This window comes from Symphodus melops, assembly GCF_947650265.1.
Source record: "Symphodus melops genome assembly, chromosome: 20".
In the NCBI taxonomy this organism is placed as follows: domain Eukaryota; kingdom Metazoa; phylum Chordata; class Actinopteri; order Labriformes; family Labridae; genus Symphodus; species Symphodus melops.
This window is the reverse complement of record NC_136710.1, coordinates 3,360,933-3,466,552: the sequence shown is the minus strand read 5'-3', so window position 1 is coordinate 3,466,552 and position 105,620 is coordinate 3,360,933. Positions and strand designations below refer to the sequence as shown.

Here is a 105,620-nt window from a genome sequence, read left to right as displayed (position 1 = left end):
TACACAATGAATGTGGGTGAGTTCTGAAATTGTGGGTGCAGTGGGCGAAGTGGGCAGTAGTGGTTATAACAGCACATGATTTAATACTGGAATATTGGTGAGGCTTTATATACACCTTAACCCAGTTTTTTCTTTTTCAGGTCTGTTATTGGGCTTTTTATGTCTTTAATGTAGAGGTAGGACAGGGGACAGTGTCAGAAATCAGAGAGAGAGAGAGAGAGAGAGAGAGAGAATGAATGGGGAATGACATAATGGTAAAGGAGCCACAGGTCGGATTCTAACCCGGACCAGCCACTTGAAGGACCACTCACTAACCACAATGCTACTAGGTGCCCCATTTCTCCAAGTTTTTCAGACATTATTCTACTATAGGTATGCGTTTACCCTGTTGTACTGACTGATGGTTTATTTTTAATTATTTGCACCAATGCTAATCCTTTTAGCATTGAGCACTGCTGTCATCACTTTTTGTCTCGTGCATTAAATTGCAACTGTCAAATATGCTTAAAAAAAAATCTAACCTATGAATACTAACAAAGTAACCTAACCTCCATTGTTGATATGGTAGTAGTTTCATATTTCAACTAAATATTTTTTTCTTTTTTTGGATCTGTATTGGAAAAAAATAACTTTCCTTTAGCTGGTGTCAAAAAGTAAAAAAAAAAAAAAAGATCCAGTGACAGGCTGATGTGAAAATCTCTGGGTATATTTTCAACTCTGAATCAAATATTTTTAGAAGTGGCAGACCGCAGCAGCAGCTCCTGCAGTGTGTCATAATCTAATATCCTTTTTTTCCCCCATTAGAATTAGACTCTCTAAACAGATGTGCTACCCAAAGAAACAACTCATAATACCTGCTTCCTTTATTATTTATTATTAAATAGTGTGTGTGTGTGTGTGTGTGTGTGTGTGTGTGTGTGTGTGTGTGTGTGTGTGTGTGTGTGTGTGCGAGTTGCAGGTTGATGGGCGAAATGAACCCCTAAATGTTGAACCTCTTAGCTAAACAGCACCCTCGTCTGGTGGTTGCACTTCAAAACCTTCAAAGTCCATCCTCTCCCTCTCACCTTCCCGTGTTGTCCGACTTTTAAATCAAATCGAAAGAAGGATGAGCACTAAGAAGTGTGTGTGTATGTGTGTGTATGTGTGTGTGTATGTGTGTGTGTGCCTGTTGTTGCTACGGTAACAGGACCACTGATTCAAACAGCTTGAGAAAGGACAGTGCTAAAAACGAATCTCCTTTACAGAATTATGAGGTGAAATGAAAGCATAATCTAGATGACCAACAGGGTATGGCGTTCACAGACTGTTTGTGCTCAGATGTGAAAGGTTGCAGGAACATACAATAAAAAAAATAAAAAAATCAATAATTCATGGCACACTGATGACTACTTTATTGTGAGCAAACATCGTGTTTGAACTGTAGCATGCTGGGCAGATAAAAGCACATTAGTCCACCCACAAGAAAAAAAAAAGATGCATAATAATTTGGCTTTTTGTTTTAAAGTACAGTTTCATATGATCTCTCAAAATAGAAAATGAAAGTGTTGCTTATTGTTAATGACTTCTGAATGATCGACTAAGAGGTTAACAGAAATATCACGGTCTTTATTGCTACTTCTCTTTGCAGTAATTACTGAATTGATTCTTGGTTCGAGATCGGGCGACCTGGGGCGCATCTTAGAGAAGTGATGAAAGGCCTCGATGTCCCACGTCACCTCCTCCGCCGTGAAAGAGGGTGAAAATGTGACACATCTGAGCTCAGGCGCTAATGAGATCTTAAGGCTCTATAACACGGAGACAGAGTCAGGGAGAATAAAAAGGGGAGGGAGAGGTGCAAGGTGTAATGGGAAAGGAGAAAATTAGGTGAGAGAGCGAGAGATAGAGAGGAAATGAGGGACACGTGGTGAAGACGGAGGGGTTAGATATTAAATGAGGGAGTAGAGAACGGGAAAACGTGCCCATGTCAGTAACAACCAGGCAGTAATTAATCTGAGTAATAGGTGCAGGGAAATGATGGTGATGATGAAGAGCTTCAAGGCTGACTGGAAATGTGTAAAATACACACAACAAGAAAAATACAAGGCACATATTTCAATATCGAATCTTGAAATGATATAACAACCTGGTCCTATTGAAACTTTTAATTTCCTCATTTTATGGCTGATGTTGGTTCATGCTATGAAAGGATTCTTTTTCTTAAGTCTCTATACAATATGTTTGCCTCAGGAATTCCTACAAGTAAAAGAACCCTGAGCTAAAAAAGCTCTTTATTGTCTCAATTCAGCATCATCTTAAATCAGAAACAATGTGAACTTGAGGTCTGATTTTGGATTCCACACACTTTCACAATAAGATACAAACCCATATGACAAAATCATACGAAACGACGTGATGCAGTACAGTACGACTATATAACATGACCCGATAAGATATAATATGAAATGAAACTTCTGTCCATGTTTCCCTCATTCATCATAAGCACCAGAAATTAAATCGTGACCCGGTGAGTTCAATGGCCAGGGATATGTCTTAATACTGTATTTTTATTAAAATATCAAATTGGGACCGGTGATTGGATAATTCCATCATGCCAGTCAGGACGACAATATATAATGCAGTATTAATATTTTGTCAAAAACCCTCATGATGAAATACTAGGTGGCTGGAATTGCCAATTAATTTAGCCTCCAAAGCTAAGATTAGCTTAGATTAGCTTACATATTAGCCTGCAGGTTAGCTTACATCTTGGCTAAGATTATAAACCGATTCGGTCAAAAGAATTTGAGAGTAAGGTGACAAAACAGTGGTTGACAAACCAATGGGTGGCATTATGATACAGTCTTAAGCATCTCTGTTTTAGCTTTATTATGTGTGATGGATGCCGCGTTGTGTCTATGCTATCCCACGTATCCCACAGGAAATCAGAGCAGAACAGTGTGTTTTTGTAATCAGCTTTTATTCTCTTTTGATTCAAATCAATGTGCTCTAGCTGTGTATAGACCTGAGGGTTGGCGTGTTTAATAACAGATTTGTTTGACTGCGAGTTCATCAACTCTGACTAATACGCCCGATCAGAACCAAGTCACAACCCTGCACACATTGCCACCACCCACCAGGACCGGTCTGGCCCCAGTGCATGTCCCTCTCTGTTCCACACCCACGGTCCGTATGCTGGCATAAATGTTGCTAAGCGTCCCCCCCGTGAAGCCAACACTGTGGCTGTCTTACACATGAACATGCACACATGGCGATTTCAAATAACCAGCGTTAGGAAGGGAACTGAAAAAGGAGACTCAACAAAACAAAAAAGGATGCATAAAACTAATATTCATATACACCCAAACAATAAAACTTAAAATCTTTTAGTAGAAAAGTGGTTTGGCACAGTGTGAAACTCAACACAGCCTCTCCACATTGGTGTCCAAGCAACCAGTGAGGGCAGAAAAGAGTGTATTCTCCCTCACACGCAGCAAGGACAGTGATACACAGTGAATCTTTGATGGGTAATTATTAGCATTTAAGGCCTTGACATTTCCAGAAGAATGGGGAAACGTCTGTGTGCAGTGGCTGTAGGTGAACCGATTTCTTTTTACGGTTCAGAAGTCTCAGTCTTTCAAGTAAGAAACTTTGAACGGCTGTCAGACTTCACCTGTCTTCCAAGAAAGCACTCAGCTGTGAATAAAGAGGCAGTGCACTTCACCTTTATGAAAGATTCAATACTGCACTGTTGTGTCAGAGATGACTTGAGACTTCAATTTGACTCTGAGGAGCTCAAACGTTGAGGACACATCGAAAAATAACGTACTGAAGGGTGAAAGCAACTCGTATTTTAAAATCACTTGCTAAAGACTTAAGGTGTTTAAAGTTTCATGGAGCACAAGCGTTGCAGCTCTGAGCAGCTGCTGTGGACACGTTTAACACTATGGATACCATGATGCCATACAGCTTTTTCATTTTCAGGAATATATTCCCAACCAAGACATTTCTTCACCAACGTGTTTGTAAAGATGTCTAATCACACATACAGTATAAGAACATTTCAATTCAACTCCCATTGGGAACATCTGTGTGACAGCTGCTGACAGTTGGAGTACCTGCAATCTTACCTGAAAAACAAAATGTTACTTGTGCTGGGTAATACTGATGGGTTTATTAAGATTGTGAAGCACTTGCAAGTTTTTTACAGTTTTGGGGAAAAATTAACATGTTAACTTTGTTTCCGTCCCAAGAGCATTGCAGACATTGTACGTGGAGATTCTCTCAGATGCATTATGGGTCAGAAAAAGAAAAGTGGTAGGAAACCGAGTGCACAGTTTTTAACTGTTGGAAACGTTGGCAGCAGAAATGCAATAAAACGACTGTGTCAACACAAACCCTACAAGGTGACAGTTAACGTACCTTGAAGCTCCATATCTGCACAATGATGTCAGTCAATCTTCTTTGATTTATCTATATGTCTATATCTATATGGATGAAGGAATGAATGGATGGATGGTTGGTTGGTTGGTTGGTCAGTCAATTGGATGGATGGATGGTTGGTCGATCGGTTGGATGGATTGATGAAGGGTTGGATGGATTGATGAAGGGTTGGATGGATTGATGAAGGGGTGGATGGATAGATAAATAGATTTTCATGCCACTTTATTTTTGTCCCCAGTAATGTCCTGGAGACAACCCCTTGTCACACTTCACCAGGATGTATGACAAATCTGACCAGTCCATAAATACACTACAAACACAATAAAATGCATAAAACCAGTTGCACCTCATCAGATAGACTTTGAGGTCTTGCCTGCTCTTTTCATGAGCATTTAAGAGCATCTGTGCCAGAAGCAGAGGGTAATTTCCAGCTCTAGTGCTTTGCTACTGCCAGTACTTCCTGTCAAGAAATGTCAATACGAACAGACTCTTTGTCAGTTGGCTGATGACGAGAAGATGGGATGTTGCCTAGAAACTGAAATCTGACAGACTGACTGATGAAGCTTGAGACTGAACAGTTGGTGTGTGTAGGATGAGTAAGTGTGCTTGGTTTAGTGTGTGTGTGTGTGTGTGTGTGTGTGTGTGTGCGTAAATCGTGATACAAGCATGTGGCAAGAGTCAGAGTCAGAGAGTGAAAATACAAACGTCTAAAGCAGGGTCAACCGGTCCGTCTTTATAATCATGATGCCTGCAATCAAATGACAGGAGCAGATGGTCATTCAATCAGTGAGCCGGAGTGTGTCTTTGACCTCCATTAAGACGTGTTTGAGTCTCCGGGGACACTATCCTGAAACACGACCACACAAATAGAGGGTAAGACAGGGCCTTGAACAATCCCATCAATATTTGAGACGTTTCTTTCATAACTCTGAATTTTCTACTCCCCAAGGGTGTTATCAAACCAAAAAAATTAAACGTCTTCAGATGATACTGTATAACCAGTAAGATTGGGGAGGGGATACACGGTAACTCACAGCACACTTGATGATAAGGTATGATAGGATCTGTGATACATGGCCATGGTAGCGTATATAAAAATAATTTTAAACCTTTTTATACTTCGTATTTAAGTCTCTGTCTTATTTCACTCGATTTGCTTGGATCCATTTTCATTTTTTGTTTCTTTTGCAAAGCCCTTTTTTGCGCCTAGAATAACAATAAGCTTATTCATTACCTGTCATATCATTATTGACCCTCTTCCCGTCTATAAATCCCCTAAATCCTTGTGCAGCCTGCGATCCAACCACAATTTTTAAAAAACAATTTCTCCATTTCTCATGCATTGATGAAAGACCAGTAATCAATACATCTGCAGCTTTCTGAGCGCCTAATGTGACAACTCTTGTTGACCATAATGGCAAATTGTAATTATGCCCCGGCTAACAGGCCTTGTGGGATCGGGCTAATTAAGAAACTGCTGGTAATGGAGGCCAGTTTTCACCATAATGGATGTTCACCCCGGACCTGAATGTGTCTGACAGCAGAGGAGAGGAGTAAATATGAACAACTCATCAGACCTGACTTTCCTTCTCTCATTCTCTTTGCTTTGGTGCATATCTAACACAACACGAAGACATGAATAAAGACTTCATTGGGATGATTGGGCACTTATTTGTCTGACGACGTTGACATAGAAACTCCTCTTTTATTATTCAAAACCTGCCGCGTGTAGCACTGTCATATGCCGTGAGCCTTTTTGTATCGTGGGCCAAAAATAAAAGTCTTTATGTTTGATTGGTAATTAGTCATCGCAGCACCAGGCGACGTCACGGTGATGCAATTAACAAGCCGCGCTGAGGAGTCACAACAGTCTGACACATTTCGACGAGGCCGGAGTATTTAAAGACGGGGGGCAAAGAAAGCTCCGAGTGACTCAGGTCACCCTGAGGAGAATCTGATCTCGACTCGTGACGATCCTTTTTTAAAGGGCGAGTTTCTATCTGGAAACTCACTTTTGTTGTCAAAATTAATCAGCCGTGTGTGACGTTAACAAAACAGGACAGCCAAAATGAGGGTTTGAACAGATAAGAGTACGTTTTAATTTCCTGCGTTTTCTCAGACGGATGGCCCTCCGGAAGATTCATAAAAACAAACCTTTGTCATTCTAATGTTGTTTTTTTACACTTTTAGAAAAGTAAAGTAGTATCCGTGTTCACAGTGCGTCGAGTGAACGCACGCAAACGCTCCAATCACCGCGCACGCACTGAGATGATTGCATTTTCTTTACTGCTCGCCAGAATGTTCTTCTCCGATCTTTTGTTGAGATTGTTGTCCCATCGAGGCGTCCACATGTGAATTCAAATATTGACATTATGGCGCCTTAGGTACAACTCTAATCATTACCACGGTAACAAATAAATAAGTGTTCAACTCTACCCCCCTGTCTTCAGGAAGACGAGGCCCATAAGTACAGAACATCTATTCTCCATGATCATTAACATCCGTTTAATGAGTTACAAACACCTGAATCTTCAGCGATGCTGCTGTGTTCCCTGACTTGTTAAGTATACGGTCATTATACTTGACATGACTGATGGCTTTCTTTAAAACAAAATAAAAAACCACGGTAAGAACAAAGCTGCAGTGAACTCCTTTTAATTGAAGGGCACAGCACCGTTTCCATGAAGAGCATCCTCTCCTGCTCAGTGTAATTACAACCATTTTAAAGGTCATTATAATAACAGTTTTTACTTGTTGCAATAATGCTGCTGTTGTAATACGTAATCACAGAAGCGAACACAGAAGAGGGCATTCAGTGGGGGAAGAAAGGTTTTAAAAACAACAAGCGATCGGTCCTCGTGTGTTCACGGCGTCTGAACCCGCGAGCTGAGTGAACGCGGTGATTAGAGCTTGTCCTTCAGTTCCTGCTGAAGAGTCGGCGTCATCGAGACGGAGGGCGAGGAGAGAGCGGGTGAGAGCGGGAAAAGATGCAGGTGAGGGCCGTCCAAGGATGACTGCGAGCACAGAGAGAGAACTGTCCCTGATGGGAGTAGTGAGGAATGACTGCCGGCAGGTGAGATGGCAGAATGACGAACGACCATGGGCATCCACTGGAAAAAAAAAAAAAAAAAAAAAAAAGCAAAAAAAAAAGCAAAGAGGAAAGATGCAGCTTTATACATGAGGACAAAATGAGTGCCAAACGGCTGCAGTTGCTGTTAACGAAAAACGTGACGTGTGTCTATCTTCCAGAGGGAGAAGTCAGCTGATCTGATTTTTGCAGGAAGTAGCAGATAATTGTTCTAAAAGAAGCTGCGTGTTTAAAACAACCTGTGCTATGTAGTTGCTGCCTGCAGAATGAGCTTAGCTCTCAGTGGGTGATGCATGAGTAATGAGCAATAATAAGTTTTTTGTGCCTTTTGTGGAGAGTTAGGTCAGAGGACAGAGATGGAAATCAGAGCAGAGATTGACATGCTGGAAAGAAGCCACAGGCCAGATGTGACACATAGCACATGACCGATTTGTATTGACTTGAATGAAACAGGTCTTTTATATCTGAAGGTTTTTTTTTTATGTTGCACAACAGCAGAATAAGACTACCAGTAACTTGTTTGAAACTCCAGCGTGGGGTCAAAAGGTGAAGCTGAAATTAGAAAGCATTCATCTGAAGTGTGAGCGGAGCTTTTTTCTCAACAGAGAAAACAGGTGACTATCAGAGGGAGAGAAAGGTAAGAGCAGCCCGAGAGATTCAAATGAAGAGTGCAGTGACTCGACGTTTTCTTTGTTTCTTTCCACTGACTCATCTCTTTCAATGAGCACATTCACACAGACTGACACAACACTCTCTCTCTCTCTCTCTCTCTCCATTCATCTTCTTTCTGTCCTTCCTGAACCCTTTTGTCTTACGTGTTTTTTTTTTAATCTTCCTTCCTTCCTTCCTTTCTTTCTTTCTTTCTTTCTTCCTTTCTTTCTTTCTTTCTTTCTGGCTGAATCCTCAGAGCCGTTTTGTTTGGGAGAACTTCCTCTCTGTCTCTGTGTGTTTCTTTTTTTTTTCCCCTTCGCTTCGGAAAAACGAGCTGGTCTTGTGATGGGAAACAAGAACTTCCCTCTTTTCAGCCTGCTCTGAACACACACACACACACACACACACACACACACACTGCTTTGCATTCAACTTATGTGTCTTTTGTAGAAAAATCTGTTCTGTATCAGTCGCACATATTAGCAAAATGACTTTAACTGGTTGTGTTTCAATTTTTTGATGCATATTTTTACTTGTTTATCTAATTTTGCACTTTGTGATTTTTCTTCTGCTCTCCTGCTTTGCTGCTGTAACACTGTCAGTTTCTCCACCTGTGAGAGGAGTAAAAGATGATCTTATCTTCAGACTGAAGACTTGGCTTTTTAGTTCATAGTGAGTAACACAGTTTGCAGTCTTTGCTCTGAAGTCTTTAAGGGACTGTGTAGACATTTTGGGTTGTAACATGTGACCGACTGAGCCCTGTCTGTGTTTGAGTTTCACTCCAGGAGAGAAGATGAAGTTGGTTGAGCTGCCCGTCTATCCATCCATAAATCCCAACATGCCCATCAACATATGGCCTCCCAGGCAGCCACGAATCATCAGCTGACTCATGCATCACCCGCTGGGAGCTATTTGAAGTCTGAGTTAGAAAAACAGCTTGTTGATTTCTCTCTTCTTTTCACTTTTCAGTCAGAACTGGTGTTCTGTTTGCAATGCCAAATGACAGATTTTCTTTCTTTTTTTTTTAATATTCATATTTAATATTTTGCATACACGAACAACCGTGTCTATAGTTTCAGTGAAAATAGACTTTCCCTATAATAGATACTTCCATTTGTTTTGTTCAATAATCCAGCATTTAAAGAGGCCATATTATCCTCCATTTCCACCTTTTCATATAGTTCCCTGTGGTCTAAATGAAGCTTCTGTGCTGTGTTCAAAATATTTAACTATTATATTTAATATATTATTTTGTTATTATTGAAATTGCTATGTCTTTTTCTTCTTTCATCATGCCTTTTAAATGTTTAATCTCAACATCACAAACACTCGTCCACCAAACATGGCACCTTCCTCTCTTCCAGTCACCTGTTGCTCCACAGACTTGAGTGCACTATTCTCTTTCTCAACCTTCCTTTTCTTTTTCTTTTTTAAATGTTGGTATTTCTGAGAGATCTTTTGACTGCATGGAATCTGGAATGTGAGATCTGATATTGTATTTATAAATAAATAAAGTCTTATTTCGTGTCTCGAATCGATGAACACGTCCACGCTCTCAAAAGAAGAGAAACTGATGGAGGAGGAAACTTCTCTTGAGAGATCAACACATTAGCTCTCTGACACTTTCCAAAGAATGGCTCCAGGCTTGGAGAGTGATGATGGGGTGTATGCGGGTGTATGCGGGTGTACGGGGGCGTGAGGGTGAGGGTGGGGTGGGGGAGTCTGTGTTTTGGATCGTGGTGTGATGGAGAGAAAGAAACAGGAGGAGGGATTTGTGGACCGGATAGCGCAGTGACATCAGCTTTGAAAAATGTGTGTGTGCAGGGGTATGTGTGTGTGTCTGGGAAAATGTGAAATCTGGAGGCAACAGGAAAGACAGAGGTCTCACTCTGTTATTTTTTTATCAGTCCACATTATCCTCCATTTAGTTAGCACAAATTAGTTGTATTAAAAGGACTTGCGAGTCCTCAGCTAGAAACTGTAAATTTGACATGAACCAACCAAACGAAGGGTTTGTTCCATTTGATCTCAGGAGACAAAAGAAAATCTGAGTTCCTATCGGAATTTCTTCTTGGAAACTCGGATAAACTTCAGCTTAAGTGAAACTCCAACATGGCTGTCACATGCATGGACAGTCGTGTTTAAGCTGTAAGGCTATATTCTGTTTATCAGCAGCTACAGTTTTGCTGTAATTAAATCAATCATACTGAAAGCATCTCACTGTCAGCCAGTTTTTATGGCTGACAGTGAGATGCAGGTTTTACCACGTGCATATTTTCATTGCAAATTTACCTAAAAGTTCAAAGTAAATGACTGAAACGATTTTTTGGGGGGATTTTTTTTTTTGGAGGGGGGTAAAAACCCTCAGGCCGTCAGTACATGTGTGGTGTAGGTATGGTAGCTACTGAGAGAGTGAGACATTGCTTCAAATAGACGATCTCTGGATGAATCAGACAGCGTGCTTAACCGGGGAGATAGAGAGAGAGAGAGAGAGAGAGAGAGAGAGAGAGAGAGAGAGAGAGAGAGGAAAAGGCGTTTCCGCGTTTCAGCAGCAGCCGGTGACAGAGCAGCGGAGACGCGCACGCGGACAGAGAGCAGGACCGAGAGTCACGACGCTTCCTTTTCACCCGGCATTTCTCTTTTATTCTCTCCAAACACTGACTGACAGCTCCTCTGCACCGCGTCCCCTTCACGGCCTCGTCTCACGAAACACTAAAAAACCCAAAACTACAAAAACTACAAGTGAACGACTTGAGACCGACAAAGTGAACGGAACCGGACAGAGTGGACTTTTTTCTTCACATTTCTCTGCAGAGCTTCTGTCCTCTCCAAAAGCGACATTCATTTCCCCACAGAGAGGTTTTTTTTTCCTGTGACATCCGGAGATTATCTGATCCGCATCTCTCTCCCTGTCTGTAGCTGACTCACATTTGCTGCGCTCAGGGTGAGTACATCTCTTTCTAACTCCCCTTTTCTTCCCTTCCTTCCTTCCTTTTTTTATTTAAAGACGAGAGAGGGGACTATTTCTTGAAGGCAAAAAATCCCCAGGGTGTGTAGTTCATTAATGGGACTGTGCAGTGTGAGTGAGTCCGCCTCCTCCATTCATAGATCATGGATCATTTTCTGTCCTCAACATACCGTTACATGATGGCCTGTGGTGTTGCCTTCAAATGCACACAGATGGGCAGAGTTGAAGAAATGGTTGCGTTCAAGTCCCTCATGGGTGTATTCAGCTTTCTAAACTCTGGAGAACAAGCTTTTTTTGGGGGGAGGCAACTGGAAGCACTTTCTTCCTGTTAAAATCTAATAATTTCAACCAGAAAAACTGCAAAATAATTTTAAAAAAATCACAAAAATAAAAAAGTAGCAAAACTTTAAACTATATAAAACAAATCTTTAGGACATTTTTTTGTAGATGCTGTGAAGAAACAAACTGTGTCAAAGGTGCAACTGTTGTTGATTTGACTCCACTCAGTCGTAAGTGTGACCTTTTGAATGGATGAGTGGGGAATTTCCCATCCTCAAGAGGGCATTTAACGCACCATTGATTAAACTAATTGGATTTCTTTGGTCTCCCTGAAGACGTTCAAGTATCTACTGTGCTTTTCATGTCTTCCCACATGCTCCTTCAGAGGAGTAAGGGATGTAACAGTAGGCTGTTACACATGCTCTCTTTTTGAATGTTTCATTTGTGTCATGTGTTTCCTTTATGGGGTTAGTACCTGATGTGTCTGCGATGCGTTCACTGGCTTGGTCTGCATTCGAAAACACAACCGCAGCTCTTTTTTGGACCCGACTATCAGCAGTGCACTGCCTCTGAACTCCTACAGTATCCAGGAAGAGGAAAGAGGAGATTAGAAACCAGCGGTGACCACCTGTGACCGCCCCGGATGGATGTGTGTGTGTGTGTGTGTGTGTGTGTGTGTGTGTGTGTGTGTGTGTGTGTGTGTGTGTGTGTGTGTGTGTGTGTGTGTGTGTGTGTGTGTGTGTGTGTGTGTGTGTGTGTGTGTGTGTGTGTGTGTGTGTGTGTGTGCAAACGGATGGGGAAGGGGAGGGTCTTTTATGAATGGATGTAACAGGCCTTGCCAACATGTTTGAATGCAGCTGCGAGGAGGGGTGGGTGTGACTCGGGCTCCTCCTGGTATCCCTGTTTTGTCTGCTGTTGTTTTTAACCCCTGATCGATTTTCAAGGAGTGTTCTTGTTTTTGTTGTTTCCTCTGAGTCTGCTGGGCTGTGTAGTCGTTTTGTGTTTCTGCACCAAAAACAAGGAATAACAGAAGGACAGAGGACAGGACAGGCAACGTTTTGTCGGGTCAGGAAATTGTGCTCCAAATATGGCTGAAAACATTTCGACGTATATTTCCACAATGAGTCGAAAGGCTGAAGTATTTATAAAGTGAAACATCGAAGCTGAGGCTGATTTTAAAGTCACATTTAGATGAAGGTCAAATGTGAAGTTGTTTGACGTGTAGTTGTGTTGGTACAAACGTGTGTGTGTGTGTGTGTGTGTGTGTGTGTGTGTGTGTGTGCGTGCCTTGACTCAGCTTTTTGCGAGCTGGTCTCCTCTCTGATTCATATTGATCTGTCTTCTCGGATGGGGGGAGAGAGAGGGAGAGGGGGGGGGGGAGAGGGGGAATAGGGCAGCGCAGCAAAAAATGAGCTTCCTCTCTCGGGTTCACTTCCTGTGTGCGTTCGCGCGTTTGTGGTGTCGGTTGTCCCCAAGCCGCCGCCAAGGGAATGTTTGTGGTCGAGTGTTTGTAGGCGCTGAGTCAAACACGGTTTCAGCTCGAACTGGTAAAACAATCAAAACAAAGGGAGGAACGTTACACTTTTTATTACTGCTTTTTCTCTCCAGCGGGCAGATAACCACGAGGCGATTTACCTCACCGTAACCATGGGAACGAGGTTAAAATAAAATAGCGGTGACGCTGAATTGTGCTGACTTGTTCCGGGTTTTTTTTGAGTCTGCTTCAGTCCAAACCTGGATGTCTGCATGTCGATCAGGGAACCACAGGAAAAGAGGAATCAGAGCGTCTCTCAGACAGCACTGCGCTCGCCGTCATGTGATCTCGTTTCCTCTTCACCCACTTTTTGGTTTCGTTCGGCGTCAACGTCACAGACCGGTCCGGGGGCGATTAAAAACAGATCATCCAAAAAGTAGCGCAAGGACTCATAACTGGAAAAGACCCAAGTGTGCTGTTTACTTTTGGATGTTAGCGAAGGGATGAAACCTCAGAGTGTGAAAAAAACCAACATGGACGTCGTGTCAGTGATGTCACCCGTTGGTTTCTGAAGAGATCTTTTGAAGCCCGTGGGTGGCGTTCGCCATATCGGAAACGCCAACTTACAGTCGATCAATGTAGTAACAGACAAAAACTCTTAGCCTTAATAAAATGGATTAAAGCAGGCGGTGATTTCTGTTTGTGATATTGGATCCAGTTGTGATTCTTTGACTTGTTGCAGCCTGGCGGAGGAGATGCTGACAGGCCGGATGTTTCATATTGAATAAAACCCAGCGTTAGCAATATCGGAGGCGTGTCGACGCCGCAAAATGAAGTCAAATCACATCATGCTGCGAGCAGGACATTCACTGAGGCTCTCCAGTGCAAGGCTCCGAGTGATGTTGAGCAGAGCAGCCTCTGAAAAGATGGCTTCCTGCAGCAACACATTTCCTCATTAGAGAGAACGCACACGTCGCCGTAGCATAGCATCACTTCCTTTTCTTCCCGTTTACTCCATTTAGTTAATGCTTTCCATGTGGCTCTCAGGATGCGATGAGCTACAGCGAGGTCAGTGTCGGCGTTACATCACCTCCTTTTAATCTGCGCTGAGGGCTGCTCGCTTGCGTCGCGGCTCCGATCGGCGGACCGACCGCTCGTTCTCCACTCTGTTGTGGGGAAGTATCCATTTACAGATTACACTGGTGGAGCAGATGCTACCTTCTAACTCGGGCAGGGGATTGTAAACAAACACAAATGTTGTGCAAAGCAACAGATCTCGGGTTTGCAACAAGTGGAGCAGATGCTATATAAATCGGTAATAATACAATAGCTGCACAATGCACTGAATCCTCGTCAGATATAATCACAAGTTCATGTGCAACACCTTTAAAAACAACAAGCTGAAAGTTTCTAGTATTTGAACTTATTTTGTATTAATAGCTGTTTCTGGAAGCTCGGCAGCTGGACAGGTGCCACTTCACTTCCCGAGCACTGCCGAGGTGCCTTTGAGCAAAACCGTTAATTGCTCGCGCGCTCTTTCATGTGCATTCCCCGACCGCTGACATCTCTCCTTCAGTAAATGGTCCGTAGGATCTTGTTTGTGCATTAAGTGTCATTCCATCTACGTTTAAAGGATGTGCATGTTCTTCCTCTGTTCCTGTGTTTTGCACGGTTAAAGGTCACATATAATTCTCCTTTTTCAGGAAGTTTGAATCTCAGAGCGCCACAAAACACGTGTGTGAAGTGCGTTGTTGTAAATCCACTCTGATCCTGTATTTGATCATGTCTATAAACTCCTCTATTTCAGCCCTGCTCAGAACAGGCTGTTTTCTGCGTCTGTAGCTTTAAATATGTAAATGAGCTGTGTCTGACCACGCCCCCTCTCATGTCTGACACATTTTATGAATCTGGTAACTCTAAACCCCGACAACTCCCCCTGATTAAATGTTTCCATGAGGCCTGTCGGCATTGAATGTGGACCAATCAGATGCCAGAAGGTGATGTTTGTCTGCTGTGTCTAACCGAGTCAATGCTGGCGTTTACGACAACAAACTGGAGCAGAGGAAGTCACCTGTCGGACCGCTGATTTGTTTTCATGGTCAAACATGAGAGAAAATGTTCTGGGAGTCTCACACCAGAAGAAGTGATCAGCAGCCCTGTTTTTTTTTTCACAATGAGTGCGTCTCTACTTTGTCTCAAGCATGTGCTGTGATTTATTTTTAAAATTCCACAATACCACAGAGGTTAAGCCTTTTTTTTTTTTTTCCTCCTCTGGCTCCGGCCACATGGATACAATAAAAAAAAAGAAGATCTTATCCCTCCAGCTTGGTTGCGTGGTAGCTCGGTTGCTGTGCTACATGTGACGCCTACACCATCTCAAATCTTCTTTTAAATGCTGCTTCTCTGCCCCGTGTGGTTTTAGCATCAGTGCTAACACAACATGCTGTACAGTTTTTAAAGCCTATTCAGGGATTGAGCATGAATGCATCATTAGGGTGGAGATGATGTTGAATGGGAGAACTTCTGTTTGTTTATTTGCAATGGTTGAGTGATTTTGTGGGTTTTATTTCTAAAGGGAGAAATTCAGGGGTTGTTGAAGTGTTTCGTAAGCACAACTGACGGGCAGCTTTTTTTTTTTTTTCTTTTTTCTACAGTGGCCACAATAATGGATGAAATGATCCACACACACAAAAACAGGAACACACATACAGTACTGTACACCTAAGCCTGCACAGACGGGCAGAGCCACACAAACCAGAACTGTACAGATGGGCTGACGTGCACATTCACACACACACACACACACACACACAAATACACACACACACACACGCACACTCTCCCTCTGTTTAGCGCAGTCCGTTCCCTGTCATTCGTGTGCATAATCTACTCTGCCTCTCGACTCAAATGAAATGCCTCGGTCGGTCTGATTGGATTTGATAAGAGCTGATTCGATGAAGCAGGAGGGTGCAGGTGGGTGCAGCGCTGCAGTGTGTGTGTTTGTGTGTGAATGTTCAGGTGTTCCCGGATACACGATCGCCGAATTTATCCAGCTGTTCCCCACACTTGTTTGTTGTGTAAACCCAGTGTACATAAAACCCTGCTGTTTGGATCGAAGTTGGAGTCTTATAGGAAACCTCATGAGACTGGATGTTCTGTGCTCAGCTGCTCCACAAAGGCTCTCCAGCTACACACACAAACCAAGAGGCCTGATAACTTTACTGTTTAGGTCAATTTACTAAAGGAGCTTTTCAGGCAAGCCACTTATTCCCAGTAAATTCACTAACCTGAGAAAATAAACCTGTGGTGCATTCAGGTGTCAGTAGGAAAGTTCGGTAACTGAGTTAACTGTTCATTAGAATTTGCTTTTTTTCTTTTAAAAATGGAAACGAAACTAATGTTTGAAAATGCTACCGTACTGTTGTCATAGGAACTATTTCTTTGGTGTTTGTCGTGTGATAGGCGAGGACTGTGGCACTGATGAGAAGCAGGCAGTGCCCGTCATGGGGTCGACGTGAGTTAGCATGTATGAAAGTAAAGGTCTATAATTGATGAGCCCAGCATGCACTGCAGCTTTTTCTTTCAAAAGTCTGTTTTCTGGCATTTCCTGTTTGTTTGTTTGTTTGTTTGTTTGGCCCTCACGCAGCAGTCACAGCCGTCCATCTGTGCCAAAAGTTGTCTTATCAGCTGAAGAACAGATAGCGTCTCTGCCTGCCTTAACATCATTACCTCCATCTCTAACCCCTTGTGAATTTGTTTTCAGGATTTTGTGCTCATGCAGCTGTATTTGTGGTTAAAGAAGCCTCAGGAAAAAAAAAAAAAAAGGTTAACCTCCCCAGCACAGAGATGGAAAAAGCCGACAAAGTGCACGCACAAACCAACGTGTACCCTCTCTCCACTTCTCACACTGATAAAATGCGATGCAGGCGTCAAACTCACTCTATGTACATGGTTTATGTAATCCTCTGGGGGACCTATGTACCTACCCAGAGCCGGAGGTGCCGCAGTCGCACTAATGCATTGTTCTATTTCACAAACGCACGACTGTGAGAAGGTCTGATGTTGACGCTTTCAGAGTCTTGTAAACCTGAGGGGAGCAACGAGCCACATTTGCCCACAAAGTCATTTCATTTCAATCTGGTCACATTTTAGTTCCCATTGCTTGTGTTTACAACACTTCGAATTCGAGGTGTGAAACGTCTTCTCATTCATCTGTTTGATATGATTGGACCAAGTTGAGAGTACTTGCATGCCCCCTTCTTTTCAAGTGTAATCTCTCCATTAATGAAGTGGGGTGTAAAGGGGAGACCTTTGGAGCAACACTTGTACTTCCTTCACATTGAAAGCAGAAATAATGAATACGTATTAACATAGACCTTCAACCTTTCCCAATGGGTTACATTCACCACGTAATACAAACATGCCTCTCAAATCTCATCGAGTTGTTAAGTGAGAATCCTGCCTGTCTACTACATTCAGTTTCATTTACACAAATGTGTCAAACTACTTAAATTCATCATAGATTTGGATATTGCCACTGTGAGATGCTAAGTGATTGCAGGTGACGGAGGTATCTGGGCGGGAAAAACTCATTTGAAATCGAAGGTTTGTAATTCGTGCATGAAAATCAAAAATCTCTTTGCATAAGCATCTTCATTTTCAATGACAGTTAATGTTAAACGACAATCTCCTCTAGGAGACCCAAATCATTTGCTTGCAATGTTGGCATTTTAAAAGCGATTTTGTGACGTATATTGATGATTTAAAAATCAAAGAATAATAGTTGATTCGACCTGTAGGCGGCACTAAGTTTTTTTCATTTCATCAGCTTTAATTTCCATCAACCTAAATGTGTAGCAATGATAAATAAAAACTCAAACCTAAACACAATGTCTTTACAATTGTGAAGACTTTCTTTTCATGATGTTATTTGTTTATTTAAAAATGTTCCCTCGATAGCCCAAGAATTAGCTAATATTAGCAAGCTATGCTATACTAACGTTCGTGAAAAATACTCCAATTTTTCATCCATCCTCTGCTTTTGTGTTTGATTATGTGGAAACCTTTTACACTTCAAGCTGTTCGGTGTAATAATTGAGCAGACTGACTCACACTCTAGTGTGTTTGCCCTTCACATCACACCAAACAAAAAACCTCTTAGTCATCATGGCGCTGCTTTGTTGCTCACGTCAATACTAGCTCTTTAGTCGGCTTCCCTGACAGTTTGGATAGACATAGAGTAAATTGTGCCTCAGCATTTTTTTTCACATAACAAGTCGCACAATTAAAATATGAGGATGTGTTTAATTAAAGAAATAGGTATTTAATGGCTGCCTTAAATGAGCAGCAAATGAATCAAAACACCTCTTTAGGTTAAATTAACGCTAGAGCTGCACTGTAACCAAGAAGCTAATGAGCTATCTTTTGTGATGACATCCTACTACAACTCAGTGTTACTGTAGTTCATTGTTGTTTCACATGCATTTGTAATGTTCCCGGGGAACAAAACACCAATAATGTAATTTATGCAATATAACTACAACTATTGAAATACCCACCATCCTCATTTATACTTTGTGTTATGTGCTAATTAGCATGCTACAATGCAACACATTTGACTGTGATAGGGAAGGTGTTTACCGTCGTACATATTTGTTAGTATGGTTGTTTTGACCATATTTATTTGTGTAAGGCACAGTTTATGCTTATTACCAACTAGATACGCACCAGCATTGTTAGGGAGCAGAAGCTACAGCTGCTAGGCTAATATTTCCATTGGGCTTTTAATTTTATTTTGCAGAATGCATTCACGCTCATGCTGTTAAATATTCCTCAGTCAACAGGTTCCCAGCGCAACATGGCTATACAAATCTTAATAGTCCTGCTTTGCAACAGGAACGGTCATTAGACTGAGTTATCACATCAATACTGTGGAGCAGGACTGCACATGTAGCCCTGCTGCGAATTCATCTTATGTTGTGTTATTACAGAAATCCATATCAGAGCTGTGATGTGAGGAGGCGATGAATGCAGGCAGGTAAAGTACAGCAGTTAGATGTCTAATGTTGATTGACTGAGTTTCATTTCCTCTGAATTGTACCCATCTTCCTGCCTGGTACCAGAGTGCTCAATCCACTAAAAGAGCAACAGAGAGGGCTGAGAGAGAGAGAGGGGGGGGGGGGCAGACAAGCAGGCAGGGTAATCTAAAATTTTGAGTCACGCCTGCAGTCTGAAACATAGACTGAACAACTTGTTAAATCACTAATGGACTGTTTTGGAGAATCTGGCCCTTTTATTTATGTCTGTATGTGCGTTAGTGTGTCTCTGTGTGTGTGTGTGTGTGTGTGTGTGTGTGTGTGTGTGTGTGTGTGTGTGTGTGTGTGTGTGTGTGTGTGTGTGTGTGTGTGTGTGTGTGTGTGTGTGTGTGTGTGTGTGTGTGTGTGTGTGTGTGTGTGTGTGTGTGTGTGTGTGTGTGTGTGTGTGTGTGTGTGTGTGCATTTATTAAACAGGGGTCAATGCCTCGAATGCAGTCCCTGACCATTTGACTCCATGTCCCTGGTAGTGAACTAGATGGGGAAGCTGCTAGTAGAGTAGCCTCTTTTCTGTGTGTGTGTGTGTGTGTGTGTGTGTGTGTGTCTGTGTACTTGTACATATATCGATATGAGGACCATTGCCAGTTTTAGACACAGGGAGCGAGGACCTTTTCGTGAAGGGATGACATTTTGGCCGGTCCTCACATTTGAAGGTCTGTTTGACGTCTTTAAGCTTCTAATTCATATTAGGTGTAGTTATTGTGCAGTAGTAGACGAAGCATTGTGCTAATGTGTTGGTTCTTTGCATCATCAAGACGTATCGTATCACAGTTAAAAGCTTTGTTTCATATCGTACAAAGAAAGTTTTCTCCATTTGCGAGATGAATCAAGGATTATCTTTACAACAGCTTCTTCAGGATGAGACTTTGATCAACAAATCACAACACCACAGACTTCTTCTATTTAATTAAAATGATTGAATTTATTATATGCATAAAATATTAGCACTACTGTGTTAGGTATGATAGTCTGTGTATGAAATATACATACAGTGCTGTAACTACAGATGACTCAGCATACGACCCACCCTTCCCTCCTTTCATGTCCTCTCCTTCTTCCTCCCCTCCTTCTTTCTTTGCTTTATCCTCCTGAATTTCTCTTCACCTCATTTTTCTCTCTGTCTCCCTCAGCCCCCCTTTTTTTTTCCTGAGATTCATCACAGCAGCCGCTCTGATCTTTTTTTTTTTTTTTTTTTTTTTTTAAAGCCGTTACGGTAGATTAAGGCTCAGGGTATAGATTTACTCTCCACCCACAATGATTTATCTTTCAAATATGCAGACAACTCGAGATGAGGACTGCAACATGCGAGGCCCATATCACTGACAAGTCATCCCTTTATAGTTGCGACCTGAAGCCATGAAAAAAAAAAAACTTCACAGTTTGTTTTTTTTCCAAATTTCACAGCCTCTCATGTAATCTTATTTTTGTGCATACATCTTTCAAATTATTTGTTTGACTCGTAGTTTGGGTTTGAATGTTTTTCCGTGTTTGTAAAAGCAAACACGTTATATTGGAGCGATGGCAGCTATTTGTATTTGTATAACTTAAAAATGTGCAATGTTTGATGAGTGCTTTTACATGATCAGAAACAGTGATTTTAGATAAATAAAAGAGTTCCCATCACTCCTACCAGTCAGTTTGTCTCTTTTCAGAAACATGTACTCGAGTAGTGAAAGACTCAAGGATCTTTTAAAAAATGTCATCGCACGAGAATTGTAATCTTACAACACAAACAGCATAGTGAAGTGTGTTTTTTATCTTGAATATAAAAGGCAAAATGCGAGTTAACTTTGTTTCAAAATATAAGCTGCTTCACTTGCAGGTACTTTTGAGTCCTGCGAAAAACAGAACAAAGCAAAGCTGCGCAGCGTTGTTGTTATGTAACTAAAGGTCTCAGATGTGCTCTTGCTTTTTGTGCGCTTGAAGGCTGCAGGCATGAGGAGACACTAGAAACCCATCCATGGAGTGATCAAACAATAACTATTATTGCCCCAGTATTGTGTCACACTATTTAAAGAGTGATTATATATTATTTAGAACAGGGCATGTTCGAGCCTGAGATGTAACAAAACCCAAAATGTCATTTCTGGTCGATCATGTAAATGCTGAGCCCAAAACCTTCCATCATTAAGAGACAAATATTTAACTAGTTTTGGGCTCAAAATTTAGTTAGATTATCGACCAGTTATTACATTTTAGGTTTAGATTTTTTTTTTTTATATAACATTTCAGGTGGTTGTTACATTTCGGGCTCTTAACGGGAATGTTTGGCGAATAACAGAATAACAGCAGCACAAATATGATGATGTCGACCATGCAAAGTGTCACTATCCAGCCCTAAACAGGAACAGTTGAATCAGCTGGGAATGTTCTTAGTTTGGTAGTTAATTAGTTCACACACACACAAAAAAAAAAACAATGTATCAGGGAATCACCAACGTTTAAAGATGTGTTGTCATCATTGCGAATATGCCTGAACAGATTTGAACCTGCTGCAGGGAGAAGCTAAGTAACGGCACTGCATTTTAAACGAGCCCCTGTGTACGTCTAACAGCGTTGAAAAGTGAACTCTGTGATCGTTGTGCTGTCCTTGTTAGGAGCTCAACGCTCCCCTCTCTGATCTTCTGAGGGAGTGAACCATCGCTGCTAGAAAACTGGAGGCTTTTTGACTTCCTCGCCTAAACGGGTCAGAATGAGGCGGAATAACATTATTACTGTTCAGCGACAAATCCTCCCAACACATCCAGGCTGCTTTTGCCTTTCTCTTGTCACACGGAGCCTTAAAAAACACAACATTCTGCTCCTCTCGCTCCTCCAACACTTTCTACACCGCAGCCACCTTTACTTCGCGCTGTTGTCATCAAACGCTATCAAGTGTCGGTTACGTAAGGTTGTGTGCAAAAAATGTTGATGATATTGTGGAACGTGGTGCATGGACGTGAACCTTCCAGCGCTCGGTTTTCTGCGTTACATGAAAACGTATACAGTCGGGCTACAGCAGATGTCTGTTCTTCTGGAGATGCAAGCATTCATGTGGGTTGATGCAGGCGTGGGTGCTCTGGCCTGTTCATCCTCGTGTGTGTGTGTGTGTGTGTGTGTGTGTGTGTGTGTGTGTGTCTGCAGCTGTGTCTCTTGTCCACTGTGCGAGGGGAGGTTATGGCATCCTGTTCCTTTTCCGCGCTGCCTCTCCATCTGGAGCGGCGCCAGCTTCAGTGAACTGTGCGTTACAGTGGGACGCAGCCCCATTATGACTGTGGAGAATGCCGGCATCCGGACCGAGGCCGTGCACGCGGTCATGTGTCAGCACTGTGAAATAACTTCTGAGCTCCATGTGTTTGTTAATGGGCCTTTCTTGGCCTTAATTTGAGATTCTCTTTGGAAGCCATTATTAGATACCACTATCAGTGGGGAAATTCATTCCTGCATCGATGCAGGAAAGTCCATAAAGGATTATTAACGCAATGGACTGGTCCACTTCCGGTTCTGGGGTTACTGCAGGTGAACTAACTGGGAGAGAAGCTGCAGCCGAGAAGCTATTTCAGAGTGTGTTCTTGTTCAGTCTTATCCGGAGGGACTTTGATAAAGGATGTTGTATGTTTGCAAAGGGGCAGCACTTTGTTGGATGTACTTGTTACAAAGATCGTGCAGACGGAGGTTTAAATTCACCTGATTTATATTTATGGGTTTAAATGAACCGTGTGCGTAAATCCAACATCGTTTGAATGGTTTGATCATCGAATCGTGACCCTCTGAATCCGTCCAGCCCACAGCTACCGGTCTTCGTCACCTTTCAAACATTCACATCCTCCTCATCCTCCTCATGGACCTCCAAGTACCACTTCCTGTCTCTTTAGGGGCCAATTTGAAAGTCTTTTTTTGTTTTTTGTTAAACGCTTGAGTTTCACTTTGAATGTAACCCGTGACGTCATTAGAAAGACACTCTCCACTCTTTAATATCTTTCAAGGTATCCTTTAGTCCTGCAGAGTACTCTTTAAAGTGTCTCTTGAAAGTGTTTTTTTTTTTTATCATTCGGTGGATTTGTAGTATTTCCATTATGAGCTTCAGGTTTCCTTACAGCTATGTTTTTAAGGTGCCCTGAAATTCTGATTCCATTGAACTCTTCAGTCATTGTCAAAGCAGCGTAACGTCATGATGGAGTCTCTGTTTTGGTTCATAAATGTAACTGTGCTAGTTTTGCACGAGGCGTTGGGTGTTTGTATTCAAATCAAACCCCAGTGTTTGAACATTCTTGGTTGTTTGGCGAATCCATCGTTTCGAATCGCCACCCGTGCTGGACTATCGACTGATCTCCGACATGCTGGGATCGCTGCTTCGAGAGGTTTAATGTTGCAGCAGATGGCGTTAGGTAGGCTCAGTGGATCTCACACAGTCCCTTAAAGGGCACCTTGTGTGTCTGCATACGACGCCAAAAAGTCACGATACCACATCGACGCGACGACCCGGGAACGAGAACCGGCTTTTTTTTTTTAAGTAAACCATTTTGATCTGAAATGATTGACAGGAAATCTATTTTAGTTTTGACTATCACTTCCAAATGAAGAGGTGGTGATGCTTGGAAACAACTTCCACTGTTTTAAACACACTGTAAGATCCTGTGTAATCTCTTTTGACAAGTCAATCAGCAGCTGCTTTAATGACACCGACAGTCAGGCCGAACAAAACAGCAAGTTTTCTGCTTCACACTTCCGAATCCCACGCAGGCCGACGTTAAGGGAGCGAAAGACAATGTTGAAGGTAAAACGTTCACACGTTGGTAACATCTCGAAATAAGGTGAGAGTGTGGGTTTGTGCAGTTGTTCATCGAATAGAGACACAGATGGAAACCTATAAATATGAATACACCTACAAGGTGTTACGATGTGCGGCTGATGGAGCGGTGACGGTAGCCGTTTGTCTGATTGAAAAAGATGGAGCCGCTTTTGTTTTTTACTCGACTCTTCGCATCGCTCTCATTCATCGGAAACACGAGAGCAGGGATATTTCCCTTCTCTTATCTCTTATCTTTCCCGTCTTCTTCAAACTCGCTATCTGCATTTTTTTTTTTTCTTCCATCTAGCCGTTTCTCCATCTGTAGCCAATTTTTTTTTTTCTTTTTTTCTTCCCTTTTTATTCAGTTAGCGCAGCTTGAAGTTGTTTCATGCAAAGGTGTTGTGTGGGATACAAACCTCCGGCACCATCAAAGTCAAAGCCGGCCTTTTATTAGCGAAGCTTTGCATGTCTGCGTAGTGAGACAATTTGAGCCAGTCGTGTGTGTCAGTTGGCCTCTGTGCTCGTCTTTGTTTTCTCATCACAGACAAACAGCAGAGATTCAGTTCACTGTTTGAGCGATGGATTTATTTGAAGCGTAGAAAAACAACATTGTAAAACTCATTTGCCTTTTTTTTTTTTAAATATACATTTTGTGCTGCTTCCACAGACTAAAGCCGAGAAAGAGCCACAAAATACAGATCCGTACCGTCCTACTGTTTGGTACCCTTCTGTTGGGAGGCCAAGAATCTCGATCCGACTATAAAAGGTGGAGCTAAACACTGCAGTCCGCTGATTGGTCGAAAAAATCGTCACTTCCGACTGTGTTTAAACACACTGTGTTTCTCCTTTTGGATGTCTTCCATCGTTAAGTTTAGTGTACTATGCCGCGTTTTTCTTCTTCGTTGAATTTACTAGCGGGGCAGCTGTTAGCGATTAGCTGCTAAGATGTGACGCTATAGCTAGCTAACGTCATTTTATTTGATTTTTACAGTCCAAATTATCTCTAAACTTCTCGACAACCGAATTTCCCCCCTCAGATGAATGAAGTATTTCTGATTCTGAACTCATTTTGAACCCGGAGAGAGTCGGAAAGCCTTTAAAACAAAAGCCGACTCGATCTGGAGTGAAGACTACCAGGATCAGACAGAATGGCACGCTGCACATGCTCCTTTTATTTGACATTTTCTCCTGAGTGACTCACAGAGAGGGAGCGCTTTGACTGTGAATCTTCACCTTGTCTCTGTGATCACATTTGGACTTCCATAAATGAACGTTCCCGTCCTGCTTCTCGTCCACGGAGCGTTTGCTCTTTTCGCCTCGTCCTTCTTCAGATGATGAATTTGCTCCGTGAACTTTAACCCCTTGAGGAAATGAGAAAGCATTAAAAAGTGACTGCTCGGCACATCTGGCTCTCATCTTCTCGTCGTAGTCGGAGCCCGCTGAGAGCGTAACTTAGGACAGGCTGAGTTTAACATCTCCATACTCCCTCTCTTCTTCTTCTTCTTCTTCTTCTTCCCCCCTCTCTCTCTTCCTCTGCCTCAGGCCTTTCCTCGCTTGTCTTTTTAAATTTCATCCTCGTCCTTCCCGTGTAACACACACACACACACACACACAGCCCGACACGTCAGCAGCTGATCACAAGAGACCAGCCAGACTCCTGATCTGATTTCCTCGATTATTGGACAACAGATCAAAACATCTGACAGAGTTTCCCCCGCAGGCTCGGCTGTGTCGCTGTGTTTTTGGCTCTTAATTAGTTTTCCTGCTTCGCTACCTGGCCACCTGTCTGCCCGCCTTTGTCACACGTTATTTGAAGTCGGGGGGGGGGGGGTTTTGGGTTGAGGAAACACTGATTTGAGGAGGAAATAAAAAACTGGCTTCACATGTTTTGAGCCTTTCAGATTGCAGCTCCACATGTCACGATCACTTGGACCAAAATATCCTCTAAAAAATTCCAGGCTTGTTTAACTAAATAAGTGAAGCGGTTATGCGTCACATTAACGCTCACTGGACTCTACATGTATTTTCTTTCACGCTCCCTTTGCACATTTTCTTTTTTTTTTTAATTATTATTCTTTATACTTTCCTTTTTTAAATTCTATTTTATATGATTTTATTTTATTTCATGTTATTGAACACACATGAAAGGAAACCTGATTCTGATTAACCCTTTGACACCGGGCGGGTCGTCGACGTCACGTGTGAGCAGGCGCACTTTGGATCGCCGTGTGATCATGTGAGCGTTTGTGCGCTGAGACTCTCCTCCTTTACAGACGACCAGCTACCATCTCACTGAAATGTTTTCGGATTGCACAAAGCGTTGACTGATCGACTGAAAACGAGGCTTCAGTGACACGCTGTCTTTACGCAGCACAACTGGACAAATTTTACTTTACTTTACTTTGCAGATCTGCTGTTTCGTACGACGGCTCCTTTTTTTTTAATTTCAACATTTAGGAAAATCCCTTACCGTCAATACACGACACGAATGTAAATAGATGTAAAAGGTGTCACCTCTAAATAAAGACTCCTGTGTAGTTTCATATTGATGGTGTTGTTGATTCAGTCGTGATAATGGAGAGGCAGCTGCTGATGTCAGAGATAAGAAACATTTACATACTCACATACTTTATTTCCTTCTTTGCAAATACTTGCTTGTGTTTTACTCTCAGGGGGCATTTTGGTATCGGAAGTGTTCTGGTTTCATTTTGTTAAAACAAGTATTCTGTTAGTGATTTAATGGAAACTGTTTGTTTGCAGAGCCAAAGATGTGAAACACAGTCCATCGTAATACGATGCATCCAACTCCGCCGTCACATCTGAAGTTGTTCAACGACAACGAAAAAAAAAAAAAAAAAAAAAGGCTTGACAAGTTAATCCTTTCGTCGCAAACCGCCTGTGACACCTCAATCTATGGTGGCCCGTGTGGGTCAACTGCAAAACATTTCACTCAATGCCAAAAATGAGATTTCACCAAATGCAACCCCCCAGAGGAAAAAAAATAAAAATCACAAATCAAAATCATTTCCCAAAACGCCAAATAGATCACCACCGAAATGTTTTTTTATCAATGAAACACCTTTGCAGTCCAGACCTTCAGGGCCACCGTAGGGATCCTGCGCCTGTCGCTCCCTGATGTATTCATGCGTCCGATGTTTGGTGACAGCTTACCTTTCAGCCCGAGGTTTTATAAGGTATAACTCAAGAACATATATGTGTACATGTGTAGTTGTTGATGCTCTGCTGCAGAAACAGCACGTGCTCATCCGACATGTTTATTCCGGGTGTGAAACAGTCGAGCACAGAGTGTGCAGCTCCTCTGCAGCTTGTAGACGTGGCAGCTAGCTGTTAAAGACTTGTTAAAAACACTGTCATTTCCCAACACGCCGCTGCAGAACGAATGGACCTGAAATGACTACAATTGTCTGTAATGACGCTCACCTCAGCTCTTTCATTGTCTGTGAGAACAGTTAGTCATTCAGGAGGTCACATTAAAGGGACGTGTTCGAGGAGGAGCCTGGACAGCAGACGTGTTTTCATTTCAATGTTTTTTTTTTTTTTGGGTCTGGAGCATGAAAACATGTTTTCATGCTCGGCTGCATTAACGCGCACAAAAAGCCTGCAGTGTGGCTTTGATGATGATGATGATGATGATGATGATGAAGAAGAAGAAGTGAGGAAGAGCTGGAGATTGAAGAACGGAGGGAGATATTTTTGACTTCACAGCAGGAGGTCTGAAGAGGCTGACGTCGGCTCATAATTTGCACCTTTTTCTCCTGCAGCTTTTGTTCAAAGCGACGTTGCAGCCTCGCTCGTGCACAAATCGAGCAGAAACACACACACACACACACACACACACATACACACACATTCACAGCTTAAAAAAAAAAAAAAAGGGGGAAAAAAATTCTTGCTTCCTCATGTCTCCGCACATATTCACACACACACACACACACACACACACACACATGCTGCCCCTCCCCTCCTCTCCTCCCGGAGGCACGGAGATATTTTTATCTTCCATAGAGCCCAAACGCTAATGAAGCATCGACGACGCAAATACACTTCCATGATTCCTCAAATCGAGCTCCGACCACCGCTGCTGCGTCTCCGTTAGCTTCTTGTGAACACCGACTGTCACAGTGCGTCCGAGTGCAGATCGTTATAGGACCGTTTGAAGCGTTTCCATGATTCCAAAGAAAACATTCGATCAAGAACTCGGTCTTAAAGTTTCATTATGCGAGCGAAGGCAGCGAGCTGAGACGACTCCATTTATTTCCAGTCCATTTATTTGTTTCCAGTGTTTAAGTGTGAGACAGCTGACAGTGTCATGAAACAAGACTGGCAGCTCTGCCAACACACAGTGTATCACACTCACTGGAATCCAACGTTTGAAAGGACTGTGTTTGCATGGGGAATGAGGGAAAGTGGCAAAAAAATAATAATAATAATTGACGTGATTGGACAAAAGGGTACGGGAGAGTTTAGTTGTCTTTACATAGAGTGTGTGTGTGTGTGTGTGTGTGTGTGTGTGTGTGTGTTGTAGTAGTGTAATCGGGAGCAGATGCCAAGAAATACAGTTAGAAATTCACTCTGAATGCTGTCTCTTCAAATCCTCATCAATCACCCGATAGATGAATATGGATGCGTAAAAACTCCATATGACCGTATGAAATACTTCTCTTCCAACACGTCACTCCCAACTCTTTTCAGTGAGCGTGGTCAGTAGCCCTAAAGCAGGCCTCGCACTACGATATAATCTGCAGAATTTTGGGCACAAGTCGCCCTTTTTCAGCGATTCTAAACAAAGTCCAGACTTTTTTTTTCCAAAGAGGATCCCGAGAGATGCTCCTGTGGTGTGATGTGTTTTCCAGAGTGATGTAATCAGATTGGATGGACCGTCGGGCTGCCCGTCAGCGAGCTGACTCAAGACGGAAGCACAACAACAACAACAACAGCAGCAAATCAATCTTTCCTCACGAGTCGGGGTTTAAAGAATTTACCAGATCGCCTTTCAGTCAGAGTCGACAGTCACTCTGATCCGATGGTTCAAAAGGACCGCGACCAGGTTTGATGTTTGGAGACATTTCTACTCGTCAGCCAGGGACAGAACATGTCGGAGACTTTATTCTACATCCTGCCGGCAGCTCATGATATCATTCCTGTCAGCACGATCAGATCAATGTTAAGACAATGTGATTTACCTGTTCTCTGATTATCTATAGCTTGGATTAATGTCAGATAATCCTCCGCCAGCATTCCCTCGCCGCTCATCTGCCTGTACAGCGACTCTCTGGAGTGATCAGTTTCTTCTACCCTGTTCATGGCGACTGTGCCGATGAGCCGATGACACTCTGGTGTACATGCCTCGATCTAAACACTGCATCAGATCCATTCAACAGAATTTACTCTGAGCAACGTGTTAGCGTTTTTTTTATTTTGATGGTTCACAATAGTCAGAGGGGAAATGTAGTTTATCCACGTAGAAACAGTGTTGAGAAGAACCTCCTGTAGTTTCCTGCTGAAGCTCTTTGTTGGCTACCAATGATGGAAGAATTATAAGGTGAATATGTAGTTTGATGACAACATATATATAGTAAACCAAACAAAACTCTGAACTCAAACCAAGGACGCATTCCCCCGTTACAACTGGGGAGATGGACTACTACTAATAACCAGACAAGTTTGAAGTTACAAATTTAAATGGACAATCGAATTCACTTCACGCCACCGGTTTCTGACGCCCAGTGGAGTTGTTGTCTCGTTCCTTCGAGAATCGAATTCGCTAATACCCCACCCATCATGTCATTCTTTGGAAAGGTGAGCCTGCTCTCTTCACATTTATCTGAATATTCACCTACATCCAAATCCAGCTTATAGATATCCAAACAGGACATTTCCTGTTTTCTACTCTACGCATAAATTGATTGTCACTCTTTGGTTTGACCTCATTGATAAAAGCAACTTCTACCTAAAACATTTGCTAACTTTTCAGTTTATATGTCAGAAAATACACTTCAGTGGTTGTTTTCTAAAAGTCCTGATTTGAAGCTCAGCAGCTCTGTTGAGGACGTGATGTCGTTTGAAGTTCCCTTTATATTCACACCTGCATCATTAGAACAAAACGTCAGGACATTTGGAGTCGCAGCATTGGAAGCGTAAAACCACCTTGAAGCATAAACAGCTTCGTCTGCTGACTGTATCTACTGATCAGTCAGATTCTATTGGATTAGAGATTTAAACCTGGATGCGGATGCAGCTCTGTGGGGGTTTGCATTGCGTGACTGCATCGCCACCGCCGCCGTCTCGTTTAGCTTGACCGTCGTCACTTCTGGGTCACTGAGCCAGATGAGGTTTATACAGGAACAAACAGGGCTCGGCTTTGATTGGAGGAAGCACAGAGGAGCCGTGTTACCTGTAACTCACCGCAGGTATTTCTACCAACGCTTTCACCCGTAAACCTTCGTCTCCTCGGCCTCCTTCTTCGTCTCTTCCTGTGTCTCTGCTCATCACATCTGTCTCTCTCCCGCTCTCTCTGGTTTCAGTCACGGCCATCTGCTCTTTTCCAGACGCCACATGAAGCATTTGCCATTTAGATGAAGCAGCTGAAGGGACTCAGTTCTCCCGTGTGTCTCTCTGATTCTTCCTCACATACTCAATTAAAAACTGCTGGACAAGTGGTTTCTACGACAACAGCGGCCTTTTTCCAAAATCTATTCGCAACGTGTTTTAAAAGGACACCAATAATACAACAATAATTAAATTCAATGAGCATTTTACAGCCAATATAACTCCATTGACCCTGCAGGGGGTGGTGACCAAAACAGAGCTAAAAGGAGACAATATGAGGGACTGAAGGTTGTTAGAATACGACTGCTGTTTGTGTAATTATTCAAGCCTGAAAGACTTTAATGACCCCGGTGGTCAAACTTGGGCACTGACATATGTGTGATGTGTGCACAAACAACTTCTAACTTCACCAATGAAACAAAGAGCAGAAATTATTTCAAATAAATAAAGTGCATGCAAACTCCTTCACAGTCTAACTTGCAATGTTTTGGTCCCGTAAATGCCAGTTAGTCCAAAGTTTAAGGGTGGCCAATCAGATTTATAGGCGACTCCTCTGAACACGCCTCTGCATGCAGTTACAAGGGTGACATTTTTGCATTTTTATTTTTCTTTTTCTTTCTCAGAATAAAATAAACCTTTCTAAGCAATCACAGGGCGATGTAACGACCTTTTCCAGTCATACCTGTAGTTTAAAAAAAGGTCTGTCATCATCGTTGACTTCTGTACGGACCAGCCGGGACATTTGAAGCCTCTTTCAAATTGTTTTTCCTTCCACAAGTGAGAGGGTAGGTATTTGCAATATGTCTCTCCATAAATCCCAGAGAGGAAGTGTGAGCGAGAGAGAAGAGGAAGAGGGTTGTGTTCAACAATGCAGGAGGGATTAGCTCCAGATTTAATTCGGATGCCGGGTCCAGCTGCTGCGTTTTTTTTTTTCTTCTCCTCCCTCAATCCTGCCAGTTCTCCTTTCTGCTCACTCTCTTCTTCTCTTTCCGTCTCTCTCTCTGTCTCTCTCTCTCTCTCTCTCTCTTGTTGGCTCCTGTTTTTTCCGCTGCCTTAAACTCGAGGCCAGGAAGTGTGTCCATGGTGACGGCAGGAAGTAAAGCCTCGGCTGGCCAGTTGCAGCCAGGTCTCCGCTGCATGCGTCCTTCATATATCTGTGTATTCTCCATCGAATGAGCCATTTAAAGATCTTAAACGCTGCTTTTCTCACAGTATCAATTTGCATTCAGGTTTTCGTGTCTGTGCTTGTTTGCTCACTCAGTAATGTGGGTTTTTAAATGTTTGTGTTTTAATGAATCACTCCTCCTCTGTAAAGAACAGCACATTTTGCTCCATCTGTTCCACTTCTGAACAACAACTCCCGCACTCTTTTCATCCATTAACACATGCACATTTTAAAAGGTTGTAGGCCTACTTATTGGGAGTGTTCAGTGAGCTGCTGAAAGTCTCACTCTCTGTTTTTCTGTTTCTCTCTCCGTAACCTTTACCCCCCAGCGTAACGCCAGCTTGTGCCAAAAAATGAGGGGTATCTGTATGCAAGACACACACACATGGTGCCTACAGTGTTTGAGTGTGTGTGTGTGTGTGTGTGTGTTTTTCTGCTACTTAGGAGGATTGATTGTTGGCTCTGCCTACACAAAAACTCCCCAACACTGATCCTCTACAGCTGAGAGAAAAATGAGAGGATGGAAAACACACAACATACATGTAACCGTAAAAGCCCACAAGCAGCCGTGATTACTTAAATAAAAGGAATAAAACCAAAGCAAATCGAAGTATAGGACTAATTGTGCAAACGTACATCGTCACTAAGCCTTATTTAGAAAAAGACATGAAAAAATGTATGACAAAATGCAAAATGGAGGGCGGCAAATAGTGGTCTAATTTTATTCAAACTTACAGATGCGTTTACTGGGATCGTGAAAAGTAGATTCACTCCTTCCTGATTCCTCTCCTGATTTAAAGGTAAATCTAAAACGCTTTTGATTAATGAGAGAAACATGAAACTTGTTCTTTTATTTCGACGAACAAGTTTAACAACAATCCTCCAGTTCTGACTATTGGCTCTCTACAGGGAACACAAAGCTTCAATCAGCTCTGCATTCAGCTCTAATCATGTCCCCCATTCAGACTGAACATGAGATGGATGAAGTTTGATGAATGAGTAGAAGAAATGACCACACTGGGACTCTGGAAGAATGCCTCTGATTATATATTTTTGTCCTTATTATGTACTAAATATGTGTCCGCTTTCAAGTTGTACTAAAAAAAATACTAATAAATGAAATTAACAACTGGTTGCATAATAATCGGAGCAGTTGAGGATTTAAAGGATTATGCTTATGTCATACTGGTGGTGTATGTTAGAAAGCTTTACTAGTTTTCATGAGAAAAATATCCCAAAAGGTTCACGCAGTCGCTGATTTAAAGATCTTCCAAAACAGATGAAGTTACCTGGTTGCTAGCTAGCTTAAGATTCTGTAGCTTACTTAAAGCACAGCCCGAGAGTGCTGCTAGCATAGCTGTCATTTTGTTTCTTTGGTGTATAAAGTTTCAGTTTCTTATCTTTATCTCAGTGACTTTACTATTTTTCCTGACAGTTGTTTTAGGGCTACTGCTGACTCCTTAGTTTTCCTATTTATTATACCCGCAAGCTAGCATCAATTTCTGTGAAAAGATCCAAGTCTGCGAAACTCTCAATCATCAAAGTTTGTCTCGTAAACATCAGTAAACATGAATGTGTTTGCATAAAATAGTTAGCTTACTTCTGTGACAGCATTAGCGGATGTGTGTCATAGTGAAGCAGCTAGCTTCTTTCAGTGCTGCTAGCATAGCTGCAGCCTTGTTTTATTTAAATCAGAAAATCAATTTGCATCCTTTTTGTTGGACCTTTTAAAGTAGAAAACCCCTAAACGTATCGTATGGCGAGAGGAGCTGCCAAAACTAATTACTTATCACTGATTTATGTCTGAAAGGAAGACGCCATAGTTTGGGTAATGAAAAGGCTTCATGGAGGAGAAGAGAAGAAGACAAAGCAAAGACAAGAGAAAACAGCAACAAATTTAAAATGAAGCTGTTTGAATCAAACCGAGCACTATTTTTACACGCAGCAAATCTTCTTTTCTCCTCAATGAAAAATGGGCCAGTGGCCTATATTCTCCGGCGCTTCGCTGCTTCTCCCCAGATTAGCGCTTCCTCCGTCCCTCCGTATCTCTCCCTCCCTCTCTTACTCTCTCTCTCTCTCCTTCTCTTTGCTCTGGGCCTCTGAACTGATAAGTGCTGGCAGTCCTCGCTGCCTCATTGGACACAAGGCCGTCTATAAGGAAAAAGACCGAGCTTCTCATTTTCTCTTTCTCCCTTTTTTTTCCTCCTCTCATCCCATAATCCCGTCCACAATATTGCTCTCTCTGCTCTTCCACTGTAATTCTTTATCTCTTAATTTTTTTCTTGTCCCAGCCTGCGGTGTGACGGGAAAAATGACCGACTGGATGAGGGTTAATCTGGTGGTTGTGTGCAGGGAATCTCGTAGAAAGCGTGCAAAAAAACAATCCAGACAGAAACAGCAGGATTTACAGAAAGAGTCGGAGGAGGAGGAGAGAGAGAACGAAACAGGAAAGATAATGTTACAGGAGGTGGGTTTTTTTTGCCAGTGTTCACAGCAAGAGAGACATCAAAGTAAGATTAATGGTCAGAAATCAATTCTAACGTTTCCCCGCAGCCACATACTCGTGTGATGATTCCAACTTCATTTCCTGCCCTGTTTTTAAGGCCGTAAAGACTCCCAGTAGGCATAACAGAGGCAGAGTAAAAGGGGGGAAGCCATGGCAGGGTGTTGCTGATGAGGGGAGCGCGTGAGCTAGAGAGAATTGGCGTTTCAGTCGGGAATGATGTGGATGAGGAGAGGCGGCGAATCACGCAACCTTGGAGCATTGAGCTTGACCTTTCCACGGCAGGAATGTGTTTAATTCGTGTGTGTGTGTGTGTGTGTGTGTGTTCATGTGAGTGTGTTTGCCAAATGGCTTAACAGAGAAAAAACAACCAATCCGCACGAGCGACATAAATGTCATCTTCGTTTAAAATCCACCTCACTTAAACATCCATGTTACAAAATGGAACATCTGCTATTAATAGCCGGAAGTCGAAGCGCTTACTAACTGAACAGTTACTATAGCTCATCACTGATATGAATAAATCATAAATGTTTCTATCTCTGAGTCCATTTTATGGCATCCGGAATGTGATTAATGTAAATCGTGTCAGCGAAATGGTAATGTTTACTGGCCTTTAAAGTGCATTTACGTGGCTGGAGACTGTGATGTTACAGAAGCAGACGCACTCGAATGTCCAGTTAAAACAAGACTGAGACAGTTCTTCTCATAGTCTAACATCAAAAACAACTTGTTGTTTGAATTTCTTCAACATTTGATTAATTAGGTACTCTACATATTATTTCTGAAGCATGCTATGAGCTCATGAAACCAGATGCATTTTTATTTGTTCCTTCCGAATAAAGTCACAAAATCTATGTACTAAGATTTCATCCGATGTGATGTCTTCAGAAGAACAAAAAGCTGCAGTCTGTGGGATTGATTCAAATTAGTTTCATAGCTGCGATTGTCAAGAAATTGTTTCGACTTCGGATCGAATTTTTTTCAGAGTCGAGGCAGAAAAGTGTCCGCAGTGTGTCGTTGTTAACAACCTGTGTGCTCATACTGCAGCATGTATATCTGTATATCGATTCAGCGTTCGTGTGGTAGTTCAGTGACAACTGCAGAGGTTCTAGAAACCACACAGAAACCAAGATAAGCACAGACAGGAAATCAAAACTCAAACTGCGTCCAACCACCTCAGTGTAAATGAAAAAGCAGACACAGCTGCGCGCCAACAATAGGGTGCCATTCTGTAGCGCAGCAGGGAACTACGGTGCAGAGGCAGTGGGTAAATCTTTTTCGTGTCGATGTGCGGCGAGGCCTTGTTGAGCCCTGCTGGGACCGGACTGTGTTTCCCCCCCTCCCTGGTTTGCCGTCTGCAGGGGGCGTCTGTTTGTTGTTATGGGAACAGAAACCTGCTGAGAGGAAGGTTGGATTGCCCGAGGCATCGGACACCAATCGATGTCTGGCTGTTCCTGAGAGTCAGTCCGATTCTGCAGAAGTTTACAGAACAAAGAGGAATATATATATACCTCTAGATGAGCAGTGTTGGATGTTACATTCTTTGTATTTAAATTCTCATTGTATGCAGAGACATTTGTATACAAAGGATATGGAGACAATTTGGAGACATTGGTTGGACATCTTAGTAGAAGAATTTAGTTTTAAATATAATATTAAATGTGTAATGGGGCTCTTAAAAAACAAGTCTGAAATAATCGTGTGACAAAGTCTAAAAGAGTTATCATGAAAAAACAACACTTTCAACCAGTAACTTTAATGATGTAGGGCCAGTAACCACATCCAGTGCAACACTGCTGATGAAACCAAATCACTTCCATGTTTGTGAACAGATAGCCTCTTATTATCTGACCTATAATGACTCACTTCCACAAACCAAAGAATTCAGCTGGATAGAAGGGATAACCACCCAGCACAGTTCTCAGCATTGAAGTGCTTCTCTCTCCACCATTGGAAGTATACAGGACTTGGACGTCAAATACTTAAATATTTATACTTAAAATCAAATACTTAAAGGTTGCATATCATTCTCCTTTGCAACCCAAAACATGTGTGTGAAGTGTCTTGTTATAATCATATCTATAAACCTCTATTTCAGTCCTGCTCAGAACAGGCTGTTTCTGTGTCTGTAGCTTTAAATATGTAAATGAGCTGTGTCTGACCACGCCCCCTCTCTGGAAGGGCTTGAGTGTCTCTGGCTTACTTGCGCCGTGTCCTATTGTTGACAGTGAGAAGACAGACTCAGAGGGCAGAACAAACACCTAGCTGTGGGAGGGGTCACTGCCCTTTGTGATGTCATGAAGGGAAAATCTCCAGACTTTAGAATTGCTTTGGATTCTGGTTTCTTGATGAAGTGAGTCACGTAAATGCATTCCTTTAATTTCAGTTTTTGGCTTCAGCTTGTTTGCTAACTGGGTCGGCATTTTGCTAGCCAAAAACTACGTCATGAAAACTGTCAGGGTGAATATATTATAATAATGATGATGATGATTTCTTTGTAAAGCAGTTTCTTTAATTGTCTATATTTTTACCCTGGATTAGATTCCTGACCCACAGAAAACAGCTCTGCGACCCTCTTTTGGGTCCCTACCCACCAGTTGAGCACCACTGAACTCTTCCAGTCCAAAAGCAGAAAAAGACAAACTCCTTTCGTGACTTTTGAAGAGTTTAGGGAACATGTGGAAAACAGCAGAATGGCGCAGTTTGATGATGTGAAACGCTTACAATAAGATGTTTTTAGTATGAAGCTTGGAGGTGGTAAATTATCTTCCTTCATCGGTCGGAGAGACATCTGACCTGAGAGGTAGATATCGGAGGCGGACATTTGCCTCGACCTGTGACTGCGAGCTCTTCTGCCTCCCACTCACCCCCTCCCCCCGCTGCTCCGGCAACACAAAGACATATTCTGAGGAAGAAGATGGTTTGAACACTGACTTACAGATACAGAAAATAGAAGATGTTTTAAGAGCAAATGCCGTCTAATTTTTTTTCCAGAATTGAGAGAGAGATAAAACTAGGCAATTGTTCATTCTTCGGTCGGATTTTTTATTTTTTGGAAACAAGAGCCGTGCGGTTTTAGAATGAAGTCGAGTCGAGCTTCAGAGGAGATTTAAAGATGGAGAGTGGGTGAGACTCCTACACTCTGCCTTTCGCTCCATACGAGCGAAAAAGGGAAGAAGAAAAAAAGAACGAGAGGATAGGAGGGTGTAAAATGTCAGGGAATGTTTAATGAGAGATTTTTAATGAAGGAGATATGAACGCGCTGCTTCTCTCCGTCAGTAGAAGAAACAGACAGAGGGAGAGAGAGAAGTTGTGCAGTGTGTAATTTGAACACTTTAGTGTCAAACTTTCCTCGAGCTCCATCGTCTGCTTCGGCGGGAGTAGGCTACACACGATATTTTGACTGTTCTTAAGATTGTCTTGACAGATTTTTCCTTTGGTGTGAAGTGTGTGAAGTATGATTCGATCTTCTCGGAAAGACGTCACCGACTTCACGCAGTAAATGTTTTCTATCCAGTCTCTTATTGTGTGAAGAGAACAGAGAGGGCGGCCAAACGTGTTTTCCACGTAACTAGCTAATCGCTAAGTAAGCTAACTGAGGAAGGAAGCTAACAGTCGCAGTAAATCCATTTTTGACCTATCGCTAGCTCGCGCTCTAACTTGCGCAGCCCTTAATCGTTCTTTCACTACCTCTGCATCCACTATTTTCTTCATGAATTTTATGTTAAAAGCAGTCCAGCAACTTTCGACGATTCTATTCTACGCCATTTTTGTTAACTCAAAGGTAGCGTTTCACCGCAAGAGGTTTTGTAATATTTTCAGTTTTTAGAGATGCAGGGAGAAAAAGGGCAATGGATAAGAACAATGAGGGCTTAGGGTAGCATAGCAAGAATTAAAAAAAAAAAAAAAAAAAAGTAAGCACAGACGAACCAGTCACACAAAAAAGGTCTGGATGTATTGTAAAGAAAAACAGTAGAACAGAGTCTATTCTGTCCTCCACATCTCTGTTGGAGAGATTTCTGAGCTGCTATCCTGGTGCTTCGGTTGCCATGGTTGAGTCTGAAGGCTTGTCTTCATGTGGCAGACCAGCAGAGTTGGCGAGCACGCTCTGTGTGTGTGTGTGTGTGTGTGTGTGTGTGTGTGTGTGTGTGTGTGTGAGTGTGTGAAGGAGAGGCTGCTGTTTCTGCCAGGCTTTGATAAAAAAAGAGAGAGAAGAGACAGAGTTGTGTGTGTATTGATCATATGACAGTCACGATGTGAAAGTCAAGGGATCAACAACCCAGTATTGTGGTTTTGCTCTCACTCTAATGTCTCTCTTTGTTTTGTTTTTTTAAAGTCTTTTTCCTTCATATTTTTGGTCATTTTAAACCAAAACTGTCATCATGTTTACATATTTTGCTTTTCCAGAACAACAGATAAAAAAAAGTGTTTTCTACAATTTAATTATTTATGTGTCATCATCATATTATGAAGCCAAACTGAGGCTGTAAATAACAAAATGTAATAAACTTAAAAATCAGATCCAGAAGTCCTAATAAAGGAAACTTAATTATATGACTTTAATCCGTTTCATAACCATAAAGTTTGTGTTTAAGTGTTCTTATATATATATATATATATATTATTTTTATTTTTTTGGGTAGGGGGAGAGATTTTATTGGTTATTGTGTCATTGTGGTGGTTACCATGACAACGTGTGACTACAATCAAATATAGCACGCCTCAAAGTTGTTCCCTCGTCTTATTGGAGGCTTTTATTTAGAAAGGGTGCAAGGTGAAGTGAGGAAGGGAGGGAGGATGGTGTCTGCCCTGTCGCTAGGTAACAGTCTCCGTGGCTCCATGGCAACGTCATTGATGTGGAGGGTGAATGGAGTTTTAGTGGTACTGGTATACATATCTGTGTGTGTGTGTGTGTTTGACTTTAGGGAGAAATATAAAAAAAGTAGAAAGGAAGCGTGGAGATGTTGTGAGATGTGGAGCTCGTGGCGGTGGGAGAATAATAGGTTGGATACCTTTTACGTGCAGAAACACTCAGGCGAGATCATCACACCTTTTCACACCAAGGTCGTCTCCACTCGTGTCACCTTTATTTGTACACACTGCCTCCGCCGTGTGAGCTCATGGACTTGATGGAATAAACCGATCCACGGCTTTTGTGCTGCATGCGAGGCAGACCGGGCTCTTCACTCTGCATGCTGCTGCACATTTATGAAAGCCTTTGTGAGCCGACACGGAGAAAAAGAGACGCGAGAGGAAGGAGGTGACGGGAAGAGGAATTTAGAGGAGGGAAAACAATGCGTCTCTTCTGGATGAAGTGGGTTTTTATTGCCATGTATATTTACACATGCAAAGAATTTGACTTGATTTATTGATACAAAACAATTAACAAAAGCAATAAAACACAACTAGCAAAAGGTGAAATTATAAACAATATAAGACGCAGGCACTAATAGTTCGGTCACTGACTGAAAGAAAAAGTGTCCTTAAATCATGTCATTAAAATATTTATTGGAAAAAATGAAATGTCCAGGCTCATAGGGAAGTATCAGCAGCAGCCCCCACCATGCATGTTGGGGCTGTATGCATGAACACATGCAGGACACTCCTGAAACTTCAGGGATTTTCCCTGAGTTTGCACATTCACTCATGTTAAACAATAAGGAAGATGGTTTGGTGTCGGGAAGCCAAGCCTTGCTGTGTAACCACATCCTCTGTATTTACCAGTTGCAGTTTGAGCTGTATTTAAAGCACACTTCCTGGAAGCTCTAACTTGTTTACATTGCGCCGCCTCTAAGCTGGTTAGAGTCGGAGGCGTCGCGTGATCTGCAGGTCTTCCCCTGTCTGTGACCGTCAGAGACGATTGGACCAGACACTGAGGTGTCCTCCTGTTTAATCCCTGCACACTGAGTCCCGTCTGACTGTGTCCAGCGTGTTTTAGAGATGCGTCTTTGTCAACCAGAGTGTTGACACGAAAGAGCAAAAACAGCTAACTCAACTATTATTTAATCGTGCATGTTTTGTCCCTGATAGGCCACCATACTTCATGAGACGTATGTTGATGCAGATGAGAGACAACAGGTGGTCAGCTCCGTCTCCCTTTTTCTCCCTCGTCTTCCTGGCTGTCCTTATTGTCTGCACGACTCGATGCAGCTTCTTAATTATGATTTCAGCGACAACGCTTTCTGTCTTCCTGTCTCTCATCCATTTAAAGACACACACACACACACACACACACACACACACACACACACACACACACACACACACACACACTGACTGGCAGCAGGGACAGAGGAGCAAGCAGACAAAAGCATGTTTGTGTTCATGAGAATGTGAAGCACAGTGGGGCTCTATGTATGGAGGCAGTGTCAGGCTCGTCCCAGAGAGACCGGGTTGGGGGGGAGTGGGGGGGGGGGGGGTCCGTTTGAGGGGATTTCACAAACTCTTGCTCTTAAAGCATGACCACAATGTGCTCAGGAATGTAAAAAGCTTCACTATGGCCTTCTGTCATTCATATTCTTATTCCTCTGAGTCTGATGACGGCCTTACAGGTTTCTGTCTTGTGTCCGGCATTCAAGCACAGCCATGAATAAATGAGTCTAATGCAGATATCTGAGCAAAGAGTGAACTCTCAAATATTTATTCCTCAGGAGTTTTTCAAGAGCGTAGAACGACCTTTATTCACATGGAGGCAAATCAGTGCCAAAGAAAGAGATTTAATTTTGTCTTCTCTGCTCCAACATTTAGTTTCTTGTGTTCATCCGAAAAACAGGACAGACAGCACGTCTTTAAAAAGAAGGTCATTTTCTTTTTTTCTTTTTTCAAGTTGTTTGTTATTTATTTTTTTAAGTTCAAAAAGTTTCCTCAGCCCCTAATAACAAGCGAACCAAATGCAGTCATATTTAGTGGTTAATGATATGCGAGGGATCGGGGGGAGCAGCGGGCAAACCTTTTTTTTTTTTTTTTTTGCGATACAACATTTTTATTTGCAATAATTTGTATTGTTTTTACTATTTCAAAGATTAAATAGAATTCTTTTAAAAATGTCCGACATGAGCTTCTACAGTTACCTGGTGGGTCTAAGGATGGTGTCGATTACAGGTCGTCAGAGTTGACCGTCTTTAGTAACAATAAGAAAAATATTAATGAGAGGAATCTTTAATATTGACTCAAAAGTTCAGAAAAGAAGCAAATTTCAAAATTGAAAGTTTTAAATTTGAGGTCGTGCACGTACTGAGAACTTGATATTGAGAGACAGAAAAGGCTCCAGTGTGATGGAGGGGGAGGGGAGGGGACGGGGGGGGACAGGGGGGGGGGGGGGGGGGGGGGGGGGACGAAAACTAAATGTAGCCACTCGATCCATTGTTGTGTTTTTTTTCCCTCTCTCCTCCGAAAGTACACAAAAGCAGCGCTGGTCCATTATGGTGCAAAACAGAGAGCACGCAGGGCGACACACACATTAATTCTTTCACTCTGCCTCCCCACTACACACACACACACGCACACACACACACACACACACACACACACACAGTGAGAGCGTTTAGTTAAGGTGCATATGCCTGCTCGCTCCCACGCAGCGCTTTGTGTTGATTGAGCAACTTGTTCTGGTTAGAGAGGAGATGAACGTGACATTTGAGTGTGTTAAACACACACACACACACACACACACACACACACACACACACACACACCTTCTGCACTGTGAGAAGCGCTCCGTCTTCATTGTGCTCTTCATTCTGGAAGCAGGAACGGTGGATCAGACAAACTTCGCTCAGTGCCTTCATCGGTTTTTAAAGAGCAGACACACAAACCTGAGCTGGAATCAGTCATCATTTTTTGAAGATATTAATCATGAAAAACTGACATTGAGAGTCCATATGAACGTGTTGCAATCCTAGAATATAGACAGAGTGTTTAAATAAGACAAGCTGTGAGTGGGCGCCCTCTGGTGGCAGCTGTAGGTCACGGCAGCGTCTGTTATTTAGGTCACAGCGCTCGTCGCTCTGCTCTTCTGGGCTTTCTGTTCGCCGTGTTTATCTGCCATGAGACTGAGGGGATCAGAGGCAGGCTGAGCTTCGTGCCAGTGCCCATAATGCACTGCAGCTTCTCGACAGATGCATGGATGCCAGGAGGGGAGGGGGAGGGGGAGGGGGGGGGGCGGGGTGAGGGAGGGCGGGTGACATAGTTAGAGATGTATGTGCATGTAATGTCGAGAGGAAGATTTATTTTTTTTCCTGCGAGCTGGGATTGAATGTGTGTTTACAACTTCTGTCAAAAAAAAAAAAAAAAAGTTTCCAAAGTGCCCCTGAGCAAGGCGTTGCTTTAAATTCAGCTCAGAGCAGCTGTTTTTAGGTGACCTTAATCATTATCACGCAGAGAACCGGCGTGCAGGGGGAAATCTCTGCGACAGGCAGGATAGAAGGTCGTTTGGGGAAATCCTCCTGAGGCAGCAATTTGATTGGATACGAGAGTTGAAGGTGTGACGACAGGTCACAATGTGTTTGTATATTTTTCTTTTTGCCTTTATTCGACAGGACAGTGGATAGAGTAGGACACGGGAGAGAGAGAGAGAGAGAGAGAGAGAGAGAGAGAGGGGGGAATGACATGTGAGGCCACAGGCCGGATTCGAACCCGGGCCGCCCGCTTGGAGAACTACAGCCTCTTAAATGGAGCGCAACGCAACCGCTAGGCCATCTACGCCCCATTTTTCTAAATAATATTTGGAGTCACACCACTCCAACCACTAAGCCAGTGGTTCCCAAAGTGGGGGTTTGAACCCTCTTGAGGGGGAAAACATGAAAATGAGTTATTTTACTCATTATTGAAGAAATGTGCAACAAATAAATGAAACTTTGATGTGGATGATTATGGATGACTCGGAGCGTGCCTCTCTTGGATGCAACGATATTCAAGCATGAACTTCTTTATCAAGAATAACTTGTAGTCTCTTTCCTCCGAAGCTCCTATTGGCTGATTCAGAGTTAGTGGGCGGGCCTTTTGGATACTAAACTTTATCTGCTGAAGCGTTTAGTGACTCATGATTGTTTGGATGAGGAACATGTTGGAGAACATTTATTAGGAGTTTGACTTTGACAGAGCTCGTGAGACTCTTCGTCTTGTTTCCTGATTCCGACCTGATGCGGGCTCAGTGTCCTGCAGTGGTTACAGATCAGACTGGAGTTAAGTAATGAGTGTTACCGAGCTCGCAGGGTTCATGTTCTCCTCACAGAGACAGAGTATGTGTGTGTGTGTGTGTGTGTGTGTGTGTGTGTGTGTGTGTGTGTGTGGGTAAGTGTGTGGGAGTGTGTGTGTGTGTTTGCATGCAAGCTGTTCATGAAAAAAAACAGGCACAGAGTGTGAAAAATACAAAACAGTGTAGGAGACAGAAAAACAGACATGCAGTGAGGCCGTCTGCTCTGTTCAGCACTGTGTGTGTGTGTGTGTGTGTGTGTGTGTGTGTGTGTGTGTGTGTGTGTGTGTGTGTGTGTGTGTGTGTGTGTGTGTGTGTGTGTGTGTGTGTGTGTGTGTGTGTGTGTGTGTGTGTGTGTGTGTGTGTGTGTGTGTGTGTGTGTGTGTGTGTGTGTGTGTGTGTGTGTGAGAGTTTAGAAGAGACGAGATGAGGAGTTCATGAAGGCACACTTCATGAACACAATGTTCCTCACTGCAGCTCATTTCTATTGTTATTAACAGATTTGGGTCAAGTGTTTCATTTGCATCTTTCGAGCCGCGCGGCTGCAAACATCCAAACGTATCACTGAGTTGTTGTGCGGAGCTGCACGGCGTGCGGCGACGACAAAGAAAATCCGATTATTGCGGAGGCAGTGTGTCAAAACACTCGGGAAATTTTGGTTCGATCGGAATCAAATATTTTATGAATAATCTGGATAATGACTCCAATCATTTCACTTTCTCCTCCAAAATTAAAGCACGTTTGTTCCACTTTAACATGTGCAGAATGTAAACAAATACATATGTTAGACTTTGTATTTAGTTATCTCAAGATTTCATTTTATTTCTTCAGTTTTTGAATCTTAAAAACACTCAACCCTCAGAATAAAACATCTGTGATCCAGACATGCATCTTCCTCAATCCGACCACTAGAGGGAGACAGAGAACAATCTCACCATATCGTGTGAATTGTTGATAAATGTCCACAAACTTCCTGCTGATGTGGAGTAAACACATTTGTTGTTCTGTCATGTCAGAATGCATATATTTAATTTAAAAAGACAAACTTATTTCCCCCAAACAGTTCTCCGTTGTGCCTTAAACAAAACATAACATCAAGCAGGGACATAGTGCTTTTGCTGGGGGACTACTTTTAGCGGCGGATTAATACCTCATTCATCGTTTCTGCAAGAATTTAAAGTGATAGGAAGGTTTATTTATGTCGGATTAATTCATAATAAACGACACCTCGAGTCACCACTCTCTTAATTGTTTCAGGACAACAGTAGAAGTCTATGGCAAGCTTTGGATTGATGGGCAAGACCTTAAGCATGAAAAGAAAAAACTCTTCAGTGTTGATTCTTTATGTCTTTTTTGGGGGAAATTTCTGTTAATAAGAAAACTAAATAATCATGTAGTCCTGTATTCAGTATGAATGTGTGTGACTTGGTATCCTTGTGCAAAACAAAACCTGAACACTAACATGTCCATGTCTGCTTTTTAATAGGCCACTGCTTGGGGCCCCAGACCAAAAGGGGGCCCCAGAGGGCTGACAAACTTTGAACTAAAACAGCGACCCAAAATGTGCCAAATTTTGCAATGACAGTCGGAAACCTCCCTAAAAGGGCCCTATCTGACAGCATTCACTTTCATTGCTCCGCTGAACGTTGGTTGAAGGGCCCCTCAGTGGGTTTTTGCCTCGGGCCCCAACAGACTCTTGAATCGCCCCTGCATGTCTGCAAAGATCCTCTATTGGGGATGTGTAAAACAGAAGATACAAGACGTCTGCGCTGATTCTCCTCTTTCAGCCGTCTGATGAAAACAAAAGAGGATCTTTATTGTGTCGGATATATTTGGTTATTTTTCCTCTCCGTTCCCCTCTGATCGTATGCTTTTGTCATTAGCAAAGATTCCCAAACTGTTTTCCACTCTGGAGTCTGGGAAGTAGGTGGGCTGTTTGCACACCGAGACGTTAAAAAGCATTAGGATATGTTCACTCTCATTTCTTCAACCCCTCTTCTTTCAGTTTTTCGCTCTGAATAACTGTTTTTTTTTAGGGTTTTTACGTTTGGCATCATTTGAAAGAAGACGTCTAAACCGTTTCCTCCTCTCTCTCTCTGTGTTTGTTCAGACCATGGCGGAGTACAGCTCTCTGCTCAGCGACCTCTCTGACAACATCACCAACGAAGACTTGGAGCAGCTCAAGTCGGCCTGCAAGGAGGACATCCCCGAGGACCAGAGCAACAACATCACCTCGTCCAAGGAGTGGTTCAGCTACCTGGAGAAGAACGACAAGCTGGCCCAAGGTGAGTGATCACACCTTCAGTCCAAAGCTTCATCTTCTTCAATTGAATGAGTCAATGATCAGCCTGGGCTTCAATTTAGTAAAAAAAATAAATCTTGTTTTCAAAGAACATTCCTACTAATAAAACTCCTCACTGCAGATAATCTGTCGTACATCGAGCACATCTTTGAGATTTCACGGCGACCGGACCTGCTGACGAGGGTGATCGAATACCGCACCACCGTGCTGAAGATCTCTGAGGACGACGAGATCGACACCAAGCTCACACGCATCCCCTCAGCCAAGAAATACAAAGGTAACACACTGAGAAAGGAGATTCATGTTAGAATCAGACTATTTATTTTTATTTAAATTACTGCCTCATAAGAATGTGAGTCTGCCGTTATTGGATAGAAGTTTAAATAAAGACTGAAACAGATTTCGAAGAAGGGTCATGTTACAATAAAGAGTTATATTTCCTCCTCACCCAGCCTGTCGTTTGCTGCCGTTATTGGGTTATTACTCTTGTTTTGTTGCTTTGTGAATTCTCTGTGGAAATTTAGCCCGCAGCCAGACACAAACACAATTGCAACCGCCAAATAATAAAAAACACTTAATTTCCTCTATGACAAAATAAATATAAAAAAGGCTGCTTGGTTCAGTTCAGTTAGGAGACGTTAGGAGCTCGGATCTTTGTTTTTTTTTTGTCTCATCAATGATATTTGACTTTTTTTACAACTTGTTTTATGATAATTTTCTTTAGAGCTCTTTATTAATGAGTCAATCGCAATTAATTACATTACATGTAAACTGACAGAGCATATACTCAAACATAGTCTCGATTTCTGCTGAATTTTTGTGCAACATGTTTAAAAATAATGCTTACTTTGTTCACAGTAATGGAATAAACAAGATGAAAAAAGGCCTTTTCTTATATCTCTCTTTTGTTCCTCTTTTCTGAACCTCTTCCCTCTAAGACATCATTCGCCAGCCGTCTGAAGATGAGATCATCAAGTTGGCCCCTCCCCCTAAAAAAGTGTGAGGTCACAACACCCAGCCCTAATCTTTGCACCTTGATTGCTTCACTCCTGGCACTTCAATCAACCGACCGACCGTTTCTGACCAACCCTTCACTCCCTGGCCTCACACTTACTTCACACACGCACAGACACAAACACATCCAGCCACAAAACCATGGAAAATACCACCTACAAATCAACCAATCAGATAGTAGCGAAGCTGTCTCTTTCCGAGACAAGAGGAGACGGGAACCTGCGGGGGGAGAGACAGTAGAAGAAGAAGAAATCCGGAGAAGGAGCGATAGTGTTTGTGTGTGAGGAGAGAGCCAAAGTGGACCCTCCCTCGATTCAAAAGCTGAGCGGGTCAGTTATGAATGAGTGTAATCTGTAGACACTGTTCAATCTGTGATGCTGTTTTCATCTGAGTGTGTGTGTGTGTGTGTGTGTGTGTGTGTGTGTGTGTGTGTTGTATTTTTCAAACAAACACCATGAAGTAAAAAAAAACAATTGCCCATGTAGAAGACGAACCCTGCCTTCAAAACTTATCTTCAAACTGAAGTGGCAATGTTCGATTTTTCAAGAAAATGTGAGAAAGCTGCTAGTTAACAATGAAAACTATTTAACCATGTATGTACAAATCTACATATGACTAGAACAATTTAGCAATGCTTAATATGAATAAGTCATTCAATTTTATTGAGAAAATTAGTCTAAAAGCTCAAAAACTTACAGACAGTAAACTCAATTGAGACATCTTCATCTAAAGTTAATCATGAGTGAAACTATTTTAAATCTCACACCTATGACTGATGTGTTTTAACAAGCTAAGGTCTTAAGCTAAGGTGACAGAAGGTAGTTGTTGTTGGAAAAGATAGCCTATATAATTAAATTTAGCTTAAAATAAACCCAGAAAAAAGAGCTTAAATAAATTTGTATAACTTATGAAAGATGAGAAGATAGATACAAAGGTCATGTCTGTCGAAGAGAAAACTAAAGTCATGAGCTGGCTGATTAGCATAGCTTGTAGTCGTAGTTGAACGGGAAACAGGTGGAACAGCTAGCTAGCTAGCCTTGTTTTTTTATACTTTGATTTTTAATGTGTATAAATTACATATAGTAATTTGTGTTGTGTTTAAAAAGTTACAGAAGGCGATTTATACTTTTAGACGGAATAAGGCTATATCATTTACAGCCTTTGTGCAAAGCTAAGATAGAAGGCTAAGCTAACGCTTTGATTTTTAGCATACAAACAGTGTCTATCTTCTCATCAAATTCTCAGCAAATAATGCAAGTAAAACAATTTGCTTAATTATCTACCTGGCTAAAATGAGTGCATTGTTAATTACAGTACTACAGTTATCAAATTATCACAATATCGCCTCGTTTGGCTACATTAGCATGGAGCCTTATTTGAAACAAAACCTGAAGCCCAACTTAAATGTGAGGACATTTAGTGTTCCTCAGCTCAAGCTTCTTTCAGCATTCCCTTTACTCATATGCAGATGATTATATCATGTTCAAGAGCCAAATGAAAAAGCCTGATATTTTAGGGGAAGATATTTAAAGTTTAGTTTGATTAAAGCCAATATTTGCCTTCAGCTTATGAGTCGTAGCAAGAGTTATTGAGAGAAGCTATTTTGATGGAAAAGTTATAGACAATATTTCTAAAGTCTGATATAAGTTGACTGGAGATGTAAATAAACAAATAATATATTAAAGGAAAATTTAGCATAAGTAAAATTTCGACCTGCGGCTCTAACTGCAAATTTCCACGATACGTTCAGTTTCACCATGTCTGATTTTTCCCTCAATTTTATCTAATCTGAAACTACTTTGTGTCTGTGACGGATAGATATGCCAAAACGCATATTGAGCATCTACTATGGATTATATTAAAGAATTTTAAAGTGTATTTTGGAAAAAAAGCATATTGGATATATATTTAGTGTGTAAAATGTCTTGTTACGTAACACATAAAGAGACACTAAGCTTTTTTTTAACCCCTTTGTTTCCATTTTATTTGGTTACAGAAAAAAACTGACCAGCTTGGAAAGAGGACAAACTTAGTAAGTTGGAGTTGACGCAAATAAAAGTATCAGAAATAGGAAAATATGAGACAGAGTACTTGGCATGAGGTGATAAAACATGTCCTTCAATAAATTGTAAATACAACAGATTATAACAAATATCTGTAATAAACTCAGCGGCTAATAACCCGCCAACTTTTCCATTCCCACCATGCACCAACATAAAAAGCTAGCAAGACTGTTGAAACTAAACTATAATAACCGCTATTTGAACACTGTGTCTCTTTATGCTCTGCGCTGAAGCCTTAGCAGACTTTTTGTTTACCCCGAAATTTTTCCAAACTGTGACAAACTATGTGTGAAGCAGAGACAGATGCACACACACAACCGCCAAGTTAATCAAAACTCCCACTTTTAAAGGGAGGGATGCTTCTTTTATTACGGAATTTGCTAAGGACTTCGATGTTGGCGTGTACAGAATGTCTGTGGGTCTATTGCCCCCCATTTTTGGTGTGATTAACGCTGTAGGATCAAAAATTGACAACATCGTAAAAATCTATCAGTGTATGACTGATTCATTTCCCCTCGTCCTGCTGCCTCCCTTCCCCCTCCTTGCACAATCCAACCCCAGTGCCAATGACCAAGACTTTTTTTTATTTCGTTAACAGATTCTGTGATCTGTTTTTGTTCTTTTCTTTTGTATTGCTTGACGTAAATTGTAGTGTTGGACTGATTTGTATCCTATGCATTTATGTTTGTAGGAAAAAAAAAATGCACTGTAACATATCCTCCCAACAAATCACTTAATCTAAAAAAAAAAAACTCTTTCATCATAACCGCAGGGTGTTTTTACAAGATTCTTGTGTTGAATCTGCATGACTGATATTCAGGGTTAGTGGGCACTTGGTAGGAGGAATTTGCAAGTGTCAGGAAATAAAATTAAAAAAAATAGAGGGGGAAAATTGTTAGACCAACTATACTGTACAATTCCCATTCTACTGTTTTGCAAGCAAAGTCTTCAGGAAAACATTCAATAGACCTTTAATGCCTGCAATTACACAGGGACATTTCAAAGTTTACAAACAGTGGACGTGTTTCTTTGCATAAAACATCAAGGTAATCTCGGCTACATCAAGCTTTTTATACTACTGTTAAAGGAATAGTCCACCCATAAGTACTTAAACACTGCTATGGAACAGAGAACACTTTTAAGTCCATTGGTTTATCTAATAGCAATGGACTGCTGGTCACTTGGACCACTACTTTTGCCAGGCTTGATCTTAACAACTGTTTGATTTAATGCCATGAAGTTTGGTGTATATATTCTTGGTCACCAGAGCAGAAATTCTGATGATGAAGAGACTCCTTTTCTAGTGCAATTAACTAAGGGAAAATCACAAACGCACCTTCATTGGGACATTTTTATTAGTCCAATTATTAGCTACACAATGCTAATCTTAAGATTATTTACATTAGCATTTAGCCCAAATCACCTGTTTGCCTAAGTGCGGCCCATGAACTTAGTGAGTCCAAGTCTGACTTTAGTTAATTTTTTTTGTAACACATAAACCGTTGAATTGTGTTCCTCACGTTAAAAAAAGAAAGGGCTAGTTTTAAACACAGTGTGTTTAAAACGAAAAAACAAATGGGTAGAAAAATCCTCAAAATCAGCCTTAAGAGCCTTAGTTAAATTGGGAAACATTAAAACCGTAAAATTGTACTAAACTAATGAGAAAGCCAATGTTTCTTTCACACCAGGTATCGATTCGTTCCAGATTTTTAATTGATAACAGCGTTTAAGTTTTTCTGGGTGGACTCTCCTTCAGCGTCCAGAGAAGCCCTTGCTAGGCCGGACCCCAAGAGAAGCGGTTGCTGCCCTCCTGTAGCTCGAGTCTGTTGAAAACAAAATGAGACCACTGTATTTATTCCAGAGCTGAAGTTAAGAGTATTAAGTTGTGCGGAGGGAGGCGGCTATATGTACTGCTATGACCTTTGGGTAATGGTCTTTCCCAGCATTAAAATGTATGTGAACATCGGCCATGACTGTAGATTTCTATTGAAGACGTTTGGTAATTAACAAACTAAAATGGTTTTTCTTTTCCAGATGTTAGCATGAGTTTTCATCATTTTACGAAATATCAGAAAGGGAGGATTTGGGTGATTGTATCTTTTTTTTTTGTATTGTTTTATTTTCTTTTTATTTAAAGTGCTATTTGAATCGTATCCTGTGAATTTAGATGTATGTGACCAAGTGACTTTTTTTCCCCCTCGCTCTCAGAATTTTAGTAGGCAATCGAGTCCTGTTAGCAACTTTGTGGTAGTTTGTCAGTCGCTACTTTATCCAAAAAATCAATATGCATCGAGAAAAAAGAAAAAAAAAACATCTGTATGATGGCCTAGATGCTCTTGGTTAGCAGCTTATTCACTGGAGTGTAAGGATTTCTGTCGACATCGAAATGCAGCTGTGCCCTTTCGCATTTTGTTTTTTCACATCTACTTCCGGTTTCCTTCTCATTTATTATCAACCCCAATCAGTAATTCATCACCAAACAGATGTTGTATTTGGCATTGCTTAGCGTTTACTCTGTAGCCAATTGGCACATAATATATCAACATATCAGCCACAAATGATGTCAAATTTGGATTTCCATGTACCAAGTACATATCAACCATATGAAATGCTGCAAAAGAATAAACCTTCTAAAATATGTTTATTCAAAGTGAATACCTGAGTATAAGTAACACATAAAAATAAAAAACAGCTATTGTGTTAAGGTAAACATCATGTAAGTCATGCTAACAGTCGATTCAAATTCATCCAGAGTATCAGTTTCCCTTTAGAAAAGTCTGTTTTATTTTCCTTTTATTTGATTGTAAATATGTATTTTGAATATATATCACCGTGTTTGTTTTGAAATTGATTAATTTATTCAATGCTTATAGAATTGTTGATTTTACATGTCCTGATTTTGTTTTAGCTAACTGGAAACAAACCTTGGGGGATATAAATGTGTTGCTTATCCAATATCAAGCATCCATGCATCAACACTTTTATAACTCATGTTATTCTTTTATTTTATTTTTGGCTGTTTCGGCTTCAAGTGATGGTTTATTAAAAAAAAAAAAATTATATTCATTTCATTGTATTTACGGATATGTAACATATGTTTTACCGTGTTGTATTTGATCAGATGTGTCGTGGTCACTGCCTGTAAAATGATTTTATTCAGAGTTTCCAAATCATGACAAAAGATGAAAGCAGTCGCAAAATCAGAATCTGACATTTTGTTTGTTAGAGATGTTTTTTTACTGGCATAATGCACAAAGGGTAGAAACTTTAATGCATCAGTATGGTCTTAAAGCATTAAGCGAAGTGCTTGTAGAAAATGCAAGAAGATGTTCATCCATGACTTACAGACAGCAGTTACTTTTGACACATCTTTAGAATTATCATTCTACTTACAGAAAAATAACAACTTGTTATTGAATTTAGCCAGTTAGCTCACATTAGCTAAAGCAAAAGAATGCCAATAGAACCAATTATTTGTAACTGTAAACAAAGCCAATCAACAGAGTATAATTCTAATTAGCTTAGCATTGCCTCGATAGCCAAAAGTCTAAAAATAAAGTTTGTAATCACTAATCTGTTTCTAGCTAATACTGCCGTACAACCTAGCTAAACTAGTTAGCTAGCTTGCTTTGGTAGATTGCATGTTTCTTGGTTAAGATAAAGAAAAACAGTTGTTATTTGACTCTTTGAACTGTTTCTCTTACAGTAGCAGATTCTAGTTAGTTTTTAAAAACATTAACTTTGGCGATGTTCTTGCGCCTGCTTGAGCCAACTGGCTAAATTAGGTTGCGGTTGTTGAGCATGCTAGCTAACAGAGACCTATTCTTGGTTAATTTGGCACCAATAGAGAAAAAAAATCCAAACCAATGGAGTTGAAATCCCTTAAATCATTACTGTACCATTAGTTAAATAAAGTCAGTTTTATACATAGTGTATTTTCATTAACATGCCCCTTGTTACAGAATTCTTTTTTGTAAGGTATTAGTAATTTGGAAAAGGTTGGGTGGATGATGTGATAGGAGGTGGGAGTATCAGTGCTGGGTCAAGTAATGTGAGTAGTTAAGTTGAAGCTCTTACAGATGAAATGTAGAGGCGTGAAAAGACAGGAATATGTGCTGTAGGTTCAGAATTTGGGATACCTGTCTATTGTATCTGCATTTAGGTAGTTTCATTTTGAATGTGGCGAGTCTTGCACAGGAATGTTGTACAACTGTGAGATGTGCTTAATGGTAGCAGAGCGTGTTGATGTTGGGAATGCTGAATGTCTGCTCGGTTTTATGGCGTGAAGTTGTGCAGCTATCTCGTTATGTTTTCTTTGCAACCTCAGCCTCAAAGGAATTGTCTGTCACCTTAAGTTAGGCTTTCCTGAATATTATGCACAAGCTTCTCAACCACACCTACTTAACTCTCCCGAGAGCTGCACATAACAAAAAAAAATATTAATTTTGAATAATAAAGTTTACATTTAATGCACATAAAAAAGCACCAAACTTGCCAACTTGATTCAGTTGCAAACTGCTGGGGTGGATGGACTTGAAATCATGCCATGCTTGATGTTTAGTAATTTCTCATCGTGTTTGTGTTGAACAATCTTAATTTGATGAAGTCACGTTAATGTTTGTGGCTAGATCAGTGATTCTTGACCTGTGCGTTTTGCAGTACAAGCTTTTTTGAAGTGTTGTGTTTGCTGCGCTTATCTTTAAATGAGGAGTTTTAATGTGAGGCTGAATAAAAACATTCTTGGGAGTCAGGTTTTATGTTTTAGAGGCATCCTCCAATTTGACTCAGCCGGGCGAAGTTTAAGAGGATACACGAAAGTCTCAGATAGCACTTGAAAAAGGCTAATTAAGTTTTTATTTTTTACTAATTATGCTGGTATCTTCATGAATCGACTGATCAACTCTTAGGAACAATGACCTCTGAGTTGCAGATTTTCATTACATGTATTTCCAATTAAAATGTGTACTTTTCAGAAGCTAGCTTAACGCTTATATACACGTTTAATCATTCAAATTCATCCCCGTCAAAAGGGAGCGAACAGTTGAATTAGGTTTGAGACAATGAATCGATCCTTTTCATCGACAGTGACAGCATAACTGAACAGGTTTTGGAGAGTGTTTTTATTTTTTACGATTTTCAGTTCACAACACAACCATGTTGGACGCCATGGGCTCAAACGCTGTTAGAAATGTTAGCTTAAGTTTTCCTCTCATGGGGCGAGAAGTACTTGAGGATTGATTTAACAATGACTGCAACTAAATACGAAATAAGGTATTATTCAAACCAATATAAAAGGTGTGGCTTTTGTCATGATTTAAATGGGACTGAACTGAAAAGATGCCATTTTGTCATTGTGCTAAAATGAATATAAATATTATATATTAAAATATATTTGCTAACCTATGCTGTGTGCCTGGAGTTACTTTTTTCCAGAAAGACTGAATGCTGAGCTACATTTATAAAGACCATGTGAATTTCTTTGCATTGTTTACCACACTAGAAACACATTTATAGACATTTTTAAAGCCTTGTTTGCATTTATTGGTAGCTCTTGGAATAGAGAGTAGACTCAGTTTGGGATATAAATTCTTTATTACAGACTTGTTTCCAGCTTCAAAGGCCAACGAGACAATGTTTAAGCTTAAAGGCGTCACAATGCAGAGTTTGAACGTGAAGTATGCAGCGATCGGAAATGTGTGGTACAACCTTTAAACGCATTCAAAGGAAGAATGCTGGAGAATAAATACACAAAATAACTTTGAATGTCTGAAGAGCCTATTGGTTTATCTGAGCCATGAGTCCCTCGAGCTCTGGACGACCCTTGAAACGTGCGTGGAAGTCAGCCTCCGTGTGCTGCGAGGAAAGACAGAGAGACCATTAAATAGGTGTTACATTAAAATAAAGACTTTTTGTTTTAAATTCAGAAGTATATTCGCTGAAGCCTGTAGGAAGGAGCTTCCCAGACTTAACGCGATAATGACGTTAAATGCTGACTCACCTCCTTCACAGAGAGTTTAACTCCTTCCGGTTGGTTTTTGAGAATAACGCCCATGAAAATCGGGCACAGCGTGGCGTTTAGACTGCTCAACTACACAAACAGAAGAAAAAAAAACCCATCACAGTCAACTCAGATCCTGCAGAAAGGGGAAAAACACAGCGCATGCAGCAGTGGAGTTAGAGGGATACCTGAACGACTCTCAGGTGAGTTTTTAGAACGGCCTCGACGAACATCTTGGTGCCTTGCTCCTGCATCAGCATGACCTCTGTGGTCCTGGTCGGCAAAGCGTAACTGCAGGAATAAAAACCCCACCGTGAAGACCGTAAAGAGGACGTCTCCTCAGTGACGTTTTCACCTCGAGTGCAAAGATGGAAAACTGGCACATAAGGTGAGCTCATTTGAAGCGTCCTCACCTTTCTGCCACTTTGACGCCGAGTCGGTTGCAGAGGTTGTGGATGTACTGCGCGTAATGTTCCACCAGCGTCATGTCATGACCCGACACTCGGACACTCAGAGAACCGAACGCGGTGTTTGTCGCCGCCAGGATCGGCTTCATCTGGTGTTTGTCTTTCTTTTTCCTTGGCTGAAAACAAAGAGAGAAAAAACACACTTGTAAAACATTTCATATCCAGCAGAGGGCGCTTTGAGAAAACGCTCCTACAGCGACGTAACACTGACAAACAAGCGTCTAACCTTTCATTTAAATAGTCTTTAACAGATCACATCTTTGAACCAGACGTGTGACATATAACCAGATATACTCATCTCACATTTTTGATCGACGGTTTACTGACTTAATGGTAGCTTCTCCATCTTTTTCTCAGCCATGTTTTATAAAGATGTGTTAACACTGTAATTTTCATGCTTGAGACGGATGCAAAATCCATCATTTAAAGCGTCAATGTTAAAAAAAAAAAAAAAAAATTAAAAATCCAACTAACTTAAAGTGAAAAAGGCGATCGGTTATTAAATGTAAGACTGCTTTTTAAAACTGACTTCTTAACAAGTCTTCTTCCTGACACCTACAGCTCTTTAAAAGAACCAACATGTCAGATATCTGCTGAATGAAATCATATATATATATATGCATGCAGTTGGCATGTCCTCCTCTTAACTTTAGATTCTGGTCCTGAATGGTCTGGATTTGTCTGGACCAGAGAGGGTGGGAGGTTTTAAGACATACCCAGATAGAAGCAATTGGTTCAGATATCAATGATTGTCCCCAACCTAAAAAGTCTCTAAATGTTTCTCATAAGCACCACGAGCAGAAACTAGGATCAATATTGGAGATGCTTTCATGGCTCCGGGGGGAGACAGCTCTCCCTGTTGTGTTTTGAATATAGACTGCAGTACTCCGTTGTTAACACTAAGTGTCAGAGTTACATATTGCTCCTTTAAGGGGCTGTGCAGCTGAAAAGAGTCTTACCGGTTCTTTGGGTATAAAATGTCTCCACCGACCGATCCCATGCGTTGGCATGGATTTGTATTCTCTTTTGTTGACAGAATCTGCAGACGAAGGAAAAAGATTTCACATAAATATTGTGTTTATGAACGCCGAAAGAAACAAGTGAACATGTAGAAGGAAATAGTCTTAATCACTTACCCCAAACAGGACGCTGGATACACGCTGGGGCCCTTTTAAATACAACCGAGCAGGCGTCAGTCAGAAACAGAGTTAAAGAGAGAAAAAGAGAAATCACATTTAAAAAAAAAAAAAAGGCTCAGTGAACATGAGGCATCACACTTTGACTTTACTGAAACTCCTCCAGGGAAGGATCGTCTCGCCTCTGTCATCATAGTAGAGACTGTGTTGTTGTAATGTTATCATGAGCAACATAAAAAAATCTAATACAAGCAGAAATAAAAAAAAGACTTCAAATTCACAGCAAAAAATAACCATTTAACAGGTTAATATATGATATATGTATGACTGTTAGGCCTTACCTGCATAATGTGAGCACCTGATGTACTGCCTGCTGTGAGACAGACACCTGCAACTGAGGAGAAATAAACAGGATGAACTCAGCTTCTGTCTTTAAAGCATGATTAAGGTTTATTAATATTGTGGTTACATGTTCCCTCTGTATTTATATTTTTATTATTTGATTTGCATTGTAATAATGGGACCAAGTGTGCAATAACATGTCCATCTTCATATGCACTGTGTGCATGATACATACAGTTTATGCAGACTTACATCTTGAAGTTACTGGTTCTTTTTAATTGTTTTTTTGATGCATTTTTAAAGAAGTCAAACATTTGAGTAACCCTGTGTGCAGATAAAAACTGTGTGTGCTGTGTGACCTCTGTAAAAGAAAACAACAGAACTGACTCGTTTACCTTTCGAAAGACAGGATTCATCACGTGACAGCCTCTCCGTCTTTATACACCAACTATATCCACGACCGTGAGGCTGTAAGTTTGCTCCACAAAAAAAAAATGATTTGAAAATATCAAAACACATGCATGTCTGCTGCCGGACTGCTGCGACTGACCCGGATGTGTTCACGGAAAATCCCTCCGTCGTATATGAAGTCTCTTGTTGAAAAGGAAGAAGGTTCCGGGGGCTTTTCCCTTCATTCTGTTTTTAACAATATTTAATTTCTGTGGTTTCAATATTCGCATTTATTTAAGCCTGGTGTGACAGGAAACCATGTAGGCAACACAAAGGCAGGAATACACCCGGAAAATAATAATACACCCGTATTAATTTTTTTTGGTGCTTTTATTTTTTACGTTTTATGCTAATTGAATGTCTTGTTTTGCTGGAAATCACTTTGAGCTGCATACCTGTATGAAAGGTGCTATACAAATAAAGCATATTATTATTATTATTATTATTACATTTGTACTCATATAAGAAATGTTTAATAAAGATTTAATTAAAAAAATATATATATATTAGACCGTAAATATTACAGCTGTATGTTGTGGTTGTTGCGTTCCAGCTCTGGTGAAATAATGAGGAGCCCCCTGGCTTCAGTGTGAGTTCAAGGGGAGAGAAGTTGGGACTGATGTTCCTCTCAGTCAGGGATTTTGTTGGGTTCAGGTTGTCGCTTCAAAATAAAAGCCTTTGTTTTAACTTTAGCAAGGTATGTATGATGTGTTTAATTGGGTCAATTTGTGGGTTGTTTGCAAAGGGAAAAAAAAAACAACTGAATACAAATTCACTTTTCAACAGACTTGATAATCATTTATTGGCTTTTCCATTTGGCCCGTCACGACGTCCCCTCACCATGTATCAAAATAATATTCAACTTTCAACATTCAAAGAGCTCAGGCCTTACATAGTAAGTTTCATTTTATAGGAAAGTGCAAAACGTCCCATCACCTAAACTGGATATTTTGAGAATAATGTATGAAGAGTGCATAGGAATAATAATCCACTTCTTTTAAACAATGCATCAACTACTTTTTAAAGCACATCTATGGAAAGCAAAGGTAACCTGTCGCCTACGGAGACGGGTTATTATTGACACGTTGCATTTTTTCTGTTTCTAGCATCATGCCAAGCAAACAAACGTTAAATGCTCCATGCACGCACACATCCTTACTCTTTGGCTTGCAATGTCTAACTAGCATTAACTAATAATAATAATGCATACCATTCAAGTCGACTGTTCGTAGAATTGCGTGTTTGCTCTTATCCAGGGCGAGCGTGTCAGCATGTTTAGAAGAATACTGTTCCCATCAAAAGGCTTTCTATGGTGAGACAAACTGGGGAGCTCAAGGACCTTCATTCTTTCTTTTTTTTTTAAGTAATGCTTGAAATATTTGAGGAGAAGAAAATGAAAATAAAAATCACATCAGAAGCGTATCGAAGCTCTCTCTGTTTAGCACCTCTGGTATGAAAACATCTGGCAAAAGCTCCGGGAAAAATCATCAGATCAAATTAGTAAATACTGTTTCGGCAAATTGCACATATTTTTGTAAAATATTTGGTAGAAAAATCTGTCATCACAGGCATGCAGAAGGGTTTTTTTTTTTTTTTCCGGGTGTTTTGAGTCTTTCCCACCACATTCGTATATTTCACATTCATGTGTACGGCTCTTCAATGACGAAGCACCTGAAGGAGGTTTAGCAGTGTGCGACACGGGTTAAGCGTAATGTCCACGCTGTCCTCGTCCAGTGTGTGGAGTCGGCTTTGAGGCAAACGCGTGTTAGCTGCTCCAGTCTGTGAGTGTACATTCAGAGTTAAGCTGCGTGTAACATCAGGAGCATCTGTCACGCAGATCAAAGTGCTTTTATTGTCAAGTCCTCCGTCAAACCCCTCGCTCCTCCTCCTCCTCTCCATCCTCCTCCTCGTCCTCCTCCTCGTCTTCCTCCTCGTCCTCCCCCGGGCTGTAGAGGTCGTCGGCCAGCTCGCTCTGGTCCTGTCCGTCTTCGTCGTCCTCCTCCTCCTCCTCCTCCTCCTCGTCTTCCTCCTCGCCCTCGCTCCTCATCTCCTCCACGCTGCTGTCGTCCAGGTCGTCCTCGTCGTCGTCCTCGTCTTCCTCCGCGGCCTCTTCCTCCTGCTCCTCCTGCTCCTCCTCCTCCTCTTCCAGATCGGAGAGATGACCTGAGGAGAGGACAGAGACAAAATGCGTGACAAATGATATCAACACCGCGGCAACCCAAATAAAAGCCCCGGGGCCCTGATAGTTGGTTACCGGGGTAACTACTCAGGCTGTAGATCACCATGGTAACTCGTGCTAAGGCTAAAAAAAACATCACATATAAGTTGACACTCAGGGATCTGAGCTGTGAGGACAGCGGGACATCAGAGGACGCTGATCAACAGAAGACTTCTCACACAAGGTGCTGATGGCTGCGACGATGTGACCAGGCAGCTCTTCAACCAGGAACGTCTTCATCTCTTCCTCCATCATCACCCCGAGAACCTCCGTCTCCATGTCCACGTACTCCGGGTAGAACATGTTTTTCCTCAGCTGCCGACGACACCTACAAAAACACACACACACACACACACACACACAACAAAAGATCTCTATCTTCTATCTTAACATTAAATCCAAGTGGAAGAATAATATTTCTTATCAAAGTCTTTTTGATCATTCTGTTGGTAACCATCATGCCAAGACGCTTGACCCCCAAAGTGCTAAAGCGCTAAGCTAAACCAGGAAGTGGCCCCGACATGTGAAGAACATCGAAACCTCTTCGCAGCCTCTTCGGGTCGTTCACGCCGTCTCCGAAACAAGGTAAACATCCTCAGCTAGCGGGAGCGACTCAGATGAACAAACCCGCTCGGTGCACGCTGCCCCCTGCTGTATCAGACTGCGTACGTACGCTTACTAATGTGAACGCAGCCCAGCGGGTGAGAGAGGAGCAGTACGTAACATTCACGCCGAACACAAACATTACTAATCGATCAACGGAGAAAAGCGTAAATATAATTATTTTACATTTATACACACTCTGACTTAAGTGTGGGCTATTAAGATGGCACTTGTATTGCTTTCTTTTATTATTATTTATTTTTTTCCTTTCTCTTCTGGTTATTGTTGATTTCCTATTTTAATCTCTCACGCACTTACTATTCTTGTTTACTGTTTTCTTTTTTGTGTAACTGTATTTTTTGGTGCAAATAAATAAAATAAAAATAAATAAAATAAAATAAAATAAAAATAAATAAATAAAATAAACAAAATAAAATAAAAATAAAAAAATACAATAAAATAAATAAAATAAAATAAAATAAAAATAAAATAAAATAAAATAAAATAAAATAAAATAAAATAAATAAAGAGTGAGAGGATTGAAAAATAATAATAGAATGCTTACTGTTTCCCCGTCGTCTTGTAGGCCTGAGGAGAGAAGCACAAACACAGACTGAATAAAGACTTAGAAACACGGTGAGCAGCACTTCACTGTCACGCAGTGCTCGCTGTATTCTTCCACAGGAAGTTGGCTGCGTCTCACCTGGATGAAGTGGAAGGGGTCGTTCTCCTGCATGAGGCTCTCGATGCCGCAGCGCACCTCCTGCAGGCGCGCCTGGTCCTGGCAGATCCTGGAGATGTTCTTCTGGATGGCCGGCCCGTTGGTGTCGCAGTGAGCGCGCGTGCTCTCCCGCAGCCGGGCCACGAAGCGCAGCACTTTGACCTTCAGCTCGTCTCCCAGCCGCGTCAGGCTCTGCTCCGAGTCGTCCAGGAACTTCTGTGATGAGGGAGGACGAGGGACGGCGTTTAAAGTTTGTCCGTTTATCATTTAAACCTCACTTTATGGAAAACTGGATTCAGGACGAACATTTCCAGCGTGCTGCGTGACCTCTGACCTTATTCTGCCTCTCCTTCTCCCTCTGCTCCTGCAGCTTCCTCTCCGCCATGCTGTACTTCCTCTCCACTCTGTACAGCTGTTTATCCAGCGAGCCCTGTTCAAACAACACACACACACACACACACACACACACACACACACACACACACACACACACACACACACACACACACACACACACACACACACACACACACACACACACACACACACACACACACACACACACACACACACACACACACACACACACACACACACACACACACACACACACGAAGCAGGTCAAAGAGCATGGAACAGGTTTGTGAAGAGAGAATCCATGGCAACACACTGGAAACCTCTCAACAGCACACAGTGAGCAGGAACAATCAGAACACAGGCTGTGGACCATGTGACACACACACACACACACACACACACACACACACACACATTCATAAGTATTCTAGACTCGTCACAGGACTGTGGGAGCTTTGAAACAAAGTACCTCCTCCTCCTCCTCCTCTTCGTTTGAGTCTCTATAGACCTTGATGATTGTTTACTTCAAGCTCCTGTGAGGAGTTTTTGGAACCATTCAGCGTTTTCAACCACCATCATGATTTAACCCCTTGACGTCTGAATTTGTTTCCAAGTATTACAACTTTTTTTTAGGAAGTGTTTCTGCTTTCATAGATGCTAAATAAGTTGAGAACGTTTATTTGACAATAGCAGTTAAATATATATTACATAAAAATAGCACATAAGCACATCAAATGGAGGTTGTTCTGTCTCCGACTGGACAAACTAATGCTTGGAAAAGTTTCCTAGGTTTGTTTTGAAAGTGCATCAACCGGCAGTGGAGGAATACAGACGCTGTTTGATGCAAATTCACGACAACAGGCGTCGAGGGGTTAAATGATCAACACAAGCTCACAACAACACCAGCTTCAAATGAAATGAAAACTTTTTGGAATCATGATTTTTTTTTTTTTTCATGTTTTGAGCGGCGATGAAACTCGGTCAATACTGTGATGGAAATAATAACGCAGGAGCAGTAACCATGACAACCACGATGAGAAGTGTACCTTTAGATCCTTCATGGTGTTCTTCAGGGTCTTGATGGTGTGTCCCAGGTGACCCCCTTCGATGGTGCAGGCGTTGCACACACACACCTTGTCGTCCATGCAGTAATACCTGCAGTGACACACACACGACAGCACTGACAAAACTGCATTTAAGGACATTTTTCAAATACAAAACGCATCAACATGCCTCCTACCGATATATCTCATCGTGATCAGGACACTTCCTCTTCCAGAAGTCATTCATCGGCTCGGTCAGCGGGTGCTCTCTGAACGCCGGCAGTTCCAGATGAGGCTTCACGTGCTCCTGGCACATGGACACCTCGCACTTCAGGCAGGTCTTGACTGCAAACATGGAGACAGCAGCAGCAGCAGAAGAAGAAGAAGAAGAAGAAGCAGCCGCGGCAGCTTCCTGCTCGTCGCTCGCTTCCATAGAAACAGAAGCGGCGGAGTCTCCTGCAGCGCTGTCGCCCGGCGCCTCGGCCCCCGCTGGCGGGCAGTAGTCGCAGGGAACCGAGGAAACACTCCTGGCTTGCTGCACGGCCACAGAAGACAGCAGCAGCTCCCTGGATTTCAAAGCCGTGGCCGCTGACGTGGTAGCTCGGCGCCGGTGACGGTAGTCATCGGCGATGTTGGCTAGTTTGAAGTTTTTCTGAAAGCTGCTGCCGCAGCGGTGGCTCTCGCGACACTCCGGACAGCGAAAGCGACCCCGCTCCGCTTGTCGTTTTAAGCGATCCAGGCAGCTCTTGCAGAAATTGTGGCCGCAAGGAAGCAAGTAAGGGTCCCGGTACAAGTCCAGGCAGACGGGGCAGGTGAGCTCCTCCTGCAGGACCCTGGACTGATCCGACTGAGCCGAGGCCATGTCCGTATTCTGAGCGCGCGCTCGCCGAGGAAGAGGTCGGGTGAAGGGACGGAGGAGGTGGACGGGTGAGAGCAGACAAGAGACAGATAGAGGTGGGTAGAAAAGAGGAAAAGAGAGGGAAAGGAGGCTGCAGCCGTCCTGGTGTCCAGCGTCTCTCTGCGTCGATGTCAGGTCGCTGTCGCTTTAAGAGAAAACAAAAAACACGCTTTAAAACAGTGTTGAAGGTAAAAATCATTCACTTTGTTAACTGGTTACATGCTGTAGGTGCAAGTCATTATCTTTTTTAATTTTAAACTCTTGACACACGTCCCTTTAAGATCTGAAAACTCACAACAGTCATGTGTTTGATTTAGGATGACAAAAACACATCTGACAATCACATATGATCAGGGCCTTTGGTTACCATGGTGATCATTCAGTCTCTCCTTATTGTTGTGATTTACAAACATGACACACGTCACTTCCTGTGTAGTACACGTACCTGGTAGCAAAGTAGACAACATGAAGTTAACTCGTCGTATCCTCTGAGACAAAAACAAGGTCAGCTGCCTCTCTTAGATAAGACTCTGTTTAGAGGCCATGACCTCCTGATAACCGATGTTCTTCACCTGCGTGACCCAAAGGTGACGTGGTTTCCCTGTATTTTAGTTTTTTCCCAGCCGGGTTTCTTTTTGTATTTTTATTTTTTTTTGTCCTCAACCTGTCAGCTTTTTAAAAAAAGGTGACACGTCTGTGGATGCTTGTTCTCCATCGGGCTCCTCCACTGAGAGTTAGTTCAGAGACCAGCACCTGGCTAACTTCGCCTCCCTCCCTCATATCTCTCTCATCAACATATGACAGGTAGAAAAGTAGTGTGTCTCACCTGTGTGATGAAGATAAATCCACGCTGTTTGTATCCCCACGCGACCAGGCTAACGCAAATGCACCTGTCTTGCTATAGCTAACGCGTGAACGTGACGTCCGCTAGCACCCCCAATGTTCACAAACAGTCCAGTCCGCTTGTAAGTCCGGGGTATTATTCCAGTTACAGGGCGTTTAGTTTTTCATCTGGAGGTTTCGGCATTTGACACACACACACAAACACACACACACCTGAGCGACGGACAAACGGACGGCTAACGGTTAGTGGGGCAGGTTGATGCGGGGAAAATGATGCCTTCAGGGTGGACTCGGAAATTCTGCTTCTTCTTTTTAACTTTCTGTGTTCCTTAAGTACGGGAAGAGGATTAGGGTCGTGGAAATGTTTTTTGTTTTAGTTCTGACCTGGTTCTGACTTGTTTTCTCTGAATTCTGAGAAATAAAATAAATAAAATAAGAAATTCAGTTGCCCTCATCTTCTTTGAGAAAGCGTTTGTATTTTCGGGGGGTATAAAAAATCCAAGCTCGAAAAAGTTCAAGTAAATGTACCACAAGCATGAAGGTTCCAATCACGTTTACTATATTTTTATCTGTTTTTTTTAATTATTATTATTTTTAATAATATTTTTTTTATTATTTTAGTATATTAATATTATTTTACGCGGATTGGCCGTAAAAAACTATATATATGTATATGTATATATACATATATAAAATAGATGTATATACATGTGTGTTTATATATATATAGTTTTATATATATATAGTTTTTGAGAGTTATTTAAAATTTAAATAAACACTTTCTCGCAAAAATTTTAATAAAATACATATATATACATATATAAAATATATGTATATATATGTGTGTGTTTACATATATATATATGTATTTTATTTAATTTTTTTGCGAGAAAGTGTTTATTTAAATTTAAAATACACAGTGCATATAATGACAACATAAGAAAAATAAACAAGCTATATAAGCATGTTATACGTATGCCATAACAATAATATTACTTTTAAGGATTGTTCCTTTTACTCTCTTTTCCATCTTGACACAAGCTTTATTTGCTAAACAAACAACATCCTTTCATACCAGATATTAGAAAATATTACAGGTTAAAAAAAAAAAAGAGGGCGTGAACACAAACATCCAACTCCAGGTGATAATAATTGAAATGCGATAAAATATAATGTAATATAGATAGATACTAAAATAATTTAATAAAAAAACCAAGACACCACATGACATCAATTTAGTTTAATTTCACAAAATCTAAATCTAAAATTCATTATTCATTCAAGTTATTTGATTGAACAAATTTCATCATTATTTCCAATTACATGCATTTCATTCATTTTCACAACATGTTTCTCCCAAAAAAATCATTGATCTATGTCGGAATAGACAGAAAAGATTTGTTCAAACAGAAATTAAACCAAAAACAAAGATGTAAAAATATGCATGAGCTATCAGGAAAGTTACCTCTGTGATTATTTAAAAATGTTATCAAAGGAGAAAAAAACTTGACTAAATATTTAAACTAAACAAAGTTTTCCTACTCTTTTGTTCCAGCATCAGGCTCTATGAGAGAAAAAGTAACGCCCCTGTTTTTGTCAAAGTGAATACAGCAGAAAGTCTTCATCCAAATGGGGTTTGTCCATACTAACTAAAATCAAGCTTAAATAACAACTACACTTAGGTGAGTAAAAAAGTTGGTTTCATTTCCAAAATGTTCATCATCTGTCTGTCAGGGTCTCAACACAACGTTTAACTTGCACTCACATATCGAAGAAGACTGGACCCTGAATGGTGAAGCCAAGATAGAAAACCTTTGGGTGCATTGAAAGATTTAATTCATACCTAGTTATTGTACAAATTTTCCTTTCTCGAAGAAAAACCAACAGTTCTTGTTGTTCTTGATCCTGTGGAGTTGGAAACTCAATCCCAAGAAGGATAGCTTGGATTTCTGGGACTTGCCACACTTTCCCACTGCGCCACAAGCCATTGATCCACTTGCATTTCTTCTTTGTTCTATCTTTGCTCAGTGGTATATTAGCTAGCTCAGCGTCTACCTTTCTCTCCACAATTGCATCCAACCTTGATTTGTGAACCCACTTGCTCAGTCCAGAGCCCTTTCCCAGAAAAAAGAGAGGCACAAGGTATCGACCTCGGAGGTACTTGGCATACTCAACTCTCTTATATGCCTGCTCCATGAATGCAATGTGTTGTTGCAGATCTTGTGCAGGCGCTCCTTCTGATTCCTGTTCCTCATTTCTGTCCTCATCCTCGCTGGTTTCGTTGTCTGACCCATTGTCCTCTGTTGCTGGTTGTTCCACTTCTTCCTCCTCTTCTTCTTCAACCGACTGAGGTTGAGGTCCCTCAGGCCAAAACAGCAGCAGAACCAAAAGGTAAAACTCAGGGCTTCTATGCCCGACTTCAGTGTCCAAGAATCTGGACAGAATGGTTTGAAGTTCCTTCACAGGAGTGAGTTTTGGAGAGTCATACTGCTTGTTGCTCAAGATGATATTTGAGAGAATGTACCTCTCAGCTGCTTTGACATCTTCGACATTTGCCTCATAGTTGGTTTTCATATCATTGCAGATTGCCTCTAAATCAGAGGTTGTTTTCTTTACCTCCCTAAACCTAGCGCGTCTTCCCTTTGACGTGAACAGGCCATGATTCAAACACTCCAGGAGGCCTGAAAAGCTGATGGAATCTGCCGCTTGGTTTCCGGTATAATGTTCGTAACAGAGAGCAACGTCTTTCCAGAAGTATTTCGGCTCTGTAGTTGTCTTGGTGGGCTTGGAGTAGCACAGGTACCATTCGAAAAAGTCAAACTTGGCTTTAACTTCCTCTTCTAAACTGGGGAGGTGTGTCAGAGGATCAGGTGTAAACTTTTTGAGTTTCTCAAAGGCTATTTCTGCCACTTGGATGAAGCCAAAACGGCCTCTGTTGTTGAAAGTATTTGAATTACTTACATTCCCCTCATCTGTCATTTCAGGCCCTTCTTCTCTGTCAGCTTTTTTTTCCACATCTTTGAACACCTTCAAGGCCTCTTGCATCATGTTTAAGATTTTCACCAGTTGATAGGCTGATAGGTTCAGCAAACGGTTCTTGTAAATCTGGCCAAGAGTGTCGGCCACATACGAGTTGTTTGGAGCTCTTTCAATGGCTATCTTTGCCCAAATTTCAGCACTGTCATAGCCTTCAACACCTCTCTTTATGTAATACAAACGGGAAAGAGTTTGAGGATAGATGGGGATCTGTCTCATTTTATATGATGCAGTTTCCAAGACAGAGGCAGCGTTGTCAAAAATCTCCTTCTTAGATATATCTTCAATTAATCGGGAGAACTTCTCTTTGCCATGTGTTCCTGTTTTTCTCTTTGTCAGTAACTCTTTGATGAACTCTACTGTTGTTTGTTCGGCCTGATTTCCGCAGAGTACAGACATGAATTTCTTCACAATACTACTCCTTGACATTCCTGAGCCAACGAGTAGCTCTAAAGCTTTCTCTGCAGACTGTAGGTGATAGTAATCGTGGTCAGGATTTGGACTGGATGTGTTTATGAAGTTAATAAAAGGCGCCATTCTTACTTCAAATGGGGGACCTCCATAGATGAGATCGGGAGGTCCAAGGACCTTTTGACACTCAGATTTCAGAAGAATGGATCCAGGAACATAAGTGTTCAGCAGCACCAGAAAAGAGAACAGTTGTGTGTTGGGGGACTTTGGGTTCTTCCTTACGTATGTTCTGATATCATCTAGCAAATCCAAATTTTCTGCCAAACTAATCTTTTCATGAACTGGAAAGGTTTCATCTCCACTGTCAGATGACGTTTCTGTTGAGTCGTGATCCATTTTTAGTCTTCACTTCTTCAAAAAAGGCAAACAACCTAAAGAGACGAAAAAACAGAGCCCATGTCAAAAGAGGAAACAGAGAACACGAACATGGTCTAAATTAAACATCTGTGCTGTGCTTTTGGTCAAAATGTGACATGAATCAAGCACCAGAGATTTGTGATCCTGTAGAAACCAGCTCTCTCAGAATGCTCCGTTTTGGTGTGTGTCTCTTTAAATTTAAAGAGCTAGTCTATTCCACTTTGGGATAAAAAAGTTGGCATCGTAACTTTCCAATATTAAAAATCCAACTATAGATAAAGTCTTACTTCTGGAAAAGAAACCTTAACTGCACTTCCAGTCGTCAATGCCAGAAGCTGCAGCTGGATAGTTGTCACACTGACAGCTTAAGCGCAACCGGCATAGTGTAAAACCTTTTATCAACATAATTAACCTGTCATCAGACTCTAATTATCCAATCATCACTGAACACAAAGCAGAGCTGGGGAAGATGGGAATGCCATTGTTGGAAAGATGACGCTGCCTGTGTGTAATGTTGCGATGTTTGTTAGTTTCTGTTCTGACTATTCTGTCTTTTTTGAGAAATGTGCAATGTCTTTGAGTTCCTGAAAAGCACTTAACAGTCATGATTATGATTCAAACATATCCAAGGGTTCAGCCTGTACAGTTTCTATATTTTTTTTGAAGTGTAAGAAACAAACTCTGGAAAATGTCAGCGTCAGAACTCCTGAAATAGCGCTACAGAGCTGCTAGCTAGCTGTTGACTCTCCACTTGTTTAATGTTGTAACCATTAGTTACTGAATCATTTATCAATGTTTTAAATACTGTTTTAATGCCCCTCTGAGCTTAAGCCCTTATATTAAATACTTACAGCATCTGAAGCAACACTTTATTTATCATCTATACTGATTTACTCATATTTGCAGAATTGAAAAACCAGTCGATGTTTTGTCCATTGTACAACATGTGTAAAACATCCCCATAGTCCAGCACAGACACAAGAGCAGCAGAAACCAGCCTTAGATTCAAGAGGGGGGCAGGATATGACTCTAAAGTATGATAAGTCTTAAAGATCTGAAAGCAAGATTCCCAAAGTGTACCAAAGTGTTAGATGGTTTAGGTTTTGAATTGACGGTGACTTATGAGAGTTTCTTTGATTACCTGAAAGCTATTCATGGTTGAAAACGTATTTGAACACATAACAATGCTAGATTTTGTGGGTAACCACGATAAAGCTTGGTTACCATTTAATATCTTGGTATTTCTGATCGACTCGTTGATTGTGCGCTATGTGGGTTAAGAGAATGAAATGCTGGAAATCTTGAAATTCATGATACTGTATGTTGCTTGTTTACACTTCTGTTTTAACCTACAAAAGTTATCTGAACACAATGCACTCATATTTTAAAGGTGCACTGTAACAAAAAAAAATTACAAAAATAAATTGTGACTTTACACATCAAGTGAAAAGACAGTAAATTTCTTACCTACAACATTGTTTCTAACCCTTAAAATGCTAAAAATCCTATCTGAAATTAAAGTTGCTCGGTGTATTTTAGCTTCAGCAAATTGCTGTATTTTTATTAGACATATTTTATGAAACACTTTCACATGATTTGAAACCCTCTTACGAGCATTGAAAGAACAGAATCTCAGCGATCAAAAAGGAAAAGTACCAAATGTTGGAAGTGACCCAGAGGCGATTCAGTGAACGGTCAATTAGAGTTCATGGTGAAAGAAAAAGGTTTAGTCAGTTTTGTGAAACCCACCAAATCAGCATGAAGGTAACGTTACAGGTAAACAGTAAAACACCACATCTACACTGTGAGTTCAAATCCATCAAGCACACAAATAAGAACCGTACATGCAAATCTTATTACCTGTTTGAAGTCCAGCCGCAGTGTGGGTGACTTACGAGCCCGAGGTATCTTATTTATGAGCAGATTTTAGCCTCGCCCCTTAACATACTTACTTTATATCTCATTGTGTTGAGTTTCATTCCTTTGTGGTGATTCATCAAACAATAACAGCAAAGGCTCTGTTGATTGCGTTGTCAGTAATTACTTTAAATGTCATCATGCTGGAAGGACAAGATGCCATTCCTTTTTTTTTTTTTTAATACAAGTTACATTTACTCAGAAATGAAGACAGAGTTGTTCGGTTCAGTCACTCCACTGGAATGTTCTGATTTCCCGTAAACTTCCTTATACGTGTTTTTCAGTCACACCTTCAACGCATAACACAACATAGATTCACATACTACTCACATAGATAGACGTTAGACTAGCAAAGAAACGAAAGTGCAAGTCTCTCTGCTTCGTCACTCCACAGGTGGGAATGCAAATGTTCACCTTACACCTAAAAATGTGTCACACCTTACATTGTACACCTGCATAAGTTTTGTTTTTAGTGTGCCGATTATTTTCCATTTCTTATCACGTGTTTTAACAGAAGTGAGTACCTGTACATGTAAATCAGGTGTTTGGAAAGTTAAAACCAAATGAACATATATTACACATTTCAACAACAAGGCAATTTAAAGTTGAATTAATACCACTTCATCTTATGTAGATTGGATTGTTTATTTATTGACCCTCATGGGACAGTTTTATACATAAACACAAGATTAAAAGATGATTAATTTATGAGTTCAAATTCTAACGTTTATTGAATGAAGCTAAATATAGCGTTACGATGCTTTAACGTAGTAATTGCTCCCACCAGTTGATCCGAATCAAACAGAGTCCCTCTGCTCAACAGTCAGCATCCTGAAATGAGAAAATAAAACTATTATATAACTTGTTTTAATGTACAGTGAAGTGGGGGGAAAAACTTTCTGAATTGAACTGACACTATAAAAGGTGTGTGCACGACATTTAGAATCAGGAAACAAATCTCACCTGTATCTGCGACCTCCTCCTCCAACTATTCATGTTTTTGGAAGATTTGTCCATTTTGGTCCTTTCTCCAACTCAAAGTGAAGTCAGACACCGACTGGAGTCTGAGGCCCGTCTCCAACTTAGAGAAGAAACTAGCGTTACCAAAAAAAAAAAAACTTCCATTTTTTACTTTCATGCTGACAAAGCTAAACACAGAGGTGCTGCCTCCCAACAGGCAAAGTTGGCCATTGCTTGGGACCACCAGACCAGTAGGGGGCACCAAGCAGTTTGCTAAAGCAGTAGCCCTAAAATTCAGACGCACATGAAATATTCAGAAGGATCTGTGTTCTTTCGTACCTCTTTCAGGAGAGCTTCACTTATTTTTGAGTCTTTCAGGTTCCCCTCTGAGCGCACCATCATCCTCATCACCATCTTCTTCACTTTCAGACCTGCGGCACCCAAACAAAGTCATATGATTAACCCTTTCTAACAGCGACAAACATCTGCTGTTCATCCCACAGTAAAAAAAAAGAAAGAAAAATTGTTGAAAGAAAAAAAAAAAGGTGCATGAAACTCAAGCTAATATTTTTGGTTATAAATCGTCATAATAATTAAGTAAATGTTTTGAACACATAAGATATGATATGTTCTATAAAAAAGGCGATACGTATAATTTATTTCTGTTATTAAAGGTCCCATATTATACCCTTTTGGGGGTTCATATATCTAATTTATGTGTCTACTTAAGTACGTTCACAATCACTAATGTTCGAAAAAAGTGTCTGATTTCATGTATCCTGCCGCTCCATGCAGGCTCTCTCCTCTGCCTGTATTTCTAACTTTCACAATCCCACATATTAAAAAAAAAAAAAAAAAAAAAAAAAAGGGTCCCCAGGTCGGCTGATCTGCTCTCTCGTAATTGGTCAGTCGTTTGGCTTTGTTCTCGGATATGTCCCGCCCCTTTTACCATATTGGGAATGCTACAGTCAGTCCGAGGGCAGCTTGTGCTACAACGAGCCAATGGGCTTGGATCAGTGCCGTCTTTGTCTTGTGATGTCACTCCACACATTTTCATCGAGGGGGGGGGCTAGTGTTTCATGCGGCTACTGTTAACAGGAGGAAGTAGGAGAAGCCCTGTTTCCGTGGACTTTGAATTTTTGCAAATAGACATGTCTAAACATGCACCAGACTCCTGGAAAACACACTAAATATCAAATAAATTATAATAAAAATATTTGTAAAGATTTTTTCTTTAATCATGATTTCAAGCTTTTCCAATTTGCCTGTTCCATTTTCTAGATGTTAACGATCAATTGTTAATGAAGTTTTGCTACCAAGTTACTAAAGTGACATTTTACTCACCACCCTGACAGACGAATGTGTTCTCCTGGCTACACTGAGCATCAACCCAGCGCCCCTGGTAAGAAGCCGAAACTGCAGCGCAGTTTTCCCAATTCTGCTTGTAAGTCAGCCAGTTCCTGAAGGAGGTCTGACTTCCATCCGCCCACATCCAGACATCACTGGACAGACCGATCCACGCGCTGTTTCCCAGAATCTTGAAGACATCGGCGTTATCCTGCTGGCTCTTGATGGACGCCATGTCAGTGTGCTTACTGCGGCACTGCTCCAGACTGTCAGCCCAGGTACGATAGTCAGAATAATAAACATAACTTTTGTCACCGTTGTCGTGTCCTAAAGAGAGAAAGGGCAAACGAGTCAACAGGGTTCATTCTACACGCTGCATAATTCACAACGCGTCTTTTACTCACCATTATAGCACACGTAACCCATCGTTATGTAGCAGGGTAAATCATTCCAGCCGTCTGTATCATATAACTCTGCACACCACTCATTGCCTGATGGTTGACCGGCAGTCCACTTGGAGAACGACACTTGACCGCTGCCATCCGACCACATCCACCTGCGAGTGTCTCCTTTCTGAAGCCCGATCCAGCTGTAAGTCCCGCCGCCGCCCTCCAGCGCCTTCAGCAACTCGTTGTTGTCGTCCATGTTGTTGACGGTGGCGAGGTCAGTGTACATCAGCCTGCAGAACTTCTGAGCGTCATGCCAGTTCTTGTAGCTTTTGATGAGGTGGTATTGCGGAGAGGCTTTGGGCAAAAGTTGAACATTTTCATCACATTGCGTTGCCAGTAAGGAGGCGACGCCTGCGAGCTAGTTCAGGTAGCTAACTCGAGTTCGTTGATTTCATACTTGACCTGCCTCATTCTCAACAATCACCTTACAACACCTATCCAATCAGTGGTCTACTAATATATACGCTGCAAGATTTCCTTTCACTCCCAGCTCTGACCTGAACCAGCACTGCGTCCACCTTTAGGCTCCGACTGCATTTAAATAAATACTGTGAGTGGTGAAATGCCTCGACGCCAAACACAAACTTCATTCTGATCATAAATATTTGAAACCAGAGATTCTCAACTGGTCTAGCCTGAGGACCCACCACCAACTCCTTCATGAAAATCGGGACCCACATTTCCCATAGTTTTGTTTTTCAACCAATCAGATTGATTGAATGAGAAATAGTGCAGTTTGGACCTCAGATGGTACTAGCATGTGAGAAGGACCGAAACCAACAAGTCTGAAGGGTGTTCGTGACACACTAAAACTCTGATCAGTGATTTTAATCAAATCTGTATCAATAAATGGTCACATACAAATTTGCGCGAATTCCAATTGTAAATTTGACTCCATTAATGCAACAGCATCTTTTAAAATATCCTGCATCTTCACAACGTTCCCAACATGAATGGTTATTGGACAGACCAATGTGACAAGTATTTACAGACAATTTTAAAAAAACATGTTTGGGATGAAAAGATACGTACTCAGCTGAGTGGTCCTCTGAAACAGGAAGAGAAGCCCTGTGGACAAAAGCAAACTGGTCGTTTCATTTTTCATCACACATTAGTGTCAGTAGAATTCAAACAAACAAATCAGCCACAGTCAGTAATTTATTGAGCTTACCAATTAAGGGGATACCGCGATGTAACCACATCATTTATCTGACTGAGAATACAAAGGAAGTTTACACATTGTTTTAGATTTGCAGCTTCACACACTGAGCACATGACGGTAAGAAAAGAAAGAATAACATCCTGTCATCAGATAACATCAGATAACACAGAGTGCATGATTATTATTATTAATATTTCAAAAAGTAAAACTGATTTTGAGCGTGGACCTACCTCTCTCGTTGTTGAAACCTCTCAGGACGAACCCGAGCTAGAAGTCCGGGAAGTACGATGGGTGTGGGGGGGATATATGGATATTTGTGTCACTTTTCATTTTTAATGCAAAGCAGCAGTGAGGATGTGAGGATATGAGCAGATTTGGTTACCAATGTTCCTTCAGCAGCAGCTGGTTGAACAAGCTCATTTGGTTGCCCACCTTGGTTTGCTTTTTCTCTGCATTTCTTTGCTCGTGTTATTAATATTGATATATATATATATTATTTATATTTATTACTTGATCAAACCCTGAGGGAAATTCTGGTTGACACTTTTGTTACTGAGATAGAAAAAACAAAGCATTAGGAAGCAACTGACAAAGAACAACAACAATCAAACAGGTAACACTGAAGTCCAGTGTAACACAAGACGTACAGTACAGAGCTGTGGATTTTTGTGCTTGACAGGTTATTGAAAATGTAAAACAATTGAGTATACAGTGAATATGTTTGAATGGAAAAGGTCCGATCCCCATTGCAGCTTGTTCTGGATCTGGATGGAGCGATGACCAGATGACCTTTTTATGTTTCGGTACGCGACCCAAGTCCCGACAGATTGAGATGCCTGTCGCCCCAAAACGAACTGAAATTAAATTCATAGTTTCAGCCCACAGGAGAAACACATTAAACGACAACAGCTGTAGATTTATTGAGGTAGCTTCAATTTACTGCCACACAGTCATGCACATTTGCATAATGTTATTTTTTGAGATGTCCAAGACCTTACATAAAAAGAATAGTACATATTTTTTCAGGAGTTGGGTCCACCTTCTTTGTTTTTCTTTTCTTTGACATGGTCCATGAAAGTCTATTTGTTTACTATGTTTTACCTGAAACTTGAAACTCCCTCTTTTTTTGTTTTTCAAATCTTGATCTGCAAAAAGTGAACACAGTGCACAACATCCATCATACGGTTTGTTTCGGTATATTTTTATTTTAAGTCACAATCAGCAAAAACAAAATGTTCATGGAGCTACAGTATGGATGTAAAATTCTTGAAATGATGATAAGTAGTCATCATACACATCAGCACCTGAGAGCCCAGTCGGGTTTGAAAAGCTGTGTTTTCTAATGCGTTTAGCAAATACATAAGTATATCATGGGAAGCCATAGCTTACACAGTTTTTAGCTTTTGATGCTAAGCTAAGCTAGCAAGCGTGTAGCAATCAGCTAATTTAAATTACTTCCTTCAATTTCAAACTTTTCCTTCTATGTGCAATGCATGTAACCCTGCATCCCTTGTGTTCAATATGAAGGTGCTAAGCACATTTAAAAGTTGCATTTCCAACATCACGCAGATATTTTTCCTGTCGCTACATTTTCATGTTTTAAAAGAGCAGAAAACTTCAATTATAAATGTCAAACATAAGTTTTTCAAAAGAGGTTTTTACACATACATTTGTATTCAAGGCATTTCATAAAGGTAAAGAAAAGGTACGGTTAAAATCCCTTTATACAGTCAGGGAGAACATCACATGAAGAAACAGTATTCTCACACTACTATATTAATATTCACTCTACTGAATCTACTTTTCCAAAATGACCAACCCTGCCTTTAAATACATCATGACAATGTTCACATATTCGACTGTCTCGGTTTGTCTCCTCTTAATGAAGTCAAGTCAAAGTTTCCGCACTCCTGATTCAGATCCCCTGATGGCACACAGCTGTTGATGAAAAGATCACACAGACACACACACACACACACACACACACACACACACACACACACACACACACACACACACACACACACACACACACACACACACACACACACACACACACACACACACACAGATGAAATAGAGCTCAACAGTGACCGCCCACTTATTGATCAAAAGTACTCACACTTCAGTTTAAAAGATTTAGTTTGAAGACCTGTGATTGTTGTTGCTGCTTCCTGTTTGTTTGTAAAGTCCACACAAAGCTCAGATACATTTCTTTGGAGAAATTTAATGCATTATTATTTTTCCCCTACAGCTTTGTGTAGCCTTACGAAACCCAAAACAACAATAACACTATCAATTATGGTTAACATAATCTCACAACCAGTTGTGTTTTCTGTACACATGTATCGGGATCAGATCATAACTAAAAAGTGGGTAGATGCATCGCTACTTTTAAAATTAAAAATATATTTAAGTGGAAACAGGTTCAAACTTACCTGGGCTTCTTTTCTTTTGCGAAACTTGTTCTGACGACCTCCAGTGGATCTTGACGTCGCTGATGCCCCTTTCTCTCATCTCTGCCTCCAGCTACAAAGTACGCACACAACATTTCTTGAAATTCGTTCTAACTTTATTAATCAGCAAATAACAGCCAATAACATTCAACAGCCTTTTTCTTCTGGAGTCATGAAGCTCTGAGTAAGAAGCTGAAATCTGTGCTAATGTTGTACTTCTATGTTCAAGGTTTTAAATGATATAGTAATCAGAAAAGATCATTTCCCTACGTCGCAGATGAATAGCAATTGAGAAGACACATTAAAGTTTACGTTTTATGCTGATCTCCATTTTAAAGGTGGCATATTATGCAAAATACACTTCACCCTGTTTTTCTAACGTCGCTATTTTTCCCAAGCTTGTATACAAACCCCTCAATTATGAAAAAAAGTCCGTCCTCTGCGTCTTTTGCCTGCTCCACTTTTCAGAAAATGTGTGCTCAAACAGGCCGTTTTTCCCTTCATGACATCACAAAGGGCAGTTGCCCCTCCCCCAGGTGGGTGATACTCCCACAGCTCGGTGTTTGTTCTGCCCCCTGAGTCAGCCTTCTCACTATAAACAATAAAGTATGGAGTCAGAAAGCCCGCCCCTCTCCCCGAAACATGTCCAAGTAGATCAATTGACGTTCTCAAGGCTTTTTCAGTTGTTTATTCTACGGTCTTCAGACAAAACTCTGGGTTTGACTCACCCTATAATGAACTTCTGGGTTTTTATCAATGAAATTCGGAGCAAAGATAAAGAGCCAAACATGTTTTTTTTCGTCCGTTTGACTCTACAAATGCACCAAATATGTTACATTTCTGATTCTCACCTTCCTCGATATCTGTTGTTGGATCAGCGGGTCACTCATGTCATGGTTACCTCTGATCCTGAACACGGTCTTCTTCTTCTTTACAACTGAAAACAATATTGCATGTGAGGTCAATGTTTTTAAATGTGATGGTTGTCACAAGAGCTATACCATTAGTAACCAATGGTATAGCATAGTATTATAGAAACCAATACTAGTCCACAAACCAATGGTTGTCACATGGTGCCTGCTAATTCCTACTGTATTAGCGTATTAGAGCTGAATTATTAATCACATATCAACCTTGACAAGGTTTTTTGGCAAACAAACAAACATTGATGTCCTCGTACAACACTTACAGTAGCAGAGAAACATAGATTTGGTGTCACAGGGCTTCACGTGCCATTGCCCCTTGTAGACCTGGACACACTTCTTCCCAGTCCCTGAGCTAGCCAGAGGATCCTGTGACCAGTATCTGAAGGGGGAGTCACTTCCATCAGACCACCTCCAGGTCTCTCCTACCAGCCCAATCCAGGTGTCCGGTTTACCTCCCATCATGGACAGGGCTTCTTGACTCTCTGCCTCGTTCCTTATGCTTAGCAGGTCTGTGTGTTTATTCCTACAGTAGCTCTGAGCTGCTTTCCAGTTCAATATTTTTGTTATATAAACCTTAGTTTGTGGTGCACCGACTCTGCCTGAAATCACAGGAATGAACATGATTAATCAACATAGACTGTAAATATATATTTAAATACTAGACGGTGTGCAATAAAAAAACAATCACTTAATTAAATGATACAGTTATTAACTTTGGAAACACAGTAGTTTAAAATTCGAGCCATACAACATAATGAACTAAAAAAAAGAGAGGCATGTTTTCCTGATAGAAAATTCAACCAGCTTACAGAAACTAGCAACTGATCTTTAACACTTCATTACCATCATAACAAATGAAATATTGTTGATCGGTGCAGTCCAGGACTTTCCACTTCCCTGAGTTGTTTATAGAAACACATTGCTGGGTGTCATTCCCTACTCTGGGTTCATCATTATCCCAGTTACTGTACTCGGCTTCACTCCCTCCATCGATACCAGACCACCTCCAGACTAAGACGTCTTCATACAGCCCCATCCAAAAGCTGTCAAAGAAATTCTCCTGCACGTCAACGACTCTGCTCATTGCATTTATGTTGTTGATTGTGGCCAGGTCAGTGTACCGCTCCCTGCAGTCGGCCTGGGCTTCCAACCACGTTTTTGCTTCATTTTGAACAAGTATGTAATCGCGAAGGCAGTTGTCAGAATGACAGTAATCTGTTGAGGCTGAAAGAAAAAAAAAAATCAAGAATATGTTTATGGCACATGAATGGGTCAGGAAAGACAAGACTTTGGTGCGATAGATCGTTCCTCAAAATGTGTACTAAAAGTAGCACACCCCCCAATTTAAGGCACGTGTACTTCAGTTGAGCGCTTCCTTCTCTGTGATACTCTTTATCTCGACTACATCTCAGAGGGCAGTCTTGAACTTACTACACTATACTTGTTTGCAAGTTACAAATATATATTATTTTCCAATTAAAGGCAGAGTTAATAATTTTCTCCAGATATACACTTTTTAAGATTTTGGTTGAAATTGTCTTTCGGTCCTGACAGTAAGTAATAACTTATGTGCTCTGACAAAGGACCTCAGAAAATCTGTCATCTGAAGCAGTTTGTAAGCTTGTAAAAACTTCAACTGATGTCTGCCACGAGGTACCAATCTGATGAACCAATCACGTCTTCCTGCCTCCCTGCTCGTTCTCTACATATTATTTGCACTAGCCCACACTCACATGTTACATTCTTGCTTTCACCTGAGTCAGGTTTGATTCCTGCATGTTTACTGGTGGGGTATTTTCAGATTGGTATTGAGTTTATGTTTTCTTTCTTTGATGTTAATTTGGCTTGAGAAGAATCTATGACAATAGATCGCTCTCTGCTTATTGTGTGGTCATGGCATTTTGTTCTTTTGGCATTTCTTGGCCAGTAAATAAAGATTAAAGGCTCATTTCAGATAAGCAGAACATCTGTTGTAAGCCTATGTAATTTTGATATTGGCAGAAAAAATATTCTTGACGAAGTGAAGAGCATACCAATTTCATGACCATACAGGTGTAATTCAGCAATGGTCAGAGACGCCGAAGGTGAAGGAATATGAACAGTGATGAAGCGCCCTTCCATTTGTCCACACAGGTAGTCATATTTAATGTCTGCAGTGTCAACCGAGATGATGGCACATCTGACAATGAGAGGAAGTAAACAATTAAACTGAATTATTCCAACCCAAAGTAAGAACTTACTGGTCTGGCTTATGTTACCTCTGGTTGCTGATGTCATTCCTAGGGCCAATACGGATCTCAGCACCTTGTATTTCATAAACGCAGCATTCATATCTTCTGATAAGGGACACCGCAGTAATAGCGTATGTTTTTCCCAGGTCTAGCTGCCACCATGGGTTGGCTTGTAGTCCAACATTGCTTAAAGTTTGTTCTGGATGATCTGGCCCAGGGGATCCATCAATAGCGTTGTAAGCAGGCCATGGAGAATTTCCCGCTTGCGTAGCTATTCCCAGTGGTGCCAAGTCAACTGGCAAGAAAAGTCATCAATGAAGTTACAGAAATACGTTTTGAAAAAGAATGACCAGAAATGGAAAAACACAACATTTGTCTTACTACACAAGCAAGGTTCAATAAGATAATGGCACTTTATAAAAGTGAAAAAGCATCTCCAACATTCAGACAGACAATATCATTGACAAATGTGCAACCTTTGGATTGATTGTGATTAAACAACAGCTGCCGAAATATTTCATTCTAAAACTAAGATGTACTACTGATGTCCTTGGAGGAAAAGACAGTGGTGCCCCAAATCAGTTAGGGCAGGGGTAGCCAACCCTGGTCCTCGAGAGCCACAATCCTGCATGTTTTATATGTCTCCCTCTTCCAACACACCTGATTCAAATGATCAGGATTGTTATCAGGCTTCTGCAGAGCTTGATGATGAGGTAATCATTTGAATCAGGTGTGTTGGAAGAGGGAGACATCTAAAACATGCAGGATTGTGGCTCTCGAGGACCAGGGTTGGCCACCCCTGAGTTAGGGGACCATGAGTTTCTGAACCAAATTGTGCCGACTTTTTGTTTTTGCAAGATGAGTTCAAACTTACTGATAGCACTTTAAACAATCTATCTATCTATCTATCTATCTATCTATCTATCTATCTATCTATCTTGTGCTGATGGCATTATTTTTTCAACAAGAGTCGACATATCTCCTGATCGAAGAGAACTGACCGTCAGCTCGGATATCTCCAGCAAGAAGCTTCTACCTATACTATATGCAAATATGTTTGGACAGCTGTTAATAGTGATTGGTAACATAAAGTATCCCAAACACTGGACCAACAGAGAGCAGATTAAAGTTATTTATCAGTCAGTTCATAATTGTTAGTTACCTCCTGTTAGATCAGTAGTAGCGAAAACTTTGACTTCACAAAGGTGAATGAACTTTTTGTCTCCAGGAAGAATATAGTTGACATATCTTCCTCTCATCTGGCAGTTCAAGGTCCTTGTTATAACACTGTTCAAAATGACTGCACATCTGGGAGATAAACAGGGACAAAGGAATTGTTGATGACTATTTTAACTATTACAAAAAGTATGTTAAAGTGTTGATATCTTTGATAAATCTTGGCAGTGAAAATATCATTTGCCACACGTCTTATGAGTTAAACCAGTTACGTTACCTTGGGTTGCTGTTGCCGTTGTTCTTCAGTGAGTTACCAATGTGGATTTCAGCGCCGTAGCTCCAGTCAGTGCAGCAGTCTGATCGTAAGGTGAGCTCAATGGACAGGATGTCGTACACACCCCGCAGGTCCACTCTCCACCAGGGGTCTTTCTCGCTAAGAGTGGCAATGCAGCTCCCCTCGACATAGCGTGAACTGGGTTTTCCATCAATCACCACGCTTGGGAGAATGCTGCTGTCCAATGTTGACGACTGTGAGGCCACTCCACCCAAAGCCACATTTACTAGGAGTTAGCACAGTAACAAGATGGAGTGACATAATCAGAGCCCGTTTATTGACATTGTTGTCGCTAAAGCTAAGGTTGTTTCTACTTGCCAATGTTACTTTGCTAACAGTTTAAAGGTGCTGTGCTCATATTGGATTAATGCTGTCTTTCCAAATGTCATTAATAATATGAATGTTATGAAATGGTGCGATACGAATGAAGTTTGAATTGATTGACTCAAATCTTGTAAAACATGTTGACGCGACAGTGAAGTCAGATTTGGACATATAAGATGAGGCGTTTGCGTGAAGTTTTAATTAACATGCATTTCTTAAGGGTTCATCGTTGTTGTCGATAAATCACAGTGACATTTAAAGACCAAGTTGCTGTATGTTGTCCATGCGCAAGAACCCGTAAATGAACATCCTGCCTTTGGCAACAACTAGAGGGTGAATACAGGACATTTACGTGACTTTACTTTCTAAAGGGATTTGAACATTTTGTCCACGACTGCGTTTCATAAAAATATATTCGTACCTGCCTGCTGCGTAATCCTCACTCCAAGAAGTATCAACCCTGCAAACAACACATTTAACGTACACACACACACACACACAGTTTCAAATAAAAGTACATCAAAATCCAATCGATTTTTTTCTGTGGAATAAATTTATTCCACCTCGTCTTTGTTGTTCTGGATTAAATCTGTCAGAGTGGAAATATGTGTCTTTGAGTGAGAATCCTAAGAGTCGACTCTTTTAACACGTTTTTACTTAGATATTATTAATGAACTTACCTGAAATAAAAATGACATGCCAGCTCCACTCCATGATCTTCAGATGTTTGTTTTAGTTTAAATTCATATCATGGTGTAACACGCAGGATCTCTTCTTCATCAGAAATAAGTTCTGTCGACGGACTGACTTGACTTTAGTTTGAAAATGGCCTTAGTTGTACATGTGTTCCTGTTCCTCTGTGTGATGTTCAAGTGACTTAATCTCTATACAAATTAATGGAAACCACTCCAATAAATCTGCATTTGGTTACATCCTACCCTTAATTTACCCTTGTATGGAAAAACCTGCCAGCTGTTGCTGCTTCCAGTTTGTATTGTATGTCAAATAAAACCTCGAAATCTGAATCAGAACCGAACCGAAAAAAAGCAGATTGTGAAAATACTCTCGTCAGGTAAATAAAACAAACTGGTGTTTAATGTGATTATGGGATGCGAGTTGATTCTAACAGGTCGTTGTCAAGGAGATTTTTTAAGGTACCATTTTTTTGTTTTTCACCTGTGTTTAAAAAATGTAACCATTGTGAAATTTAGAGAATGAGTGTGACGCTGGACAGGGAGGCTTTGTTACATTTCTGATTTGGTTCAGATCTAAGTCTGGAAAAAAACAAAAGGTGAAGTAGATTTTACTAAAAACAGCAAATTGCAGACGATAAAAAAACACAAAAATAATGATTTTGATGAATTTCTAGAAATAAATTGATAATTAACGACACAGGTTTTGATGATAGAAGATTTGACCCACCAACAAGCAGTCAACTTCAACAGATCCACAACAATGGACTACATTGAATTTCAATCATTAAAAAGCAATCCATCATTTTAATAGTTTGATTTTAGTCGTACAATAAAATGATGGCGAATCAGACACACAAACCATTTATCATAGCAGTTTAACTTATGAACAAGTAGTTCATTAGAAATCAGACACAAGACATTTTTATTTGATTTGACTCACAAACCAGTGTTGTAATCAGCCCTGGTCTCAAGACCAGTATGGAGACCACTTTGTGAAGGTCTCGGAATAATTAATCTTGTTCTTGTCTCGGTCTCAGACTGGGCGGACTCCTGATTTAAATCAAGACCACCATTGAAAGGATGTTTTTTGTGATTAAAAAAACGTGTAACTTCAATTCATTTGTAGTCCACTGGACACACGACGATCCTTCAGTGATATTTACCGTCTTGTCTCAGTCTCGTCCTGCCTTGGTCTTGGTATTTACTCAGTGTCAGATCACTCTGGTCTCGAGTTGTCTTGGTCTCCGTTCGTCCCGTCTTCTCTACAACACTATCACAAACTAATAGATTTTAAAAAAGGACTGGACTACTGGACTTGTCGAGCCTTGAATGATCACATATTGTTATTAGTATTGTGGTAGAACTTAAGTTTGCGTGACGCCCATGTGTAGCCTCGGCACCATGGCAGCAGCAGCCAGCCGTGTGTGACAGATACTAAGTTGTGCACCTTCATTGTGATAATTAGACCTGATGTGTTTGTTTTACCAACAGATGAATGTGGAGAAGAAATAAAGAAGAAACTCAACTGAGGCGTCTTTAAATGAAACTACAGGAAAGATTTAAGGAAAACATGAATTAAAAAAACTCACATCTTTTTCCCCTGTTAGCAAAAATGTTACCATAAATACTTTTTGACCGATGAAGACATATTAATAATCTTTCATCTCTGTCTCTTCTTTTATATGATTGTGTTATTCAAATAATTAGTCACTAAAATGTGTTGACTCATTGTCACTCTCCTGCTTTCTTAAATCAAATTAAAGGACTTTGTAAGTGGATAAGTGATGTTTTGCAAGTGCTGAACTTCATGCCTCCTCGCGCTAAAAGTCAACATTTGTTTAATCAAATACATTATACAAATTCTTTTCCTCAATGACGAGAAGACAACACGTCAAGGACATTCAGCTGAGATTTCTATCCATCATCTGAGCTGGCATCCAAAACAATTACACACATTTGAATACATTACTCAGACAAAGCTAGAGACACATAAATCACCAAAGACTTAAGTTCTACCACAATACTAATAACAATATGTGATCATTCAAGGCTCGACAAGTCCAGTAGTCCAGTCCTTTTTTAAAATCTATTAGTTTGTGATAGTGTTGTAGAGAAGACGGGACGAACGGAGACCAAGACAACTCGAGACCAGAGTGATCTGACACTGAGTAAATACCAAGACCAAGGCAGGACGAGACTGAGACAAGACGGTAAATATCACTGAAGGATCGTCGTGTGTCCAGTGGACTACAAATGAATTGAAGTTACACGTTTTTTTAATCACAAAAAATATCCTTTCAATGGTGGTCTTGATTTAAAATCAGGAGTCTGCCCAGTCTGAGACCGAGACAAGAACAAGATTGATGGAAACCCCAGTTCAAACTATCTCGAGGGGAGCTGCATTTCCACTGTTAGCGAGAAAGACCCCTGATGGAGAGTGGACCTGCGTGGTGTGTACGACATCCTGTCCATTGAGCTCACCATACGATCAGACTGCTGCACTGACTGGAGTCTGCCCAGTCTGAGACCGAGACTCCAGACTGGTCTTGAGACCACTTTGTGAAGGTCTCGGAATAATTAATCTTGTTCTTGTCTCGGTCTCAGACTGGGCAGACTCCTGATTTTAAATCAAGACCACCATTGAAAGGATATTTTTTGTGATTAAAAAAACGTGTAACTTCAATTCATTTGTAGTCCACTGGACACACGACGATCCTTCAGTGATATTTACCGTCTTGTCTCAGTCTCGTCCTGCCTTGGTCTTGGTATTTACTCAGTGTCAGATCACTCTGGTCTCGAGTTGTCTTGGTCTCCGTTCGTCCCGTCTTCTCTACAACACTATCACAAACTAATAGATTTTAAAAAAGGACTGGACTTCTGGACTTGTCGAGCCTCGAATGATCACATATTGTTATTAGTATTGTGGTAGAACTTAAGTCTTTGGTGATTTATGTGTCTCTAGCTTTGTCTGAGTAATGTATTCAAATGTGTGTGTAATTGTTTTGGACGCCAGCTCAGATGATGGATAGAAATCTCAGCTGAATGTCCTTGACTTGTTGTCTTCTCGTCATTGAGGAAAAGAATTTGTATAATGTATTTGATTAAACAAATGTTGACGTTTAGCGCGAGGAGTCATGAAGTTCAGCACTTGCAAAACATCACTTATCCACTTACAAAGTCCTTTAATTTGATTTAAGAAAGCAGGAGAGAGTGACAATGAGTCAACACATTTTAGTGGCTAATTATTTGAATAACACAATCATATAAAAGAAGAGACAGAGATTAAAGATTATTAATATGTCTGCATTTGTCAAAAAGTATTTATGGTAACATTTTTGCTAACAGGGAAAATCTTTCCTGTAGTTTCATTTAAAGACGCCTCAGTTGAGTTTCTTCTTTATTTCTTCTCCACATTCATCTGTTGGTAAAACAAACACATCAGGTCTAATTATCATGATGAAGGTGCACAACTTAGTATCTGTCACACACGGCTGGCTGCTGCTGCCATGGTGCCGAGGCTACACATGGGCGTCACGCATACCACAATTCTGGGGGTCGCTAGGCTAAGCTAAACTAGGCTAAGCTAAGCTAGGCTAAGCTACACTAGGCTAAGCTACACTAGGGGTCCTTTTTTGGAAAACAATGGGACTAATTAGGCTATTTTCTGCATTTTTAATCATTGTAATCGAAGATAAAATGGGTCTTAAAGACACAGCGTTGAACCAGGTGGCTGGGGTAAAAGTCAATAATCAATGCTGAAGCTCGTGTATTGGCTATACTTCAGAAAAAGGGACCACATAACTCCTATACTGGCTCCCTATAAAATCTAGTAGAAAATTGAAAGTCTTTCTCGTCACCAACAAAGCTTTTAACGGTCACCATCTTATCTCAAAGATTGAATGGTGCTGTGTTACCCCTCTAAAACCTTCCTTGTTGACAGAGTGTACAGTTAGAGGGAAGGTCCAGCTCCTAGTTATCCTGCTATGAGTTTAGACTGCCACCTGTCGGGGGACCGAGCACATTGAGCTCCTCTCTATTTCTCTCTCTCTCTCTCTCTCTCTCTCTTCTGTGTATTTACATCATGTTACTTCCTGTCACTTTCCATAACGTTTCATGTACCGTTCACGTTTCTAACCATACATCTTCCTGGGACTCCCTGAGCCTCCTGGTCTCGTAGGTTCATCTGTATTATTGGTGTAAATGTTACTTAACATATCAAGCTCAGTAATGTGTGTTAGCCTTTTAATAAACTCAACTCATTATGTTTTTCCTCAACCTAAGTGGCTTCAGAGGCTAATTCTAACCACCACCTGGCATATTTAATGTAGAGTGGATGCTTCCAGAGGGGCGCTTTCATCATCATATTTTGAGGCTTTGAATATTTTTTTCCAATTCCAATAGTTTGATTTGGCCATCGATATAACAGAGGCACTCTTACTGGTCAGGCATTGATGTAACATGAGCATAAAATCCTCCAGTTACCTCTCTCTGCTGGTCGTGTCTCTGCTCTCACAGACCAACTGTGCAGCTGGATGTCAGTGAATCCCTGCAGGTTAAAGGACTCTTCAAACTAACACCACACATGCAAGAAGAAGCTGTTATTCTTTAGTGAAACATGAATGTAAAGGTCGAATAATTGCCAAAAAATATAGCAGCGCACTGCTGCTTATTGTACCTGCTGTAAGACCTTCAGCTGGATGGTTGGATCTGTGAGGTCTAAGTGGGTCAGCAACTTTATCTTTATCACAGTCCTTCTCTGAACAACTGGAGACACAGAGGCACCACTTCACTACTAAAGTAAATATTTATTCAGTATAAGTCACTAAAAACTAACAACAAATCATCTGGTACAAACTCTAATAGTAAACTATCCTTTCTAAAGGTCTTTTTTTGCCATTTTGCCTTTATTGGTTGGGCCAGCTGAGGAGAGACAGGAAATGTTGGTCGGAGAGAGGAAGGGGGGGTGACATGAAGAAAACGGTCTAAGTTGGATTTGGACCCTCGGCTGGTGTATCAAGGACTCCAGAATCTGTTTTTGGGGCGTGCAACATAACCGCTAGGCCATCAAGCACCCAGAAATACATGTTTTTAAAACCCTCAACACACTTTCATTTGTTAAGCTATAGAGTAAAAAAAAAAACAAAAAAAAAACACCATGATGAAACAAAACGGCATGATCAGGTTTTTTTGTACTCGGGTTTCTGAACAGAAGGCAGACAGGCAGAGGACAGTAAAGATAGGAAAAAGAAAAAGAAAAAAAAACTCAATTAGACCAAAAATATGCCGACAGCGACGTAAAGAGCGCACGTTAGAACCAACCTGTGGCTCCTTTCCCGCATGTGATTCCCGATCCTCTGTTTCCATTTCCTACTTCATCCACTGTCCAATCAAGTAAAGGCAAAAAGCTGATTTTTTTTTTTAAGTGTTGATGTGCAGCTTTTAAAACTTATATTTTTAAATGTATAGACCAGACTATAAACATTATTTAAAACTCAATAATATGTACCTGTCGTGATGGTGGCAGGTTCAGAGGTCGGAGCTGGAGTGACTAAAGTCATTTCTGAGCAAGGAGAAAAAAGAAAAGTCTGCGTTGGTCCGTCAGGTCACAATGAATCAAAGCTTCATCTAAAAGGAAATTAGACACAGTTGATATTTTCACTTCATGCTGAAAGACTTTTTCGGTAACGTTTCCAAAAAGTTCTTTGCGTGATGAGGAGAAAAAAAATAACTAGAAGAGTCCAAACGTCCCTGTTGTGTTTGGACTCACCTTGGCAGAGAAAGTTGAACGTGCTGTCACAGTTCCAGTCGTCCCATCCCCCGTCTTGCATCGCAGCACACGCCTGAGAGTTGTTGTCGTTATCGGGCTGATGTGCCATCCACTTTCTGAAATAGGAGCTGCGTCCGTCGGACCACGTCCAGGAGTCTCTGTGCAGACCGATCCAGGCCTCGTGCACACCCGCGCTCTCCTTCAGCCTGCGCGTCAGCTCCACGTTCTCTGCAGGACTCCTCACGCTCACCAGATCCGTGTGCTGCTGCCGGCAGTAGTTTCGAGCATCAAACCAGCTCTTGTCCTCAACCACCAGCACGTACTCATCATCTTCCCCGTCTATCCGGAGAAAAGAAGCAAAACACTTCTGGGGTTGTTGTTGTGAAATGGAACCTGGACAGGCTGCTGTTTTTCTGATCGATCCTGGATGTTCATCACTGTCTATGACTGTATAATTGATTTATGACATCAGAGTACCATAAAAAATAAAAAATGGCACTTGTATTGCTTTCTTTTATTATTTATTTTATTTATATATATATATATATATATATTTTTTTTTTTGCTTTCTCTTATGGTTGTTGATTTATTTTTCTATATTTCTTGGGGAGGTCCTTTTTTAAGCCCATATCGGGTTTTTTAACTTCTCCCGCACTTACTTTTTTGTGTGTGTAATGTTTTCTTATTTGTGTAATTGTCTTTTTGGTGCAAATAAACAAATCAAAAACAAATCAAAAAAGCATCTGCTGTAATTTTTTTCTGTGGTCAAAATTAAAACATCAGTTTGACATGTTTTTTTTTGTATTTAAAAATAAAGCAAACATTCCTGCAAATTTTTCATTATTAACGAAGTCTTCGGTCTCTGATCAATCACAAAAGGTTGAATTAAAACAGCAAGTCATCTTTACAGCCATAAACCTCCCAGAGGTGTATTTATTTGGTTTGCATTAGATGGTGCATTTGATGTTTAATTGCAGGTCCTTCCTATGTCTGTGCTTCCCACCCTGAAGGGAAAATGGCACACTGACAATCGGTCTGTTTAATAATTCAGTTGAAGGATGAGTTGCTCTCTTGCTGTTATTAAGACTGTGAATCAGTGTGCTGTACGATCAGCTCACCTTTGAAACAAATGAGAGGCATTTCAAGCATGCAGCTGCTGTCCGTCTAGAAGCCCTCCTCCGTCATGGAGACGCAGTGCTCGTCTGACTCCACGTTGTTTGGCTGCTTTTCCTGCCACTGCCTGTAGTCCGGATCTTGTCCTGTGTAGAAGCGCGTGCCCACCAGAGACCACTTCCAGGTGTGCACGCCGTCATACAGGCCGATCCAGAAGGGCACGCTCCAGTTGATGGCCATGTCTTGAATTGCGTTGTAATGGTGGTCATTTATAATGGTTGCCAGGCCACTGTACTCAGCTCTGCAGTAGCTCTGAGCATCAATCCAGTTCATCTTGAAGTTGGTGATCAGAATATACTTACGTATTAAGTACATGGAGTCTAAATGTGGAATAAAAAGATTACTCTTCCTGTTTCTGCTGTCCTTCAAATACTGATGAACAGGTTGCAGTGCAGCTGCTTTTTCATGTCATTAATTCACCAATAAAGTATCTATCTATCTATCTATCTATCTATCTAAAGTTTGCAAGACATGAAAAGTCAAAATAAAAAATAAAATCGGATGTTTTTTTTTCTTCAGATATTGTTTAGAGGTTACATTACCCAACAGTATAAACATGTTTGAATTTGAATATTAAAAAGCGGCTCAAATTAGTTTTTATTTTATTATTCATTCATTTATTGTTAATAACTTACAAGTTTTATTTCTTGAATCCATTTTGATTAATAATACTGATGTAAACGTTTGAATGCAAGCCTTTATAATGCAGTGTAGAAGTGTTGGAATTGGTAGTGTATTGGTGCCACCATATTTACTTAACCTTTAATCCATCAATGGATTTTATATGATTTCATTTCAAATCGTTCTTAACAATATGGTAATATTCAGTTTACTGGACAGATATGAACAAATGTTTTCTTACCTGTCTCGGGGATGACTGCCACAATAATTAACAAGGTCCCTGCAAATGACACGTCAAATCCATTATCAAGGAAAAACATGTTTGAATGAAATAAATCTTGAAAAATAAATAAAACTGTTTACTAATTTTTTTTTTTTTTTTTTTTACAAAGTTGGTGATAGAGTACAAACCAAAGAAAAGCAGACTCTTCAAATGTCCCTCCATGTTCTGCTGTAATCAGACATAAAAACAGAAATTCAAATGCAGCAACACAACTCAAATTCAAACACAGTGATCTTGATGTCTGTGAACGTCGTCTTACCTTCTCGGTCTGTGGGCTCAAATTGAAGAACATTTCCTCTTTGAGTCGCCTTCCCCGACACCAGCTTTGGATACTAAATGGTCCATGACCACGAGACAGTGGTTGTGTGTTTTGGTTTGGCACTTTTGGTGAGAATGATGGTTCAGTTTAAGATGGTCAGAGAGTTTGTTTGTTTGACATCTACAGTGGCCCGTACAGCTCAGCAACTTAAGATAACAGATGCAAATAGACAAAAACAAGCAAACAGAAAAAAACCCCCATCTTTACCAGTTTGACAGTGCACGGGCAACTTCATGCAACTAACCCGACAAAGACACAAATTGTGCTTTTCATTTGCTGGTTATTGTTTTTCACAAAAACATTTCAGTGTATTTTAAACAGTTTATGGGATATAAAAACGTGTTATGAACCAAGGTTAGTTCAAGGTTAGGCATGGACATACTGTCTGTGTTGTTAATGTGTGAGCATGGAGGAGTGAGGTTTCTTTGTAGACTTTGGTTTGCAGTAGACCACTACAGTGTTTGACTGGACCAGATATTTGGTTACTTCTGGTTACTGTTTGTCTGAGCACGAGGGGACAAGTCAAACGATGCCTTTGTTTTGAAAAGACAGGTGGTACAAAGAACAACTACATTTAGGGGGCACAAAGGAGGAGGAGCAAAGTGGTTGTTAACATGTCTCAGGATGGGAGACCTGTGTGTGGACAGGCATGTTCAGGTTTATGAAAGGAAAACGTCAAAAAAAATAAAAAAATAAAATAAAAGTTTGTGTTGAAATAGACGTTAGGTATCTTTCAAACGTTGAGAGCCCTTTAAGTTTTAACGAAGAAGAAAAAACAGACCATCACAAAAAAAAACTAGAGTTCCTTTTAATTTTATTACAAAAACAGGATTTTTCAGAATGAATAGTACAACAACAGACAGAATCTACTCCAAATGAACAAAAAAAAAAAAAAAAAGAGAGAAAGAAACGGAGGAGAGGACGAGTGCGAGGGCGCCGGTGTGTGTATGCGTGTTTTTACAAACCCCTTAAAAAAAAAAAAAAGATCAGAAAGTGTATCTGCCCCCTCCCTGGAAACAGGCAAATGTCAAATCATTTTACCACAATTGAACAAACACTGAAGGAAAAGAAAAAAAGTGGGAAAAGTGAAACAGAAGTCGGAGGGGGGGAATTATAAGTTTCTGTTTTTATATAAAAACACTTGGCTGAATGATTCGCAAGTCTTTTCATTTATCATCCGTTAGTCAAGAAACAGAAAATTGACAACTCTTGCAATAAAAACCCACTTAAACAGATACACACACACACACACAGAAATGTGAAACCCTGATGGCTGAAGGATGAAGACAGGACGAGGAAACTAAAGAGAGAATGAGGAAGGGAAAAAAAGCTAATGAATGACGTGTGTGTGTGTGTGTGTGTGTGTCTCTCATATCATCATCACTGATCAACACCAAAATAAGGGGCTTCTAACATCTATATACACATTACCTGTGTGTGTGTGTGTGTGTGTGTGTGTGTGTGTGTGTGTGTGTGTGTGTGTGTCAGAAGAGCCAGTTGGGGTAAAAGAACGGATCAAGGGTAAACTAGATTTGGCAGTGTGTGGGTGTGTATGTGTGTATGTGTGTGTGTGTGTGTGTGTGTGTGTGTGAGAGAGAGACATTTAGTGCCGTCTCTTTTTCTTGCTGGGCGGAGGCGGAGGCTCTGGCCGGCCCTTTCTCTTCTTGTTGGACGTGTCCTCGTCCTCGTATTGACTCTCTCTGTCCGCTAGAGGGCGACAAATCACACAACTTAGACACTCAACTACTTTTTTTTTTTTTGTGTGAAGTTTTTGTAAAGTTTCCAGGAGTGCCTTTGAGCAAAGAAAAAGGTGCAACACCATCTGGATATTTAACTCGGCTTTAAGGAGATTTTCCGACATTTTAGCGTGCGGTGTGTGATTAAATATTAAAACCTCAAAGATCTGACAGATTTCTTCAGGACTTTGTAAAAACATTTTCCGTCTGCAGCGAACTGACGAGTGAACAGATTGTGCAAGCGTCGCATACGAACCTCTCCTGGCCTCCTCTTCCAGCTCGTCCCAGTCTTTCCCGCTCTCCTCCTCGCTGCCGACCGACGCGCTGTAATCTACAACACACGGGGAAACGAGGCACAGTGAGAACTCAGCACGCCTCTCTCTCTCTCTCGTGACGTCACGCCACAGCTCTTCAGGGTTTATCTGGAAAACAAAAACCTACTAGAGTCCTCCGTCTCCGAGTCGTAGTCCTCGTCGCTGTCTTCCTCCTCCTCCTCTTCTTCATCCGCAGACGGGTTGAACGTTTCATCCTCCATCTCCGACTCCGAGTCCTCCTCCGCACCGTCGCCCTGAAACCCCACAAAAAAAACCATGATCAATAAATCAGCGTACAATAAAAAAAAAAAAAAACCTGTATGTGTTCTTAAAGCAGAAGCGTCCATATTCGTTGCACCGACCTCGCTCTCCGGGTCCAAGAAAGACCAGCCGCCCTGCTCGAAGAAGCCCTCGGGATCGTCCACGATGGTCTTCATGATCTTGGTCCAGTTTAGAGACTGGACTCCTTCCGTGTACTTGATGTCACAGGAGCTGAGAGAAAAGAGACCAGAAATTAATCTCAACTAATAATCAGAGCAAAATTGTTCAAAACTTTGCTGGTTTAAAAAAGAAAAATAAAAAAAAAGTGGCGGTCGTGTGCGTTTCAGTACTTGAGCCACTCTTTGATGGGGTCGAGGGAGTTGACGGGCACGGCGTTGATCATGGTGACCTTCTTGCTGTAGTCCTTGTAGACGATGACCACGTCGAAGTTCTTCAGGTGGAACTGCACGCGCTCAAAGTGGACCAGCTCCACCTCGTCCAGAGTCACCACGAACGGCGGCTAAGAGACGGACACGGGGAAGAACGCTCCAAATCAGAAAACAAGGAAGGCGGTCGGTCAACTGCTGAAAACGGGATTTTGAGGTCGCGCCCCGTGTGACTACTCGTTTGAAGCTTCGCTACTTTTAGAATATTTAAGATAAATCGTTTTATTTTGAAAAGTATCAAAGTGTTGAACGCTTGATGACGCCGCAGTTTTCTCACTCACCCACTCAGTGACGTTAACCAGAGAACTGGACGTGGGCTGCAGCAGACAGGTGCTCCTGTAGGGGGCGCCCTGGAACCTAAAATTAAAAAAAAAAAAAAAGACGCAGGTTTAAATAATCCGCAGGTGTTCTTCTTGTTTTAAAGGTCGGGTTCTTTCGAGAACGTCACTCACCCGAGGTCTCTGAAGGGAACCTCGAACTCCAGCTCCTCCTTGGTCAGCGTCTCCACCTTCTCGATGAAGTTCTTGAAGGCCGACTTGAGCTTGTGCCTCATCTCGCGCTCCATCTGCTCGGCGTACAGGTCGTCGCGGTCGTGCATGTGCTGGTGCTTGCCCAGGTCGGTGGTGATCTCGCCGACCTCCGTGTAGAACTGGACGTCCGTGTGGCGCCGCTTTCCGAACATAATGGCGTTCTGCGGGGGAGGAAAAGAAAGAAAACACTTACGATCCTGAAGATTTAAAAAAATGTTTTTTTTAAAAAGTCTTGTCGCGATGATATTTTGGCTTCACTTTTGTTCAACGGGCAGAGATGTGACGTCCATCTTTATATACAGTCAACGACGCGAGCGTACCTTGAGGTGGAAGTGCAGGACGATGATCATCTCCCCGTCACACGGCTGGAAGACGGCGTGCTTGATATTGTTGTAAAGAATGTCCACTTTGTCTCCGCGTACCGACGTGAAGCGGAAACCTGAGAGAGAAGAAGCTCGCGGTCATTTTAATTCTCGACGAGAAGTTTCGTTTCTTTGTTTTTGTGACGCCGTCTCACCGTTGGTATGCGCCTCGAGCGAGCCCTGCATCCTCTTCTGGGCGATGTTGGGTCTGATGTAGAGGTCTTTGAGTTTGGGGTTGCTGCGGTTCAGGTTGATGACCAGCGAGTCCTGCTTGACGATGCCCTCCTTCTCCTTCTCCTCGGCCTCTCGCGTCTTGTAGCGCTTCTGCACCTCCTTGATGATGCGGAAGGCGTTCTGCAGGTTGGTGGAGGGCACCGACGTGTCGCCGGGAGCTTTCAGGTTGGATGCTCGATATGTGCTGACGGGAAGAGAGACATTCAAAGGCGTCAAGGAGGTTTTTTTAAATCAGTACGACTACGAGTGAAATGGTTAAAAAAAAAAAAAAAAAAAAAAAAAACAGAAGAAAAAAATGTTTTAATGATCAAATTTAAAAATCGGGCTTTCGTAATTTCTACAAAATAAACTTCACCATTTTCCTCTAACTCTAATATGCGTCTCTAGTCCGTCTACAAACACCCCAATGATGAGAAAAGTCCATCCTCTCCGTCTTCTGCCTGCTCCACTTTTCAGAAAATATGTGCTCAAACAGGCTGTTTTTGAGATTTTCCCTTCATGACATCACAAAGGGCAGTAGCCCCTCCCACAGCTAGGTGTTTGTTCTGCCCTGTGAGTCTGCCTTCTCACCGTAAACAATAGGACATGAAGCCAGAAAGCACCGAGTACACCCGAGCCCTTCCAGAGAGGGGGCGTGGTCAGACACAGCTCATTTACATATTTAAAGCTACAGACACAGAAACAGCCTGTTCTGAGCAGGGCTGAAATAGAGGGGTTTATAGACATGATCAAATACAGGATCAGAGTGGATTTATAACAACACACTTCACACACATGATGAAGAGGATTATTTACACTGAAGAGGAGAACATGTGACTTTTAAAATGATTAGATTGTTACTGAGGTGAATTGGCTGAAAAGAAGGGAAGTAAAAAAAACTCTGTCATATTTTTTAGACAAAATGAAGAATCGTTGAGATATCAGTAGGTTTCTGTTCACTTGGGCTACCTCCATATGCAGTTTGGTCATTTGCTCATGATGCTATTAGCAAAAAAACTCACATTTCTTTAACAAACGTGGCGTCGGGGTTGGGGAAGATATTTCCCTCCTGTCGGCCCAGAGAGCTGCCGGGGACGTAGAAGTTGATCCTCAGGTAGGTGTAGTCTCCTTCTACAGACATGCTGATGTTCTACACAGACAGGGGAGAAAAAAACATCAGGTCATTGTGATCGGAAAAAATAAATAAAAAAACGTTAGCTTGAGGATTGAGCGCTGCAGATAAGCTTGGTCAAACCTTAATGGTGGCGATGTGGAACGGCGTGGCGATGCCAAACACGGGCATAACGACGGTCTCGTATTTCTTGTCGATGAAGATCTTCATCTCTCGGATGTCTTTTTCTCGAGGCATCTGAGAGACGTTCTTGTAGGACACGTTCGATTTCCTGGCCCTGAGAGGAAACGGCGAAAGGATCGATGAAATAACGGGGGCCGAGGCGAAGACTCCTCATTAAGTTTCATTCAGGCTAAATTAAATCGAAACGCTTTTCTCACTCACTTCTGGATCTGCTGCTCTCCTTTCTGCTCCGTCAGTCGACGCTTGGCTTCTTCGTTCAGGTGGTCGGCCAGCTCCTTCTGATGGGCCCGCCTCTTCTCCTCCGCCGTCATCTCGTTCTGAGTTGGACAACAGAAACAACTGAGTGATCACACGCGCACACCAGAGCAGGATTGTTTTACAAGGAATGGGATTAAATTAAATAAAAAAACATGCAGATTACAGGCATGTGCGCGGATGGTCAGAAATAAAAAATAAGAGTCACTCAAATGAAAAAAGGACAAAAATGTTTCCCCATCAGAACGTGGATTCTTAGAACTGAACCACAGCCGATGAGTTTGGAGTAGAAACAAGAAATACTTACCTTCCCCAGTAGCTGATAGAGTACAAAGACATTCACACTCTTAGTTATCAACCTTCAAAGTCACGGTGACAAAATAAGTTTCGCCACACGCGCTCGTCTCAACTCACTCTGGTTCTGTCTGCCAGCAGGGCGGCGCTCCGGGCCCCTTTCCCCAGCAGCTCCTCTGCGTCGTCTCCTTCCTCTTCCTCGTCTTCGTCGTCGTCGTTCTGAGATGACGACAAACAAAAAAACAGCTTTCAGAAGAGAAACGACCGAGACAATCAACAGAAAACTTTTGGACCGTGCCACTGTAGCTTCTTTTGGGGGGGGGGGAGAGGAAACCTTGCAGGAAACCACGCCCACACACCCCTGCGACGTGATTGGCTGTTTGTCGCCCTCGCCTCGGTCCAGGTTTATGCTCACATTTCTTCCATAAAGTTCCCATTTGAAGAAAAACTCACCTTTAAGAAGATTCCCACATTTTTGATTTTCTTTTTGACCGGCGTGAGTATCGTCGCCGCTTCCTCCTGCGACACAAACGCGTCAGATTGTGATTAATACGAGTCACTTATCTTGTGTTTGACGATGTTCGGGGGACGCGTCTCACCTCGTTGATCTGTATCGTGTCGCCAATAAACAGGGCGTACTTCTTCTGCTCGTCTTTCTTGCCCTCTTTGTTGACAAGGTCAGCGAAGCCCAAGCTGATGCTCAACACCATGCCTGGAGGAGACGCACGTCAGAGCTTCAAGATAAAGTCATTGACTAAACAGAAAACACAAGAGAGCGGCTCTCACCTTTTTTCAGCTTGTACTGATTTTTAGCGTTTAAAACCAAGGAGCCTTCTCTGAACTCGATGCCCATCGCGAAGCTGCAAACAACAACAACAACAACACGTGGAGATGTTTATCAGATGTCTAAAAGTGCCGACATCAGCAAAACGAGAAAAACGGATGTTTGCATTTACCCGAGGTTTTTGGTCAGCTTGGCTACAAGGTCCGACTTTTCTTTCTTCACGTACTCCAGGACGGTGTTGTAGGCGTCACAGATTTTGACCCCTGAGGACGAGACAAGAGAAAAACATGCTCAAACGCTCTGCTGTATCCGCTTTATGATGCTTTCAAAACCTTCTATTGACCGCCCCCCCCCCGTGACAAACGCCCGAAGTTCCCACTCTCCCAGCGCGCCCCTGAACACACCGTGCTTGAGCTCCTTCAGCAGCTCCTCCTCCACCTGCAGCAGGAAGTTGTAGTTGTCCTGCATCTCCTGAGGCGGGTCCACCATGAGGGTCCTCACCAGGTTGGAGCAGTACGACTTGTAGCGGATCCCCATGGCGCACGTGATGGCGCCGAAGTGCATGTGGTTCTTATCGCTGGAACAGAAGACGTTTGTAAAATCGCAGCGTCACATTTTAAGAGGGACAAAACAAGCGGAATCACTTCTTTAACAAACTGTAAACTTCCTGTTCGAGAGATATGTTTAGGGCCATTTTATTGGACAGGACACAAAGAGAGAAGGAGAGCGCGGGGGACGACATGCAGCTAAAGGGCAGAGGTCGGATTCGTACCCACAGCCGCTGCGACAACGACTGTAGCCTCTGCACATGAAGCGTGCAACATAACCATGAGGCTCGTGGAAACCCAGCTGGATGTTTTTGCATCGCTGATCGCGGTCTTAATTGTAGTTTAGAGTCACTTCCTGCTCCCTACTCAATCCACTGTCCTTTCAAAATAAAAGCTAAACGATAAAAGCTAAACGCAGAAACTAAGCTTCCCTGTTTTTAAAAAAACTTTAGAGGTTTTTTTTTTTGGTGCGTCCCCGCTGAGTGAGATCTACCTGACGACGCTGAACTTGAGGCTGTAGTTTCCTCCGCTCTGGATGATCGGGGGGTAACACATCTCCACCGTGGAGGGATCTGCACCGCCCAGGTACTTCTTCTCCTCGATGGCCTTCTCCACCGACTCCGCCAGCTTGCTGTGACGCACTTTCTGCAGGACACAAGAGAGGGAAGGACTCAGGACATGTAATCTTATTGGACGAAAGAGGAAAACTGGTTGAGCGCGTGAGCTGGACTCGCTCTCTTTCACTGAAAGATCCAGTCAGGAAAATAATCCCTTGAAGCTTCCTCACCTCGTCGGCGTCCACGATCTCCATGACGCGCTCTTTGAAGAACTTGGAGTAAACCTCGCTGGTGATGGTTGCCGCCTTCTTCATCAGGGACAGCTCGCCGTCCTCCTTCACGGCCATCGTGTACGCGACCACAGCGCTGATGTCCACCTGCAGGCAAGAAGAGGCCAGGGCTTAGATTTGTGCAGGGACGCTCCAAACTCTTTGTTCGAGCTCAAACGTCGGATCACGTCTCACCTTCTCCAAACCCTCGGCGCTGATCGCCTCGTTCCAGCTCTTCATGTACTCGCCGGGGAATTTGTCCTTGCTGAAGACGCCCACCGTCTTTCCTTCTTTGCTGCCTCTGATCGCCTCGATCATCTTGTCGAAGTTGGCTTTGTTGCTTTCATTCTGAGGAGCACAAACACCAGGGGGCTTTAGAAGCTGGAACTGATCTGATTTAAACTCCGCCCCCCCCCCCCCACACACACACACACACACACACACACACAGACACACGACGAGCCTCAGGTTCACGTTACACGATAGCACATCTTCTCACAGGTTACCTTTTCTCTGGTGAGCAGGGTGATGGGTGGGACTCCGTTTGCGTTCTCGTTGCCCTTCGTGATGGCGACCTGCTTGAGGAAATCCACTTTCTTCTTGCTGGCGAGGAAGATGATTTTGGTGTCGCAAAACACCATGATGGTGTCTGTCAGCTCGTAGCCAAAGAGCCAAGTCTGAAGTAAAAAAAACAACAACAGAGTTATGACACTGTATCGGTGCCGTCTTGAGTGGAAATATCCCACTGCTGCGACATGCGTGTTACCTGTATGGCCGTGGACTTCGCATAAACGATCTCCTCGTCCACTCCGACAGACACCACGATAGCGTCGACTTTGCCAAACTCATCTTCCGCTTTCTGAAAAACACACACAGAATAATTAATTCAAAGTGAACCTCATGAAGGTGTTTCAGCTTTATTTCAGGAAGGTGTCTTGGTTTGAGAGACTCTCAGAAAAGTTAGCAGCATCCACACCTGATGCTGCACCACTTAGGAAACACACAAAAAGGAAGCTGCATGTTCTGAACAGCTGAAAAAATACACACTTACAGTATTTATTTATTTGGATTATTGTGAACCACTTGATGTTATCAAGGCTGCTTTAAATACAACTTTAACAGATAAACACGACAAGCGACATCTAACCAACAAACTTCTGGAAAGAAATCCCTGTAAAAGTTTCCACATATTCAGTTAAGTTATCTTCCGATGTGATAATCTTTCAGCACATCCTGCACACGTTGCTGTGATGCTGATGCTAATTAGCCTGCTAACATTAGCATACAGCATATTATACACTGACAGCGACATTTAAAAAAAAAAAAGGCTCAACAAGAGCAGTAACGATTAACACACTGCTGCTCATCGTGATTCACTCCACGATCCTCTCTGTTGTTTAATAAGCAACAACGCTGTTTTTCTCTGCACACTTAGCCTCTTGTAACTGCTAAGTTAGCCTAGCCTACTGAGTTAGCTCGCTGAGCTAAACGCGGTTGATGAGCTAACGTGAGTTAGCTAGATATTTTAATGGGATATAGTTAAGAGAGGAGGTTTTAAAAAATGGATATACGTTCGGGTTGTTATAAAAGTATCAGCGCTGGGTTTTTTTCTTTTTTTAATGTTAAGTTGTTTGCATCGAGGCCTCGTTTTTGTCCCCGGGTTTGGGTGATTTGTCATGCGGGGAAACATCACTGCTCACGCCGACAACACTGGCCGAGCTGGCCAGTGTTGTCCGGCTGAGTGGATCTTTCCTCCAGTTCACCTTTAATAATTTCCTGGTTTAAATTATCAGACTTTAACAAAATCTCATGCTTTCCTAACGACCACTTTTTTTTACCTTCCAGTTGCCGTATAGTCTCTTGATCCGGCGGTAGTAAGCGTCCTTGTCTAGGTTTACCGCCATGGTGAGTCCTGTGTTCAAACTCCAGATCCCGGCTCCGAGTCCACAGGCCGGATGAGGATGATGATGATGATCAGCGTCCACCAACAATAACTCACTTTCTCTCCCCGCCTGCTACTGCTTTAGATGCACACATGCATACACGCACACACACTTTTCTTTTTTTTTTTTTAACTCTTCAGGGTTTATGCTTTACAAACCATCACAAATCCACCAGGTTAAAAAAATAAAAATAAATAAATAACATATACTGTACCGTAATCTACGCACACACCAATATGTTGTAATTACTCTCTCTCTCGCTCGCTCGCTCGCTCACTCACTCTCTCTCCCTCCCCCTCCTCCTTCACGTATCAGCTTTCATAAAAGACAAACCCTTCATTTACCTTAAAGATGCCTTCCGTGATTTATTCTAATTAATTATTTTTGGCTGAAATAAATTAATAAAGATAATATTGAAATAACCCGTTCTCCTTTATCCATGTATTATATTTTTATGTGATGTTTTTTGTGGCGCATTTTAGTGCACATTTTGCAGCACACAGCGAAACAGCGCCTCCTCCTCCTCACGAGTGTTGTCCACGCTGCTTTTTCCCGCCATGGTGGCCCCCTTTTTTTTTCCCGCCTCCGTCATCGAACTTTTGTTACCGCCGTCGGTCTCACGCGAGACACGTCGCCTGTGGAGGGCGCTGTGGTTCCCCCAGATGTTTCCATCTGAAAGACCACGAAGAAGAAACTGCAGCTGCAGAAGTTGCTCCTTTTTTCCTTTAATTTTCTTTTTTTAGGGAGGAAATAAAAGTTTTGAGTTTTATGAACAGATGGATCACTGAGCGGTTAGAACATATCTGTGTTATTATTTTTAAGTGCATTTAAATTTAAACTTGTATTTTACAAAAAGTCACATTAAAAATAAAGACGAATATAAAAAGTATTGTCCCAGACAACTTTAATTTTCTAAATAAAATTCAATAAAATGTTTCACATAACTTCAGAACCTCTCTTATTTTGAAAGGACAGTGGACAGAGTAGGAAACCAGGAGGGGGGAGGGAGAGAGAGAGAGAGAGAGAGAGAGAGAGAGAGAGAGAGAGAGAGAGAGAGAGAGAGAGAGAGAGAGAGAGAGAGAGAGAGAGAGAGAGAGAGAGAGAGAGAGAGAGAGAGAGAGAGAGAGAGAGAGAGAGAGAGAGAGAGAGAGAGGAGTGGAAGTGGAAAAGATCTACAGGTCGGACTTGAACCCGAGCCACCTGCTGGGGGAACTATAGCCTCTAATCATGGGGGGGGGGGCATCCAGTCCGTACCACCACTAGTCCATCTGCACCCCAGTGAGCTTTCAAATCCTAAGAAGAGGAATAAACTACCGTCTTTAAACAACGATAAACAGTCTTAGTGAGGCCAACATGTGCATCCCAAAATTTTATATTAAAACATAAAATATTTTATTTCACAATTACAAACATTTTCAGGATATTTACAATCAACCAGCATGATCTCTGCATCCTTTTTATTTTGAAAAACCGACCATGGTGTCGTCCATTATCAACTGAAAGCATTTTCTTTTCTTTTTTTAAATTAAAACCTCATGTTAAAAAGTAATGTTCGTACATTGTATCCCCTCTCTCTCTCTTACAGAAGTGTTGCTGAAGCTGGTGTCTTTCTTTCTTTCACATTTTTTTTCCTCCTCAAACACAAAAACTAAATAAGCACCAGACATTCCTTTAAATGTTCTTCCTGTTGTTTTTTTCGTTGACTCGGCAGAAAATGAGAACAGAGAAAAGCTCAAGCTTTCTTTGCTTCCTGAATTTTAGCACCTGTTTGGAAAGTTTCCCTTTGAATCGTTCAGTCTTTAAAGGTGGCGTCTTACTCGCTCAGCTTTAAAGACTCGCCTGTACCTTTAAGAAACCACCGACCCGTCTGGAAGAAAAAAAAACAAAAAAACTAAAACTTCTCAATTTCTTTGACGTGACAGGGATGGAAAAAGGAGAATGATTTCAATAAAGGTAGCTGAATTTATCTGAAGGTCATGATTTCCTGCACTTTTTATCTTTTCATGACGATTAAAAACACAACAAGTCCATAAAAAACGATCCATTTCATAGATTTATGTATATATTTATATATATATATTTAAGTCTGTGATGCAAAGTCACAATAGAGATGATCATCAGGGAAGTTTGAGTCCAGTCTGTATTTTCTCTTTTGCATTATATTCGTCCTCACTGTGAGCCGTCGTTTTGCTGCAGGAAGCACAACGTCGCCAGGGGAGGTTAATCGATCCCAGAAAAAAAAGCATCTTCGTCAGTTTTTCCTGCAGGTGCGTCTCCTCTCCGTTCTTCTTTCCTCTCGTCATTATGTGCCGATCCCTGAGCCTGATCTTTCCATTCTTTCATTTTCATTTTCTTTTTTTCTTGAATGTTTTTTTTTACGTTGTTGCTCTTTGTCCCGTATTTTCCTCTCCGTGAATGCAAACAACGAGGCGAGGGTTGCCCGTCAGTTTTTTCCCCGCCCCCTATGTGACGGTGGTGGAGTTCTGTCCTCGGATGGAGCACCAGGCCATGAACACTTCTCTGTGGACGAGACGAGAGATCATGTCAGCTCGTTATTCAGACGTGCGTCGAGTCAGATTCAAAGAAGGGCTGAGAGGAGGATTCAGTTAAAAATAACATTTTAAAAGTATTATTAGTATTATTATTGATTTTTATTATTATTACTACTATTGTTACTGCTGTTCTCTCTCAGTATTATCAGTAGCAGTATTTTTTTAATATATCTTTCAGCTGTTTTTATTTTATTTATTACTAGATTTTTTAAATTATTTAATTAATTAATTTTTATTTTTTTTGTCTCTCTCTGGTTAGATGGATTTCAAACCCTCTTACAGCCCCGAACACACATAATGACGAACACACACACGCATCTTTCACATCCTCACATTTATCTCTCACTTGTACTGTTGTGTCTTTCATCACTAATAAAAAATAAAAGAAATAAAAGAAATAAAATTAAAGTAACATTATCTCAGTGTTGAGTTTTGGCGTTCGGTCGGCGTGCTCTTGGTGTCGTCATCGTCGTGAAACTGACCTGCAGTGCGTGGCGACGCACTCGTTGCTGCAGTACTCTCTGTCCCAGTCTTTGCTTTCCACGGCCGGGTTGTTGCAGCCGGCGCGCACACACATGTTCCTGCCGGCGGCGGGCGTCATGCCAGGGACGGGCGCCACGTTCACCTCCACCTCCATCTGACAGAAGAAAGGTGCAAATACAGACATTTACGGTTCTTATCCTAGACAGTGAATGCAGCATCGTGGAGACAGGAGGACTCTCACCCCTTCCTCCGCGTCGACCACTTCCTCTCCTCCCGCCTCCACGTCACCCGACTGTCCCGCCCGCATCCTCAGACCCGCCGGCGACGCCGATGTGGGCGTGTCGCCCGACGACGTCACGATGATCGGCACGCTCGCGTCCGACTGTCTCGCCGATGGGACGACTTTGATCTGCAGCGGGGGTGGAGCCTTGGCGGCGGCGGCTGCTACTGCTCCGCCTCCTCGCGGTTTGGCCTGCAGAGGGGGCGGGGCCTGAGCGTGCACCATCTGCTGCAGCCGAGGAGGAGGGGGGTTGCTCTGCATCTGCTGAAGAGGCGGAGGCTGGCGCGGGGAGGAGGCGGGCGTCGCCGTGACGGACACGCCGCCGGAGGGCAGCTGCATCTGCTTGATGATGATTTTGGCGACGGTGGGCGGGTTCTGCGGGACGGGGGCGGGCGGAGGTTGGGGTTTGATGGCGCCGGTGCGAGAGCGCGTCGTGACCTGAGGGAGGTCCAGGATGATGTTGGACGTGCAGATGTTGGTGATGGTGTTCTCCTCGGGGTTGTAGTGCTGGGAGCGGGTGGTGCGAGCGGCCAGCGAGGAGGCGGGCGAGGTTGTGATGGAGGGGGCCGGCGCTGGAGGAGGAGGAGGAGGAGGAGGAGGAGGGGGCGACGGCGAGGTGTCCATGACTTCAATAGGAGCCTGAAGAGAGAACAGAAGGCTCAGATCTGATGGAGGAGATCAGATCTGAAAAGAACGACACTGCAGCAGTCTTTGAACGCCTCATCTCTCTTCAAAAAACTCAACTGACCTTTCAGCTGTTTTCGTCTCTTACCTGAGAGAACTGTCCCACTCTGTACTCCGCCAACGCCTTCAGGTAGTCCTTCTTCGCCGCTTCGTTTTTCCTCTTGTAAACCTGGAAGGAAAGCGGGGTAAGAGCGTGCTTACATGTCTCCACGCCACGCCGAGTCTGTCGTCCTCTCTCACCTGTTTCTGCTCCTCCCCGAGGCTGTCCCACATGGACGCCACGATCTTCGAGACCTCTCCGAACGTGGCGTTGGGATTCTGGCCCTTGATGGCGGCCTGCGTGTCCCTGAAGAACAGCGCGTAGGCCGACACGGGTTTCTGAGGCTCGTTGGGGTCTTTCATCTTCTTCCCCTTCTTGCCTCCGCCCGCTCCTCCTTTCCTCGCGACGGCCGGAGAGAAGCTGGAGGCCGGGGCGGAGAGAGGGGAGCCGGACAGCGAGGGGTCGAGGGAGATGACTCCGGAGGAGACGGCCAGAGAGACGGGGGACTCGACCAGGACGCTCTGATGAGACACGGGGAGAACATATTCTTAATTAACCTCCACACGTTTTCCTACCGCCGCTCGCCATTTCCATTAAAGCACGACGAATTTCCATCTGTTGAAAGTTTTTTTTGCGACCGACCCTCCTGAAGTCGTCCATGTCGTCGTCCTGCAGCGAGCTGGTGGGTGACGCGGCGGCTGACAGCGGGTGTTCCGGTGACTGGGAGCGTTGCAAGATGTTCCCTCCTCCCAGGCCGAGCCCCAGCTGAGCGCTGAGCTCCGATTGGTCGATGGTGGTGAGCTGGCTGGAGCCCAGAAGGCCCTGGCTCATGTCTCCCAGCGGGACGTCGATGGTGACCGGCGACGAGCTGCTGAACTGAGAGCCGATTGGATGGCCGAGATCCTGGGGGCGGAAACAGTTTGAGAATTTAAACTGAGTGATGAGAGAGATTTAAAAAATCGGAAAAGTCCCGCCCCCTTCTCACCATTCCCAGTGACGATCCCAGCAGGGCGCCGCCTCCCGACTGGTTTATGACCCCGAGACTCAGGTGCTCCAGCCCCTGCGAGGGCGCGTTGACGAAAGTGGAGGCGAACGACGGGTCGTCCCCTTCCACCACGGCGTTCCCAGGGACCACCACGCTGTCCGACGGCCCCGTGTCCGACAGCTCCCCGAAATGGGATACCACGTCCGAAACGGTGAGGGCCGAGTCCGGGTCCAGGGAGATCGGCGGGATCTCGAACTCCTCATCGCCGAGGCTGGGGGTGTGGAAGGTCTGGAGGGAGGACGCGCAGACAGAGAGAGAGTATGAGTCAAAGAAGAACGGCGTGGAGGGCGGAGGAGAACAGAAACAGAACGACGGAGATGGCGGCGGGTCGTTCAGGGTAAACCGGCGTGTGATCAGATCTTTCAGGGTTTACCTCTGAAGACGACAGGAAGGGATGGCTGGACCCGGAGATTGTCAGGTAGTTGTCACTTCCTCCAGGGAACTGAAACATGAAAAAAAGATGCGTTAAAGTGAGTTATTAAAATCTTTAAGATCTTTTTTTTTTTGAGTCCCTAAAAAAACCTCATTCAGTGTCCTCGAGACTGAAAATCAAAGGTACCGTCTTCACAATAAGATGCGTTCAATGACATGTCGTTCGATAGTTTTCTCCCACTATTTATAGAGAGAGATTTACAGAGAGAGAAAGTCACCTTGTTGTCAGAGTCAAATCCATTGAATGAATGCGGATCCAGGAATTCTGGATCACCGTCGTGCTGCCCGGTACCGTCCGTCAAATCCGAATAAAAATTCAGGTCCATGTTTTTCTTTCTTTTTTTTTTAACCGGGCCTCATATGTTAATTAAATAACTCACGTTTTCCTGTGCTTTAAAAAAAATAAAAAGCAGTGGTGTTCAGGTAGCTGCTAGGATGACATACAGTCAGACGGTTATTTCTTATGACAGCTGTTTCTGCACAGATGTTTGGACCGGTCTAAAACCGAGCATGTGCACGCGAGCAGCCGTGCCAAAAATAACCCGTATGCTGGCTCGAGCTAACGTGGCTGCTGTCGGTCTTTATTGCTGACTTGTCCTACCACAGAGGGGGTTTTTAGCTTTAGCTGGCTTTGACGCAAGG

General features: G+C 41.9%; 9 protein-coding genes across 13 annotated transcripts; 1 reads left to right on the top strand and 8 right to left on the bottom strand.

The window, feature by feature from the left end:
- The first annotated feature begins 10,658 nt into the window (after positions 1-10,658).
- Positions 10,659-47,607, top strand: pea15 (proliferation and apoptosis adaptor protein 15). The gene is made up of 4 exons (XM_079370811.1): positions 10,659-11,102; positions 45,287-45,461; positions 45,600-45,755; positions 46,417-47,607. Exons 2-4 carry the CDS (start codon positions 45,290-45,292, stop codon positions 46,479-46,481), a joined length of 393 nt encoding a protein of 130 aa, XP_079226937.1. The 5' UTR covers positions 10,659-11,102; positions 45,287-45,289; the 3' UTR covers positions 46,482-47,607.
- A 4,912-nt stretch (positions 47,608-52,519) lies between these two features.
- Positions 52,520-57,051, bottom strand: mrpl48 (mitochondrial ribosomal protein L48). Its single transcript, XM_079370810.1, has 8 exons — positions 56,894-57,051; positions 56,498-56,550; positions 56,157-56,188; positions 55,980-56,059; positions 54,967-55,136; positions 54,742-54,844; positions 54,554-54,643; positions 52,520-54,408 (listed from the first exon to the last, which is right to left on the bottom strand). The coding sequence occupies exons 1-8, from the start codon at positions 56,912-56,914 to the stop codon at positions 54,331-54,333; spliced, it is 627 nt and encodes a 208-aa protein (XP_079226936.1). The 5' UTR covers positions 56,915-57,051; the 3' UTR covers positions 52,520-54,330.
- A 1,719-nt stretch (positions 57,052-58,770) lies between these two features.
- LOC306841131 (E3 ubiquitin/ISG15 ligase TRIM25) lies at positions 58,771-63,938 on the bottom strand. 3 transcript variants are annotated; one of them, XM_079370807.1, is made up of 9 exons: positions 63,615-63,938; positions 62,088-62,933; positions 61,894-62,002; positions 60,825-60,920; positions 60,473-60,706; positions 60,335-60,357; positions 59,346-59,494; positions 59,203-59,250; positions 58,771-59,111 (listed from the first exon to the last, which is right to left on the bottom strand). In XM_079370807.1, exons 2-9 carry the CDS (start codon positions 62,750-62,752, stop codon positions 58,816-58,818), a joined length of 1,620 nt encoding a protein of 539 aa, XP_079226933.1. In that variant the 5' UTR covers positions 62,753-62,933; positions 63,615-63,938; the 3' UTR covers positions 58,771-58,815. The 3 variants fall into 3 exon arrangements, with proteins under 3 accessions (XP_079226933.1, XP_079226934.1, XP_079226935.1); XM_079370808.1 differs by lacking the exon at positions 63,615-63,938 and adding an exon at positions 63,084-63,185; XM_079370809.1 differs by lacking the exon at positions 59,203-59,250 and having other exon boundaries at positions 63,615-63,937.
- Positions 63,939-69,619: 5,681 nt separating this feature from the next.
- Positions 69,620-74,210, bottom strand: LOC306841259 (macrophage mannose receptor 1-like). The gene is made up of 8 exons (XM_079371041.1): positions 73,561-74,210; positions 73,340-73,377; positions 73,201-73,236; positions 72,124-72,462; positions 71,717-72,046; positions 70,712-70,803; positions 70,376-70,493; positions 69,620-70,243 (listed from the first exon to the last, which is right to left on the bottom strand). The coding sequence occupies exons 2-7, from the start codon at positions 73,371-73,373 to the stop codon at positions 70,401-70,403; spliced, it is 924 nt and encodes a 307-aa protein (XP_079227167.1). The 5' UTR covers positions 73,374-73,377; positions 73,561-74,210; the 3' UTR covers positions 69,620-70,243; positions 70,376-70,400.
- Positions 74,211-74,520: 310 nt separating this feature from the next.
- On the bottom strand, positions 74,521-79,425 carry LOC306841752 (putative C-type lectin domain family 20 member A). 3 transcript variants are annotated; one of them, XM_079371716.1, is made up of 6 exons: positions 78,746-79,425; positions 77,556-77,936; positions 76,976-77,311; positions 76,638-76,723; positions 75,769-75,859; positions 74,521-75,268 (listed from the first exon to the last, which is right to left on the bottom strand). In XM_079371716.1, exons 1-6 carry the CDS (start codon positions 79,041-79,043, stop codon positions 75,246-75,248), a joined length of 1,215 nt encoding a protein of 404 aa, XP_079227842.1. In that variant the 5' UTR covers positions 79,044-79,425; the 3' UTR covers positions 74,521-75,245. The 3 variants fall into 3 exon arrangements, with proteins under 3 accessions (XP_079227842.1, XP_079227843.1, XP_079227841.1); XM_079371717.1 differs by lacking the exon at positions 74,521-75,268 and having other exon boundaries at positions 75,713-75,859; positions 78,746-78,891; positions 78,971-79,425; XM_079371715.1 differs by lacking the exon at positions 74,521-75,268 and having other exon boundaries at positions 75,713-75,859.
- A 646-nt stretch (positions 79,426-80,071) lies between these two features.
- LOC306841569 (fucolectin-5) lies at positions 80,072-81,529 on the bottom strand. Its single transcript, XM_079371516.1, has 4 exons — positions 81,458-81,529; positions 81,199-81,237; positions 80,397-80,679; positions 80,072-80,251 (listed from the first exon to the last, which is right to left on the bottom strand). Exons 1-4 carry the CDS (start codon positions 81,489-81,491, stop codon positions 80,098-80,100), a joined length of 510 nt encoding a protein of 169 aa, XP_079227642.1. The 5' UTR covers positions 81,492-81,529; the 3' UTR covers positions 80,072-80,097.
- Positions 81,530-84,820: 3,291 nt separating this feature from the next.
- LOC306841172 (C-type lectin BML-1-like) lies at positions 84,821-89,873 on the bottom strand. Its single transcript, XM_079370883.1, has 9 exons — positions 89,576-89,873; positions 89,445-89,481; positions 89,275-89,313; positions 88,358-88,732; positions 87,240-87,578; positions 86,979-87,032; positions 86,148-86,236; positions 85,955-86,042; positions 84,821-84,890 (listed from the first exon to the last, which is right to left on the bottom strand). Exons 4-9 carry the CDS (start codon positions 88,386-88,388, stop codon positions 84,853-84,855), a joined length of 639 nt encoding a protein of 212 aa, XP_079227009.1. The 5' UTR covers positions 88,389-88,732; positions 89,275-89,313; positions 89,445-89,481; positions 89,576-89,873; the 3' UTR covers positions 84,821-84,852.
- Positions 89,874-90,432: 559 nt separating this feature from the next.
- supt16h (SPT16 homolog, facilitates chromatin remodeling subunit) lies at positions 90,433-99,559 on the bottom strand. Its single transcript, XM_079370805.1, has 24 exons — positions 99,358-99,559; positions 98,286-98,378; positions 98,026-98,196; positions 97,715-97,867; positions 97,481-97,627; positions 97,187-97,338; positions 96,550-96,722; positions 96,318-96,408; positions 96,148-96,221; positions 95,961-96,073; positions 95,815-95,880; positions 95,482-95,580; positions 95,014-95,129; positions 94,753-94,906; positions 94,520-94,647; positions 93,440-93,702; positions 93,243-93,361; positions 92,845-93,083; positions 92,674-92,749; positions 92,297-92,466; positions 92,048-92,177; positions 91,813-91,939; positions 91,628-91,702; positions 90,433-91,342 (listed from the first exon to the last, which is right to left on the bottom strand). Exons 1-24 carry the CDS (start codon positions 99,421-99,423, stop codon positions 91,239-91,241), a joined length of 3,099 nt encoding a protein of 1,032 aa, XP_079226931.1. The 5' UTR covers positions 99,424-99,559; the 3' UTR covers positions 90,433-91,238.
- Positions 99,560-100,816: 1,257 nt separating this feature from the next.
- Positions 100,817-105,417, bottom strand: tox4b (TOX high mobility group box family member 4 b). Its single transcript, XM_079370806.1, has 9 exons — positions 105,197-105,417; positions 104,920-104,988; positions 104,487-104,774; positions 104,144-104,404; positions 103,702-104,022; positions 103,550-103,630; positions 102,739-103,416; positions 102,497-102,651; positions 100,817-101,982 (listed from the first exon to the last, which is right to left on the bottom strand). The coding sequence occupies exons 1-9, from the start codon at positions 105,302-105,304 to the stop codon at positions 101,925-101,927; spliced, it is 2,019 nt and encodes a 672-aa protein (XP_079226932.1). The 5' UTR covers positions 105,305-105,417; the 3' UTR covers positions 100,817-101,924.
- Positions 105,418-105,620: the final 203 nt, after the last annotated feature.

Excerpts from the sequence above, each read along its gene's own strand:
- pea15 (XM_079370811.1), top strand. The coding sequence starts at position 45,290 with ATGGCGGAGTACAGCTCTCTGCTCAGCGACCTCTCTGACAACATCACC. Across the intron at positions 45,462-45,599 it reads GAACGACAAGCTGGCCCAAG|ATAATCTGTCGTACATCGAG; the intron begins GTGAGTGATCAC and ends TCCTCACTGCAG. Across the intron at positions 45,756-46,416 it reads CTCAGCCAAGAAATACAAAG|ACATCATTCGCCAGCCGTCT; the intron begins GTAACACACTGA and ends CTTCCCTCTAAG.
- mrpl48 (XM_079370810.1), bottom strand. The coding sequence starts at position 56,914 with ATGAATCCTGTCTTTCGAAAG. Across the intron at positions 56,551-56,893 it reads TGAATCCTGTCTTTCGAAAG|TTGCAGGTGTCTGTCTCACA; the intron begins GTAAACGAGTCA and ends ATTTCTCCTCAG. Across the intron at positions 54,409-54,553 it reads TTAAACTCTCTGTGAAGGAG|CACACGGAGGCTGACTTCCA; the intron begins GTGAGTCAGCAT and ends CTTTCCTCGCAG.
- LOC306841131 (XM_079370807.1), bottom strand. The coding sequence starts at position 62,752 with ATGGCCTCGGCTCAGTCGGATCAGTCCAGGGTCCTGCAGGAGGAGCTC. Across the intron at positions 62,003-62,087 it reads GATCACGATGAGATATATCG|GTATTACTGCATGGACGACA; the intron begins GTAGGAGGCATG and ends GTGTCACTGCAG. Across the intron at positions 59,112-59,202 it reads CAGCCTGAGTAGTTACCCCG|GTCATCTCTCCGATCTGGAA; the intron begins GTAACCAACTAT and ends TCCTCTCCTCAG.
- LOC306841259 (XM_079371041.1), bottom strand. The coding sequence starts at position 73,373 with ATGATGTGGTTACATCGCGGTATCCCCTTAATTG. Across the intron at positions 73,237-73,339 it reads TCGCGGTATCCCCTTAATTG|GGCTTCTCTTCCTGTTTCAG; the intron begins GTAAGCTCAATA and ends TTTTGTCCACAG. Across the intron at positions 70,494-70,711 it reads GTGAAGCTCTCCTGAAAGAG|TTGGAGACGGGCCTCAGACT; the intron begins GTACGAAAGAAC and ends TTCTTCTCTAAG.
- LOC306841752 (XM_079371715.1), bottom strand. The coding sequence starts at position 79,043 with ATGAATGCTGCGTTTATGAAATACAAGGTGCTGAGATCCGTATTGGCC. Across the intron at positions 77,312-77,555 it reads ATATTTCATTTGTTATGATG|GCAGAGTCGGTGCACCACAA; the intron begins GTAATGAAGTGT and ends CTGTGATTTCAG. Across the intron at positions 76,724-76,975 it reads ATCTATGTTTCTCTGCTACT|TTGTAAAGAAGAAGAAGACC; the intron begins GTAAGTGTTGTA and ends TATTGTTTTCAG.
- LOC306841569 (XM_079371516.1), bottom strand. The coding sequence starts at position 81,491 with ATGGAGTGGAGCTGGCATGTCATTTTTATTTCAG. Across the intron at positions 80,680-81,198 it reads GAGGATTACGCAGCAGGCAG|TAAATGTGGCTTTGGGTGGA; the intron begins GTACGAATATAT and ends GCTAACTCCTAG. Across the intron at positions 80,252-80,396 it reads AACGGCAACAGCAACCCAAG|ATGTGCAGTCATTTTGAACA; the intron begins GTAACGTAACTG and ends TTTATCTCCCAG.
- LOC306841172 (XM_079370883.1), bottom strand. The coding sequence starts at position 88,388 with ATGCTTGAAATGCCTCTCATTTGTTTCAAAG. Across the intron at positions 87,579-88,357 it reads GCCTCTCATTTGTTTCAAAG|ACGGGGAAGATGATGAGTAC; the intron begins GTGAGCTGATCG and ends TTCTCCGGATAG. Across the intron at positions 86,043-86,147 it reads AGCTGAAGGTCTTACAGCAG|TTTGAAGAGTCCTTTAACCT; the intron begins GTACAATAAGCA and ends GTGTGGTGTTAG.
- supt16h (XM_079370805.1), bottom strand. The coding sequence starts at position 99,423 with ATGGCGGTAAACCTAGACAAGGACGCTTACTACCGCCGGATCAAGAGA. Across the intron at positions 98,379-99,357 it reads GACTATACGGCAACTGGAAG|AAAGCGGAAGATGAGTTTGG; the intron begins GTAAAAAAAAGT and ends TGTGTTTTTCAG. Across the intron at positions 95,130-95,481 it reads TGCTGGCAGACAGAACCAGA|AACGAGATGACGGCGGAGGA; the intron begins GTGAGTTGAGAC and ends TGTCCAACTCAG.
- tox4b (XM_079370806.1), bottom strand. The coding sequence starts at position 105,304 with ATGGACCTGAATTTTTATTCGGATTTGACGGACGGTACCGGGCAGCAC. Across the intron at positions 104,405-104,486 it reads TGGGATCGTCACTGGGAATG|GATCTCGGCCATCCAATCGG; the intron begins GTGAGAAGGGGG and ends TTCCGCCCCCAG. Across the intron at positions 101,983-102,496 it reads TGCGTCGCCACGCACTGCAG|AGAAGTGTTCATGGCCTGGT; the intron begins GTCAGTTTCACG and ends TCTCGTCCACAG.